Raw genomic sequence first — 140,785 nt, 5'->3', positions numbered from 1 at the left:
GTGTGTGTGTGTGTGTGTGTGTGTGTGTGTTTGAGGGGGGGAGGGTGGTTCCATTTTACGGGTGAGAAATTAGAGGTGCAGGGAGGGTAGGGACGGCAGGGACTTGCCCACAGTGAGACCATTTTGACTCTGGATTCCTGGATTCCAAGTTCTTGACCCGGCCCACTGAGCTCCCCCCTCGTGATGGCGGGGGACAGATCCGCCGGCACAGGCCAACGCCTCTAGGGAGATGGAACAGAGTGTCGCCCCCAGAAGAGGGTCTGTGGCTCCGTGCGCCCCTGATCTGAGGGGGTGGAGGGTCCCTTCCCCACGGAAGTGCAGTCCGCCCCGCATCCCCCATCCCCCCTCCGAGGTCCCCGCTCGGAAAGTCCCGCGAAGCCCCCGCCCCCGGCCCGCGGGCGGCGCGAACAAGCGGCCCTTTCTGCGCGCGGCGGCCCCCGGCAGCTGGCCCGTAGCCCGCGGGGGCGCGGACAATCCCGGGGCTTGTGGCCGGGGCGGGGCGGCCCGAGTTGCCAAGGTGACCCGGGCGCGGGGAAGGCGGACCCGGCGCGGCGCGGGCGGGCGGCGGAGGCACCATGAGCGGCCGGAAGCGCAGCTTCACCTTCGGGGCCTACGGAGGGTAGGTGCGCCTGGCGGGGGCGCCCGTGTGCGCGCGGTGGGAGCCCCCCCTCCCCCCCCCCCCCGCGCCCGGCCTGGGGGTCGGGTGGCTCCGCACTCGCGAGTTTGGGTTTGCGTGTGAGGGGCGCGCTTTGGCGGTGTGTGTGTGTGTGTGTGTGTGTGTTTGCCCGCGTGCCTGTGGGTTCCAGCTGGCAGCCCATGGGCACGCGTGGGCACGGTGGGCTGCTCAGTGCGTGACAGCGCTTACGCATATGACTAGTGTGCGGACCCGCCGGCCGGGCCTGTGTGTGTGCATTCCTAGGTCAGGGGGAGGCCCTGCAGGAACCCCCACTTGACGTCTGAAGTTGCTGGAAGGAGAGAACTTGGAAGCCATTCGCAGGCCCACGCCCACCCTAGGGCACCTGGGCTGCCCCTGTCTCGTGCCACCTGGCTCACAGGAACCTTCTCCTCCGGGGGGGTTCCTGTCCGTCGGGGCTTGGAGAGCTAAGGCTGGGGAGGCGGAGTGGTGGCCGGTCCATCTTGGGGGTCGCTGTCTCTCCTGACCCCAAGCGGCCACATCAGAGGAGTGTTGGGGGGATTGTTGCCTTAGGCAGGGATTTTGTAAATTGGAAGAAGGACTGGGCAGAGAGACTGGGGCTGGGGCCCCTTCCCTGTCCCGCCGAGTAGTTGCATAACCTCCCGCCAGGCCCTGCCTCCTTGTGGTCAGAGAAGCACACAGGACCCACCTTTGGGGTGCAGAGCAATTGGAGCTCACACCTATAACACCGCCAGTGCACAACAGGTGCTCCTTGGGCTGTAGGGGTTGTGTTCAAGGTGCCACCCCTTGCCGAGTGCCCAGCCTCCAAAGGGAACCTGGCAGCGAGGCTGGGTGGGGTGGGGGATGGGAGGGCTGCCCTCCTTCTCAGGGGCTCTGCTAGCCACTAAGCAAGGAGAGGAGCCTGGGCCAGCCTGAGAGTCCTGGTCAACTGACATGGAGGGGCACCCCGGTGTGTGGAGCTGGGTTCTGTCGTGGGAGCTTGGGCAAGGCCTGGCCTCTCTCGCCTCACTTTCCTTGTCTGCAGATCATGAGCTGATCCCTAAGGAGACCCCAGCCCTGCCTCCCCAGCTGGCAGAGTGCGGTTTGGGGCCCCTTCCCCATTCTCCTCTGGCCTCTAGGCAAGAGGCAAGAGTTGTTTGTTGTCCCAACAGCTGCCCAGCCCCTTGGCCCCCAGCTGGGCAGGAGGGTGGAGCTCTCTCCAGCCCTCCCCCGCCCCAAGGTGCCCTCAGAGGGCAATGTCCACACCTCTCTTTGAGGCTGGGCTTGGAGGGATTTGGGGGAAACAAAGCCTGAGCTCCCGGGGTTTAAGGTCTTCCTCTGGCTCTGCTTTGAGGGGCAGGGTGTGTGTGTGTGTGTGTGTGTGTGTGTGTGTGTTGGGGGTGGGGTGGGAGAGGAAGCTCCTCGTGAGCTCCTGCTCTCAGATCCCCAGGCGTTTGTCCCCTGGGTGAGTATGAGTGAGCTCCAGCTCCGGGATGGAGGCAGGCTGCCAGGAAAGGGGGGTGGTTTCTTCCTGCCCACCGTAAACCATAAACACCCGCACCCTTCAATCCTGTCTGGAAACACTCTAAGTTGGCCCGTGCTGCACCCCTACATCTCTGCTCTGACCCCAAATTGCTTTAGTCACTGTCTCACTCCACTTATTCCAAAACCTCCCACACTGACCCCCGCTTCTGCTGCTTCCCCACTCTCTGGTCCTGGGCCCCTGCTCCCCGGCCCCTGTGCCCCCAACCCTGCCTTTATTCCATACTCTCTCCCCACACCTTCCCATGTCCCTAATCTAACATTGGGGCCCCTGCAGCCTATGGGGGATGTTGATAGTGCATCAGGCACCCAAGAAGCAATATCTCCTCCAGGCCCTTCCGGGAGGGTGGGGGGTGAGTTGGGATTGGCTTGATGTGCTAGGCAAGGCTGAGTGGGAAGGGGCTGCCCCCTCACCTGCTGCCCCTCTTGCATGTATGTTTCAGGGTGGACAAGTCCTTCTCCCCTCGCCGGAGTGTGTGGTGAGTACTGGGGGCTCTCAGGAGGGGCTGGGCTGCTTGGCTGGGCCTTGGGAACATTCCCAAACCATTACCACCCCCTAGAATGACAGACCAGACCCCACCAACCCTTCAGCCACCCTCTCCAGGTGACGGCGTGGAAGGACCCCCTTACCTGTTCTTCCCCCACCGATCTTCTCCTACAATTCTTTCTAGAGCTCCAACTTGGAGTCAAGGCAAATCAGGTTAAATATCAGCTCTGCCCACTGTCCGGGTGACCTTAGTGATTCACTAACCTCTCTGAACCTCAGTGTTCTCATCTGTGAAATGGGGACTAAAATGCCTACTTAACAGAGTGTAAAATTGTAAATAAACAAACAAACAAACCTAAAAAAACAAAAAACAGGGCCTGGAGTACTGAAGCCCCTCACCAAAAGTGCTTCCTTCCTTCTCTATTCCTTCCCACCTCATGGCTCCTCGGGGGATGGGGGTGCGAGTGACCTTAGCCTTTTCGCTGAACCCCAAGTCACACTCCATACAAGCCTTCAGAACCCCCTCCTGCAGCCCATGACCTAAGTCGAAGGCTGTCCTCGCTTTGGAGGAAGAGGGGGAGCTGTGTCTGCAGCTTCCCCAACACTGAGAGCCGCGGGTGGAGGTGCAGCCTCACCTCGGGATTCACAGCACCCCCGATGCCCAGCAGGCGGGTGCCTCCCAGCTTCCTGGCACCAGCATCACATGGGCCCAGCTGGCTGCTCCTGCGGCAGCTTCAACTCCAGTGAGAAAGCTCGCATTTCCTGCCCCTGCTGGGGGCTTCCTGGGGTCCCTAGGCCTTGCAGTGCCTCCCAGGTACTAGGTGACTCCTCTCTGACACCACTGCCCCACCTGCTGCCAGAGCCCCCCTAGGAAGCCACGTCTGGGGTGGGAGGCACCCAGGTGCCCAGGCTGAGCTCCAGAGCTTGCCCTTTATTTTCCTTTGATGCTCTCTGTGCAACCTAGGTCCAGCTACTCCCCCTCTCTGGGCTTTATCTCCTGCTGCTGGACCCAGTTAATCCGAGCCTCTACGACTAGGGCAAGACCATATGCTAAGCCCAGAGCAGGGATAGGATGAGGGGAGATACAGATGAAGGTGAGGAAGATGCCATCCTTTTTTCAAGGGCTTCATTAATACTATCCTAGCAACTGGGGCACCTGCATGGCTTAGTCAGTTAAGTGTTTGACTCTTGATTTTGGCTCAGGTCATGATCTCACAGTTCATGTGTTGAAGCCCTGTGTTGGTCTCTGCACTGACAGCATGGAGCCTGCCTGGGATTCTCTCTCTCTCTCTCTCTCTCTCTCTCTCTCTCTCTCTCAAAATAAATAAATATTAAAAAAAAAAAAAACCCATCTTAGCAACTGCCACTTGTTAAGCACCTGCTGTGTACCAGGTACTGTTAGCTGCTTGCGCTGTATCATCTCACATAATTTTTACCACCTCCCTGAATTATGGACTATAACCTCTAATTACAGAGGAGAACAGTAATGCACAGAGGAGGGAAGTGACTTGCCCAAGGTCACACAGCTATTCGGGGCAGAGCTGGGATTTGAATCTTAACCTTCCAGAATGCAGAGCCCAGAGTCTCATGCACTCTGTCCCAGGACCTCCAGGCCACAGGGTGGGTCTGAGCACTTGAGGGAAGACTTGAAGATGGAAGGGTGACCCAGAAAGCCCTCTCTAGGGAACCCTGAAGGAAGTGTCAGAGATGAGGGCCCAGAACTGAGAGTAAGTAACCAGCTGTGTGACTTTTGGCAAATCCATTCCTCTCTCTGGGCCACAGTTGACACAACTCTAAAGTAAGATTTTGGAATCACCAGGATTTGCCCATTACCCACAATGCCTTGCCCCACACCTTCCTCGCTGGAGATGCTGTCCAAGGTGCTAACCCCTGAGGCCCTCTCTCCTAAACAACTGCTTAGCTCCCAGCCTGTGCCTGGCATATAGTTACTGCTCTGTAAATGGGGGTCATATTGATTATTAATTATGATTTCCTGGCCTGTGATTCAAAGCCTTTATCCACTTACCCTTTTCAGTCTGGAACTCACGTCCCTCGTGACCTACATTTCTTAAAAAATTTTTTTTTTATTGTTTACTCAATTTTGAGAGAGAGACAGAGAGACAGAGAGAGACAGTGTGAGCAGGGGAGGGACAGAGAGAGAGGGAGACACAGAATCCAAGGCAGGCATTAGACTCCGTGGTCAGCACAGAACGCGACGCGTGGCTCGAACTCACAAACCGCGAGATCATGACCTGAGCCCAAGTCAGACGCTTAACCAACTGAGCCACCCAAGGTGCCCCTTTTGTAACCTGCATTTCTGATCAATGGGAATATGGCCCCTGAGAATACCACCTCCATACCTTTGCTCACATTTTCCCATCCCCTTGGCATGTCCTACCCTCCCATTTCCACGAGCCCCCGCCACACCTCCGGCCTACCTTTATCACTGTCTGTTGAGGGTTTTCTTTCCTGATCCCCACTCCCCATCTTCCTATCCTTAAAATCCCTCCCTCTGCTCATTATGCCTCACATTAGTCTCATTTCTGGGACAGTGGAAAGAGCACGACCTTCAGAGCCTGACAGGTGTGGACTTGAATCGGCCTCTGCTGCACGTTAGTGGTGTTACTTTAGGCAGGTCACGTCCCCTCTGAGCCACTTGATGTGCAATGCATGTTGAATTGGATCTCTCAGTCCAGTTGAATGTGTCCACATAACGCCGTGGTACCAGGCAGGCTCCAAGATCCTCGAGAACAGGGGTTCCCTGGGTTACTTTTGACTTAGGCTCATTTTCTAGCATGAGTCACCAAAAAGTTGAGCTGTATTCTTCCCATCTCTCTGTCCTCCACACAGTCTTACACAGCTGCCTGAACCCAGCAAATGCTTAATCAATGTTGGTGGAATTGAGTTAAACGTGGCCAGAGAGTGGAACAGTTGAAACTTTGTCAAGTAGGCTGTGAGAGCTTCCTGGAGGAGATGTGGTTTCCTCTGCCCCTTGTTAAAAAAGGGTTAAGAGGGGTGTCTGGCTGGCTCAGTTGGTGGAGCTGGAACACGAGACTCTTGACCTTGGGATCGTGAGTTCGAGCCCCATGTTGGGTGTAAAGAATACAAAAAAGATTTTTTTTAATTTTTCAATGTTTAAAAAGGATTAAGAAGTTGGGGCTTAAATTGAGGAGCAGTCAGGCCTGGTAGAGGCCAGATGTGGCCAGATCATGGCTGGATTCCCCTACCCCCTGCCCCTCGTCAGCAGGTTACCTGTGGTGAAGAAGCTCAGAACAAGTGTGAAAAAAGAATGGGGCCCAGTGGGAGGATTAGGAGCCAGTGGGACAGTGGGTGACTCTGCTTCTGCAGACCTAATGGGTATTGGGCATTTAAGGTGGATTCAGATGGTGAGGGGAGGAAGGAGGTGGAGTGATGTCGGGGTGGGGGAATGGCCAGGTAGAGTTGTGCAGGGGAGGGGTTCTGGAAATGGCCTGAGAAGAGGACCTTAAAGCTGGGAGCCTGGGAGGAGGAGGCAGGACCCAGCAAGGATTAAGTGCCAGCGGGTGCTGAGCATTTTCCCCCTAGGCGTTTGTTTATGGTGGTCTCCGTTGTGATGACACTTTTTTCCAGGCATTTGTGTACGGTGGTCCATTGTGATGACACGCTTGCAGGTTGGCAAGAGCGCCCCCATTTTGGAGGCCAAAAGCAAGACTGAGAACTGGTGAGGGCTGGATTTGAATCCAGCCGTTTCTCCTGCCAAGGAAGGGACCTTGGCCAAACGAGGAAGCCACAGGAATGAGGGAAGCTCTGATTATGGGCTGAGCTGATCCTGAGCACCTCCAAAACAGAGGCCGCTGCCCAGCCCCATGTGTCCCACTGGGAGGGCCCATCTGGTCGCCCAGGTATCTCCAGGAAATGCTACCATATATGAAGCATCTCGTGGGTCTCAGGCCCTGGGCCGAGCCCTGCAAATGAATCACTTCATTCCATCCTTATACCAGCTTTACAGAGTGGAGACTGTTACCATCCATTCGCCATTTTACAGATGAGGAAACTGAGGCTCAGAGAGGAGACGTGGCTGGACCAGGGGCACACAGTGAGCGGTGAACCAAGACTGGTAGTGTGGTCAGCCTGAGCCCCTGAGCCCAGACCTTTAGCCCTCGCTTTCTCGGATGCTGTGTGTGCTGAGTGCGGGGCTGCGGTGGGTGGCCCCTGTCCTCAGGTGGCTCTCTGTAATCACTGAGCTGGAAGCCCTGGGGGCCCGTGTGCTGCTGCAGAAAGCATGAGGCTGGCCTCATTAGTGGCTCTGAAATGCCAGGCAGGCACAGCCCGCTGGGCCTCCTCATCTATTATGCATCTGGTGGGCAGGCCCCCGGCGGGCAGCTGGCAGAGCACAGGACGGGGGAGCCAGCAGCTGCTTCCTGAGTCCACACCTGCCACCACACCTCTGGGCAGGGTCTCCCCCAAGGCATGCCAAGGCAGCTCCTGCCTCATTCCCCCTGGCCCAGCTAGGGTGAGGGGGTCCCACTGCAGCCAGAGGCACGGATGCTGATCCCCAGCTCATTAGCCTGCCTGTCCCCGCAGCCACTCCTGAGAGAGGCTGGGACCTTGACTGAGCTGGGCTCACGTGGGGCTAGGGTGGGCAGAGGTAGGCTGAAACAGAATCTTAGGTGCACGGGCACCTGACTGCACAGATAAAGTGTGGTCACTTATTCATCATTCATTCATTGATTTATTCAGCCACAAGTAACTACTGAGCAACACTATGTGCCAGGTACATTCTAGGGACTGCAGTTCCAGCAGAAAATGAGACAGACCCAGTCCCGATCTTCAGAGAGCTTGGTGTGGCCAGTATTTCACCTCTTTGAGCCTCAATTTCCTCGTCCATAAAATGGGGAATAGAGGAGACAGTCTGTCAATAGATAAGGACAGAACCGCAGTGGTTGTGCTCAATTTTAAAGATTTTATTTATTTATTTTTTTCAAATGTATATTTTTAATGTTTATTTTTGAGAGACAGACAGAGACAGAATGCGAGTGGGTTGGGGCAGAGAGAGAGGGAGACACAGAATCTGAAGCAGGCTCCAGGCTCTAAGCCGTCAGCACAGAGCCCGATGCGGGGCTCGAGCTCACGAGCTGCGAGATCATGACCTGAGCCGAAGTTGGACGCTCAACCGACTGAGCCACCCAGGCACCCCTAAAGATTTTACTTTTAAGTAATCTCTACACCCAACATGGAGCTCGAACTCACAACCCCAGGATCAAGACTTGCATGCCCCACCAACTGAGCCAGCCAGGTGCCTCAGTTGTGCTGAGTTTTAAAGCAAGGATTCATGCCACCTAGATCTTACTGTGCGCAGGTCTGTGTTCCAAAAGCACTTTCCATATATTGATGGATATAATCCTCATAATCACCCCATGAGGCAGCTACTGTTACTACCCCCGGTTTAGGGCCGAGGAAACTGAGACATAGAGGGGTTACAGAGCCTGTAAGTTCTCTTGGCAAGACTGAGATTTGAACCTAAGTAGCCAGGCTCCAGTTTGCATATCACCCTGTGCTGTAAGGCTGGAGGATGATGGAGGGAGTCGTGCAAGGCCTTTCTGAGGTAGCGTCTGAACCAAAACCTGAACAATGAGAGGAGCTGGATGTGGGAAGAGATAGCAGGGGGAAGGAGGCATTCTTGTCTGCAGGAACAGCAGGTGCAAAGGCCCTGAGGCAGGAACAAGCTTAGTGTGTTTTGGGAACAGAGAGGAGGCCAGTATGGCTGGAGGGATGAGGGAAAATGAGATCCGGGCACGTGGGTAGCTCAGTTAAGCCTCCGACTCTTGATTTCAGCTCAGGTCATGATCTCACAGTTCATGAGTTCAAGCCCCATGTTGGGCTCTGCGCTGACAGTGCAGAGCCTGCTTGGGATTCTCTCTCTCTCTCTCTCTCTCTGCCCCTCCCCTGCTCATGGTCTCTCACTCTCTCTCAAAATAAAATTTTAAAACATCTAAAAAAATGAGATCAGGTGTGGGTTTGGAGAAAGAGGAAGAACTAGACTGAGCAGGGGCTTATAGTCAAGGTAGGAGTTTGGATATGTCAGTAACTGACATGCAGAACAACTGAGTCTCAGACTCCTGGCTTTGTAAAATCCTAGAATCAGAGAATTTGGGCCTCCTGGAATCTTGGGAGATGGAAGAGAACTTTGAGATGCCCTCCTATGACCTCCCACCTAGCAAGGAACCCCTTTTTTGGTTCATGACCGTTTTGAGTATTGGAATGAGGCTTTGGGAGGGGTCTCCTGTGAAAAATGGGCTTTTATTTTCAAGACCTCTCAAAGCCCACCATCCCTAGTTGAGACCATCTTGACCTCCGAGCAGCTCCTTGACTAGCCCTTCCTTGCTCACTCCTAGTGATAGGAGGTTTACTACCTCAAAGTAGCCCATTCCATTGCTGGATATCAAAAGTTCTTCCATATTTACAATCAGCTGCTTGAGCCTGGATGTAGCCTCTGGGGCCTCCCATTGCCCACAGTGGCCCTTTAACAAGATACGGGCAGTGATGTTGCCTCCCCAGGTCTGTTGTTTCTACACTCAACAGCTACTTGTCCCAGCCCTTTCTCATTTTCATCTTCTATTCAGCTCAGCTCTTGGACTCCCTTATCTTTCTATGGGCCCAAGAGATGCCCCCTTCTGAGAAAGGTCATTTCCTTGTGTGTTGGGGCAGGGATGGGGGTGGGAACCCCTGGGAGAGACCTCAGACCAGAGAGACGCCCCCCTTCTTCCGAGAAAGAGCCCCTCTAGCTTGGGAGACAAGAGAAGGTCCCCCTCCAGATGGTTTTGTTCCTGGGACTGCCACTGTTACTCTGTGTGATCTTGGGCAGTGAGTCTCCATCTCTGGCTAGTTTCCACATATGCCTACATTCGGCACAACGTGGCCCTGCTTGCTTCTCCGTCACAACGATGTCAGACTCAGGTCCCTTTGTAGGTGGTACAAAAGGGAAGATTTAGGCTCTGTTTTTAGGCAGACCTGAGTTAGAACCAACTTCGGGTTTTCTTACTTGCCGTGCGGCCTTGCAGAAGGCAGTTTGGCTCTCTGAGTCTCAGATGGTCCATAACAATGAGAACTGCATTGCTTACCCCATGGGAGTCTTAGAACGAAATAAGTCCAGTGTGTGTACTCGGTGGATGTTTTCCCTTTCGCAGAGCATTTGCATTTTGAGAGAAAAGACTCATTAAACCGAAGAGAGACTCATTAAGATTCTAGTACTAGAATTTTAGGTGCTGTTGAGGTGGTTTGGTTGAGAAGCAGTGGTTAAAAAGGGGACTTTGCTAATATTCCCAAATCTCCTAAAGACTTTCCTCGGGGCAGGGTCTTCCCCAAGACAGTCGTTCATTCATTCAGCGGATTAATTCAACAAATATTTAGTGTGGGGATGCCCTCTGAGGGCCAACCAGACAGTGGGGACAGGACACTGGAGATGACAGACAAGGCCACGCCCCTTGTGGAGTTCTCAGTCCAGAGCAGGAAATGAGGAAAGAGGTGGTTCTAATGGAGGTGATAAGCATCGGTTGGGAGGCTATGGGGAGTTCTGAGTAGGACTCCTCCTCCACACCTAGGAATCGGGGGAGGCTTCCTGGAGGAGGTGACCCAGCAGCAACGTGGAAGAGAAAGGCGTGTGATGGCACGTGCTGGACACAAGACAGAACTGGACCCGGCAGCTGAAGGTGGCAGGGGTAGCCGTCAGGTCACACCCTGAAAGCCCCACTGGAACTTCCTGCGGGTGCTCCAGAGGGTCTGAACCCCCAAATCACCACTGGGCAGAGGCCTCCCATGGCCCCATCACCCGCTCTCCTCCCCTCTCCTGGAACTTCTCTGCCCTGTGCTGTCAGTCTAGTGCTGTGTATAATGTAGGTTCACTTCTCTGGGTCTCGTTTTTTACACCTGTAAGTCAAAGAAAACAAAAGCACCTACTTCGAAGATTATTGTGGGGATCAAATGAGATCATGTGTTCCAAGGTGGAAAACCAGGCCTGGCCCAGAGCAATGCCGGCGATGGCGGTTAGTGCCTGTCGTCCTTATGTGCTGGGCCCTGCAGGAGGGGCAGCATTGTGCGGATTCTGTCCTCTGGAGGCTCACCAGCTGCCAGGAGGTGACTGCCTGCACATGAGCGTGTTCCCCAGCCGTGCACGCCAACTTTGACACTGTCCCTAAGAACGCTGGCTTATGCCAGCAGGACTGCACGGAGTCCTGGCTGGGTGACCTTGTGCAATGCCCCCCCCCTCCGGCTGATCTGTGGTTTCTTCCTTTGTCCGGTGGGGGTATTAGCAGTCCCCACCTCAGCGACAGTGAAAGGAATGACAAGGCACTTTGAAAGGGCTGGCCAGTGCACCAGCTTCGAGCCACATGCTGGAGGAGGGATGGAACCTTCTGGGTCCCTCCCAGGTGTCCTGGAGAAACATCACTCGCTCTCTGAGGCTCATTTTCCTACCTATACCATGGGAAGATTGGCTACAAAACACTTCAGTGTGCTGGGTTTCTAGCAGAGACAGATAGTCCCTAATCTTGGCCTGGTCTGACTGCTATGTGATCTTGGACTAGAGACTCCACCTCTCTGAGCCTCAGTTTCCTCACCTGTGAATAGGGACAGTCTTCACCTCACAGGATTCTTTCATGCTTTCCATTAGCCATTTGTCCGTTCAACAAACACTCATTGAGTGCCTACCGTGTGCCAGGCAGCGTCTAAGAATTGGGGATCCAGAGGCCAACCTGACGGACGTGGTATCTGGCCTCGTGCAGGTTACCCCACAGTCCAGGAGACTGATGCAAAATGAGCTTAACAGACAAATTAGGTAATTTCAGATGGATGGTGAGTAATGAGGGGTGGGGTGGGTGGGAAGGGGTCCCCCTTCTCTAAGGGTACAATGGAGGGCCTCTCAAGGCCTCAGTGGGAAGGAGCTGGTCGTGGTAGTTCAGATAGAGGGCAGAGTGAGTATAAAGGCTTTGAGGCAGGAACAAGATTCTTTGCCCCATCCCAAATCTGGAACATTCCAGATCACCTCCTGGCAGCAGCTGAAAGGCAGCTGAGCAGGCGGGGGGTTTGGAGGCCTACCTTCTCTCCGATCAGGAACTGCTGTTCACAAGGCAGGTCCAGGGGAGGGGGTGGGCATGTGGGCAGGCATGCAGGACCAGGCTTGGGCTGGGCCCCAAGTGAGCAGAAGGTCCTCTGAGCTGGCGCCCGCCTGGCTGCCCTCCTCCCCAAGAGTATTCTGGGGTCTGTCACAGAGACCCTGAGCCTGGCTATTTTAGGAGGGGCTTGGGGCAGGGAACTCATGCTTGCTTTCTCTCTCCCCCCAAGCCATCCTGGGTGTGGACACTGGCCACAGAGTGCCTTGGCCTTTCCCACATCTGGCCCATCCGCGGGGCCAGAGTTTCTTTGAGGTGACCCCCTCACACGCACATGCACGTGCACATAATTTCCATACTTATGCTCACGGACTTGACTCTCATCCAGACAGCTTTGTCATGAACACAGAGTTATTAACACACACAGTCCCTCCTGGAGCAGAGCATAATTGGACATCGACAGTGTGCCAGGCCCCCAAACAGACCCTGTCTTCACCCGAGGAAGCTCCATTTCTAGAAGGAGAGATGGATCGTGGTCTAGGTCACACCAGGACATGTGCCAACCAAACTGGTCAGTCTGCGATGGCCCAGGTCAGGCTTCTGGGGAGGCTGGTCAGGGTGGTGACAGCTTGCCCCAGTGTGAGGCTCCAGAAAGACTGGATAAGAGGGTAGTTTATGTGGTGTGACGGGGGAAGACGGGGAGAGTGTAACAGGTAGGGGGTGTGGGGCCTGCTGAGGCCTGGGGGTGGGACAGACACGCAGGGCCTCGTGGGCCACGTGCAGCCCGCATGCGGTGAGAAGCCACCAAGGGCTTTTAGGCAGGCGGGTGACGTGATAGACACAAACATGCTCATGTACAAACCCCCGCACGGCCCAGACACGAATGCTTTCTCTCCCACCCACATTTCACGTTCCTGCCAGGCCTCCATCTACAACCTCCCCCACAGAGACACTCACCCTTTCTCACCACCGGGCAGAGCTGCAGAAAACCCTGAGGGGGCTACTAGAGAAAGTGCCAGACATCTGCCCCGCCTGCTTGCTGACTGTGGGTGGCAGGGCCCTCTGGTCCAGCCAGGATCCTCTGTCCGCTCCACAGGCGCACGGATGCGCACATGTGCCTTGCACACACACGTGCAGGATCATAACCCTCCCCTGCACGTGGAAGGTGGCTTCTAGCTTAAGGAGTACGTTGATATGCATTATCTCATTGAATTCTCCCAGCAGCCCTGCAGGAAAGCGTTGTCCACACCATTTTACAGCTGAGGAAACAGGTTCCAGAGAGGTGAAGTGACTGGCCTCAGGCCACACAGCTAGAGCTTGACCCAGCCAGGATTGGAACTCAGGTCCGTCTAACTTCTAGATGTGTTCACTGGCCCTTCCAAACTCGGGCACAAGTGGACGTGCTTGTCACCTTTCCAGCCTGTCACTGGAAATGTGGCAGGCGACCTTCAATGACAAATTCTTCCAGAAACAGGCTGATCAACATGGAAAGTTATTTGGAGCCCCAGTGTATGCCCACCTGCCTAGTGACCCCACAGCCTCGGGGGGCGAAGTCAGTGGAGGGGCTGGGCACTTGCCAGCCTGCCAGCCTGGGGCAGCTCAGGGCATGGAGCTGAAGCCAGGAGCAGAGCCCGCATTTGCATTTGCAAATGAGGCAGACAGCCCTGTCCCCAGTGGGCTAACCCCAGCTGGCCTGGCTCCCAGGACATGACAGCTGAGGTCCCGGGGGGCACAGCCCTGTGCCCAGCTGCCTGGGCTGCTTTTCTCCTGTTTTCTCTCTTCCCTGACCCTCAGAAAAGGTTGCCTAATGCTTAATGTAGGGGAAAGAGCGTGGGCTTTAGAATTAGCCAGAACTGGGGATACAGCCCAGCTGTCACTCCTGGCCAGGGGACTTTGGCCATGGTATTTAACCTCTCTCCATATCAGTTTCTCCTTCTTGGACTAAGGAGTAAGGATCTCCTTAAGATGATTGAGAAAGGTAAGGGTCAGGTACTCAGCTGACTTATAGTAAATGCTCAGATTTCCTTAAAAACAAAATCTCCCCCCCCCCCTACAAAAATAATAAGTGCTCATTGAAAAACTCCAAACGGGACACCTTGGTGGCTCAGTTGGTTAAGCGTCTGACTTTGGCTCAGGTCATGATCTCATGGTTCTTGAGTTCAAGCCTCACATCAGGCTCTGTGTTGACAGCTCAGAGCCTGGAGTCTGCTTCAGATTCTGTGTCCCCCTCTCTCTCTGCTCCTCCCCCACTCACCCTCTCTCTCTTTCTCAAAAATGAATAAACATTCAAAAAATTAAAAAAAAGAAAGAAAAACTCCAAACAATGCAGAAAAATATATCCTATAGAAGGCAGGAGTTCCTGGTGGTCCCGCTTCCTAGAGACAAGCCATGTGAACTTTTGCATTTAATTTTTAATTTTCACAAGTGAGATTTTGGTTGTGCAACTTGCTTTTTTTTTTTACTTAACAGTATGCCTCAAACCCCTTTTTCCATCAGGACAGAGGCCCCCTTTGTGATCACTGCATGGTCCCCGACTGTTTGCATGTGCCTTAATGCATTTATCCAGCCTCCTTTTAATGGACCATTGAGGTGGCTTCCAGATGTTGGCTATTGCAAACACTGGTGCAGTGAATGTCATATGTTCATATGTTTTTGTGCATTTGTGTATAAAAGGAGTGGCTGGGCCAAAGAGTATTTACATTTTTTCCATGAAAGGAGTGGCCAAAACCTCTACAGAGAGGTGGTAGCCATCCATGTGCCCCAGCAGACAATCCATGTGCCCCAGTAGAAAAGTCTACTTCCTCAAAATAATGGGGATTTACCCACTGCCTCTGTCCCTGACCACAGAGATCCCAGAGCCATCAAGAGGCAGAGATTCCAAGTGGGGGAGGTGCCTGAGAGGTCATGCTGCCCTTACTGCTGTCCCCACACCTGTCTCCCCATTACATCCCTGGAGGCTCTGCCTGCCTTTGCTCAGTACCTTACACGCTCGTTCTGCTCTTGGGCAGCTCCAGTCTACTTTCTCACAACCTCCACCTAGGAGTCCTGCCTTAGTCCTCAGCAGCCCACAGAGGAAGCGAAGAAGGAAGAAAGGAGGAGAGAAGGGAAGGCCAGGAAATGCTCATGGTTAATGTTTACATACTTTGCATGTAATAACTTATTCAGTCCTCAGGACAACCCTTGAAGGCAGGCACTGTTGTTATCCCCATTGCACAGATAAGGGAATCGAGGCTCAGAGAGGTTAAGCAACTTGCCCAAGGTCACACAGCTGTTAAGTGGCAGAGCTAGGATACAAATTCAGGCAGTCTGGCTCCAGAACCCACACCTGTGATGTTACACTGCCTCTCCCAGCAGGGGCCAGTGATTTATTGAACACTTACTATATACTGACTAGCTCCAGGCTAGTCAGATTGTACGTATAACCTCTAATTTATTCTATACAACAACCCTGCAAAGTAGGTATTACTGTTTCATTTGGGAGATGAGGGAACTGAGGCTCAGAGAAGAGAAGGGGCTTAGAGGAGCTGAAGGGCCCCTCCACAGCCCCTGCCGGGCAGAGTAAGCCCTCCAGGGTTCTGGTTCACTCAGTCCTCAGCAGACCCAGCTCAGTGTAGTGTCTCATCTTCCTGTTCATCCTCCTGTAGGATGTCACCATCCAGTCTGAGTCCCAGTTCCCAGTGGAATCTGCTTGGAGAGGTCGTGGTGACTTAATTCTGCCCACATGGTGATTTAGAGACAGAGCTAAGGCTTCTCCTTGTCACCTTCTGTTAGGAGATGGTGACCTTGGCCCCCTCTGTCTTGGCCTGGCAGGGACTTCTGCTCACCAGCTTGGCCCGGGGCCCACAAAGTGGCAAGCCCACCAGCTGGGGAGGGAGAGGGATGGATTAAACAAGACCTCGGCACTGGAGGGTTCAGTGTCTGGGCCCAAGGAATGCGGAGAACAGCTGGAGAACAGCTAGAGAACAGTCGGGGGGGGTGTCACTGAGGCTTTGCTTTGAGATGGGGGAGGCCTGGCTCACCCCGCTCAGATGCCCATGCCCAGCAGCACGGTCAGGCCCAGAGCAGGCAGCAGGACGTGAATCCTGAATGAATAACTGAGTGTAGGAGTGAAGGGCAAGTGGGGGAGGGGGTAGATGACGGAGCTTGAGTGCGTGAGTGAAGGAATGCATGGAGCTCAGAAAAGGGACACCGACCCCCTGGGCTGCACAGGCAGGGAAGGACAATAAGGTTAACGAGGGAGGTGCGGCGTAGGTGGCATGGGCCCCAGCTCATGGGTGCCGGGAAGGGCCTTGCTCACGGCCTCTGGCTCACGCTCTCCCTGGGCGCTCAGGGTGGCAGCCTGTGGCAGGCCCATCAGTGGGAGCCGTCCTGCAGCCGTGGGCCAAGGAGTGGAGCAGTGGGTTCCAGCTTCAGGTGCGGCACGTTGGGAAAGTCACCACTGCCATCTTGGTTTCAGGTCTCTTCCGTGTGGAATGGAGATGACGTTACCGCCTTAGGTTCTTTGTGAGGCTGTTGAGGGGGCCTAGTGAAAGGACACTCTGTAAAGTACCAGGCGGGGTCAGCAGGTGTTATTACCCAAGCAGGAAGAGGCTGGGTGGCTGGGTCACCTCGGTATGGCTCCTCTCCCTGCCCCGTGTGCCGGGAGGAGTCAGGTGCCGGGAGGAGTCAGTCCCGGGGAGGCGGGGAGGGTCAGGCCCAGGCCACGGCCTGGCTCTGGCACCTGGGCAGGGGAGGCCCTGGCATTCAGCAGGTGGATGGGAGGCCCGGTCCTTAGGTGCTGCGCCCCCGGGAGGGGGCCGGTCCCATGACCTCCTCTCCGGGCTGCCAACCTGTTGTTTGCTCAGGAGGCCACTACCTGGCCCGGCTCCGGCATCCGGGTGTTTTGGCGCTCAGCCAGCATGGAGTGAGGGTGGGGACTCCACGTGCTACGTCCCTGCCCACCCCCTCTGTGCAGCGTGGGGACTGAGGCCTGCTCCCCACTCCCAGGGTGACTCTGCCAGCTCTACCATTTGGTGGTTGCGGGACCCCCTGGCCCATCTTGCAACCTTGAGGAGCCTCTGCTTCCTTGTTTCTGAAACCGCGATCTGGGTTGTGCCAATTACGGATTACGGGACATCACAGCGCCTGGCTCCCGCCCACCCCCACACTTCCTCTTGAATCCTGGTAGAGAGGTGGAAGGTGCCTGGGGAAAGGATAGTCAGGAGCAGCCATGCTTGTGTCCCTCCCCTCCCTGTAGGCCTTGGGTGGAGGGGGCTGGGCTCCCGGGGCCTAGCTTCAGAAACTTGCTCACCGGGCTGTCCCTGGCCACCTTCCGTGGCATCTTGGCAAGACAGAGGCAAGCGGGAGGGTGGGGGGAGGCAGTGCCGGATGTCTGAGCACTGGAGACAATGGGGCTCTGTGGCCCCCAGGGGAAGGGGCAACTCCAGTGCAGCCTCCGGTCTCTGGTTTCAGGAGATCAGAGTCCCCTCAGGCACGATACCACAGCTGGGAGACATAGGCAGCCCCCAAGCCCCATCCAGAGTGGCCTCTCTCAGGGGGGGTGAGGGCCCACAGGAGTAGCCCTCTGTACCTGCTTCTCGCCTTGAGGTCTGTACCCTCTGCCGTCCCCCACATGAGTCACCAGATTGGTAGAACCAGCTGGTTTCATGGAGACCATGGAGATTCAAGGGACCCTGTCCACTGGTGACCAGTGCTGGGCTCGTCTGGACCCCTCAGGACCCTATCCTGGGCTAGCCTCCCTCACAAGTCCTTCTTGGCCCTGTGTTCCTTGGCTAGCTGAGCACCTGCTCTGCCCCCCCCCCCCCCAACCACCCAAGTCTGGTTTCCCAACTTGTGTGTGTATTGTCCTGTACCTGTCTAGCTCCCCTGCTCCCCATCACAGGCTTCCTGCCTTGGTGGTCATGTGTTACCTGCTCTGGCCACCAGAGTTTCACCTGTTTAAAATGAACTTTAAAGCATGAATAGTTCACCAGGCAGCCAAGAAGGAAAAGGGAGCCCCCAGCCGAGGAAACAGCCTGTGCCAAGGCTCAGCAGTGTGAAACAGCGTGGCTTATTTGGAAAACTGCTTGCAGCCCAAACAGGCTAGGACAAGGTGCCTGGGGCAGGACAGGAAGGGGGTGTGCGTGGAGATGAGGCTAGGAGAGTCAGCAGGGGCCACACCCACCTGGGGACCTCCATCCAGGGCCACTATCTTTGGGTGGCCAAAGAACCAAGTCATACCCAAAGGACAGCCCAGCCACTGCTCTAATGCCCTGAAAGGGTGAGGTTCCCAGGAGAGTGGCTAATATTAATAATAATTAATCATAATAGCAAACACTTCTATAGTGCTTACTCTACTCTGTGTCTCACAGCAGCCTTATGAGGAGAAAGACAGGACCCTCCCATCAACTCTCCAGCTGGTTAACAGTGGGGAAACAACCCAGGAAGGCATCTGGCCAACTGTCCTCAGTCTTACCTATCTCCCCCCCACCATGCCTGTGGTTTGGCAGTGTGGGGAACCACCCGGAGATGCCCCCTACCCCAGTGTGGCATCTGGAGCCCTGGACTAATGGAAGGCCTGGGTTCTGGTCCCCAGTCTACTTCTGCCTTCCTGGGTGACCTCAAGGTGGTGGTTTAACCTCTCTGAGCCTCAGTTTATCCTTCCAGGAATTGGGGATCCTAGCGACTGCCTTATCTCCCACTCCAGTTCCGGTGAGACTCCCAGGAGTGAGCAGATAAACAGCACTTTTGCAAAATACAAAAAGCTGTACTCATGACAGTGTGATTATTATTGTTACCTCGATGTGGAGATAAGGGATGGGAGGAGGCGCAGTGACAGTTGCCAAGAAACCCAGGAGCTGTCAGCAGCAGCTTCCGGCCTGGCCCATCCCACTCGGGAGCTGGGCCACTGGGCCCCTCCCCCACCCCCTTGCTGCGCCCTTTCCCTGGGAGAGATGGGTGCGTTGAGAGGGTGGGGAGCTGGGGCCAGCTGGCCGGCAGCCACACACCTCCGGGGCCTGAAGGTGACCCTGGAATGTGCCTGGCCCGGATGCCAGGTTGGCTCAGGCTTTCTGTGTGACCTTGGGCAAGTTACCTCCTCTCTGGCTGCCACCTTTTTCTGTGTCCAGGTCTTCTGTACCTGTAGGCAAGTGTCCAGGCCAGACAGGAAAGGATTGGAGCTGGACCTGGAAGATGCTTGGCGGTAGCTGCAGGAGCTGGGGAGGGCTGCCATGGGGAGGCCACCGGGGGCCAAGGCTAGGTGACAGGGCTGAGGTCCTGGGTTGGGAGCAGCCGTGATGTATGTAGTAGAAGAACCTTGAGCTGGAGTTAAACCTCTGTTCTCCCCTTTCCCTGCTGTGACCGTGGACTTGTCACTTAACCTCTCTGAGCCTCAGTTTTCTTATCTGGAAAAAAGGTGGATAATAGCCAACCTCACAAAGCTGCTGCGGTGATCAGATGCATGGAGTGAGGGTGGGGAGAGTGAGGGGAGTCTAGCACACTAGACTGCAAGAGTGCTGTGCAGATATGACTTCGGTCATGGCAGGGGGAAAGGAAAAGGGGAGAGTTCCCTGAGTCCCAGCATGCTCCAGGCACCTTCCAGCTGCTGCATGCGCAGAGGGAATGCAAAGCATTTTTAAAATATATTTTTTTATTTTTAAGTAATCTCCACACCCAAAATGGGGCTTGAACTCACAACCTGGAGATCAAGACTCACATGCTCCACTGACTGAGCCAGCCGGGTGCCCCAGAATGCAAAGCATTTTAAGCTGAGCCAGGCCATTGGGTCTGGAAGGTTTTCAGAGAAGCAGAGAGGGCCAGACCCCACGTGAACAGAATAGTGGAGATTAGAAGGAAGGAGGTGAGGGTGGGATAGAGAGGGGAGGAGAGACAGAGAAGTTCAAGTTCATGAGAGGGAGGAAAATGGCCAAGTTGGGGGAGGTCCACAGAGGGCAGAGGCAGAAGGGGAATGGAGGATGGCTAGAAAGGTGGGGATGAGATGGGTGTGAGAAGAGGGAGGCCGACAGGGGGAGGGGAGGCATGGGGAGGTAGGGAGGGAGGTGGCAGGTTGAGTTTATTCATCCCTTCCAGGTTATTTATTGAGCAACTAGTATCTGCTCAGTCAGTATAGTATAGCATTAGGGCACAGTACCCAGACCTGGATGGTTGAGGGTTCAAATCCTCTGTCTTTCACTTACTGCCAGCATGACCTTGGACAAGTTGCTGAACCTCTCTGTGTCTTAGTGCCCTCCTTTGAAAGAAGGGTGTTCAGTGAGTGAATCCAAGCGAAGCAGTTAGAGCAGAGCCTGCCCAGGGTAGGTCGGGTAGCAGTGTTGGCTGTCCTTTGCTGTTGCTGTTTTCATTACCTCTCGAATGGGACTTGCTAGGTCTGCCCCTGCTATGAAGTTCAGATCTTGGGCTCTAGAGTGACAAACCTGGATTCCAATGTTTGCTCTGCCTCATTCACTGTGTGACCTTGGGCAAGTTAACGTACCTTTCTGAGCTTCAGTTTCCTTGTGTGTAAAGCAGGCAGTTTTTGAGCACCTGCCTCACTTGGGTTGCTGTGGTGATTAAGTGGAATCATACAAGGCACAGGTAGGCTGTGGCTTTTGTTATTACTGTCCTTCTGTTCCCTCGGGGCTGGGATGGATGGGGGCAGGCAGGGCCCAGAGCGTCCAATTCCTGCTCTGTCCCCATTGTGGAGCCTCTCCCTTCCCCTGCCCTTTAGGGCCTCAGCAATGACCTTGTAGGTGGAGGAGTTGCCTGGCAGGGGGTGGGGTGCTGGGTACTGCCTGTGAGGGGCCTGCTCTAGCCAGCCAAGAACTAGAGAGTTGAGGGCCTTACGGCAGGGTCCCCGATGGAAGCCAGACCGCCGTCCGCCTCCTTGTCTCGAGAGACTTCCCTAGTCCTGTGCCAGCATGAGCAGCCCCGTGCAAGACGGATAAATGGCCATGGGGAAGCTCAGACTGAGCGGGTTCTGGAAGGGGAGTGCGTCAGGGAGCTGTTGCCAGACTGACCTGCAGTGGCCACGGTCTGAGCCTGGGGGCCTGAGTGGGGCAGGCAGAAGAACAGGGCCCAAATAGCTCCATCATAGGCGACAACCTCCGCTGGGCAGCCAGGGCCACGCCAACACCACTGTCCCCGTGTCCCCACCACTAAGGGGATCCAGCTTCAGCTGGGCTGCAACCCCAGCACTTCCTGGTCCCTGGGCAGCCTCTGCTTTCCACCCCGCTGGCGCTGGCCTTACTCAGTCAAGGGCGTGGGCTTTCAGTTCTGGCTCTGTCACCCATTTGCTAGGGGAAGTGGCTTCACCTCTTTGAGCTTCAGTTTCTCCATCTATAAAATTGGGGATACATGATGCCAATCTCCCAGCACTGTAGTGAGGGTGTAAAATGCTTGATACAGTTCTAGGCACATGACCCAGGTCTTGACAAAGAGTCCCCAGGGTGACCTCAGTGGAATTTGCCTGGACCATTTCTGTGGGCCTCTCTCTACTCCCCCAGCTCCAGTCTCTCACATGACATGCCAGGTCAGCATACCTGGCAAACTACAGGGACCTAAGTACAGGCGGTTCCCTTGCTCACACACCTCCAGTGGCTCCCTACTGCCAGCCTTCATTCAGTCACTGATTCCTTCAATCATTTATCCATTCAACAAATAACTAAAGAGACCTAACTTGGGGAGCCAGAGTTTACCATGAATGAATGAATACCAAAGAACTTATTGAGTAAATACCTACTAGCTACCCAGGCTCTATGATGAAATTTTTTTGGAAGCAGAGGCTAGGAGGGGTGTGGCACTGACTCAAGGTCATACAACAGGTAAGTGTTCTTTTCACAGTGATGCCATGGCTTGAAATGCCATTGCCACCATATCTCTTTTTCTGGGTCAAGTGCACTGCTTAGTGCAGGCCCCGCTTTTAGATGCCAGCAGCCCCCGAGAGGTGGAGAGGCTTCTGGTGCCTGCAGCCGAGCTGTGGATGTGGACGGCTCCTCTCAGCTGTCTCTCCTAACCAGAGAGGCTGGGCTGAGGAGAGTGGGCAGGGGGGCTCCGAGGGTGCTCAGGGTCTCCTTCCTGGGCCAGGTTCCTGCAGCCCCTCCCCCTTTCAGGGAGGGGCAGTCCCAGACTGGCCTGACTCAAGCCCGCTGCTGTGGGCCATGGAAGATCTGGCAGCTGGAATGACTCACTCTCTCAGGACCAGCCTCCGTTGATGGGACCGGGGCGGGGTTGCAGACACGTCAGGGTGGCCCTGGGCAGCAGGAGGGAGCCCAGGGCCGGGTGAGCCAGCCTGGCTCGCCCGGCCCTGGGCTCCCTGGGTCCCAGGAGCCACTGGGCATTTCCTCTCCTTGACCCCAGAGGTGGCCTCCTCAGCAGGCTTTCTAGGGTGACAGGAGCTGACTTCGCCCTCATCAGACCTGCTTCCTTTCCTCAGGGAGGGGTGTGGGTGTGGGCAAAGAGGCTGAGCTTGGAGTCAGGCCTTACTCAGAGGCTGGCTCTGCCCCTGACCAGCTGTATGACCTCTGCATGCCTCTGGGTCCTCATCTGTTAAATGAGAATACCAGTGTGGTGAGGAGTCTGTGCCCTCAGGCCTGGAAAGAGGGGCTTGGCACAGGGCCTGGCACATAGTAGGCCCAGTGGCTGTCAGCTATTACTATTTCATTAGGAATAGCAGTTGCCAGGGGCGCTTGGGTGGCTCAGTCGGTTAAGCGTCCAACTTCGGCTCAGGCCACCATTTCGCGGTTCGTGGGTTCGAGCCCTGCATCGGGCTCTGTGCTGCCGGCTCAGAGCCTGGAGCCTGCTTCAGATTCTGTGTCTCCCTCTCTTTCTGCCCCTCCCCACTCATGCTTGTCTCTCTCTCAAAAAAAAAAAAAAAACAGCAGTCACCCAAGTGTCCTCTCAGCCCTAAGGCTGCGTTTCTCTGAAGGCTCAGGAAGGGGTCTATAGAGGTTGAGCTCCCTGCTTAGTACAGAGATCAGGACTCAGCCCTTTACAGCAACCTTCACTGCCCCCTGCCTCAGTTTACCCATCTTCAGAATGGGCTGTGGACGTTCTCTTGACAGGAATGTGTTGGGCAGGCCTAATGGAGAACTCGGGGAGAGACCCTGTCCACATCTCTGATCTCCGGGGAAGGAGAGCCTGTTTGGCAACCCTGCTCCAGAAGCCCCTCCTCTCCCTCCTCCTGGGGAACCCATGACCTCCCCTCCATGAAATCTGTCCTCCGACTCTGAGAGCGATTCTTCCTCCCAGAGTTCACAAACCTCCCAGCCTGGAGCCTTCCTTGACCATAAGACCCCTTCTTTCTTCCAGGAGGAGTGATGGGCAAAACCAGTGCTTTCCTCACGCCCTAGACCTGCCACGAGTGGACTTCGTTCCCTCCCACACTGCTTCACTCCACCCCAAGGTAAGTGCCCCCTCCCCATTGCCCCTGGTCTGGAGACCCTGGGGCTGACAGAGAATTAAGAATGACTAGCGGACAGCGGTCAAGTGTTCATGCAGATGCTGCTTGAGGCTTAGCTCCCCGAGGGGACACCACTCCTCACCCCTGAGTGCGCTGGGCCGGGGCCTATATCACTGTTGGGGAGGGGGCAGGACAGCTGGGAACAAACTGGCCAAACAGCTATTCTCCATCACCTTCCTTATCAACATCCCCATCAGCTTCCTTGTCTGTAAGCCTGGAATAATGATACTACCTGGCACGGAGCTATTGTGAGGATTTAATGAAAAAAGTGCCAATAAAACATTCCACCCATGATATCTGGCACAGGGTGAGAGCCCTGTGAATGAGATCACCAAAATCAAACGTGTTCGCCGAGCACTTGATTTGTATCAGACTTTGTGCTGGGCGCTGAGGGGCCAGAAATCAATTGGACACAGACCCTGTCCTCAAGGAGCCATAGTCCAGGTAAGAGATAAATAACTGAGCAACTTGTGCAGAATACCAGTAACAACCACGAGCATTTATTGAGAGTTATTATATGCCAGATGGGTACTTAATGGTTTATAGGCAGTATTTCATTTCATCCTCCAACGGGAAGTACTACATGATAGCTACTACTATTAGTCCCACTTTGTAGATGAAAAAAATCAAGGCTCAGAGAAGTTACTTGCTCAAAGACACACAAATAGGTTATGATGGGGCTGGGGTCAGAACTCAGGCTGTGTGACCAGAGTGCCTGGCCTTGTGGCCTCCTTGATGCAGAAGGAAATGAACCCTCTCTTTTGCAGTATATTTTGTGGTTTCTAAAGCATGTCCACAGACATCATCATGCCTCTTGGTCATTTCATCAAACCTTGGATGGCAGGCATTCTCCAGGTGAGGATTCAGATGCTCAGAGAGGTTTTCCTAAGGTCACACAGTCAGGAAATAGCAAGCCCAGGGCCTGCTAAGCTCTTCTCCCACACTCGGGCCTGGAAGAAGGGCCGTGTACCTCTCCTTGGCCAGGAAGGCAGATGGCCAGGGACTGGAATCCTTGTGGGATTCCACCACCTCCAAGGGGGCTCCTAGGGCAACATCAGGGGGCTCCTGAGACCATCTCCTGCTCCCTGTGCCTGGGCCAAAGCCCAAGATGGGGCCTGTGGATCCTGGGGCTTGGCAGGAAGGGAACGACTCAATGGCACCTGGGTTCATGACTGAGGCCCCCTAGTCCCTCTCCCCCTAAGCATACAGGAAGAGGCCTTGATTCTCACCACGGGCTGTGTGCCTTTAGACCATAGCTTCCCCTCCCTGGGCCTCCGTCTATCTATCAGGAAAATGAGGGTTGAAACAACCCCTCACCCTGAGTCCTGCCTGCTCAGACAGCCTGGGGCTGGCTTTCGTGGATTAGCTCTGAGCCGCCTCCCCTCAGGCTTCCTGGCCTCCACCCAGCTGGCCAAAAGCCTCCATTTGTGCCAACACAGCCCAGACAGCGGGCTTTATACCACTCCCATCCTGACAGCCCACCCCTACTCCAGAATCAAGACCCAGTCTGTGGGTCATCCTCCTTTGACGGGGGTAGGGGGAGGACAGGTGGAAAACAGGGTACAGAGAGATTGAGTGATCTCCCTGGATGTCCAGCAGAGCAGTGGTGGGGCTGAGGGGACTCAGGCCAATGACATTCTTCGTGCCCCTCCTCCAGCACCCCTAAGTCTGTGAACATTTATCATGTTGATGGAGCCAGTCTGAGGGGCAGGTGACCTCCCTGTGCCAAGGGTAAGTCCCTGCCCTTCTCTGAGGCTCAGATTCGTCATCTGTAAGACAGAGGGGCCAATTTCTTCTCTACTCACCTTGCTGGCTTGCAGCTGGGCGATGACCATGAAAGTAACTTTGGAAAGTGGAAATCAAGACGCCGAACTATATCAGCAATGCTACATTTCCAGGGCGGGACAGAACACCCAGAAGGGACATTCCCCTCTCATTGGAAGACCACATTTGTACAGACACTGAGCTATTTGGGGCCCTCCTACCTTGCCCCCCATAGGGGTTTCTCCACTTAGGAATTCAGAAATCTGCACACATGTACGTGCACAGTCTGCCCACACCCATGTCCATGGACAAATTCACATGTCTGCAAACATATTCAGAGACTTGCACCTGTACACATGCATGTGTATACAGATACACATGTACAAACACAAATACAGGTACCCATGATGTCCATGCACACACAGCCTCATCTGGTCTGAGAGTCACACACGCACACGCACACACACATACGCACAGCTGCATGCACATTCTCCATGGAGTGTGTACCTTCTCCACTCCACCTGTCACACAGACATCTCCAATGATGTGAGCAGGTCTCACCTCCTCCCAGTATGGGAATGGACATTTCTCTGGCTGCATTTCGATGGGTGCCCGGAAGCGCTCAGGCCTGGAAGTGCCTGTGTAAATCAATATTTGCTGCTGTTAATTATTAAAAACAAAGCTACACCGTGTCTGGAACACACATCTCCAGAGTTCCCGCCGGCTGCCGGGCTCCAGCCTGACCGAGGGCCAGGTCTGGAGGAAAGGAAGGTCCAGTGCCTTCCTTCCAGGAGCCCTTGCCTTGGCGATGGAGGGTGATGGGCAGCTACTGGCAGCTTCTCCAGGAAGCTGAAGAGAGATTGTGCACTGAGCTGGTGGGCAGGCCTGCCCCTGCAGGGTCCAAAGCAGCAGGTGTTGACTTGGCCACAGCTCAGGAAGCAATTGCCGCTTTCCCAGTATGTCTGGGGAAGGGGTGCTGAGGCTCGGGCCCCCCCGCTGCACAGTGGCGGCAGACACAATGCAGGGTCAGCCGGAAGGGTCTGCAGAGGTGGGAAGACCGGTGGCCTTCTATTTTACAGATGGGAAACTGAAGCCCACAGAGGTGACAGGGACTCACTCAAGTCCACTCAGCAAGTTGTGGCAAGGCCAGTGCTAGAACCCTCATGTCCCGGAGTGCACTCTGTACGGTGGAGTCTTGGCAGTCCCTGTTCCCTCCCTCCCCTAGGATCAGGGGCAGTTAGGGTCCGGTGTGGGCACGGGAACCGGGGAAGGAAGGAAACCCGCCAGCCACTGTCAGGCATTAGAGGGTGAGGGGAGATGAGGAGGGAGGGGAGAGCAGCTCCAGGCCTTTCCCTGGATTCCCAGTTCTGCCTCTTCCTAGCTGCGTGAACCTGGGCATGATCTTTCACCTTTTGGAATCAGTCTTCTATTCCGTAAAATGGGGATGATACTCGTACCTCCTGGATTGTGGGGAGAGGTCATCCTCGCCAAGAGTCCAACATTAAGTAGGTGCTCAAGGAAAGCTCTCTATGAAGTAACCCTCTCTCCTCTTCCTGCCTGGCTTCACAGCCTGTCCCAAGAACCCCGTCCTTGAGGCCCCGAGGCGGATCCCCAGGGTGTGGGAAGACAAAGAAGGCGGGATAGGGGCGCGCTGAGGTCTCCGCAGGGCCCCACTCGCCGAAAGCTTGCAGCGCGCCGGCGAGAGCGCGCAGGCGCAGTGTCCGGGAACCGCGAGCCGGGCCCGCACCGGGGGGGGGGGGGGGGAGGGGGGGGCGGGGGCTCCTCTGTCCCCGCCCCGGATCTCAGAAGCCCCGCCCCCGCGACGCCCGTACCTGGCGCCCCGCCCCCTCCGGGCCCGGCGGCCCGGCGAGCCCAGCTCAGGCAGCGCGCCGCCGGGATCCCGGAGCGGGGAGCGCGGAGCTCGGCGCTGCGGGGCCCGGGCAGGGGCGCGCGCGGGCGGGAGCCGGCCGGGCCAGCTGAAGCGCCGCCGGGGCGGGGGCCGGGCCGGGCCAGGCTCGGGATGGCGCAGCCGCGGCCCCTGGCGCCCCCCGGCCGTCCGCGGAGGGGCTCGCTGCCCGCTGGAGCCGGCTGGCAGGTGAGGACCAGAGAGAGGGCGGCCTGCCCGAGGGGGTCCGCGGAGCCGGCTCAGCCCGACTTTCCCGGAGCCGGGTAGGCTCTGCCCCAGCCAGGGCGGGTGTGCGAGGCTCCGTCATGGAGGGCGTGTTAGCTTCTGGGCTGACACCCGGCCACAGCGGCCACAGGGCGCAGCCCTGCCCTGGGGTCCCGGGCCTGGGGCTCTTTCTGCAGCTGTCCCCGGATCAGAGTCCCCGTGGTGGCACCGTGGCTCTGGGCTGAAGTGGTACTGTGCGTGCTTGAGTCCGTGTGCCTGTTAGCCTCAGGGACCACTCCACCGTCCCCTGCCCCCTTTAGGAGGGGTCTGGATGTCGCGGTGTAACTTTGAGTGGTGCTCTGGGCCACTTTGCTCACAGTCTTCCATGTGTCAGGGCGTCTGCTGCGCCTGTGAGGCTGTAACTGTGGGTGTCACTTGTTGCTGTGTGTGCTCTCTGGGTGACAGTACCATGTGTCAATGTTTATGTGGCTGTGACTCCCGGTGCACTGTTTCTGGTCGCCCTGAGTGGAGAGCTCTGGGGGACATTAATGCACCCACATCACTCTTGTGCCGGGACTGTGCTGAGCTGAGACTGTGTGACCCAGGCATAGATGCCGATGTTGCTGTTGTACAGGGTGCTAACAGGCAAATTTGTCTACCTGGACTGCAGGCGTCCATCAGTGGTTTCTGCTGTAGCTCCTATGGAATTGGCTCTTCCAAGCTCGGAGTGTTGCGTGTGGCCATAGGTGACCATAGGTCAGTGTCTCCTCTGGCCTCCCATAGTGCATTTTACAGTGTGGGTTTTGCCTCTGTGGCGGGCCTTCGAGTGTGCACCTGGGGTGTTTGTGTCTCAGGATCTTTAAGCTGTGTCTTTGTGATGGGTGGTGTGCACTCAGGTGGATGTGAGGGGGCGTGTGTGAGGACCAGACCTGTACCCCCATCCTTGCTGATTGACCACTTCCACGGTGGCTGTGTGCTTTTGTTTCTTCCTGCTTCTCAAAACTCATTTAACGTTGTGGGGTCAGGCCTGTCCTACCTGTTACCGGGCTGCGTGACCGATAGGGGAAGGTGAGCTTGTATGTGGCAGCGGGGCTCTGTGGCCAAGTTGCTGTGGACACAGCTGCCTGTGTCTGCGAGCGCCTGCGATCGTGTCTCTCGGCGCACAGGTGCGAGAGTGGTTTTGTGGTGTTTGTGTAGCTTTGTGTTCGATTACTGGTGTGCACATTTGCACAGGGGTGGGTTTGCATCTGTGTGTGTGGCTTTGTGGTACGTGGGTCTATGTGTGTGTGCTGTTGTGTAATTTCGGACGCTGCCGTGTGTATTTGTTAGCACACGGTTCTGCGGCTCAGGATTGGTGTGCACAGATCCCCTGGGTTTGGGGGCGGGCTGTTTATGTCTGTTTGGTTTCTTTGGTACAGTGAGAGTGTGTTTAAATATTGGTGTACAAGGCTGTGCGTTCAAGCGAGAGAGAGAGAGAGAGAGAGAGAGAGAGAGAGAGAGAGAATGTGTTTCCTGGTGCACAACCCCATAGCACATGTATGTGAGCTCAGGCAGTGCCCCCACTGGGCAGCAGGAGCCAAAAGAGTTGAGGCCTTGGAAGTGCTGGGGGAGGGGCACTGTCCTAGAGACCCTGGGGGCTTCCCAGGCCCAACCCCCAACCCCACCAGCAGGCAAGGATGCCGCCTTCCAGGAGGCTGAAGCTGCCAAGCACAGCTGGCAGATGCCCGGATTAACCCTGTGTGTGCCGTTGGCTGGCACTGGGAGAGGCTGGCTGGAGCAGGAGGGGGGAGGGGGTGCGTGTGGATTCACACAGCTGTTGGGCCAATGGGACATCCCAGCACTGTCTCTCCCAACGGCCAGTCCATACTGCTTACAGGGCCAGGGTGGTGGGGGAGCCCTGGGCTGACTTCACTGAGCAGTTGGTCAGGGCCTGCTGGTCAGCTGCATGGAGCTCCCTTCTGCAATGCCCTTTCCACTTCCTCTTGCTGCTCAGACAGGCCCACGTGGTTAGTCAGGGTTGGGGGAACCAGGAGGGCAGAGGTGGGTGGAGACTCCTCGGGGACTTAGCAGGGTCGGCTGGGCCACCTGAGGACTGACCTGCCCTCCCCCGTCTCTGTTGCAGAGCACAGATCTGTTTGACATGATTGAGAAGATGCAGGTGAGGTTGGCTCTGTCGCCCTTTTCGGGGAGCCAAGGAGAGGGGTGGGCTGGGGTGAGGGCCCTTGCTCTAGCTCCAGTCCTGCAGCCTCTCTGAGGATAGGCCGGGAGCCCCAGGCAGACTGTGCTGGCAGGAGACGGCGGCGGTAAGTTTCCTGAGCCCTCGGTCTGGGGGTCAGAGTAGAGGATGGGGACCGGCAGTGCTAACTCCCTGTCTGACCCAAGGCCCAGGCCCCACTTGTGTCTCCCCTTCTCCCGTTCCTGTGGAGGTCCCCAGCAGGGCTGGGCTCGGTGCCTCATCCCCCCACCCCCCCCCCACACATCCGCACACACATCTCCCGCACACACCCACACGCACACACACCCACACATCCACAGACACATTTCCCATCCCCCTGAGAGGCGTCACAGGCTCTACAGGACCCCCATGTAGAATGGGAGAAGGGACAGATACCAGGCACAGGGTGACCAGAAGCTGTGCCACAGGCAGGGGGAGGTGCCCCACACCCTCGGCCTGACCCCTGCCCACTTTCCATGCCCAGCCCTGGTCTTCCCAGGCCTCTTTCTGGTGCATGGGTACATGTTGGGAGGTGGGCGGGGGTGGGGGTGGGGCAACTTGAACAAACCTCAGGGGCTTCCCCCCCATGGCAGTTCACCATCCAAACCCTCTCTTCTGCCCCTTCCTGTTTCTCTGCCTCTTGTAGTTTTTTCTGTCTCCGCCTCTCACCTCCTCTGTCTCTCTCTCTCTCTGTCCTTTTCTCCTTCTCTCTCTTAAAAACACACATCTGGGGCGCCTGGGTGGCGCAGTCGGTTAAGCGTCCGACTTCAGCCAGGTCACGATCTCGCGGTCCGTGAGTTCGAGCCCCGCGTCGGGCTCTGGGCTGATGGCTCGGAGCCTGGAGCCTGTTTCCGATTCTGTGTCTCCCTCTCTCTCTGCCCCTCCCCCGTTCATGCTCTGTCTCTCTCTGTCCCCAAAATAAATAAACGTTGAAAAAAAAAAATTTATAAAAAAAACACACATCTGTGTAAGTAAATTTAAAAAACACACATCTGTGTAGATGCAATGGCCTCTGCCCCATACTCACACACTAGTGCGTGCCCCCAACCCTGTCACCACCCCTGCCCCCAGCCCCAGTGGCACACACTCCTGCACAGAGCCCCCAGCCCTCCCTGCAGAGGCCTGAGTAACAGAGCCGGCCGACACCCTGCCCTGGGAGTACCCCGCACAGCCCTGGCTTCCCCCTTCACAGGAAGAGGTATGAGCCTCCCATGGGAGCGCTGGCAACAGGCATGGGGGGGGGGTGTAACGGGACGTGTTACCTTCTCTTTGCAGGGAAGCAGGATGGATGAACAACGATGTTCCTTCCCACCACCCCTCAAAGTAGGTTGGAACCGTGGCCCCACCCTACCCTTCTGTGGCCGTCTGCCTGTGCTGCTTCCCGAACAGTCTCTCCAAAGGCCTTGGGACCTGGAGGGGTTGGGGAGACTCTCTCGCCAGTCGTGATCAGCAGTTACAGGAAGACTCAAACCCAGGACCCAGGAGGCTTCTGCCTGGGAAGGCAGATGGGGAGGGGAGGAGAGGAGGAGACGGGAGGAGTGGCCTGGTTGCCCCCCAGCCTGCTGCGAGGAGACTGAGAGGAGGCGGGGGATGGAAGGAGATGCAGGGAGGCTCTTGTTCAGACTCAGAATTTTCTTGGGGTGGGAGTTGCACATCCCCTCCAGATAGGCATGTGGTTCTATGCTGGATTTGGGACCTCAGCAATCCAAGAAGACTGGTGGCCGGCCTGGGAGGGAACAGGGGGACGCCCAGGGCTTCAAGGTGAGGGTTGAGGAGGGGGCTTGTGAGCATATGCCTGATTCGTTGTTCAGAGCAGGGTTCTCAAAGTGTGGTCCTTGAACCAGCAGCAACAGCATTACCTGGAAGCTTATTACAATGTAAATTCTTGGGCCCCACCTAGACCCTGGGAAACTGGGGATGGGGCACAGCAGTGCGTGTTTAAGGAGCCCTCAAGGGCCATTCTGATGCACTGAGAATCACTGGTCCCTGAGTTTCTTCTGGGGAGGCGGTGAGCCTCCTTTTCCCCAGGCAGAGAGACACCCAGGGGAGACTGCCAGCACTCAGTGAGCTAAGCTTGCTCAGCCCCTGCCTCATGGGGTCACCCCTGGGAAGCCCTGGGGAGATGACACAGCCCCATCCACACTCCCAGCCCAGGTGGCTGGCTGAGCAATGGAGCATTCTGGGGGAGACTGGAAGTAAGTAAAGGGTGAGGGTCCCACCCCAGCTGGGTCTCTGGCCTGCTTGTGTTTTGTAGACAGAGGAGGACTACATTCCCTATCCGAGCGTCCATGAGGTAACTGGCTGGACCCCCTGAGCCCGTCCTCACCCCGAGTCTGGACTCTCAGGTCCTCCTCCCTGCCAGGAGCCTGACCACAGACCTTGCCATGGGCTCTGGGGCCTCAGTTTACTGGCCCAAGTCTTTAGAGTCCATGTGAACCCTTAGGCCTTTAACCCCGACGTTTCAGCCTCTTGGCCAAGGTCATTCTCCCAGCTGTACCTTCCCGAACCAAGTCCCCAGTCTTGGAGACTGGAACAGGGGGTTCCATGTGGCCTGGGTCTGGCGGGGGGGGGTGGGGGGTGGATGCAAGCCCTGGGGTCCACGTGGGCTCTGGGTTGTTCCCTAGCTCTCCTAAGCCGTGGCAGAAGTGACCCTGGGTCTGAGTTGGGGGGTGTCCTGGGGCCCTGGTAGGGTGCAGTGTGGGTGGCTCTCAGCTGAGTCCTCCGTCAGGTCCTGGGGCGAGAAGGACCTTTCCCCCTCATCCTGCTGCCCCAGTTCGGGGGCTACTGGATTGAAGGCACCAACCACGAAATCACCAGCATCCCGGAGACAGAGCCGCTGCAGTCACCCACGACCAAGGTGAAGCTCGAGTGCAACCCCACAGCCCGCATCTACCGGAAGCACTTTCTTGGCAAGGTGGGTGGCCCGCTGGTGTTGGGGGCTGGGCCCGGGAGGGAGCCAAACCCAAGGGCTGGGGCTGGGTGGTAGTCCTGAGTCCCACGTCCCGGAACATTTGTGGTGGATTCACGCTTTCATTCAACAAAACATTATGGCATAGTGGTTAACATCAGAGACTACCGCGGCACGATCCTGGCTCTGTCACTTGCTACGTGGGACAATGGGCAAGTCACTTACCCTCCCCGTGCCTCCGTTTCCTCATCCATAAACACGGAGAGGGTGATGAAACCCACCTCAGGGGGATGCTGCACAGCTTTAATGAGAACGATGCTTGTAGGGTATTTAGAGTGAGTGCTCAGTCAAGGTTAGGAAATAATGAGCACCAGCTGTGTGCCAGCCGTGTTCTAGGCTCCAGGAGTGCAGCAGCAAACCAAACAGACCCGGGCCCTGCCCTCAGGTAGCGTGAGGTCAGGGCTGGGAGACTAGAGTAGTGTCACGGCCTGGCTTGGCACAAACCCCTGCCCCGTCTCCAGCCCCAGAGCAGGGATCCTGCCCAGTCACAACTGGTCAGAGTGTCCCCCGGCAGTGCTCCAGGCAGAAGTTACCGGGTGAGATTGTGGTAGCTGGAGGGGAGGTCCCATGCTGGGATCTAGTGCGTGCCAGGCCCCATGCCAGCTGCTGTACCTCTGTCCATCTCCAGCCCAGCTGGTGGAGCGGGGTGTGGGTTCTGGAGTCTCATGGCCTGCGTGTGTATCTTGGCTCTTCCATTTATTGATGGTGTGACCTTGGGCAAGTCGTCTGACCTTCCTGAGCCCATTTCCTCATCTGTAAAAATGAGGATAACAAAAGTACATGTGAAGTATAGAGAACCATGCCGGGCACATAGTAAGTACTTAACGTTAGCTATTACTACATTTTCATAGTTACTCTGTGAGATCAGGATTGCTCTCGTTTTTACAGAAGAGGAAACTGAGGCTCATAGAGGTGAAGTTCTTGGCCAAGGTCACACAATTACTGAGCCAGGAATTGGACCTACCTCCAGCTGACCTTCCATTAAGACATGCCGGGAGGGTTTATGCTCTTGGCTCAGAGGACTCGAGGACTTCAGCGCAGCCCTCTTTGCCAAGGACCTGCCACTCCCTCTCTGCAGATGGTGCCAAGCATTTGGGGGTTTCCGCCACTCTGTGCCCAGGCAGGGCTGAGGGGGACTCTTGGCTCCAGGCCCACTCAGACTGTCCCCGAGCTGTGGATTTGTGGGGCACATCCCCTGCCCCTGCCTCCTTCTCTTCCTGCCCTCCGAGCACAGGTGTTCACGTTTCAACAGAACTGACTTCCAGGATGACTCCTAGGGTGTGGCTGGGAGCCAGCCCCACTGCCAGGGCCAGGGCCAGCAGGGGGAGCCCAGGGCCGGGCTGAGGTGGAATATCTTGGCACTCCTGGCCTGCCCTTGATTTGAGGACTTCCCCCTCTGGAGGTGCCAGCCCCGGGCTCCTCTCTGGGGGTACCGTTCCTGCCACAGCTTCCCCTTGGGCCTTCTGCAAGATTTCTTCCCAACCCTGTAGCTTCTCCAGGTGAGGCAGGAGGGTGGGAACCTGTCCGGTGAGCCGCCCAGTGTGTTCATGAGATGTTTCACTTCCTGTTTCTCACGAGCCCTGGCTTCAGCGGCCAGAGAGCCACAAATTGAGCAATCAATCAGAGTATTTTTATTGAGCACCTACTGTGTGCCCAGCCCCGAGAAGGGCAGGAGCTGGGAGACAGAGAGGCAGGTACAAATGTGGTCCTGACTTTGATGAGGACCCCGACAGCCAAAGTAACTAACCTTCACTGAATGCCTACTCTATGCTAGACTGTTTATCTCTTTCAGCCCCTGCCACCATCCCACGAGGTAGTTGGCCTCCCGTTTTACAGAACGGGAAACTGAGGCACAGAGAGGTGAGGTGACCTTCTCAGGCTCCCCAGCTGGCAGGTGGCAGAGGTAGGATTTGAAGGCAGATCCGTCTGATGCAGAATCTGCCATTAGCCATGACACCAGCTGCTGGGTGAAAGCCCCCCATCTGGGAGCGAGCTGGCTCTCTGGCCTGGTTTCTGGAGGCCCCAAGCTCAGCTCTGCCCTCTGTCCGCCCCCCCTCCTCCCACCACAGGAGCATTTCAATTACTACTCACTGGACACTGCCCTGGGCCACCTTGTTTTCTCACTCAAGTACGAGGTCATCGGGGACCAGGAGCACCTGCGGTTGCTGCTCAGGTGAGGGTGGGGTGAGGGGCCCTGCGACAGCAGCAGGGGCTGAGGTCTTGTCATCTAAGAGCCCACTCTTCTAACCAAGGCCCAGGGAGGGCAGGGAATTGCCTGAGGCTGCTCAGCAAGTTAGCACCCCAACCAGGCCTGGCCCCATCGTCACCTCTGGTCCTCCCTGGGGTGTGTCCCCTCTGCCCCTATTGTGTGTGGAGGGCCTTCCATCTCTCCTTCCCACTGCCTCGCCCCTCAGCGCGGGCTTTCTCCTCCCAGGACCAAGTGCCGGACACACCATGATGTCATCCCCATCTCCTGCCTCACTGAGTTTCCCAATGTGGTCCAGATGGCAAAGGTGAGGCGTCTTTGGGCACCCTAGGTGGGCACACAGCTGGCACGCTGTCATCTGTAGCCCCACATCCCAGCCCTGTGTGCTGCAGCCCTGTCTCCAAGGTCCCACCTCTCACGTGTCCCATGACGTCGGCATGCTGCCATGTGTTCTGGGCTCCTGTCCCCTGCCCGGTGCTTTTGGGTCACTTTAGAGCACCTTCGGATACAGGAGACCCCATTCTGAGCGACAGCGAGCCCCTAGTCCTGCTGCAAACTCCCTTGTTCCCTCTCCTTTCTGCTGCTGTCCTCTCCAGCCCGCGCGGCCGGTGGCCAGGGAGGCCCTGAGGCCCCAGCCTCAGCTTCTCCCTTCTCTCTTCCTGCAGCTGGTGTGTGAAGATGTGAATGTGGATCGATTCTACCCTGTGCTCTACCCCAAGGTATGGCTGCATCTGGGCCCTGCTCACTGGGGTGGGTAGGGAACGAGGGAACTGGGCGTTTATTGGGCACCTGTTGTGTACCGGGTGTCTCCCGTAAGTCCTCTCAGTTAACCCTCACAACAATGCTGCAAAGTCACCAGTCTGCAGAAGAGGAAGCAGAGGCTCAGAACTGTTCTGTGTCTTATCTGGCGATGCACAGTGGATAAAGGAGGCCTGCCTTCAAACTTGGTATTGTCCGCCTTGGAGGCCGGCCTTACTCTCAATGCCATTTGGGGACCCTCCCAAGGCAGTCAGTGTTCCTGAGCCAGGGGACTCCACTGGCCTTGCCTTCTGACCCAAGGGGAAAAGGGGAGGGGGAATAATAACACAGGCACCTCTGTAAATGCTGCCCCGTAGACAGCAGCCACGCTCCCAGCTCTCGTGCTGGGTTTGAGGTGCTATGACCATGTGGGGAAGGGATGGTGGCTTGTCTTCAGTGAGTCAGGGGTGCTTCCCGGAAAAGGTGGCCCCGAAAGGCATGTAAGCCCTTGTGGCTCTGACTGAATTCTGGAGTGAGGAGAGGGGTGGTGGGGTCCAGGAGAGGTCCCCCAAAGGAAGGGGCCTCAGAAATCAGACGTTACCTCTGGGGTACAAAAGAGGAAACTGAGGCCCAAGGTGAGGGAAGGGGCTACTTCTCAAGGCTCCACTCAAGTTGGTGAGACTTGGCTCATTCTAGAATGACGCTGTGGGTTTACAGAGGAGCCAAGGAACAAGTTAGGTGTTACAGAGTGGATGGAATAGGGCAGGGGGCCTGTGGGCAACACTCAGGAGCAGTGAGCTTACGCTTTGGACATGAGTTCAAGTCCCAGCGCTGCCACTTGTCAGCAGTTGACCTTAGGCAAGTTACAAGTTACTTAAGCTCTCTGAACCTTGGTTTCTTCCTTTGGGAAATGGGGACAGCAGCATTGTCTCCCTCGTGGGCTTGTCCTAAAGACTGAATGAGATGACACAGGTAAACTTCGCGGCACAGTGCTTGGCACGAAGAGCAACAAATGGCAACTTAAAAAAGCGGCCTATTTCACCCATCACCCTCTCCCCCCAGGCTTCCCGCCTCATCGTCACCTTTGATGAGCATGTTATCAGCAATAACTTCAAGTTTGGAGTCATTTATCAGAAGCTGGGGCAGGTGCGCTCACCTTCTCCTCCCTGCCCTCCGACCCGCCTGGCTGTGAATCCGTTGCCACTGGGAGCACCTGCCCAGGGACTCCGTTTCCCAGGACCTGGGGGTGGGGTGCGAGAGGCTCCCAGCCTTCTCTGGGTGCAGGTGGGGGGAGGGACAGCAGCTGCTTAGCAGCGCTAGCTCGGTGACCTCAGTTCCCCATGTGTCCCCAGACCTCCGAGGAAGAGCTCTTCAGCACCAATGAGGAGAGCCCTGCCTTCGTGGAGTTTCTTGAATTTCTCGGCCAGAAGGTCAAACTGCAGGACTTTAAAGGGTGAGCATTAGGCGGGACAAGCATCGATTCATTGGACCCGTGCCCTCGGGCAGGGAGGGAGCCCCTGTCCTGGCCCCACAGAGGCCTGGCTGGGGCTGGAGACTGAGCCATGGCCTGGGGGGGGCCGGGGCAGGTTCCGAGGAGGCCTGGACGTGACCCACGGGCAGACGGGGACCGAGTCTGTGTACTGCAACTTCCGCAACAAGGAGATCATGTTTCACGTGTCCACCAAGCTGCCCTACACAGAAGGGGACGCCCAGCAGGTAGCCTGGGCACCCCCCCCAACCTGCTTCCCACCCGTCCTCCTGTCCCTCGCATCTACCTGTCTGTTCAGTGTTCACCACACCAGGTTCAGGGGGCCCTGGGATATAGAGATGGAAATGATCCATTCTCCCAACTCGTGGGCTCTAGCTGGGGCAGGGTGACAAGCTGCTACAGTGTTGGGAAAGCCTCAGTTTCCACATCCATGAAATGGGGATGATAATGGCACCTACCTCATAGGTGAGCATAAGACGGGATGCATCTAGAGTGGCTAGAACAGTCTGTGGTACATATCAAGAGCTCCATAAATGTGAATTAGTATTTTTACGGGGGGAAGGGGCATTGTGGGGTGACATGGGGGCACTTAAACGTGGCAGAGGTGGGAGTCAAGAAAAGCTTTCCAGATAAAGTGATTTTTAGCCTGCAAAGTTGCTGGGAGAAGGAGGGGGAATGTTCCAGGTGGAGAAAATGGCTCCACCTTCTTCAGAGGCCTGGAGGCAAGGAAGTGCGGGGCATATTCTGGGAGCTGAACTCCTGTCCTAGGCTGCCTGCAGGGCTGTCTACCTTCCTCCGTGCCCCCACCCCAGGGGGATAAAAGGGTAATGTGAGAAAAACGGAAATATTTGTTTTTAGTGTCTTTTGATTTTCTTCTAAGAAGATCCTCCGTTCATCTCAGCAACATGAGTGTATACCGAGCGGGAACCCGTTTGCTCATGAGAGGCCATGTGTGGGGCATTTAGGAGAAGGGCTGGGAGGTAGAGCCTGGGGACCAGGAGCCCTGAGTTTGTTCGAGTCCTCTGACTCACCGCAGGGCCTCGCAAGTCACTGCTCTCTTGGCCTCAGTTTCCTCATCTGTCTCGGGATTCCAAGCAAACTAAAATAATTTTGAAACAAGTTTTTCACGACCTTGTTTTGAGGGGAAGCAAATTCTTAGACGTGCCCTTCTGCCTACCCTAAGCCCTCCCAACTCCTGCGGGCACCCTCCCCCGTGCCCAGGGAGCCCCTCTCCGGCCGGGTTGTGAAGGCCTGTGGCCCTGTGCTCAGTTGCAGCGGAAGCGGCACATCGGGAACGACATTGTCGCTGTAGTCTTCCAGGATGAGAACACACCCTTTGTGCCTGACATGATCGCATCCAACTTCCTGCATGCCTATGTGGTGGTGCAGGCCGAGGGCGGGGGGCCCGATGGCCCGCTCTACAAGGTGGGTGATCGTGGAGCTTCCCAGGGCTCTCAGCCACAGCCCCTCCCTGAGTCACTCTGAGACCTCTCTGAGCCTCAGTCTTCCCACCTGTAAATAGGGGGACTGTCCAGAGGGCTCTGAGCAACCCCCTTGCTCTGTTGATGGGGGATTCCCATCCCACCCTCCCTGCTCCCCCAATTTTCCTGCCTCAAAGGAGCTGGTTGCCCTGCTCTACCCTTTAGCCTCCTAGGCCTTCCCTATCCTCTGTGACCTCTGAGAGCCTCCACCCTTTCTCACCATTCAAATTCAGGACCAAGGATGGAGGAGCTGAAATCCTGGGGTTCACTTACCCAGTCTGCAGTCACTGAACCTTCCCCAGCAGGGGGCAGGCCAGGGATGAATTAGGGGTGTCTGGCTGGGGTGGGGACTCCACAGAGACTGCTGCTCTCCCTTCCAGGTCTCTGTCACCGCTAGAGACGACGTGCCCTTCTTTGGGCCCCCCCTCCCGGACCCTGCTGTGTTCAGGAAGGTGAGGGGCAGCCCCCAGCCCCAGTCATGGACAGAGTAGGACAAAATGGGTGGGGGCCGAAGGAGGGGTGCACAGTCTGCTGTAAGAGGTCCTGAGGCCCCACTGTGTGCCAGGGCAGCTGGGCTCCCCTAACCCTGTCACCGGGGACTGGCTTCTCATTCACACGGATGGATACACACTGTGATCTTTATAAGGTCAGGGAACAATCTGCATCATTATTTTAGATTTCTCACAGAGGCTCTGTGGCCCTTCCTAACTTGTATTATCTTTTTGACAATTACAGCCTTCTTCCTTCTAAAATGTTTGGGAAGGGGGCAACACATTTCTCTCATCTCTCAGAAGCCACACCTCGAGCCTTGGCTTCAGGCCCCTCACTTCTCCCCCAGACTGAGGCAGTGGGAGACCCCAGCCAGCCCCTTGCATCTGTGAGGTCTGCTCTTCCAAGGGGTGGGCAACCATGAAGGGCCTAGGGGGCCCTCACAGGTACCTGGGCTGGGGGGCTGAGGCCAAGGAGGCCCCCTTCTGAGAGAGATGAGGATGGCCCCAGGGCCCCAGCAGGGTGCGGCTCAGGAGCTCCAGCCCCTTGTCTCTGTGTTCAACTGAGCCCTTTCTCTCCTCTCCACGCTCGGGGGCTCCCAGGGGCCTGAGTTCCAGGAGTTTTTGCTGACAAAGCTGATCAATGCTGAATATGCCTGCTACAAGGCAGAGAAGTTTGCCAAACTGGAGGTGAGGATGGGCTGTTGGGCTGAACCCCTGCCTGCAACCTGGCATTTCAGCCCTGCCCCTGGGGAGGGAAATGCCAGGTTCAGACTTTGGCCTCCGGGAGAGCTGTCTGGGGTGGGGTGGATTTAGGGGCAGCAGGGCTGTGGTCCAGGGAGAAGAATTAGGACATTTCTAGGGGTATGTGAGGAATGTCCCAGGAGGTGCTCGCAGGTGGGCAGGCTGGCACAGAGGACACCATGGGGGAAGGGGCAGACCGTGGGTTGGGACATGAGCAGCCTTGAGCGCTGCTGGAGCCGCGAGGTGGGGGTCCCAGGGAAGCCAGCATGGGCTCCTGGGGCCCTGACTCAGAGAAGGTGGCCAGGATTCGAATTGTAGAACCAAGGGCCAATCACTGGGGTCTCTCCTGATGGCCTCGACCTGGCCCACAGGAGCGGACACGGGCTGCCCTCCTGGAGACGCTCTATGAGGAACTGCACATCCACAGCCAGTCCATGATGGGCCTGGGCGGTGACGAGGACAAGATGGAGAATGGCGGCGGGGGCGGCGGATTCTTCGAGTCTTTTAAGGTGAAGGGCCAGGGTCTACCTGGGGCAGAGAAACTGGGACCTGGCTGGGGTGGAGTCGGGGGTGGGACTATGGACGAGGCTTGGAGGGGCGGCTAGAGGCGGCTCGCGTTGGGGGTGGAGTCCGGTGGGGGCGGAGCTCTGGGTGGAGTCTGGGGGTGGGGTTGTTAGACGTGAGAAGAGCTAGGAGCTAGGTGGCAAGTACCTGGGCGTGGAGTCTGGGTGACAGCGAGAGGCTAGGTGACGGCGAGCCTCAGGACGGACCTAGGCTTTAGGGTGGGGCTCTGACTTGGGAGGAGTTAATGGTTGGAGGCGGGGCCTAGGCTTGGGGGTGGAGTCTACCTGGGAGTTCCGCGAAGGTTCGAGCCCTCTGAGCGGCAACCAAGTGCCTCTGGTGCCTCTGGTGGTGGCTACCAGGTCAGCAGGCAGAGAAGGGAGGAGGAGGTCTCCGTCCTCACTGAGGGAGAGAAACAGAAGTCTAAGATGCCATTTGTGAACCGAGTGGCTATAGGAGAGGAACCTGGCCTGTATGACCTTAGGCCTGTGTGACCTACCATGGCTGTCTCTGCATTATCTTAGAGTTAAGAGTACAGACGCCCTGGGTTCACTTACCAGCTTGAGCATCCTCTGAGCCTCAGTTTCTTTCGTTTCTTTTTTTTCAAGTTGTATTTGTTTAAGTAGTCTCTGCACTCAACATGGGGCTCAAACCCACGGCCCTGAGATCGAGTCGCATGCTCTTCCAACTGAGCCAGCCAGGCACCCCTGAGCCTCAGTTTCTCTATCCACTGGGTAGAGCAATGGCCGTTTACTTCATACAACTGTCGAGAATCATTTGTAAAGCAGCTAGATTAGTGCAACGTAAGTTCAAAAGCCCACCTACCTCAGCAACTGCTGTCCAAAGTGAGAGAGGAGGAGGGAGTGTCTCTTTCCCCCGTAGGGCCTGGACGCCCCCAAGCTGCAGGTCCCCAGGCTGTGGCTCCTTTGCCACCTTCTCCACTCCCAGGAGGGGGGCTGCCCATCCTCTGGGTGCCCAGCCAGGCTGGTTGGGCCTCACCGTCACCCCAGGGCAGACAGCAAAGCTGCAGACGCGGGTTTGCATAAGGGGATTGGCCCAGCTGCCCGGGCCTGCCCTGGACTTAGGCGAACAGGCTTTCTTTAACAAAGGGGCCTGAGGAGAGCCCTGCCTGTGCCCACCAGAGACCGGGAATGGGTGGGGTGGACATGGGTCTGGGGGCTCTTGAGGGAGGGCTCCAGTGGTCTCAAATCTAGTAGGTGCCGGATTAGGTCAAAGAATTTCTTAGAGGCCGTAGAGCCCACAGTGAAGGGCATGTGATTTGGCATCTGGGTTCCAGGCTCATCTCATTTGTAAAATGGCCATGATAATAATGCCCACCTGGTAGGGTGCATTGAGTGAGAAAATGAGAATAAAGTACCTGGCCCCATAGGAAATGTTCAGTGTAGATTGGCTGAAAAAAGCAAGGAAGAAAAGGAGAGAAGGAGGAAAGAAAAGCGGGGAGAGGAAGCCCTAAAGGACCCTAAAAGCAAGAAGCTGAGGTTTCTGGAGGGCTCTCTGCGTGCTCTGGCTCATGCCCCAGCATCTTCTGCAGTCCTTACAGCAGCCACATGAGAGTCCCGGGAGGCTCAGAGACGTGAAGTGGCTTGCCCAACGGCCCCCAGCAGGCTGGTGGCAGAGCTGAGGCCCAAACTGCCCTTAGGCACCATGTGGACTCACCTCTCCTGGGGCCTCACAGGCAGGGACTTCCGGGGGTCCCCTGGAGTGGCATTGGTGGGGAGGGGCCAGACGCCCGGGCTCCTGGGTTTCTGTGCGGGGGTGGGACCTCATGAAGTCTGTGCCGCCTCCACTCCCACCCCACCTTCACAGCGGGTCATCCGGAGCCGCAGCCAGTCCATGGATGCCATGGGACTAAGCAACAAGAAACCCAACACCGTGTCCACCAGCCACAGCGGGAGCTTTGCCCCCAACAACCCCGACCTGGCCAAGGCAGCTGGAATAGTGAGTACCACCCCCAGTAGCCCTCCGCTCTCCCCGACCTCCGAGGCCCGGCCCCGCCTCCTCCCGTTGCCCTGGCATTTGAGTGCCCAGCCTGGGTTCTAGACTCAGTCTAGCCACTGCTCTCCATGGGGGTCCAATGTCCGGGCCATGACACTGAGGTGCACAGAGCCTGCAGCCCCCTTCCCTCCTCCTGGCCCCTTATTCAGGTGGCTTTCTGTGGGTCAGCTCTGGGGCTCTCTCTATCTGACACTCTTTATCGAGCACCTACTGTCTATCATGTGCTGGGAATCGGGCTGCTTTGTGGGCACCTAATGTCAAGCCTTGAGTTGCCGGGAGCATCTACTGTGTGTCAGGACCTGGATTTCTGTGTGAGCACCTGCTGTGTGCCTGGCTCTGAGATGCTGGTGGGTGCCTCCTGTGTGTTGGGACTTGGGCTGCTATGTGAGCACCTACTGTGTCAGGACCTGGGTTGCCATGTGGACGTGTACTGTGTGAGCATCTACTGTGGGCCTGCCCTGAATTTCCATGAGCACCTACTGTGTGTCAGGTCCCGGGCTGCTGTGTGGGCATCGACTCTGTAAGTATCTACTGTATGCCCAGCCCTGGGTTATTCTGAGAACCCAGCGTATGTCAGGAGATGAACTCCTGACTGAGCACACAATATGTGCCAAGCCCTGGATATCAGTGAATCTGCACTCTGTGCCAGGAAGTGAGCTGTGTGGTGTGAGCATTTATTCTGTGAGCATCTATTTCTGTGTCCCTGGCCCTAGACTGCTGTGTCAGCACCTACTGTGTGTCAGGGCCTCTGTGGTTGCGGCTCCCTATTGTGTGTCAGGAACTGGGCTTCTGTGTGAGCACCTGCTGTGTGATTACTTCCTGTCTGCCAGCCTCTGTGGGATTCTGCTGCTAACACTGAGCGGGGGGTGCTGGGCGCACGGGGTGGGTGAGGCCTTCGGCTGTGGGCTCATCGGCTTTCCGCCGCCTAGTGGCCACCCCTGGCATTGCACACGCAACTCTGCTCCTCCTTGTCCGCCCATCTTTCTTCCACTGATCTGTCCGTCCTTACTTCTGTCCTTTATCGCTGTATGCTGCATGCCAAGCCCTGTGCTCAGTGCTGTAAGGCCGTGTCACATGGCAGGAGATTCCCCACCCCCCAACCCCCCAGCCACCCCTGCCCCATGGTCTGGCCCGGCCCGGGGAACAAGGCGGGACCTCTGCCGTCCTGCAGTCACCAAGCCCACTGTCACTGGAGAAGCGGGCCCACCCCCTCCCTTCCCGCCGAGTGGCCTAGCCTCCTGTGGGTGCTGTAGAAGGGGCCCCGGGGCCGGGCCAGGCCAGCAGCACCCACCATGGCAGTAACCAGACCCATTTCTGTTTTTGTTTTTTGTACAACTCTCTTCTCTCCTGCTGTTTCCTTTTCCTTCTACTGTCTGCATTTTCCCTGGTTTCCCTTCTCTTTCTTTCCCTCCTGCTCCCCCCACTGACACCTTCGTCCTCCTCCTCTTCTTCCTCTTTCCCCACGCTTTTCTCTCCCTGCTTCCTCCTTTCTGCCTCCCCGTTCCTTCCATCTCTGTCTCTCTGTCTGTCTTTCACTCTGTGACCTCCGTGTGTTCCCCCTGTGTCTCTGTCTATTGGCCAATCTTTCCCCCGTCCGCTGTGCCGCCCCTTCCTGGCCGTGTCCCTCTCTGTCAACCCCATCTCAATCTCTCTCTGTCTTTCTCCATGTCTGTCTGTCTGTCTCTCTCTGCCCCCGCCCTCTGCTGCTTGCCAGTCATTGCTTATTCCCGGGAAAAGCGCGAGTAGATTCGGACGCCGGGGCAGTGCCATAGGCATAGGAACGGTGGAAGAGGTTGTCGTCCGCGGGGCCGCCGGCTCTGGAGGCTGCCTGCACGTGCTGTTCTCTGCTCGCTCTCAGGACGGAGGCCATATTGGGGACGTTGCCCCCCCCCTTCCCCCGGGCTGGGCCCGGGGGTGTGCAGGATGGGGTGCCGGCAGCTCTGATGGCACTCAGCACCTGCTTTGGGGCCTGGTACCTGTGTCAGAGCCAGCGCCCCCCACCAGGGGCTTCTGGCCCTGCCCTGGCCCTGGGGACCCTCACCCAGTCCCTGCCAGAATCTGGTGCCCAAAGACCCTATGCCCAGCCGCACGTCCCCCAATATCGCCAGTTCTGCATGGACCTCCATCCCTCTCCTCTGCCCTGGTTCCCCCTCCGCACCATGAACTGGCCTAGGGTTTCCTGCCCCTCCGTGCCTCCCTGGGGCCCGCCTTCCCGCCTCCCCGGAGAAGCTGGGGCATGCTTCTGGTGCCTGGGGCATCCCCCCCCCCCTCGTGTGGTTAGAAATCGGGGGAGGGAAGGTATCTTGCAACTGCTGGGCCCGAATCTCCCTCAGCCAGTTTGGAGATTCCGAGGTGGGGCAGGGGTTTATGTTGCTACATCCACTGTCTCCCCGCTGCCCTGAGGCTTCAGGTCCCATGATGCCCCTGAGGGGCCGAGAGCCGGTAGCCATTCTGAGGACTCGGCCTGGGATGCGGTTCCAGGCGCTGCCCTGCTATGTGATCTCGAGCGCCCTCGCCCTCCCCAGGCCCGCTTCCCTCTCTGTTAACTTGCGGGGCTGTCTCTGGAGATGGGCATTCCTCTCATTCTTTCTTGTTCACTGCCTCTGCTTCAGGGCCTGGGGCAGCAGGGCCCCAGGTGGTATGTGGGGGACAGTGGCTCTCCCAGGGCAGGTGGGCACTGAGTTGGGCCCTTTCCCTGCAGTCACTGATCGTCCCTGGGAAGAGCCCCACGAGGAAGAAGTCGGGCCCGTTTGGCTCTCGCCGCAGCAGCGCCATCGGGATCGAGAATATACAGGAAGTGCAGGAGAAAAGGTGGGTGGGATGGGTCCCCTGTCACCCCCAGCCCCTTCCCTGACCCCCGTGCTGTGGCAAAGGTACGCAGGCAGGAGGGAGTGCCCACTCTTCTGCTCCCTGTCCCTTTCTGGGGACAGTCCAGGTACCTGCTGTGTGTCGGGCCCCAGGGCCAGCTCGTCACCTAACGTGAGATGCCTTCATCGGTTCAGCGGTTCTGGTGGCTCCCCAGGGGGTCACACCTTGCATGTCAAGATGCTGTAGGGGAGAGGGCTCAGGAGTTGCCTGCCCAGGTCACGCAACCCGGGAGAGGCAGAGCCGGGATTTACGGCCTGGCCTGTGGGGGTCTGCGGATGCGTCTGTGCGGGCAGGGTGCAGGCAGCACGCCATACGAGCAGCGGAACAGCCCCTGGGAAGCGGAGGATAGCTCCTGAATGTGAGTCCTGTCTCTACCACACTGGGGCTGTGTGACCCTGGCAAAGTCACCGTACCTCTCTGAGCCCCACTGTCCCAATCTGGAAAATGAGGACAAGCACGTGAGCAACAACCCGGGGCTGCGGCAGAGGTATGGTGTAGAGCGCATGAAGCAGGGCAGGTGCGCTGAGCCCCCCAGAGCGGAGGTGGTGCCGTCCTCACGGCCACGAGAGCCCAGAATCCTGTGAACCCTGGATTTAAGCCTTGGCTTTGCCATGTCCTAGCTGTGCGTCTCTGGACGGATTCCTTCCCATCTCTGGACTCCAGTTTCCTTATCCGTACCAGGGATAAGGAGGGCGCTGTCGCACGTGGGCGCTCCGTCACTGCCTGTTCCTCTCGTCGGCCAGGCCAGCCAGGGAGCTGCAGGGCCTGCTCTGGGGTTGGCCCCTGAGGATCTAGGGTGCGGGGACGAGGCAGGAGGCGCCCGTGACCTTCTCTCACCACCTGGGCCTCGCTCTACCCTTGGTGCCAGGCCCGGTGCTGAATCCCCCCGCTGCCCCCGTGTGCCCCGCAGGGAGAGTCCCCCCGCCGGCCAGAAGACCCCAGACAGCGGGCACGTCTCACAAGAGCCCAAGTCGGAGAACTCATCCACTCAGAGCTCCCCAGAGATGCCCACGACCAAGAACAGGTTGGGGTTTGGGGCACGCCGAGCCAGGGGGCTCGGACTCACCCTTTCCAGTCCCTGCGTGGGCCTGGGGCTGCCTGGGAGCATTGGTGCTGCCACACCAGGGCGTCAGGGGCGCCTGGGTACTCTCGCAGGCCCTCCGTTGACACGTACCCATACCCACTGAGAGCTTCATTCGTGCCGGGCCCCATGCCAGGCTCCAGGTCCAGCAGCGAGCTGGGCACACACAACCCCTGCCTCGTGGAGCTGACAGTCCAGAGTAGCACGAGCTGATGAGCTATTTCTAGACGGTGCCACAAGAGAACAGCAAAGCTGGGGGTGCAGTGGGGAATGATCAGGTGGGCGGGGGGTAGGTGGTGCTCAGGGAAGACATCCAGATACGGGGGAGGCGTAAATTGAGAGCTCAGTGAAGAGCCAGCCCTGCTAGGACTGTCATGGCGGAAGGAAGAGGTGCACAGCACGCACAAAGGCCCTGAGGCCTGAAGGATCGAAAGCAGGGTGGTATGGTTGGAGCTGAGTGAGCGAGGAGCTGGGCCCCGGCGGGCATTGTGCTGGGTGATGTCGGGGATGAGGTCAGCAAGGTGGGCAGGGGCTAGATCCAGGCTTTGGAAGCCATATTGAGAACTTTGCCTCTTACTCTAAGTGGGGCCAGGAAAGAGCCTTTGGGATTTTAGTTAAGAGGAGTGAGACTTTCGAACCTGACTGTGGGTACGATGTGAAGAGGTGGGGCGGGGAAGAACGGACGCAGGAGGGGCCGCCCCTCCCTTCAACGCTGTGGCTCTAGAGGACTGTGCTCTGCTGAAGAGTCAGGCAGGTAAACAGAGAAGCAAGAATGGATGGCAGGGACAGGGAGAGACAGGGGCTCGCACACCCAGAGTGAGGAGGGCTATTCCCACCTCGAGAGGAGGAATCAGGGAGGAGACGCTTCAGAACCTTGGCTGAGTTTTGAAAGATGAATTTGCTTTTTGGGAATTGAGGGAAGGCGTGAGACTCCAGGCGGGAGACACAAAGTCCTGGGCCTGGAGCAAAACTGAGAGGGTTGAGAGTAGGGTGTGGGGTTGGAAGGCCTGGGTCCAAGCCGCTTTCTCCCACCTATGGCTGGGTGACCTTGGGCTGGGCACCCACCCTCTCTGAACGGCGTTTCCTCAGTGTTTCCTCATCTGCAGAGCGGGTCTAATAATGATAGCAATGAGACCACTCGGGCAGAGGCACTTGAAACAGTGCCTGGCCCAGTCAAGCATGCACTAGACCATAGTTTTATTGTTAATAGTTACTATTATTACTGAATACCAAGCCAGGGAAATTAGACTGTATCTGGGACAGCGGGGAGCCACGAGAGGGCTTTGTACAGGGGAGGGGCATGCTCAGATCCATGAATTAGGAAGGACAGTGGTGGTGGGGAGCCTCAGAGGCCTAGGCAGCCGTCATGGGGGGCACAGAGGTACTTGGCTGGCTGCAGGCTGGGCCTCCCGGGGCAGGGAACCGGGGTCTGGCTCAGGAGGAGCCCAGAGCAGACGTGGGCTCACGGGGTGCTGTCTGGCAGAGCGGAGACGGCAGCCCAGAGAGCCGAAGTGCTGAAGGACTTCTCCCGCTCCTCGTCCAGTGCCAGCAGCTTCGCCAGCGTGGTGGAGGAGACCGAGGGTGTGGACGCGGATGACACAGGCCTGGTGAGAGGCCCAGGGAACGTTGGCGCTCTGCAGTGGCCCGGAGGGGGGCTCTTTGGTCCCCGTAGATGCTGCAGGCAGAAACACGAGCTTGGGTGTGACTGAGATGAGATCAGGGGACCCAGTCCAAAGGAGCAATGCAGACTAACCCTCCCTTACTGTAAAGCCTTCCATGGCTCCCCAGTGTTGCCCACAGAGCACCCAATCTCTGAGACCGTTGAAGATCTGGTCCCTCCCTACCCCTGCATCTCTCACCACTTCGGCCAATCTGCGCTCCTTTGCAGTCCCTCCAACATACCAGGCTTGCCCCACCTCTGGGCCTTTGCACTTGCCATTTCCTCTGTCTGGAAGACTCTGCCTGCCTCCTCTTTCCCTCTCTGTCCGACTGACTCCTACTCATCCTGCTTGACTCAGCCTCACATCACCTCTGAAAGCCGCCTAGTCCTAGGGTAGGTTAGGAACCACCCCCCCTCCCCGCCCCCCCCTTTAATGTTCTCGCAGGCCCCCCTGGGGCTTTGCCCCTAGCACCCTTGTGTCATTCTTCATTCATCAAACCTTTAGCGGCCACGTGTTCCTTGCCAGGCCCTGTTCCAGGTGCTGCAGGTGCAGCAGGGAACAGGGCAGACCGCGGCCCTGCCCGATGGGGCTCAGACTCTAGGATTGTAATAGTTCTTCACAGTCTGTCTTGCCTCCTAGACCTCACTGTCTGAGGGCGGGAACCGGGCCTGATTTCTCTCAGTGGTTTGGCCCAGGAGAACATCAGTGAATGTTTGCTGAATGAACGCGTGGGGGTGTGTGGTGTAACGGCTGGGACTGTGCCTGTTCCTACTCTGTCCTCCGGGTCTCCCCGGGGCAGACGTTGCTGGGCCCCCATCCTCTTTGCAGGGGCACAAGGGTGAGGGTGTGTGGGTTGCAGCAGGCAGAGGACGCTGGGAGAGGGGAGGGAAGCAAAGCCAGTGCCACGGACGAGGGCTAACCTGCCTTTTCCTCCCATCCCCAGGAGAGCGTCTCGTCCTCAGGGACGCCCCACAAGCGGGACTCCTTCATCTATAGCACGTGGCTGGAGGATAGTGTCAGCACCACGAGTGGGGGCAGCTCCCCAGGTACCAGGCCGCAGACAGCTTCCCCTGCCAAGGCATTCTGGCAGGAGAGGGACAGAGATAGGCACAGAGGGTCGAGACGACTTCTCATGCCCCAGGTGGTGGGTGTGTGACGGGACTTCCCCTGACATAGGGGACAGTGGGTGGGTCATTATCTGGCCTAAGACGGTTGAGGGCTCATGGCTTCTGGAAGGGTCTCGGAGGATGACAGAGGGGTGGGTAAAGACGGGAGTTAAGGGTGGGGCAGGGTCGCGGAGCACCAGTGCCTACCGCCCATCCATGCGTCCATCTCCTTGGTGCCTCCCCGCGGCCAGTGAGGTGGCTCCCTCCTGCCCCCCTCCCCAGGACCCTCCCGGTCACCCCATCCCGACGCCAGCAAGTCGGGGGACCCTGCGTGTCCCGAGATCAAGATCCAGCTGGAGGCATCTGAGCAGCACACGCCCCAGCTGGTACGTGCAGCTGCCAGAGGGCTGGCCAGGGCGGATGTGACCAGCCTAGAGGCTGCCTTGTGGGGACACTCACCCAGGAGGGGGTTAGCTGTTGGGGGAAGGGGACAGGTGTCCCAGGGGACCAGGGGTGGGTGCTGGACCACGAGGTCCCCCTGAGGCCCGGAGGGGTTGGGCTCATCTGGCCTGGGCACAACCAGTGTCTTCTGCTTGCCTGTGTCTCCTGCCCCATGTCTTCACCTATCCTGTCGCCTGCCTCGCTGCCACTCTGTCTGTGCAGGGCTGTTAGCCAGGCTCCAGCTCTGAAGGTGAAACTGAGCAGGTCAGACCCAGTCCTCAGCTCTTGTTTGGGGGGAGAGGGTGGGAGTGGGTGGGAGTGGGGAGGAGGGGGGTGACTCCTCCTGTTCCTCTGTCACTTCCTTGGGCTGAGAGCTGTGTGCCTGGATTCGAATCCTCTGCTACTTAAATGCTGGGTGACTTGGGCAGGTCATCGGCCCCTCCCCGGAACTCCGTTTCCTTTTCTGTGCAGCCGGGCTAATAAATGCTGCCTCACCTGTGCCCACGAGTCAGCGGGAGGACTTGGTGGGAGCCTGCAAAGGACTCGGTGGTTGCCGGGAGGGAGGGGCCTGGAGGGTCCCCAGTGGGATGGAAAGACCCAGAGCCTGGATCTGGGGCAGGCCCTTCTCGCTCCCGTCTTCCCGCATCGTGGTGTGTTCCTCTCTCTTAACCCTGCAGGTGAGGCCGCAGAAGCACAAGGTGAAGACGCAGTGTCAACTCCAGGTGGATAGGACCTCTGCCCCCACGGCCAGCACCAGCCTGTGGGCTGTCCCCTGCCCCCGCCTTGGCCACCTGTCTGGACTGTCTCTGCGGGGCGGAGCCATCCGGACCCAGGAGGGGGAAGCTGCTGGCATCATCCCCACCCCCCAGGCTGGGACAGGCAGTGGTCAGTTGAAGCAGAACTCCAGGCCTGGCTTGCCCCCGCTCCGGGCCCTTTGTCACACCCGGGTGCATCTCCGGACCCCTGGGGAGCAGGACGGGAGGGCAGGATTGAGATATCTTGGTGTACACAGAGCCCGTTGCAGAGGCGGTGGGACGTGAAACGTGGTGGGATGGGCACTGGGCTGGGAGTCCTGAGTCCTGGCTTCCAGTATGGGTTCTGCTGTGTGACTTTGGGCAAGTCAGTCTCCCTCTCTGGGCGCCTCTGCTAGACGTGGACAAGATTATTTCAGAGGTCAGTGATGACTGTGATTCCATGCACCTGCCCCAGAATGGGGGATTGTCCTCCCAGGGGCCCCCATTGCCCTCCCTTGCTTCTTGGGCTCCCTGGGACCCCAGGTGGGCTGAGGGGCTGGGAGCTGGCTCTGCCTGTTGCCCCTCCTGGACCCTCAAGCTCTACCACAGATCTGCCGATGCCCTGGCCACTGCCTCCACGTGACAGACAAGTGACCCCCTTAGGGGGGAGGGAGACCTCCCTGGCTTCTCAGCCAGCACCCAGCTTAACCCCTGCCATCCCATGCTCTGGGCACTCCAGGTCGCGGGGTCTCACTGGCCTAGAGTTATGGGCCTCGCCTTTGTGACCCCTCCACCCGACTCCCACGGAGGGGCAGCCAGGCACAGCTGCTGTGAGTCCACATCCTTGTGTGTGTCTGTCCACACTTTTTAGGCACCACGCCAAAGGCCAGCCTTCCGGCCCCAACACCCATTTTGGAAGCCCCCGTGGCTGTGTGTATGTCGGTAACAGTTGTACAAAATAAATTCTATTTATCGCTATTGTACCCCGAGTTGGGCCTGGCTTTGTGTGAACCCTGCCCCGCCCTACTCCGGACAGATCTCAGTGGTGCCGAGGCACCAGCCTGCCCGTCCCCCGCACCCTACCCTTCAGAGCTGCTAAGCTCTGGGGGCACCTCCACGGTCAAACCACGGGTGCTGTGACCACCAGGCGTGCTTCCTTTCCACCGTGCTGCCCTCCCCTCCACCCTGTTCCCCTTCTCCAAGGCGGGGGAGGGAGGGGTGGAGAATACAGCTCTGAAGTCAGGCAGACCTAGGTTTGAGTCCCCGTACCATCTCTTACTAGCTGGGTGGCCTTGAGAAACTTGAGCCTCAGTTTCCACTTCTGTGAAATGGGAGCAGTAGTACCTCTCCCAAGGGTTTGTGATGAGGGTTCGCTGGGCCGGGGTATATCAAATACCTGGCACAGCGTCTGGTTCACAGTGGGTGTTCAGAGACCAGCTTCCCTCTCTCCTTTCTCTTGCTCAGTGAAGTCCAAGAATTTCCTCAATGTGGCCACCAGGGGGCGCCAAGGGATCGCTTACCAGGACTGATGGGGGCAGGGGTGGGGGCTCAGCCGCGCAGGGCAGTTACAATCAAAGGTACTGAGTGACACGGGGTTGGGGGGGTGGTGCGGGGCGGGGGGGGGGGGGGCATGTGCACAAGGCGGGGCCCAGGCTGGGTGAGGGAGACATGGAGAAGACTCCGCAGCAGTGGTGACCGAGCATCCTGGAAAGGCTTAGGAAAGTGTCCCTAGGGCAAGAGACTGCAGGTGCAGAGGTATGGAGGAGAGTGGAACTGGGAAGGTAGCAAACAGTTCTGAGTGATGGGAAGGTGACAGGGTAGAGATGAAGCCAGGGGCCACATGGCCTTGAATGCCAGGTCAAGGGGTCTGTGCTGAGGGCAGCGGGGAGCCATGGAGGATATGAAACTGGGAGGGATTGTCATAGCAGTTGGGAACTGCTGGTGTAGACCAGCTGGGCAGTGTCAGGCAGGGAGGGGAGGATCAAGGTGGCAGATGTTGGGGACAGAGGGCAGGAGGACAGTGGACAGGCCTGGAAGGACGGGGGTAGGGTGGGGTGTGAACATCTGGGTGAAGGACCTGATGGGATGTGGGGCTGAGTGGGGAGTCCAGCCTGGGTACTGGGTGAGGGGGGGGCCCCCTCTGAGGTTGGAGTGCAGGAGCAAGGGCAGCCTGGATGGCCACGTACCCTGGCCTCCCTGACAGTTTTGCAGCCCCCCACCCCCTGCCACCAGCCCCCACGCCCTCCCCAGGATGGCGGTAAGTGCACCCACTGCCACGCTCTTCCTGCCAGGGCCCTTCTGTGGCGCTAGGATGTCTGGGGCCACCCGGGGGCTGTGACTCACACCCGATGCCTAACCGCACCCACCTGGTTTGGCTCTAGGCTGCCCTGGGCTCTGTGGGTCCCCTACTAGCCCCAGCCCTTCCCTGCACAACCGCACCCCAGTGCTCCAGCCATCGCACCCCCTCCCATTCTCCATCTCTGGTCGGGTCTCCTCCCATCCCACCGCCGAAGGGCCGGCAGCCACAGTTCAGCACCAAGGTCAGGAGCTTGGCTCTGAGTTCCTTTATCTCCTCTCCGTGTGAGCTGGGGCACATGATTTTGGCTCTCTGGGCCTCAGTTTCCTCAACTGTACAGTGGGAACGCTAAACCCTGATGTGAAGATTCAAAAGTGCTGGGAACGCTAATAGTTCTGACTTTGGTGAAGATTCAAAAGTGCACCCTGGCGCGTGATAGGCTCTGAGAAATAGTGTGCGTGTTGGGAGTGGGAGCCGTGATTAGCCATGAATGGGAACCAGACCTACAGCCCACATCAGAGGATGTGGGGTCAGCTTTGTGTGGACGATGGAGTAATCGGTGTCGGGCCTGACACGGGCGTCCGGACACGAGGCTTTGGGAACATACGATTGCGGGTTGCTTCCTTGAGCCTCAGCTCCCCAGGCTTTACTGGGACTGACGATCCTTTTATAAAAGAGTCTGGGCACCCCTGCTCATGGCCCTTACTCCCTCGTGCAGCTCCGACCCACAGCAGGGCTAGAGCACTGGGGGCTGTCGTGGCAGAAGCAGACCTTGCCTTTGCCCCCCTGTCTGCCCCGTCTGTGCCGGCCCCCCATCTGTGGCAAGGGCAGGCCTCTGGGCTGGCTTTCAGGCTGGGCCCCAACCCACACCCACCTCTCCAGGCTCCAAGATGGGGCCAGGGGAGGCTGAGGAGGAATCTGGCCTCTGGGATCAAAGTGTCCAACGCTGTTTCTCTTGTGCCTGCGCCAGTTCCGTGCTCACTCTGGGCTCCGAGGTGGGGAGGGCGAGCCAGGACACTGACCCGAGGCTGGAATTAGGGCTTGGGTGGGGGGCACCGGGCTCCGGGAAGCACTGGACTCTACTTAGAAATAGCTCCGGTGGTGGAAATGGCAGCCAGAGGTTTCTCCAGACGCAGGAGGCAAGAGGCCTCCCGTGGAGGGACTTGGGCACCTGGCTGACTTACCGTCCCCGTCCCCCGTGCCTCAGAGCTGGTACCTGTCTCTCCAGACCTCAGGTTCGTTGCCTGTCAAAGGAGGACAAAGCCTTACCTATTGCTGTGAAAAGACTGTCATGGCTTCTAGGGTGCCTGGCCTAGTAGGAGGGGTCCTCCCCTGTCCCCTGGGGTGTCCCTGGACGTTCATGGTTAACCCTGAGGCGACTTTGCCAAGGAGACGGCCGCAGGCTCAGGCCCGCCCAGTGCCAGGGGACGGGGACCTGGATGTTCTCTACTGCTTAGGCCACAGGGGGTACTTAGCCAGGGACCCTGGAATGTAGAGGTCCCTCCCTCCCTGTACCCGCCCTGCCAAGGGGACAGCCAGGGACGGAGTCTCCTGAAATAACCAGATCTGGTTAGTGAGGCTAATTTTAAAAGCCACTCTGGCTGCCCCATAGGCCCTTCTGGGAAGCCATGAATATCCCTGTGTTGCCCCTGGGAAGCAGGGTGAGGGGAGAGTGGCAGGGGCTGGGGCTGGGGCTGGACTCCCACCCCTGACTGTTAGTGCGGGAGACCCCAAGCTGCCTCCCAGGGCCTGCCCATCCAGGACCCAGAGTCCCAGGCCCAATGTTGGGGCTCGGGGGCCCAGCCTCTGTCCCGATCCACTCAGGGAGAACTCCCGTGGGCTCTCAGGACCCTCCGGCACCTGCACTGGCCTCCCTGAAGCAGCACTGGATGGGGGGACTCAAGCTCTCTGGCTCTCTCCCACTGTCTCCATTGCTGACTATGTTCTTTTATCTCTGGACCTCTGCCTCTCCCTGTCTCTGACGCTCGAGGTCCCTCTTTGCAGCGGTGGCTCTGTCCCCCTCTCTCGGGGCCCATCGTGAAGGAGGTCAGACAGCATTCCTGACAGTCCGTAGGCTGGACTCTGTGTACCAGGTGGGAGTGGGTGTCCACCTGGGAGCTGAGGGCCCGGTGGGGGAGGACAGCAGTCCTGGGGGCGGACAGGAGCTATAACTGGGCAGGCAGGGGGCCATGTCCAGGCACGACATGGGCCATCTGGACAGGCCAGGTGCCAGCAGAAGGAATGAGCTCCAGGGGTAGGATTGCCAGATTTAGCAAGTAGAAACACGGAGCCCAGTTAAACTTGAATCTCAGATAAACAAGAAATAATTTTTAGTTTTAAGTACACCTCATGCAATATTTGGGACATACTTATACTAAAAAATCATTCCTTGTTTATTTGAAATTCAAGTTTAACTGGTCATCCTATATTTTGTCTGGCAACCCTATCCTGGGAGGCTCTTGGAGGGAGCGGAGAGGTTTCTTAGGAATGACAGGTTTTATACACAGACCGTGGGAGCCCCAGCCTGGTGGGGGTAGCACAGCCATACCCCAGTGTCACAGTGCGGGCACACCTCCTGCCCAGAGAGATTTCAGTTCTCTGGGGGTGGGGACAGTCCTTGGGAGGCCGTGACCCCGACATCAGTTACCTCCTCAGTGGAACCATGGACATCAGAAGGGAGGGTCTGCGTACGTTCTCTGCTGAGCCCAGTGCCTAACCCAGGGCCCGGCACATAGTAGGGGTTTCATAAATATTTGCTGAAAGAATCCTCCCAACCCACCCCCATGGGGATGGGGATGCTTGGCCAGCAGGGGGCTCCAGCAGCCTACCTCCCAAGCTCCTTGAGGCTAACTGGTGAGTGCAGTGCCCCCACCCTGGGGACTCCCAAAGTGCGCTGCAGGAAGAGAGTGAAGGGGCAGACGGAGAGAGGAGGCCAGTTTTTCCCTATCACACCCCTGCCCCAGACCCCAGTTGCAACTCGGAGTTCAGCCTGGGCAAGAGTGTGGAGGGGGGTGGGGATGAGGGCAGGGTGACTTTTGGCTTCTGGCCTTGGGGGGCTGCTTGGGACTAAGGTGGAGGGGCAGGCCGCAGGGGTGTTGGCAGGGCTCGTCTGCAGGGCACTGGGACAGCCAGGGGGATTCCTGGGACCCAGAGGGTTGTGAGTTCTTGTTTCTGGAGAGCTGAAATGGGCATTTTCCCGTGGACTATCAATCTCAGGGGTCTCCCTGGAGGGGATGACTATGCCCTCCCACACCTCCCCAGGAACAGAGTCCCTTAAGTAGCCTTTTCATTCACTCATTCATTCATTCATTCGCTGACTCACCCACTGTCACCATTTGCTGAGAGGAACTCACTTCGGGTCTGGCGCTAAAGGACCTTAGCAACTTGGCTGGGCTCGAACACCTGTTCCACTGCCTACACTTGCCACTGGCTCCTGGTGGATCCTGGGCAAGAGACTGAGGACCTTGGTTTTGCCCTCCCTGCGGTGGGGTCGACGCCAGCAGCTCCCTCCCGGGGTAACTAAAGACAGGAGTTGATGCCTGCCCACGGTAGGTGCCGCAGGAAGGGGGCCCTCATGATCACTGTAATTATCATCAGTATCATTTCGAGGTCCCTCTGGGCTGGGCAGGGAGCTGTCACCGGCCCCGAGGCCCTGGCTTCATGGCCAGTGTCACCCTGAGGCCCCACCTCCTCTCAGGGGTTTCCGCCACCTCAGCCCCCATCCCTCCTTTTCAAGAAATGTCATCTCTTCCAAGGTGTCTCTGGCTTCTAGATGCAGCAATGAATCCTTCAGAGAAAAGCAAAGAGATGGGGACAGAGCCTGGAGCGGCCTTCGGAAGGCAGGGCTTGGGCCTGGCCCCCTCTAACCTGCGTGTGAGCTGGAGCTTGTCCCTTCCTGCCCTGGGCCTCGGTTTCCCCAGTTGTACGGCGAGGGTGTGGGGCTGGACATCCTCCATGCCCGGGAAGGGACCTGTGTGGCATCCTGTTAGTAACGGTTTAGCTCCGAGCCTATAATCACATCTGCCCTGGGAAGAACTAACACAGCGTTTCTTTAAATTGGGCTCTAATTGCGGCTTTTAGTGGAGTCAGATGCTCCCCTCCCCCAGCTGCTCTGAATCAGGGAGGTTGTCCCAGCCTGCCCCGCCAGGCCCAGGAGTCCCCTGAGATTACTCTGGCTGTCACTGAGCCGGTGACGGGTCAGGGACTGATGTCTCGCGAGGACCTACTGTGTGTCATGCCCTGAGCCGGGCACTTTCCCTCCAGAGGACTCTGGGTCACCTCACTACAATTGTGGGCGGCAGGGGCCACTGAAACCACTTTTCAGAGAGGACATTGAGGCCCCGAGAAGTGTAGTCACTTACCCAAGGCTGCTCAGCTAGGATGTGGCAGAGTCCGGATTTGAACCCAGATCTGTTGGATTCCAGGGCTTTGTTCTCAGCCTGAAGCTGAGATGCGCCCTGCCCCGGCTCGGTCCAGCCTCCCTCGCGGGGGGCTCTGCAGGGGCAGCCAGCATGGCCAGAGCCCCGGTTGCAACCTTCTCCGTCCACAGGTGACCACAGCCGTTCTGCTTCTTCCCTACTGGCCATGACTGGAGAACAGGGTGTCGGTGGACGTGGCCAGAGGCAGCCCCCCTCTCCTCGGGTGGGGCAGGGGCCTGTGGTTTCCCTGTTTGTTCTGGAGATCCCAGCCGCTTCCCTGAGGAGACAGCTAGCGGTTCCCAGGCCACAGCCCCTCGGGTGGAGCCAGACCGCGGCTGGCCAACCTGGGAGCACTGCCCACCAGCCCCACTGGGGTCTGCCAGGCCCTGGCGCTGGGTGGTCTGGGCAGGGGCCAGGAGGGGCCTCGATCTGGGCTGCAGGACAGGAGCCAGGCTTGGAGTCAGGCTCAAGGCTGCCCTGCCAGGGACTCGGAGGGCTCCTGAAGGCTGGGGATGGCTGGACAAGGGGCAGAGGCAGGCATGGGGCAAACACTGCCTTGAGGGGAGCCCAGGAGGGAAGGCCCCAGGCCCCAGTTCCTTCTGAGGGCCCCAAGAGAAACATCCATCCCCTTCGGGATTGTCTCCTTTGGATGGCTTCCACTCAACCATTGAGCTGGTTCAGACAGGAGCCGACCTTAGAGGCTGGTGGAGGAGACAGGGTGGCAGGCAGAAGACCGAGATCCCAGCTCTGCCCGCCTCTGGGCCTCAGTTTCCCCATCTGTACAATGGGAAGGGGACAGGACTCCACGTTTGACAAGAGCTCCTCTGGCTGGGTAGGCGGGAGTTGGGGGGTGGGTAGCCCAGACTGGAAGGATCTCAGTTGTTCCTGGATTTCTTTTCAGAAGCTTCCGGCACCACCTCCCTTCCTCCCTCTCCCACCTTGGAGGAATCCCAGAAGTGAACACCTGCTGGAGTGAAAAGGGCTCCTGTGGGTTTTGGAGTCTGACAGACCCCGGTTCAAATCCTGGCCCCTGGCTGGCTGTGATCCTGGGCCCATCACGTCCTCTCTGTGCCCTGCAGCTTTAAATACCGTCACGACCCTCTTCCTTGTGTCTCTAGCTGAGCTCCTCCACTGAATCCAGACTCATCCTTCGCAACTACCCGCGGGCGTGTCCACCCCCGAGCCCAATGGGTATCTCTAAGCCAACGTGACCCAAACCACTTCTCTATTTTCCCTCCAAATCTCTTCCCCCATGTCCATAAATGCACTCCTCCCAGGTGCCCAGGCCAAAAGCTCAGGGGGCATCCCCGGTTCCTCTACTTCCTCTGCTCCCCACATTCAGTCCCTCAGCAAGCCCTGCTGGCTTTAACTCCCAAACTTGTCTGGGCTCCAGCTGCTTCCCGCCACCGCCACACTTAGCTGGCCCAAGCCAGCTCCACCCCCAGCGACAGCAAGGCCTCCAGACTGCCTCCAGCGTCTACTCCTGGTGTTCCTGGTCCTTCCTCTGCTCGGTGGCCAGAATGATCTTTCCAAAGCACAATCTGGACCACGTCACCTTCTGTGTCTAAGCCATTTTAGTGTGTGACTTCAAGTTGGTGTCTGACCCTTTCTGGGCTGCCTTCCTCCCTGGCCTCCAGCCCTGAGCGTGGTCTGGGGGACTGTGGAGAGAGGCCTGCGCCCCAGGAGATCCCTCAGGAGCGAAGGCAGACAAAGGGCACACGAAGCACCAAAACTTGCCATGAGGGAGGATGCCAGGATGGCATCCGCTCATGCCCGGGGAGCGGGCAGCAGCCCCTCAGGCCTCGGCCGCGGGGGCTGTGGGAGGGAGCGGGGTGAATGGTCACATCTCACGCTCCTCCAGATCCTGCCTCAGGACCCTCCTGCACTCTGCCCCGGCCAACGGTCCTCAGGGCTCAGCCTCTCAGCTGCCATCCTTTCCCAACCAGGTGGGCTGAGTGAGCAGGAGCCTAATCACAGGGCCCTCAGCCAGGGTGTGCAAGCCCAGGCTGCCCTCTGACGCCCTGGAGCCAGCCACCCTGGCGGGGGCAGGTGGGGACAGAGGCTCTGCTGGCAGCCCACGGGCATTCCCCACCAGGACAAGGGCCCAGGATCTCCGCCCGTGATGTCCCGCCCCTGCCGCCTTTGCAGTGACACTCCCGACCTCTCCTGGGTGCTCACCATGCCCAGAGGAGGTCTGGGCATGATTGAATCCCGCGCTCGGGCTCCACGGCGCTCAGCTTCCCGTCCGTCATCCCTTGGTAGCGTGTGACTTTGCATAAAGTGACCAGTTTCTCTCTGCTTCCGTTTCTTCCTCTGTAAAATGGAGACAGAAACAGTCCTGCCCTCTCTGAGAGAGGTGGGGAGGCTAAATAGGCTAAGTGCCCTGTGGGGCACCAGGATCAGTGCCTGGCACTCTGGGGACACCATAGAAATGTTCGCCCGCGTGCCTTGGCTTGGGTTCCCGCTACCTCAACGATCGTAGGCCTCTGTTCCCGCGGGTAGGAGGGACACGTGGCCCTGGCTGGTGGCAGACCCCAACCCGCCTGCCCCCCCCGCTTGGCTGGTGGGGCACGTGTGTCCTCCCCATCCTGAGGCCGGCGCAGATGGCTGAGGAGCAGGACTCCGTGGCCTGGAGTCATGATCACGGCGGCAGCACAAGGAGGCCCCAGGGAGCCACCCAGAAACTCGGGAGCCCAAATCCTCTTCTAAGAACTTAATCTCCCCAGCCCACCCTCCCCACCCCCCGATCGGCTGGTGCTAGATCTTGGTGGGAGGTCTTGGGTTAGCCACCAAGGCTAATTATAAACTCTGCTGGCCTGGGGCTCTTACTCCCCCATCGAAGGGCTTCTGCGGCTGATGGGGCCTGGCTTGTTTTCCTTGAAGGGATTAGCACCCAGAGGCCAGGGAGGGGACACGGGCTGGGAGTCAGGCACACGTAGGTGCAACTTGCAGCTGTCACTTACAAGCCATGGGCCCTGAGCAGGTCACTGTGTTCTGCCACGCCTCACCCTTCTCATCTGCGAAATGGGGATGATGTTGCCCACCTCACAGGATGGTGCGGGGCGTGTACGTGACACATGTGCCCGCAAGGTGTCAACCTCACTGCAGTTGATGTGCTGCTCCCTCCGCCCCTCAATATCAGCACAGTCAGTTTGCTGACGAACTATTCACTCACCAGCTGCTCCAGCCGCCTTCTGGACAGGTAGGAGCTGGGACTTTCAGGCACATATTTGGGGTTTGTTCCCCCTTCCCATCTCCATGGGCCCAGCTTCTGCCTGGTCCACCGTCACAGTTTCTTTGGGCAGCCATGATGATCTTTCAAAAATGAGGCTCACTGCCAGGCTCCAGAACCCTCCGTGGCTCCCCAGGGTCTTCGTTCACCTCCAGCTTCTTGGAATGGCATTCGAGACCTTCCTGCCCATCTGTCCCCACAAGGTCTCCTCTGGAATCCTCTCTGTACCCCCACGTTCTGCCTCAGTGCTCCTTGGCCCGTCAGGCCCCAGCCTGCTTGCTGTCCTCTCTGCCTCAGTGCCCGCCCCACCGTGCCCCCCGCTGGTTAGCTGCCCCCACAGCTCCTTGCTTCGCCTGTGCACTGGGATTGCTTCTGGCCATCTTGTCGTGAGATGTGAGCTTTCCAAGGACAGAACCACGGCCCGTTCACAGGCATGGGTCCCGAGCTCTGTCTCCGCCCGGACCGGAGGGGTAACGTCTGCCGAAAGGGGCTTAGTGTGAGTTCCTTGAGTGCTGGGGACGGTGGCAAACAGGAGAGCCACACGCTGGATGGGCCGCCATCTCTCGGCTCAGATCAGCCACTGCCCTGCAGAAACGTGCAGCCGTGCCAGCCAGACCTTCCAATTTTTCGAAAAAGCCAGAAGTCCAAATATCACGTGACGTGAAATCTCCCAATGTTTTCAAACACCCTGAGGATGTAGTGATGTCTGGGGAGCGAGTGAGCATAAGCTCCGAGAAGTCAATAATGCTGAGGTTGGAAACCTGCTCCAAAGCTGAAGATGTCACTACTCAGCCCTTTTTGCATCTGGGTGGTCATGTGACCACTTCTTACCAATGGGTCATGAGTGGAGGTGATGTGTGGCACTTCCAGGAAGAAGTGGCTAGAAAGAGGGTCCCCCCCATCGATGTGCTGCTCACGCAGAACCTCGGTAGTCCCAGTGACATGGTGCATCCCGGACTCGGAGGAGGCAGAGCTACGAGGTGGAAAGAGCCTGGGTCCCAGGCGCCCGACCAGAGGCACCGGATGTGTAAGATAGAAATAAACTCTTCCTGTGTTAAGTTCCGGATTTATCTTTCACAGAAGGCAGGGTTATCTGGATGAATACATGTGGATTTGCCATCCTTTCTTTGTTCTGGAAACCCTTGTGCTGTGGGTACTGACTGCCATTCCAGTTCAGGAGTGGAACAGCAGCAAAGTGAAAGAACTTGCCCCCGTTCATAGAAACGACAGTGCAACGGAGCAGAGGCAGGCACCCCCGTCTCTCTGACCCACAGTCCGTGCTTTTTAGCCTCCTCCGCGTATCGCAAAGTTACACAGATGCTATTGGTGCCCTGTTTGTGTCCTCTGAGCATTTAACGTCCCAGCACGTGCCCGGGGGCTTTCTCTCAGCCCTTCAAGGGCAGGTTGGAAGTGCCGAGCTGTCCTCTTTCCGGGGGCAGCCCTTGGCCAATGAAGGATGAGAGTTGGCGAGTAAACGCCACAGGCTCCCTCACCTGCCGGCAGGAGGACGGATGGAGGGGCGTCTTCTGCTGGGCCTCCTGGTGGCCCCGGGGCGGGGGGCCGGGGCGGGGGTTGAGCCCTGGTTGCCCCTGATGGCGAGCTGCTACATAACTTACCTTTTGTCAGCTTCCCTCCTTCTGTCCCACTTCCCCACTCTCCGCCTGGTGCCTTCTGGGTTCCCTTTACAAACCACAGGTGCACAAATCCTTTTCTCAGGGTCTGCCTTTGGAAAGCCCAACCCAAGACATAAAGTATGGCTTGCGCATCCTGGAGACACGTAAGCTGACTTCAGGTGGTACTGGGGAACGTTCAAAGCTCAACAGCTCCCGTGTGGATTTAAACAACTGTTTAGGACATAATAGTGGAGATAACATATAAATTGTGAAGGTGGTAGGAGTTGTCTTTTTGCCCTGGCAAGAATGTACGCATGTAGTTTTAATTTTTTTTTTAATGTGTATGTATTTATTTTGAGAGAGGGAGGGAGAGAGAGAGAGAGAGAGAGAGAGAAAGGGAAGGGAAAGGGCAGAGAGAGAGGGAGACAGAGAATCCCAAGCAGGCTCCACACTCTGCACAGAGCCCGACATGGGGCTTGAACCCACGAACTGAGAGATCATGACCTGAGCTGAAATCAAGAATAGATGCTTAACTGACTGAGCCACCCAAGTGCCCCATAGTTTTTTTTTTTTTTTTAAGTTTATTTATTTTGAGAGAGAGAGAGTGCAAGCGGAGTAGGGACAAAGAGAGAGGAGAGAGAATCTGAAACAGGCTCCACATTGTCAGTGCAGAGCCTGATGTGGGGCTTGAACCCACAAACTGTGAGTTCATGACCTCAGCTGAAATCAAGAGTCTGATGCTTAACCGACTGAGCTGCCCAGGGGCCCCCAAGCACCCCTTAGTTTTAATTTTTCTCTCCCAGCATCGGCGTGGCTGGACTCCCCCCCTTTCTGCCAGGACTGCCAGAAAGTTCAGAGAGAAATCAGCTTGATTGCATTTTCTCCCCTGAAGAAGGGCACACTTCTGACGTGGCTTCTCATCTTTCTGAGTTCACATTTGACTAGTGTGTGTTGAGTCACTAGTATTGGCTGCGTTCGAATGTTGTCAGGAAGTCGGAAACGTATTATAAACAAAGGATGTCATTAAGTATAGGGGTTTTGGAATCGGATGTACGTGGATTCAGATCCCAGCCCCACAACCTGGGGACCTTGAGCAATCACACCACGCCTCGCACCCTCGGCTTCCTTAATCTATAAATGTGGATGACAGGGGCCTACTTCCTAGTGAGGATCAAATGAACTGAATCCATATAGATCACCAAGCAGAGCTTGTCAGCTGGTAAGTGTTCAATGTTAACGATTATGATTATTACCTTTATAGGGACTATCATTCCAATGAGGCAAGGAGCAGACTTGGAGAACCCTGTATACCCAATATCAGGTGCAATCCTGAGCCCAGTTCTCAGGCCAGATAATCAGGAATGGAAAGATCACCATCGCCAAGCTAGGCTGAAGCTCTGTGAAGGCAAGGAGCATGTCTGTGTTGTTTGCCACAAAATTCCTAAGACCTGGTGTGGTGCCTGGCACCTACTCAACACAATTAACCCTTGAACATGAGCGTTAGAGGCACCAACCCCCTGCGCAGTAAAACAACCGTGTATAATTTGTGACCCCCTCCCCAAAATTAGCAAATAGCCTCCTAAAGACTGGAAGCCTTACTGATAACATAAAACGGTCAATTAACTGTTAACATATTTATGTTGTATTATGTTAAAATAAATGTTAACAATTGACATATTTGATATTATATGCACCGTATACTATATTCTTACAATAAAGTAAGCTAGAAAAAAAGAACTGTTATTTAAATAAAAAAAAAACATAAGGAGGGGCACCTGGGTGGTTCAATCGGTCGAGCATCCCACTCTTAATTTCGGCTCAGGTCATGATCTCACAGTTCGTGAGATCGAGTCCTACATCAGGCTCTGCACTGACAGCCTGGAGCCTATTTGGGATTCTCTGTCTCCCTCTCTCTCTGCCCCTTCCTCTCTCTCTCTCTCTCTCAAAATAAATACATAAAAAAAAGTATCATCTTTAAAAAAAAGAAAATAAAATCTTAAGGAAAATACATTTCCTGTCTTTATCCCCAAAAAATCTGCATGTAAGTGGACCCATGCAATTTAAACCTGTCTTGTTCAAGGATGAATTACTGGATGAATGAATGAATGAACGAACGAACGAACAGCTCCACTGGACCAGGACACGGAGCTCTGTCTGTCGGAGCTGTGTGGCAAGAGTGTCACAGGGCCGTTGAAGGCCTTCTTGCTGTGAGTTTCAGGGCCCAGAGGCATACTTTTCTCTCATAGCAACCCAGACTGGACTGCGTCCCATTCTATAGCTAAGAAGACAGAGACACAGAGATACAAAGCAGTTTGTCCAAAGTCACGCAGGTAACGAGTGAAGAAGCCCCCGGGTCAGCAGGACGCCCCTTCCTCCCCGCCGGACTCCATCTGCCCTCCTGGGCCCGGAGTCCAATTCTTCCCAGAGAAACAAGCTTGTTTCATTCTCTTCCTCACTGACCACAAAGACTCGGTTCTGTCCTCAGAAATGTTTGGAAAGTTTTATTTAAATGTCTTGTGTTCCCTTTTAACCAACACCAAAAAGAGAAAAAAAAAAATTTTTGCCGTTCCAAACAGGGGTGTCGCTTCAGAGAGGAGTGGGCGTGCGTGTTAAGAGCTGGGAAGTGTCCGGCCACCCTGGGGTTGGATGGCCAGTCCCAGTTTACTTCCTGGGAGCCCCTGGCGGCCTCGGAATGAGTGAGCAAACCCCCATCCTGCAGGGAAGGACTCGGTCTCCCCTGCGGGTAGGGACATGAGCATGATGGGGCCTGGTAGTTCCAAGAGGGGAGGGGAGTGGGAAGGTCAGATCCGGAATGTTCCATGGAAGCTTCGGGGCCTCCAGGCCTGGAGAAATATGTTTGCTAGAAAAATAAGATGCTTTGCGAATTTCGGCAGTCTGTGTTCTCTGCCTGCCCAAGAGAAACCTACTCTGTTGGCCAAAGGGGCAGCAGGGAGGGAACAGAGGCCGGAGGCCAGGAATGGGTCTGGTGCCAGTGGAGGATTCCAGAGGGGAGCGAGGCGGGCAGCAGACTTTGGTTTCCTGGGTCCTCTTTCTGGCAGCTGTTGAGGCTGTGAAGGCCCCCGCCTCCCCAGCCCTTGAGGTGTGGGCTCCCAGGTGGTGGGCAGTGCTGAGAGAGGGAGGCTGGCCATCTGTCATAGGCTAGTGGGTGCCTGGGCCGCGGGCCCTCAGAATAGGATGCCCAAGGAGGGCAGGGCCAGCAGGAGGAACAGGGGACCTGGTGAAGGGCCACCTGCCGAGCTGGCCGAGGCACAGTGGTCAAGGTTGGCACCGATGCAGGCCGCGTAAGCCATCACGTGGGGAATGTAGTTCTGCTCGTGGACGCCATGTAGCAGGTGCGCCATGGGACCCTTGGCGAAGACCGCCACGTCCTCCCCACCGTGGGTCTCATGGCGCAGGGGCACAGCAGACTGCGCCTGGTAGTTGTTGTGAGCTGTGGGCCAGAAGAAACACTTGCTGAGAGCCTGCCAGGGGACTGGCAGTCTGCAGCCACGTCCCCCCCGCTCTTTCAGGCTGGTTCACATGCCCTCGTTTCATAGAGGAGGAAACCGAGGCTCAGTGCCGGGAAGTCATTTTGTGTAAGGCCACGGGATTTGGGCCTGAGTCCGTTCCGATACAGAAGCCTGTACCCTCAACCCCCCAGAAGAGAAAAATCAACCTCAGCTGGGCTGTTTCAATTAGAAGGGAACAGTCAACCCGGGAGAGCCTCCTACCATTGGCTGCACAGTTAGACCCCCATGGGCTACTGGGGCCATCATGAGCAAATGAATATTCAACAGGAAGGAACCAGATGAATACACTGAGAAGGCTCAGATTTTGGAATAGCCCATAAAGATGGCAGTGTAACACAGCAGGCACCTGCATGTGCCGGGCACTACACGAAGCTCCTCAGACCCAGTTAGTCCTTCAGACAACCTTGGGAGCTAGAATTCTTTTAAGGAGGAAAGGGAAGCCGGGGAAGACCACGTTGCATGCCCAAGGTCACAGAGCTGCTCAATCGTACAAGGGGGGTTGGACTGGGATTGCTCTGACTCAAGTCCTGGCTCTTAGGAGACCCCTGACCTTGGGGTCTCCTACAGGGAGCCTGCAGGGTTCCCAAGCCCATCCCCAAGGAGCACCGTGTCCCCTCCCAGCTCTGGACTTTGACAATCTCACCGTAGTCCACCATGGAGACGTTCTCTCGCTCACCACCTACTACCTTGTAGCCAGGCCCATTGCCATACAGGATGGAGGTGAAGGGCTTCTTATCTGTGTCACTCACCATGGGGGCCAGACCTGCACAGAAAGGCATTGGCCCCGGAGTCATGTTGGAGTCCCCAAGCCTCAGCCTGGCAACCCTCAAGTCCCCTTTGAACTACTCCATGAAGCCACCTTCTAAACCTGGCTTACTTCCAACTAACCACCCCTCAGTTTTCACTGTGCCCACATCCCCCTCATCTGGTATTCCACCTGTCCGTCTGTCCATCCACCCAGCCCTCACCAGTCCATCCATCCATCCTCTCTCTCATTCTTCTATCCACCCATCACACAGGTAGCCACCCATCCACCCATGCATGCGCTTGACCCTACACCCCCCACCCATCCGTGACTTCTCTGTCCTACCCAATTCTCATGGATCCCACACGGGCCAGGCCCCGAGCTTCTGGCTCTCCCACCCTGCGCCTGCTCCCGGACGGGCAGCCCTGGGAGTGCCCCGTGTCCACCCCAACAGCGGCCCACCTACCAAAGATAGAGTTGCCACGGGGGGTATACCCGCCGAAAGTGAAGACATGGGAGTGGTCTGCAGTGACGATGGTCAGTGTGTCTTCCACGGACGTCATGGCGCCTGCCCGTCCAATCGCCTGGTCCATTTCTACTGCCTCATGCAGCGCCTGCTTGGCCTTGCCTTCATGATGCCCGTGGTCAATCCTGCCTCCTTGAGACACCGAGGCGGAGGGCTCGGGTGAAGGGGACGGAAGATCGGTGCCCCCAGGCCCCACCACACTACTGCTGGGTTAACCTTTCTTTGATGGGCCCCGTGTACCACGCCAGGCACTTTATGCGGCGTTCAACCTTTACGGCGGCTCAGAGAAGGTAGGCTGTAGACCAAGGGCTCATGCACAGAGAGAGCAAAGCCAGATCCACCTGACTGAAAACTTTGTGCTCTGTCTGTGACCCCATGGGGCTCTCAGTGCAGCATCTTCAGCTGCTTGAAGGAGTCTGAGACCTCAGACAGACAGAGAAGGGAACCAGCAAGCCTGAGGTCCTACTGAGTGCCAGGCACAACAAGCCGGTGTCTTATTTCCCCGTAACAACAATCCTGGGCAGAAATGGGCACCATCGGCCCCATTTACAGATGGAGCAAATGAGGCCTGGGGGCAGAAGTGATGCGACCAAGGTGGGAGTAGCGGGATTTGAATTCAGGCATGACTCTCATTCTCAGTGCCCGTGGCAAGCCTTCATAAAGGCCTCTGAAGCCTGGATCCTGTGCCGCCTCTCCTATATGAGCGCAAGATGCTTGGCTTTGAGCCTGGCTTTAAAGGTCATGGCTCAGGGCTACATGACCTGAGGGGACCCCTCCTTGTCTCTAACAGGAGAAGGATGCCTGAGTGGACACTCCCAACTCTGAGGGTCCTGAGCCGGGGCGGCCTGGCCGCCCTCCCTTCCCACTGGCCTGAGCCTCACCACTCTGGCCTGGCAGGCTGGCAGGGTGGGTCCTCCCTTTGTTGTGGCTCTGGGAGCAGTCACAAAGAGAAATGCTCCCAGGGGAGCCTGTGCTCACCACCACTGGTTCCTGGCTGGGTCCTTGGCGTCAGAGGCCTGTTCAGGCCAGGCTGAGACCTGCCATGCTTAAGTGGGAACCCTGGGGTTTGGCGAGAAAGCGGCCAAGCCGGCTTGGCTGCCACTGGCCTCTGGAAGGCAGAGGGGCCTGAGTGTGTGTATATGTGTGGTGAGAGTATATGTGCAAGTGTGTGTGTGTGTGTGTGTGTGTGTGTACCTCTAGAGTTCAGTGAGGCAACATCAGGAACCACAGAAGACAATGGCTATTAGAACCTTGGAAGATTCCGGAAACTTTATCACTTCCTCACACTTCCTATTGTTATTGACTTAGCTATTGTGTAATCATAATAATGGTAATAATAGAAACACGGAAGATTTATTCTCTGCCGGGCCCCGTTCCAAGTACTTTATGTCTCTGAACGCAACGGATGCTAATAACCTTCGAAGACTATTTTTGGCCTCATTTTACAGAAATGTACAGGTAGAGGCCACAGCAGCAACGAACACAAGCCCGACTCCAGTGCTTCCCATCGGCGCTGGGAAACCCTGTGAACGTTGGCACGCAGCACTGCCAATCCCCAAAGTTCTGGCTGTCCCAATCTGGGGGACCCGGGACATCCCAGGGCCTGCCCTGGGTCTCCTTTCAGGCACAGGACTCACGAATCTGACGCTGGCCCCACACGTGCCTAGGAACGGCAGATATGCACCATCCAGCTGAGGGCTCCCGCAGACTGATGGGCGTGTGTGGACGAGGACCCCGGGCCTGTTCCTTGAGCCCAGCCAGACAGCCGCTCAGATGCAGAGGGGTCCATCAGGGCCTACTAATTTGTCTTTTGGAAGGAGTGAAGCTCAGGGGCCTCGGGGGAAGGCTCCTGGGAAGTCTTCTTGGACTAGTCAGCCTGACGGGCCATCCTCAGGCCCAAAGGAGAACGGCTTGCTGGGCTGGGGGCTTCAACACCCTGAGTACCCCATCTTCCCCAAAAGGAATCTCCTTCTCCCCAAAAGTAGACAGCTGTCTTCCCCATCCCCCGACCCCAGGAAGCTCCCCGGGAAGTGGCCCTGAGGCCAAGCCTGGGGCCCTACCTTCCACCAGCAAGAAGAAGCCTTTGGGGTTCTTGCTCAGGATCTTGATGGCAATCTCCACCATCTCGGAGAGTGACGGGTCAGTCGTGCTGTTCCTATTCAGCTCGTACTGCATGTCCCCCGGCTCAAAGAGACCTGAGGGCACAGGACGATATGGATGGTGAGTTCTCATGACTCTGCAAGGAGGGCCCCGAAGGAGCCCGGGCTATCTCAGGGAACACAGGTTGGGCGCGTACAGCTTGGGGTGAGAGCAAGCAGGGGGGCAGGGAGAAGCTCCTGTGGGCCCAAATGTGCCCAGTGCTTTGAGAACACGCCTCCTTTTACCTTTGCAGCCACACTATGGGGAAGGGCTCACCGAAGTCCATTTTACAGAGAAGGAGACTGAGGCACCAGTGCTCAGTAGCTTGGTATCTTCGGCTGCTAAGTGGGAGATCTGGGACTTAAGCCCATCAGCCCAGCCCCAAGCCTGAAGGCCTCCAGGCATGGCACCACAGCCCCCAGGCTGAGGGCACGGATTCAATGGGGGCAGACTGCGTGTGCACCTACGCGTCATTTACAGGTCAGGTGTGAAGGGTATAGTGTCCTGTGTGGTAAAATGGTAGAAGGTTTGGCTCACGTCTGGGTTTCCTCACTTGTGAAGTAAGACTGATCCATTCTTTGACCATGTCACAAGATTCCACATGTACCGGGGTGGTATTTCTAGTCCTGGATGTTCTTTTAGAACACCTTACCCCTTCTGTGAGTGGGGGCACAGTCAAGCAAGAGCTCTAACGGACAGAATGCTCACCGTGTGCCACAGGCCGTCCTAAGTGCTTGGGAAGCACATAGGTGCCAGCCTCCAAGATGGCACCCAATAGTCCCCATCTTCTGGAATTCACGCCCTTGTGTGTCCCCTCCCACACCAAGACTATCCTGTGTGTCCAACAGAATACTGCAGACATGATGGTATATGACTTCCAGGCCAGGGCATAAAATATTACAGCCTTAGCCGTGCATACTCTTCTGAGGGAGGCCAGCTGCCATGTTATAAGGACACTTCAGCAACTCTATGGAGAGCTCCATGTGGCGAGGAACTGAAGCTTCCTGACAACAGCCTGCGCCAACTTGCGAACCTTAGGAGTGAGCCATTACGGAAGCCCCAGCCCCAGTCAAGCCTTCGGATGACTGCAACCTCATGGGAGACCCAGTGGAGCTGCTCCCAAATTCCCGACCCCAAGAAACTGTGTGAAGTAATAATGTTAACTCGTATTTTAAACTGTTAAGCTTGGAGATCGTTTGCTACACGGTAACAAGTAATTTATTTATTTATTTTTTAAATGTTTATTTGTGAGAGAGACAGACAGACAGACAGAGCATGAGTGGAGGAGGGGCAGAGAGAGAGGGAGACACAGAATCCAAAACAGGCTCCAGGCTCTGAGCTGTCAGCACGGAGCCCGAGGCGGGGCTCGAACTCCAGAATGGCGAGATCGTGATCTGAGCCAAAGTCGGTCGGTCGCTCAACCAACCGAGCCACCCAGTCGCCCCAACAAGTAATTTACACAGTGCATTGGCTCACGTGTGCTCATGGCAGCCCTGAGGTAGGCCCCATCATTAGCCTCATTTTACATTATTCCTACTCTACAGAAGAGAAAACTGAGGCTTTGAAAGGAGAAACCACCCGCTCCAGGTTGCAGAGCTCATATGTGGTAGAGTGGGATTTGAACCCAGCGCTCTGGCTCTAAGATCCATGAGTGGGCCTGTTGTGCTGCATGGGAACATGTATAACTCTACACACCTGTGTGTGCTATAGGGTGTGTGCTGTGTGACCCAGGCAAGCAGAGGGCTGTGTGTGTGCGTGGTCTGTCTAGGGGATCCTCCCAGGTGCCCAGCTTTGAGCCCATAACCTCCAATGATACACCCAGGACCTAGAGGTGTGCTCTTTGGAAAAGGTTTGTAGGAAATTTTGCCACCACTCGCTGGGCACAGCAGCCAGGTGGGAAAGGGGACCCAGGTGTCGGCGTGGTGGTGCTCAGGGCCTCATTCCACCTCACCAGGGCCCTGGCTCCCCACTCCCTGGGGGACATCCCCCAATCAAGACCAGCAGAGACAACCCGGCTGGCTTCTGCCCTGGCCACACAGCAGGGCTGGCTCCAGGCCTCCTGCCCCAGCCGGGGTTTGGATTTACCTGGGCCCTGATGTTAATGAGCTGAGTGGGATGCCACAGGTCCCTTCCCCAACCTGAACGTTACTTTCCCTTTGTGCTCAACGGAACCGTTCACTTTGCACAGCCAGCAGATTTCAGGCCCAGTTCTATGAACCAGACCCCCTTCCTCACCTCTCCCCGGTCCTCGACCTGAGAGCAAAGGTCCCTAAGTAGAGGGAGGGCTGGGACCTTGGCCCCTCAGGTGCTGGACTCACAGCCCCAGCCCCAGGGCACCCAGCTGGGTGTCCCCTACTCCACACCCTCCACTTACCCAAGAGGTAGTCCACGCCGTACGGGTCAAGGGTCAGGAGTTCGGTGCGGTTCCAGACATAGTGGGAGTGCTAGGAGGAAAGGCCAGTGTCAGCCACGTGGGAGCTGGGGGGTTGGGAGGACAGAGCCCAGTGGGTCTCAGGGACCGGGGCACGTATTTGTTTCCTTCAGTCATTTACTAACCCCTCCCTGAGGACCTCCCATCTCTGCCTTCAAGAAATGACATATAGGCAATTCTAATGCAAGAGAAGAGAATTCCGAGAGACCAGGGGGCACTGTGGGCCCAGAGGCAGGATCAGGGAGGGCCTCCTGGTGCAGGTGATATCCTAATGGGGCCCTGGAGGACAAGAAGCCATCGATCAGCCTGGGGTCAGGGAGGAGAGTTTCAAATAGCAGGGAGGGATCATGGAGCCAAGAAGAGGAAGGTGCAGGTCACCAGGGGCCTTGAGCACCCACTTGAGGGGTGTGGGCTGTGTGTGTTCTAGAAGCTGTGGAGAGCTAAGGAGGAAGTAAAACCCTAGGTCTCCCCCAGCAACCTCATCTAAGAGGCTGATAAAGGAAGTGCTGCTTCCCCAGGACAGAGGCCGCAGGAAGAGGCTGGCTGACTTAACTGGAGATGTCACCACTCAGCACCAGAGCCAGGGGCTACAGTACCGCCAGGACTCAGCTGTGCATCCTCAGGACAGCCCCTTGCCTTCTCTGGGCAATGGCATTGGGATCTGTGGTTTTGGAGCCTCAGTGACTGTTAGGGAAGGAGGGCGGGAAGGCTGAGGAAGTGGGGTTCCCCACCCCCGCTTTGCTGAGCTGGTTCTCCTGTGTTACCTCATTCAGGTCTCACGTCAGCCCTACAAGGGAGATACTGTTATTCGCATTTTGCAGACAAGGATACTGAGTCACAGATGACAGAGCCACTGGGAGTCTGACTTCAGCATCCACTGTTCAGGCATGATTTTCGAGGTATGTATGGCCTACCTGGGAACCCACAGGGACACCCTGTCCGTTGACTGGTGTGGGTCCTGTCTCTCCCTCTTGGAGTCTAGCCAGGGTTAAGCACCTGCCCAGGCCAGAAGGACTAAATCCTAGCCCCATGTCCCGCACAAAGAAACTGAGGCTGGGAGGGGCAGTGTCTCTCTGGCTTGGGCCAGGAAGGGGCTCGGCCCGGCCAGAGCTGACTCAGAGGAACAGAAAAGGTTCAAAGCGGCTCAGTCCCACCCTCATCTACCCTGTGGGGGCCACCCCCAGGCCCCTGCCTCCACCTCACTCTTGGCCCAGCCCCATCCCACAAGGCCTCCTTGGGGGCCAGTCCTGGAACCCTCAGAAACCCAACCCCAGAGTGACATCAAAGTGGCTCCCAGGCTGCTCCCCACTGTCTTCAGCCCTGACCACAGTCATTTCCAGACCCCAGCTGCCCCAGGCCCAGCGGCTGCCAGAACCACTCCAGGGAGCCAGCGCTCAGGTCCTTCCAACGCTCCAGCCTCCCGTCCCCAGCACGTGCCCTCACCAGGGCCAAAGCCAACTCAAGATGGACGGCTTCCACCTCCCACCGGCTTCCACCTCCCACCGTGGCTCGCACCCTCCCCTTCCTGCCACCTCCTCCTCTACTCCTCCTCCTCCTCAAGGCTTCTCAGCCCCTCCCTGTGGTCTGTCCCCTCTGGGTTCCCGTAGGTCCTGGGCTTCCAGCCATCCAAGCACACAGAGATCCACATTCCTTTGACCATCTGATTCATCCCTTGGAATTCATGCCCGGCGAGGGGTCCCACACACAGTAGGGGCTCAAGTGGCCTCAATGTCCGTGCAGGTGACTCTCTGGCCCCCTCTCTTCACTGCCTAGTTCTCCTGGGTGCCTTCCTCTGAAGGGAGGGATTAATTGAGCATGTATTATGTGCCATTCATCTATCTGTTAGATCATTGGAGCCCCTCAAGGTAAGAATTATGACCCCCCACTTACAGAGGAAGAAACAAACTGAGATTCAGAGAGAGGTTCCCCAGAGCCCCATTCCTGCAGCCACCTGGCCCCTCCATGGGTTACCTTGTGTCTCGGTTTGAAGCTTTTCCAGATGTCAACGAGGTTCAGGCCGTCCAGCCTCGTGCCCCTGGCCTTCTCGTCCATCTCATACTCCACATCGGTTCTATTCTTGGGGAACATGTACTTCCGGCCACCCCCCATGATCACCTAAAGGGGACAGGAAACATCAGTACCCCAGGGTTCCAAGCCTCAAGAGCTGGGCTCCTAAAGGCACCTGGAATAGTGTGAATGCTTCTCCAGCTTAGAGAGTCTTTTTTTATTTTTTTATTTTTTATTTTTTTACATTTATTTATTTTTGATACAGACAGAGCACAAGTGGGGGAGGGGCAGAGAGAAAAAGGAGGCACAGAATCCGAAGCAGGCTCCGGGCTCCAAGCCGTCAGCACAGAGCCCGATGCGGGGCTCGAACCCACGAACCGTGAGATCATGACCCGAGCCGAAGTCGGATGCTTAACCGACGGAGTCACCCAGGTGCCCCTCCAGCTTGGAGAGTCTTGCTTCCAGTCCACACTGCCTGCCCTGAGCCTCTGCTTTTCCAAACGGGGAGATGAAATCATGAGTCTATTGAGACCATGGTTTGGGGCTTCTGGGTGAAATACTAGAGGTACTGGTAACTTCTCCTACTTGGTTTTCCAGAAGCCTGACTCAGCTCCCACTTGCATAAGATAACACGTCTACAGAGGACTAACTGCATGTCAGGTACTAAACACTCCAGGTACATTTTTTTTTTTAACTTTTTAAAATGTTTATTTTTGAGAGAGAGAGAGACACAGAGCGAGCGGGGGAGGGGCAGAGAAAGAGGGAGACACAGAATCGGAAGCAAGGCTCCAGGTTCCGAGCTGTCAGCACAGAGCCCGACGCGGGCTCAAACCCATGAACCGCGAGATCATGACCCGAGCCGAAGTCGGACGCTTAACCAACTGAGCCACTCAGGTGCCCCTTCAGATACATTATCTTAATCCACTTCATACCAAGGCTGCAGGGGAACCTGTGTCCCCATCTTCCAACTAAAGAAAGGGGAACAGAAATGTGATCTTTCTCCCCTAAGGCCACACAGTAAGGGACACGGCCAGGATTTGATCGTGAGGCTTCCATGACCCCAGCACTGGGACCCTGGTGCATCTGCAGGGCCGAGGACAGGGCCTCCAAGAGCCTCCTCTCCCCTGTGGGAGACAGAATGGCACAGGCGAGAGGCCTCTGCCAGGGAGGTCTCGGGACAGCCCAGCTGGAAGCCTGGGCAAACAGTGGCCAGTGCTCACGTCTGTGTAGTCCCCGCCAGGCTAATTTTACTCACCACGGCTGGCGTGCGCGGGCGGACGGACGCGGGACTGTTTGTTTTCCTTGGGAGTCCATGTTTGAAGTCCTGACTATTTTTAAAACGGGGCCAAGAACACAACAGCCGCCGCCTGCGGTGACCGCCACACCGGTGTCCTCCTGTCACCGCGGGCGCCAGGCCAGGCCGCCGCCCCTCGACACCTTGGGAGAGCAGAACCCGGCCATGGCTGGCCTCAGCTCCACTGTCCCCAGGCCTGGCATTTCCTAGTACTGTTCTCGCCCTTCCGCTTCATTCCCTCCTCAGAACCCAGGGGTCCGGGCCGACGGTGGAGGTGGGGATGGCACCCGCGGCCACCCTGGGTCACGGGGAGCTGGAAAGGGCGCGGGCTTGGAAGTCCAGCTTGGGTTTGACTCTGACTCTATTGCTTACTGACCGAGGGCCGGTCACTTCACCTCCCTGAGCCTCGGTTTCCTTATCTGTAAAATGGAAGTAACAAATGCAGTGATGGCGATATAGTCCCAGCACCCGGGTGCAGCCCCAGTGGGCAGTGTTCTCGCTAGCAGAAGTAGTGGGATATCAGAGTATTTCCAGAGAGGCGAGTTCCTCACTGCCAGCCCCAGCCAGGAGCTCTGGGGGCAGGGCAGGCTGCGAGGGGAAGGAGAGGGGACCCCGGGTCACCGGCCCCGGCTCCCCACCCCTGTTCCCACAGAACCTGACCCCTTGGCATTTTCAGAGTGGAAAATGAAGCCCCCAATCTTCTTGCCTGGAGCCTCATCATTTCCAGCCCCAGCAGGGACTTCACACGCTCATTAAACTCCCAAATAACAGACTTGCTGTTTGGCTTTGGGGTTTGGGTTTGTGTCTTTCTTTCTTTCTTTCCTTTTTTTTTTTTAGCAAAAGATATTTATTTTCAGGGCGGACACCAGGAGTTGTGTTTCATGTGCAGCCGGGGGGCTGGGGGGCTTTGGGAAGGTCGAGATGCAGGAGCAGACGGGAGGGAAAAGGGCGAGAGGAGAGAGGATGGAGGGCAGTCTTCACCCTGGCCCACCTCTTCACTCATGCCCCAGCTGACGCCCCGGCGGCCTGAGGACCCCCGTCCACCCTCACCCCACGGAGAACTCTTCCCTAAGCTCCTGTCCCCCTCTCCGGCTGTTCCTGGCACATCTCCCCAAGGAGCAGCCCCGTAATTACACCCTGCACTTGTACAACAAATGTTCTCACATCCATGACCTCATCTCGGCCTCCAGCGGCCCCGGGAGGGGGCAGGTGGGGCTCTCTATTCCTGTTGCACAGGTGGGGAAACTGAGGCTCAGGAAGGAGAAGCAGCTTGCCCCAGGATGCGCGTCAGGTGGAGGCGACACCAGGACAGAGGCTCAGATACAGATACGGGCTCACGAGGAGGGATCAACGGGACTGTTGGTCCTGAAATGGGGTGCTCAACCCACCGCCTGGGAAAAGGAAGTCATGGGTGGGTAGAAGGGCCCTGGAGGCTGGGGGGAAGCATTGCATGGGGGACAGAGGCAGGTCTGGGAGCCAGTGCAAACTGGCTGGTGTCTGGTGGTGGTGGAAGCAGGTGAGGGGTAGGTGGGACCCGGGGGCCGAAACCCCATTTTAGGTTCAGGGAGCTAAAGTCCCCTCGCCCCCTCACCAGACCCCAGCAGTGGGTAACAAGAGCCTAAGAAAAGAACAGCTGGACGTTCTCATGTAAGAACAGAGTAGGGACCCCTCTGAGCACCACGTGGACAGTATCTGGGCTGTAGGTGTGCACCTGCACGCCTAAGCCTGCTCAGTCTGCCGAAGCTATGCGGCAGGGCAGGGGTATGCAGCTCGTGCATAAGGCTAGCACTTTCTGAGCCCTCACTAGGTGTCAGGACTTACTCGACTCTGAGGGATTATTTTATTTGGATCTCTCAATGGGCTTACAAGTTAGGTACGTTTTACAAACGGGCTATAAAAGGAATGGGTATAGAGGTTAAGTAACTGACCCAGGGTCACACAGCTAGCAAGGATTTGAAGCCAGGGAGTTTAAAAACGAGAGCTTGTGCTAACCACGGCCCATACCACCCTTCCTCTGGGTTCGCTAGTTGAGTGCGTGGGACACGTGCCTGTCAGTGCACGTGTGAGTGTGCAGGGCAGGTACTCCCCTCAGATGGCCACTGTGTCACCCCTACTTCCCCGTGTGGGGGTGGGGGGCTGGTGGTGCAGCGCCAGATTCCAATTTACAGAATAATCCCTGGGCGCCTGATTCTTGGGGTGTGGTGGTATAGCCACATCAGGGTTTATCCCTCGGCCCCACCGCGGAGACAGCTTCCAGCGCTTCCCTGCCCCAACCGCAAATCCCCTAATGGGCTGGGAGCCTCCCAGGTGTGTGGGGAGCCAGGCCGAGCTGCTTTTCCTGAGCCAGCAGAGGCCTGAGGCCCAAGGCCCGAGGCCCACCGGAGGCCCGGCCTCACAAGCCCGCCCGTGCCCGATTGAGCTGCACCCCCACACTCGCCTCGATGTCCCTGACGTTGTGCATGAGCTGGTAGGCGATGTCCTTGCAGCCCTGACTCAGGGCCTCCGGGGGCATCTCGTTGTCTGAGTACCAGTCGCGGTCAGCAGAGTGGGCGTAGGCGGCACTGGGGGTGGCGTGGTTCACTCTCGTGGTGGTCACAATGCCCACAGATTTGCCTGGGGTGTGGGAGAGGACAGTTGGCTTTGTCTGGGAATGGGGATGTCCCAGCTGCCTTCTCCCTCCCTCTCCTGACTAAAGACTGGCTTCCCGTCAGTTCAACAGACTGCCTGGGCCTCAGTCTCCCCACCAGTACTGAAGGAAGGGGTTGGTAGGGGGAGTGGTGGCTTCTGACTATCTGGGCAGCACAGCTCAGACACTCTGCCTCTGTGGCCCTCCCCTTCTTGAGAGCCCTCAAGCTGTGAGCACCTGGGCCAGAATCCTCCCCTCCATCACACACCCCATGGACCCTGCCTGGGTCCCCTGCAAGAACACGGGGGCTCTCCTAGGGGCCCTCAGGTGGTGTGGCTCTGTCACTTTCCCAGCCAGACTCATACTCTGACCCCAGAGGTCCTGGGACACGGGCCAGGGCCCCCCCCTGCTTCCAGGGAGAAGAAGGGAGAAGTAGACACTGAACTCCCACCGGGCTATGTCCCTTACCTTTTCCTCACACCAGATGTATGAGGGGGCAAGGTTTTCATGCTCGTTTTATAGTCAAATAAATAGACTCAGGGAAATGAGCCGGGACCAGAACCACAGCTGAGTAACCCCCTAAGCCACTAGCCCACCCTGTCATGGAAGGGGTCCCATGAATATCTCACAGATGCCCAGACATCAAAGCTGGAAGATCCCTGGAGAGCATCTTTCTCTGCCCTCTCCCCATTATACAGTGGGGCAGACTGAGGCCCAAATACAGCTGGGCCCCATTTCCTGCCACTACCCCCACTCACCAGAGTCCTTGGCCCAGCGCAGGATGGAGGTGACTTCGTTCCCCTGAGTTGTGTTGCACTGGGTTCGCTGGGTGGCTGCGCTCACCCCCACGGTGCCCTCATTGGCCTTGACCCCACATAAGTAGGCGGTGGCGGTGCCTGCACTGTCCGGGACCTGAGCGTTGGTGTTGTATGTCTGCAGGTGGGAAAGGAGGGGCAGGAGTTGGCCGGGCCTTGCTGGTGGCCTTCACATCACCCCCACTCACACCGTGGGGGCTGGGGCATGATGGAGACAGAGGCCTCCTATGGCCTTGGCTGAGCCCTGCTACCTGCAGAGGTCCCCCCAGAGCCACAGCATCACCTGGCTGCCAGCTTCCTGCCCCCACTCCCTGTGCCCTGGCAGCCAGGGCAGCAGGAAGGGGTGAATACAACCCTCCAACATGCAGAGGAGTGGGGGCTGGTCACTCAGGCCTCCCTCAGGGTCTGGGGCTATGGGAACCAGCAACGGGGAGGGGGAAGCAAGTAAGTCCCGGAGCGGCAGGGAGGGGGGTGAGGAGGGGGCGACAGGGCTGCTGAGTTCTTGAAAAAGCGAGGTGAGGGAGGCTGGGGAAAAGGAAGGAAAAGGGAAGAGAAGCAAGATCTAGAACGGAGGAAATGGGGAAGAGCCCCCCCCCCCCCCATTCAGACTTCTAGCTGAGACCCTGAAACTATTTGCCGGTCTTCCTTCCCACCAGCCTGAGAGCCACGGAGAACATTCCAGGCCCTGCCATTCCCCCAGCAGTGAGCCCTGGGCCTGACCCAGAGGGTCCAGAGGATCAGTATCACAGAGCACCACCAGCACCAGCCCCTACGACCCCAGCAGCAAGAGCCGTAGGGAGAAATCCAATTCACTTCCGGAGGCGCCTGGGGAGAGAACGAACACAAGGGATCCGGCGCGGAAGCGTATAAACTGCGCGATTCCGTCGACAGCAAGGACAAAGGCAGGGCAGCTCATCTGCGGTGTCGGAAGCCAGTGGGCGTCGGGTGGGGGGTGGAACGAGGGACTGGAGGAGAGCTGGGGGACTCTCGGCGGCTGTCACGTTCAGTGTCGCAGCCTGGACGCTGGTCATACGGACACGTGCGGTTTATACGCTGGCGCACGCACGCTCTCCTCTGTGCGCTTCATACTTCAATTGATTTTTAAATCAATGACTGAAACCCTCAAAATAAAGTCTCGGGAAGCAGCTGCTGCCATGTCCATTTCACAGGGCCCCCCCCCCCCCCCCCCCCCCGCGGAGACCCCAGGAGGGCTGACCGCCTAGCCCGCAGGCTGGATTCCCCTGCCCTTCCTCGGTGCTGCGGGCTTGGGGCCGGAGCTCACCTTGGAGAGGGCCACATAAGGGAACTTGTCCATCTCCAGCCTGGTCTCCTCCCCGGGATTGTGGTGGAGCTGACCCTTGAGGATGCGGGCGGCCGTCACCGTGGAAACACCCATCCCTGCGGCAGGGGAAGGGGGCGCCTCAGTCTCTCAGGCTCCCCGCCTCTCCATCTCGGGCACCTATAGAATTCTAGTTTTGCCCGGCCCGGCTGGGCAGTGGGCACTGGAGCACGGCTCTGTAAATGTGACCAGGAGGCCCCTTTCTCCCTTCCCTCCTCAGACCCTCAGGGACCGCCTGGCAGAGCAGGCCTCTTGGGTCCACAGCCTGGACCCCCATCCCCTTTAAACATGCCTCCCAGGGCCCCAGCCTCTTCAACACAGCCTGGCTCCCCAGGCCCTTCCCTAGGTGCCCCCACCCAGCCCTCTCCTTCGGGCCCCCAGGCCTCACCATCTCCCAGGAACATGATGACATTCTTAGCCACGTTGGTGTTGAGCTTCTGAAGCCTTAGGGCATTTTTCAGGGTCTGTTGAGCTTGGTCCCTCCAGTACTTGGGGTCTTTCTCTTTCTCTATATAGACAGAGAGGCAGAGTTATCCGGCAGGGATGGGGGGCAGCTTCCCATCCCCAGACATTACAGACCCCCAACTTCTCATGCCTGAGGGCAGGACTGCCTGGACTTGGGGGAGGAAGCAGCAGCCGTCAGTCTCAGATGGCTACCAGGTGGCTCGTCGACAGTTGCCAGGCTAACCCTCCAAACAAGCCTGTGGACGCTGGGCCTTCTCCCCATGTCTCAGACTGAAGAAACCGAGGCCCAGAGATGCCAGCCAACTTGCCCAAGGCCACACAGCTCTGGCTCCACCCTCCAAAACCCATGCTGTTTCCTTCCACCCAGTAGAGACATTCTGCTAAGGCAGCAAATGAATTAACTGTGCAAGCACAACTGGGAGGGTAATGTTTAATCTGTCCGAGAGAACTACTTTCACCTGAAGGAGTCCCCAGATGTATCCGGCCATCAATGATCAACGCTGCTTGGCTTAATCATTAAAGTCAGCAGAAACCTGAGTTACCAACAGCATCGATGGCAGTACTGGAAAGCAGGACTTACCTTTTGTTTAATGAATCAAATTTAAAGTAGCCACGCACAATCTTATTCCTGTTAGGATAAATTAGCAAAGAGGCTGTTCTGTGTCCCTAACCTTGAGAAACACTGGGAACCAGGAATGCTCTTCTCCCCGCCCCCGTCCCCGCCCCCCATGTGTCCAGTAGTCCAGAAAGAATGCAACTGTAGTGCCCGACAGACTTCAGTGGAAACCACAACTACGCCAAGTACCCCGTGTGGCCAGGTCACCTCCCTGAGTCTCCGTTTCCTTCCCTGTCAGATGTGGTTCTTTGTCTATTCCTCCCAGGGTCACGAGGAGGGCTGGATTCAAGAAATTGACTTCCTGACCCACAGGAGATCAACATTCCCCGCCCCCACCCCCAGTAATTCCAGGCCAGAACTAGAATCCCCCCACCCTTTATTTTTCTTTTTAGGTTTATTTTTGTTTATTTTGAGAGAGAGGTAGAGAGCAAGCAGAAGGAGGGGCAGAAAGAGAGGGAGGCAGAATCCCAAGTAGGCTCCGTGCTGTCAGCGCAGAGCCCGACGTAGGGCTCAGTCTCAGGAACCATGTGATCGTGACCTGAGCCAAAGCCAAGAGTCTGAGGCTTAACTGACTGAGCCACCCAGGTGCCCCCTGGAATCTGTTTCTCTTGCAAGCAGAGGCCCAGGAGCCAAGCCCACCTCCTCACCATGGCAGCCTCCAATGCTGCCACTCTTCCGAAGGTATCTGCTGAGCTCACCAATTTCAGACCCCACAGGCGGAGTCCCTAGCTGGAGTCTGGAGAGCCTCGGCCCTTCTATCTAGCTGTATACCTTTAGGCAAGTTCTCTCCATTTGAGTTTCTGCCCCCCAGGAAAACGGGAATGCATAGACAGTTTTAGGACTGAGATGACGTCTCAACAAATGCCTGAGCCAGTGGTTTTGATCAGGGATCCCACTGGCTCAGCGCTGGTTCCCATCTCCTTCCTGCCTCCCTCCACGCATACCACAGTGGCAAGGCTTTGGTCAAGGAGCTTCTTCGGCCATTTGGGTGCCATCTGGGTGGTGATGAACTTCTTGCCGTCTCGATTTTCCTATAACCAGGCGCTCCCTCCCCTTTCCCCAACAGCTTGGCAGACCCCCAGGGGCTGGACTGGCATCAGCCTCCCTGCACTTATTCCTTCGTCTTGACTCAAGCTCTGATCCCAGTTTGCCAGTTTTCCCACTGTGGTTGGTCCCAGGGGACTGAGAGACTGTTCAGTCTTTTTCACCAGAGCCACCCTAGGGCCTGAACCTGAGAAGGGTTTAGTGGATGTCAAACCAACTTCATTGTCAGGGGACTGACTTAAGCAATCATGGCTTTGGACAACCAAGTATCAAAAGGCCATTGTTTTTGGAGAACATTAAATGACATGCACAAGTGCTCAGAATATAATGCCACATGAAAAGTACTTGTCAATGTGTACTGTATAATTCCATTCACATGAAGTTTAAAACAGGCAGAACTCATCTATGGTGGCAGGAGTGAGCCTGTGTCATTTTGGCTTGGGGGTAGGGTTGCTTGGGGAGCACACAGGAAGGCCCTTAAGTGTCCCAAGACTGGAAATGTTCTGTCTTAATCTGGGTGGTGGTTACAAGGACATACAATACGTAAAAACTCATCAAGCTATGTGTTTTAAATTGGTGCACTTTACTTTAAGCTATACTTAACTTAAAAAAGAGCGAGAGGACAAGCTAATGCCATCTCACACCTAATGGAATGTCTAAAAAGGAACAAATACAAAAGATTGAATTGCTGAATATTTGAAGAGTTTTCATTTCGTTGCTTTTTCATCTTTTCACTTTTCATCCATCTGTTTCATGCACCTTTCACCCAGGTGGGCTATGAGTGCTGAGAAAGCAGGGACTTGGTCCTAGAGCCACCGCTGGTCCCCAAGGATACACACCGAAAAGCATCATGGGACCACAGAGGGGGTGATGGCCTGGGGATCCAGCAGCTCAGGTTCAATCCCTAGCCCTGACTCTCTCCCCGAGGAAGGCCAGTCCCTTCCCTGAACCCTAATTTCCTCATCTGTTGAAAATATTTTTGGGGTGCCTGGGTGGCTCAGTTGGTTAAGCGTCCAACTTTGGCTCAGGTCATGATCTCATGGTTCGTGAGTTTGAGCCCCACGTCGGGCTCTGTGCTGACAGCTCAGAGCCTGGAGCCTGCTTTGGATTCGGTGTCTCCCTCTCTCTCTCTGCCCCTCCCCCGCTCCCTCCCTCTCTCTCTCTCTCTCTCAAAAATAAACATTTAAAAAAAAGAAGAAAATATTCTTCCTAAGAGAACCCACTCCCTGCCTGACACTGACTATACTGGGTGATTCTTTTTTCTTTTATTTATTTATTTATTTTTTATTATTTTTGAGAGATAGAGACAGAATTCGAGTGGGTTGGGGCAGAGAGAGAGAGAGGCACAGAATCCGAAGCAGGCTCCAGGCTCTGAGCTGTCAGCACAGAGCCTGATGTGGGGCCCAAACTCACGAGCTGTGAGATCACGACCTGAGCTGAAGTCGGCCACTCAACCGACTGAGCCACCCAGATGCCCCAATACCGGGTGATTCTTATAACAGATGTAAGGAGGAGGAATTACTGTCTCCACCCGGCAGATGGAGAAACTAAGATTCTGGGAGGACAACCAAGGACTTCTACCCACATAGTGGACTGAGCCAAGATGGGCTCCCTTCTTCCACTTGGGGCTGCTGCTGAGTGGCCCTGGGGTGTCCGACCAGATGCAGGTCTAGGTTGGTAACGTGCATATGATACCTTGGAGCTACGGAAGGGATGGGGAAAGAAAGCCAGTCTTGAGAAATGTGGATAACACTCCAGATCTGAGCCCGGTCTAAGTGGGGGTCCAAATTTATAGTGTAAGAACTCAAAACTGAGGAATTAACTTGTCTAGAAAAAACTTGTCCAGAATCAGTTGAAGAATCACACACAACACTGCACCATAGAAACACTTCTAGGTTAGTCTCCAGTAACTAACAAAAAAAGAAATTATCAAATTCACCAGCAAAAATTACCAACCACAAGGAAACGTATCACCATGAGGGAGAGTTAAATAGACAAAACCAACAGGAGACTTAGCCTCCCAAGACTTGGAATAGTTTATGCCCCAATTAAGGAAGAGAAGGATAATATAAAGAGAAAAAGAGTGGCCCGTCCAACATTAGGACGCGCAGTAGCAGAGCTGGGGGCTCCTGCTCTGTGAACATTTGTCTGCAGCTGTTAACTTGGACAGTTCTGTGACCTTCAACATAAACACTGCCCTCATCCTATCCCACCTGCACCAGGTTCCCCCACCCTTCCGCCTGGGTCCTCCATCATACCTGGCACTAAGGAGTTGGTAAGGCAGGTGCCAATGGCCAGCACCAAGAATGGAGAAATCATGGTGCACTCCAAGACCTGCTTTCTCTCTCGGGCCCAGAGGTATGACCAACGTGGGTGGGAGGGGATGGGCTGGCAGGGGTCAGATGCTAACCGATGTTCCGATCCTAGAAATTAAAGGGGGAAAAAAAAAGACATGTGGGCCACAGCTCCAGAATTCATTTGTCCATCCACTCATACTTTCGCTCATTCATTCATTATATGTTGAGCACTTATCACCAATCAGGCACAGGGCTAGGCACTAGGATGTAAACCCCAGTGGTCCCTCCCTCAGGAAGCTTAATCACATACAGTTGTGGCAGTATAATACACGCGTTCCATGAAGCAAAATGGTTCTTTCCCCATTTTCCAAGTGAACTCCCACTCTCAGTCCGTCTGGAGCCTGGAACCCACCAGAATTCAGTCTTTCTGTATAATGCTTCCCAAAATGCAGCATGCATTTTGGGCTCTTAGAGGGTTTGTTAAAATAGACCCAGTATCCACCTGCCATCGCCCAGAATCGAGTGCGGTTCCAACAAGCTCCCAGGTAAGGATGCTCCTGCTCCTGATTCTGAACCGGTCTTTAGCCTTTGAATTACCTTTCCCAAGCACACTGGAGACACAACAGAGTCCACCCTTTGTTAGAAACAACCACACTTGCCACATTCTCTTCTAGAGTTTGTCATTTATGGTGAGAGATATAAAAGGAATAGAACTGATACACAGGAAGATTGGCTACTGAAGGTGCCCATTTCTGGGTGGTGACATTTCAGATGGCTCGGTTGCTTTTTCATTGTCTTTTCTGCGTTTCCCAAATAAAGATGTTACCTTTATAATTTTAAAAAAACTGTTACACACACACACACACACACACACACACACACTCTAGAAGGAAATACATCAAAACATTAACTGTGGTTTTTTCTGGGCAGGAAGACTATGAATGATTATTTACTCTTCTCTTTATTATTATTTTTTTGAATTTTCCAAATTGCCTAAAATAAGCATGTATGAAATGGCATAAGAAAGTTTTTAAACTGTGGTCATGCTGTCAGGATCACAAAGGATAACCCCAACTGCAGCTGAGAAATGTACTAACCCTGTTGTGCATAAATATTGCTGGAAGATGAGGAATTTTAAATGGCAAGAGTTTCACAGGAAAATAGTACTGCCACCAAAACCCAGATAAAAATGATCATTTCATTTGTCGTGGGAAACGGCAACAATGCTCAACATTGTACAGTTGAGTGTCACGTTAGGTAAGAAACCACTCTGCCCCTAGAAAAGGGGATCTTGATTCAATCTTTAAAACGTGCGCCCTGCATTTCAGTGCCCAGAGGTGAGGGCTCACCGGTATCGCACCCACAAAACACCCAGCAGTCACCAAATGTGCCATTCATTTGCACCCCTGTGCTTTTTACCACCCCTCTTCCACATCCATCTGGCTCCCTTAAAAACCCAGCTTGATGGGGCAGGAGGGAATTGAAAGGAAATACTCTACATCTGGCATCTACCAGCACTTAACTCTGAGGTGGAATTTCAGACGATTTCAGATTTCTCTTTTTATTTTTATTTTTATTTTTTATGTTTTATTTTTGAAAGACAGAGCGTGAGCAGGGGAGGAGCAGAGAGAGAGGGAGACATAGAATCTGAAGCAGGCTCCAGGCTCTGAGCTGTCAGCACAGAGCCAGATACAGGGCTTGAACTCACTAACTGTGAGATCATGACCTGAGCCAAAGTCAGATGCTTAAGCGACCGAGCCACCCAGGGGCCCCCTGATTTCTTTTTACTCTACTTTTGTTTTCAAGTGTTTCTAGAGTAAACCCTAACATCCGAAAAGAATGTTAGTAAATTGATATACAATATCGGGGCACCTGGGTGGCCCAGTCGGTTAAGTGTCCGACTCTTTATTTCACCTCAGGTCATGATCTCACGGTTTGTGAAATAGAGCTGTGAGTTGGGATTTTCTCCTTCTCTCTCTCTCTCTCTCTCTGCCCCTCCCCCACTCACGTGTGCTCACTTGCTCTCTTAAAATAAACTTAAAAAAATTATTACACAATATCAATACATTATAATATTATTCCAAATGGCTTAAAAACCCAAGTCGCCTTCTTCCAGGAAGGCTTCAGGATGGCCACTCGTTCCCTCGTTCAATCATTGTTCGTAGGTACCTGTTTTGAAAGTAACTCTTTTCTGGTCCATCTCCGCCGCCACACTGGGAGTCTCTAAAGGCAGGGACTTTGCCTTGTTTGTTCATACTCCAGTGCTTGACACAGTAAATACTGACACCAGTTGAAAGCTAATGCTCTGAAGAGGGAGGCAGGGGGAAGGGAAGAATCAACCCCAAATCCTTCCTTTGTGTGTGCAGAAAATGTAAGTGTTGGCAAGGAGATAGTGTTCCTAGAGCAGCCATTCACTGCTGGAGGAGGGTAGACGGGTACAGCCACTTTGGAAAAGCAGCATCAGGGCTTCCGGGTGGCTCAGGCAGTTAAGCGTCTGACTTCAGCCTAGGTCACAGTCCTGCCATTCTGGAGTATGAGCCCCGTGTGGGGCTCTCCCTGTTTCAGATTCTGTGTCTCCCTCTCTCTCTCTCTCCTCTGCCCCCCCCCCCCGTACTTCTGTCTCTCTCCCTCAAAAAAAATAAGCATTAAAAAAAAGAAAACTGGCAGCATTTACCAAGGCTGACACTGTACCTATGCCCTCTAACCCATTTATCTCCAAGAGATACACACACACACACACACGCACATGCACACGCACACGCATGTGTTCACCAAAAGACATCTATGGGAACAGTCATATCAGCCCTGCTTGTAACGGCCTCAGAACAGTTCCATCTTCAGCAGGATGGATAAATATGTTGTGTGGGTTCACAGGCTGGAAAACTACACAACAGTGAGTATGGACAAATCCATACAACAACATCTTGCAAAGGGAAGGTTGAATGAAGGAAGCCAATCTGAGAGTACAGAAGTCACGATAAAGTATAAAGACAAAGCTAGGTGTTAGAAGACAAGATAAAGGTTACACTTGGGGTTGTGGAGACCGAAGGGGGCACAGAGGACTTGCGATTGATCTGAGAGCTAGTTACATGGGTGCATTCTGTCTGAAAACCCAATAAGCTGTCAATGTATTGATAAGGACACTTTTTCTTTTTTTTTTTTTTACATTTATTTATTATTGAGAGACAGAGCATGAGCAGGGGAGGGGCAGAGAGAGAGGGAGAGACAGAATCTGAAACAGGCTCCAGGCTCTGAGCTGTCAGCACAGAGCCCGACGCGGGGCTCAAACCCACAGACCGCGAGATCATGACCTGAGCGGAAGTCGGACGCTTAACCGACTGAGCCACCCAGGCGCCCCGATGAGGACACTTTCCTGTATGAATGTATATTATACTTCAATAAAATAAGAGCGCTACTCTCTGAGAGCGTACATAAACGATCTATAAATAATCTATAAACACAGACAACATGAAAATGACCTGTGTCCTGCACTTCTGTTTATAATGACTTTCACCATGATTTCTCACTAATAACCTATGTAGTGGACAGAGGGGGTCTATGATCTCCTTTATTATTACTATTATTATTATTATTATTATTATTATTATTTGCCATGATCTCCTTTGTGAAAAAAATCAAGGCTCATGACAGTGCACCATGCACTGAGAAATAGGACTTAATTCTCTCTCCATCCAATACAAACAAGAAAATAAGGAAAAACAAAAGTGAAGTGTGGCTCCAGGAGATCTATGGGGCTCATCCAGCCTGCATGATTATTCTTATTTCTCTTCCCTGCTAGCCTGATGCTCTGTGAGAGTAAACACCACTCCACATCTTTGAATCCCCAACCCTACGCACACAGAAGCAGCTCTGTAAATGCTAACTTAATGAAAAGCCTCAGGATTCAGGCTGGAATGCTCTGGAATTTTGACCCCAGGGATGTGGTCTTTAGACCCCTGTCCTAGAGACAGGTGCCTTCTCCCACTGCCTCTGCCCGAAAAGGAGAGGGGGTTGGAATCTAAAGCCTTCAGAAGCCAGAATCTGCTCTGCTGGCTCCCGCTCTTGCCCCCACCCTGAGTCTCCAAGTCTGCTCTCTCGCAGCCCTGGTGATGGACTCCGTGGGGCCCAGTCTGGGGCCGCAGAGGCCCCTGCTGCCCACCACCCTCTGTCAATGCTCTACGAGCTCAGAATGGAGCCTCCGAGGGTGAGCCAGCCCCACTGCCCCCCACCTCCCAGCTGGACTGTCTCTGCCAGGCTCCCAGCTACATGCCCTGATTATTCATGACAATTATGCAGAAGTCCTGACTGGGCTCTGGGCCCCGGAGAAGGAGCAACTACTTGGCAGGTCAGGAGAAAGAGCAGAGGGGTGGGGCCTGGGCCCTAAGGACTGAGCTGGGGCAGAGGACATGGGAGCCCCTAGGAGTCAGGAAAAAGCCAGTCCTGGGCGTCTAGGTCTCAAAAGGTCCAGGACAATTGCCAGATAAAAATCACGACCATTCCTTGGGCACACACGTTGTGCTGAACACTGTGCTAACTGTTGACATCTGTGTTTTTACCTACTCCTCACAGCAAGTGTGGTTAGCCCGCTTGACAGTTTAGGAAACTGAGCAAAGGATCTCAGCTATCCGTGGCCAAGTGCAATTCAAGCCCAGGCTGACTCAGCCTTTCTGGGCCTCAGTTTCCCCACCACGGAGAAGGAGAGAGACCAGCGCCCGCCCGCCCTTTATTCCACAAGAGCAAATAGTAGACAAATGAGTTTAGGGCAGGAGATCTGGAGGCAGGGAAGTTGGGCCCTGATGAGTTCTCCTACCTGAGGGGCCTGGCCAGGCGGCAGGTGAAAAAAAAGAGCAGGCTTAATGTCAGTATCAGGAGGAGGAGGCTGAGGACCGCCGTGAGGACCATGTCCAGGGTGGGGGACAGAAGGCTCATCTTGAGGCACAGAGGGCCCCACAGGGCAGCCTCAGTACCCTGCAAACACCCGGTCACCCTAGCCTTGGATGCTCGCTCCAAAGCCCTGGGTCAGTGGCTATGACCTGGCTTTGTTCCCTGGGGTTAATCTTTGGGGATTAGCCCAGGGGGGATGAAGCAGGAAGGGGGGCACAGCCCGTGAGGCTCCCCTCCCCCAAGCCAGGCCTTCCCCACATGATGCCTGTTCAACTTTGTTCATTCATTCTTCATTCCCAAACATTTAGTGAGCACCTGCTGTGTACCTGGCTCTGTTCTAAGTACCAAGGACTCATTGGGGGAACAGGATAGATATGGTCTCTGTCATCTTGGAGATTCCTGACGGGTCAGGGTAGAAAAAGCACTTACTACGACGCACCAGCCATTGTGCCGGTCACCCTGTGGGATAAAAGCACAGAAGGAAGGGATGCCTGGCCGGCCCAGGTCATGGCTGGCTATTCCTCTGAAGCAGCAACAGTGGCTGTTCCACCCCCGTTTACAAGCCCAGGAATGAGACTGCACCGAATCAGCCAGAGGGGTGAACTTATGTCCAGATTAAGAGGAACTATTCTTATTGGGGGCCAACTGTGTGCCTCACCCCATAAGAGAGGCTCTAGCAACGCTGCTTGCAAATGAAGGCAACAGAGGCTCAGAGGCGTGACGTCAGAGTTGGGATTTGAACCCAGGTCTGCCAACCTCCATGGCCCGTAACCCCAAGCCCTGCACTGCCTCAGAACTGGGACAGCAGCAGCCCCGCAGGACAGCAGGGAGGCTCCAGTGAATCACTGCCAGGGGCTGGCTCAAAGCCACCTGTCACACACACGGGCTGGAGGTAGCTGAGATGCTGCCTGCCCGGAGGGTCCCTTTCTGCTTCCAAAGTCCCCCCTTTCCGTATTCATCGCCCTTTCTCCTGTGTCCCAACATCTCATCAAGTGAGGACGGTAGTGAAAGTTCCCATCTTACAGATTCAGAAACTGAGGCTCAGGAGTGCCTGTGTGTCCCAGTCAGTTGAGCATCCACTCTTGCTATCGGCTCAGGCCATGATCTCACAGCTAGTGAAGAACCTGCTTGAGATTCTCTCTCCCTCAAAAATAAACATTAAAAAAAAGAAGAAGAAGAAAGAAACTGAGGCTTAGAGAAGGGAAGCCATGAGACACGTCCAGAGCCCAGATGAACACCAGCCTGTGTGCCTGTGAGACCAGGCCTTTTCTGATTACACTTCCTGCCATCTGGGACACCTCAGACCCCATGGTACAAAGCACTCACGGTCATGGCACAGAGCACTCAAGGTCAGCACTCATGCCAAGAGAGGGCCCCTCTTTCTGGTCCCAGAAAGGCCACTAAGCTCACCACAAACACAGGATATCCAGTGGTACCACTCCATGAAAGCCTTGTCTTTCTCAATAGGCCCTTACCTCAAATCGTGTCAGACCCTCACAACACCCCAGTGATACAAGCAGGGTTGGCTCGTTGGCCCTGTTGACAGGGAAACTAAGACTCATCAGTGCAGTCACTTGGTCAGCTGTCATATGGCCAGCACGTTTGGGCCCGGCCCCACCTCCCCCCGCCGCGTGATGTTGGGTCAGTCCCTGCACCTTTGACCCTGACACCCATTGCCCTTTTAGGAGAGCACCTGTAGCGTACCAGACACTGTGTGACATACGGGGCCTCAGTTTAGTCCTCATTAACAACCCTGAGCTGGATAATTTGTCCCCCTCCCCAATGAGGGAAGAGCAGCCTGGGCAGTGTTGGGATGTGGGAGGGGGGCAGACAGTGGTGATGATCCAGGCTCACACAGATGAAAGGTGCTAAGCCACGCCCTGCATGGGACTCCTCACAGGACCTACCCGGAGGTCACCCCTGCTGCGGGGTCTCTCCACCACAGCTCACCCAGAGACCCTCCGGGCCCACCCACCTCCCAGGGCTGGGACAGCTCTAAGGCTCCCCCACCCACCAGCCTCACAAGTCAATACAAGTCTCAAGGAGGATCACCATGTGCTCCCTAGCCTTACTCTGCTGGGCCAGAAGGCAGTTATCTGTCGTTAGGGAGCCTCCAGACTAGAAGTCGCTGACCTGGAAAGTCTGGGCTGTGGTGGGTCCTTTGAGCACATTTCCCCAAACCTACCAGGCCACAGGAATCACCTGGGGGCAAATTGGAAAAAGCCCTATTCCCAAGTGGTTTGGGGGGGTGGTGGGGAGAGACAGACTGGGAAGAATGAGTGATGGGGTGTTTTACAATGATTGGGAGGCAGTTAAAAGTGCAGGTTCCCATATATGCAAAACTCCACCCAGGAGCCAGGAGCCCCCACCCTGCCTGGATTGCTAGGTACTGAGGACCTGGTGAGGTTTGAGCAAAGGGAGTGTACAGAAAGAAAAGGGTGTGACTTACTCAAATTTTAAGAAGGAGATTAAAGATACATACCAACCCCCAAATTCCCATTCCCCTGCCCCCCCCCCCCACCAGACCTACTCAGTCAGAATCTCCTAGGGCAAGACGTGCTGAGTCATTCTGTGAGCAGATTAGTTTGGGAAATACACCTTTACACAGTGTCCCATTGCCCAGATGGGAAGACTGAGGCCTAAAGAGAAAAGACTTACCCTGGTTGCCCAGCTCCTACTCCCCCCACACAGGGAACAATCAGAACAGGCCAGAGCCAGCGCCCTCTGGGCTGTCAGCTGGGCCCTCCTGGCTCTGTGAGGGAGCTGTGGCTGCAGGAAGTGTTGAGGGCTCCCTGAGCTCCCAGCAGGCTGGGGATTGGGATGGGGGTTGGGGGCCGCCTACAATTCCAAACTGGGCTGAGGCAGCTGCCCAGGGAGGAACCTTTCAGCTGCAGGGTCAGAGAGAGGGGACACAGAATCCCTCTCTCAGCCAAGTCTGGCGTTTCTGGCAAGCCTTGCTGGCCAGGACTTTATTCATTCACTGACGTAAGTTATTTATGGCCGCCATGAAGCGGCCTCTGGGTATAGGGCTCAGGAAGGAATGCGTGGTGGTCAGAGTGGGCTGCAGGTCAGACCCAAGGAGGGGCTTCCCCAGAAGGAGGAGGGCCAGATGCCAGGGACAGGGCAAGGCTCAGACCTCAGCTGCTGACAGCACTCTCTCCCGGCAAAAAGCAGATGTGGGAGTGCCCAGGGAGGCACGGTGTCAACCCTGCTCACTGCCAAGCCATTGCTGTCTTTAGGGCTCAGCTGAGACACCAGCTGTCCCCTGAGCACTTCCAGCCTCAGCAGCTCTGTACACAGCGTTCTCTGGTCTAGAATGTTCCCTGCTGTCCACTCCACGCATCCCTCCCATCATCCTTCCACCTTCCACAGAGCTGCCTTGCACCCCCATCTCAGCCCATGTGGTAGTTCTGACTCTTCCTGAAGCTTCTGGAACCTGGGGCGCTCAAGACCTTGGTCACCTCTATCAGAGCCTTAGAGAGCCATCAGTTGTCACTTCTTCCTGCAGCGTGAGCTCTGCTGATGGTGGCCGCCCCGTGGCCAGCAGAGTCTGGCACCCAGCTGTGTGGCCAGGGAATGTCGGTAGGTGGGTTTGAAGGGTGGTGGGGTCAAGGCGTGAGCAGCTGAAGACAGCTCAGCCGCAGAAAGAGCGAGCTGTGCAGCCAGGCCACAGGGTTCAGATCCTGCCTCTGCCCCTCTTGAGCCAGGGAGAGTAGCTAAGGGCCACGGGCCCCCGGCCTGTGTCTGCAAAGTGGGAGGCTAACAGAAACCACAGGGTTGCTGTCAGGATTGTGTGAGTTAATAGATGGACAGGATTCAAACAGACCCCAGGGCATGGTAAGTGTTCAGTGAATATCAGCCTGCAGCTAGGATGGGGGAAGGGGGGGCGGGATGGTGGGTAAGAGGAGCCCGTGAACGCCTGGAGCAGAAAATGGACAGACCCTTCTCTGCTGGCTCAGCTTGGCCAGGCAGGCATTAGCCCCCAGGGCTTTCCCACAGACCTGCTTGCCTGGAAGGCCCCACAGGACCTCCACTTGGCAGGAGGTGGGTATTTAACTAAAGGCAAGGGGTAGAGGTTCCAGTTCTCATGGTCAAGGGGCTCCATGTTTCCACATGGGAAGAGACAACCCACCAGAAGCAGTGCAACGTGTTCTTTTCCTCTTGAAGGGGAGAAAGAGAGAACCCCCAGGATCAGCCAGGAGGGTTCCACGGACAGAGTGGGAGGAAAGCCAGGCCGGAAGGACGGTGGGGGTTGAGGTGAACAGAGACAGAGGGTGCCCCTGACAGGAGGGCGGAGGGGCAGCCCAGACCAGCCACAACGGGCTCTGCCTGCTGAGCTCACGGGGTCAAGAGCACACCCTGCATGTCCCCTGCCCCCTTACATGCCAGCCCATCGTACAGGTTAAGTAAGACACTGAAGCTCAGACGGTCTGCTGCTTGCCCAAGACCACACAGCAGAGCCAGAATCAGAAGCCCCAAAGGCCTGGGTTCTGCAGCCAAAGCTTTTCGGGGGCTCCCTGGGCATCTGGATGGTCTTCATGCCACAAACTGGCTCTGTGGGCAGAAGACTAGAGCCAGTCAAGGTTCAGCTGGTAGGAGAGCTGGCAGGGTGGGGAGTGGGGGGCGGGGCCCAGAAACCCATTCCTGGGAACTCAGACGGCTGGGGCGCCTGGGCACAGGAGGGCCAGGGATGGCTCCTCTATGGGCACACGGGCTTCTACCATCCCACGGAGAAGTTACGTTCTGTCCCAGACCACCTTGTTCTGGGCCGAGCCTGGAAGCTGAGGGGGGTGGGGGGAGGGGAGCATGTGCTGTGTGTTTCTAAGGTGTTTGCCACCCCCTGCACTTGGGTGTTTCACTCAGCACTCCTGCAGCAGAAGCCCCTCTGCTACCAGGAGACAGACAGACAGGACTGTCCATCCTTGCTCTCATCATCGACAACACGAAAAGGCAGACACAGAGAGGGTACACGAGCTCCCCAGGGTCACACAGCACACCTACGGCAGGCACAAGTCTCCACAGTAACCAGCTACAATCTGGGGGCTATTACTGGAAGCACAAAGCAGTCTGGGAGGCCTCGCGTGGGTGCCAATGTCTTGGAATTCCAGACATGAATGATTTGTGTCAATTGAAAAGAACAATTCAAACTGAGACTATTCTAAAAAAGGCCTTGTTTCGCACTTTGTCATTGTACCCTTAAATAATAGCAAACCTTTTCATAGCCCTTACTATGTGCCAACCATTGTTCTAAACATTTTACCTCTATTGCCTCATTTAATCCCTAAAACAACCTACCCCATAGGTGCTATTATTACCATTTTACAGGTGACAGAACAGAAACACAGAGAGGTTAAGTCCTTTGCCCGAGGTCACACCACCAGTATTCAACGCTCCCTGTGGATGTTTCTGTCTTCCAGGGCCAAGTGTAAAAACTCTCAAGCAGCAGGCGAGCCTGGAAATGAACCACATTTGTTCTGGCTACGGCATGGACATGGTGCGTCTGTGGACGAATGGACCGCATGCAGCTGCTATTGGAAACGCTCACTACATCCCATGTCACCCAGCCCCTGGAGGAGGGTTCCTCAGCGCCACTTACAGAAGAGGGGTCAGGTGAGGGGATCTACCCGGGGTCATACATGGTGACACCCTAGACGCACGCCTCCTCCCCCCGGAAGCCTATTCCAGCTGGTCCTCAGGCAGGTCACTGGACCACCATGGCTCTCTCTGCTCCCCGCCCCTCGAGGCCCACGCACCTTGGCAGCCTTCCCCTAGGAGAGGAAGCGGCCATTCCACAGGCCCCACGTGCGCCCTGAGAGAGGCCGTGACAACTCCGGATTGGGGAGATAGGCGGGGAACTTGTAGCCTGCTGGGTGCCAGCCAACACAAGCAGCATCCCTGGGTGGCATGTGCAGGGGGGGGGGGGTGCGATCACCCTGCTCGCGTCAGAGCAGGGAGGACACGAATGTTCCCAGAGATAGCACTCTGCAGCTGGCGCTGGATAACAGCGTTCCTTACATTCCCAGAGAACCTTCCAGCAGCAGGAGGCGGCGGCTCCTGCTGCTATTGCATTTGCTGGTGACCCCAGGAGGTATCAGGGCAGGGATACCGCCCCCCCCACCCCAACAGGAAACCTGGGCTGGCGGAAGCGAGGGTCCCACCCAAGGGTGCACAGCTCGGCAGAGTCCCCACTGCTTACTGGTTTCACGACCTTGGGCACGTCACTTCACCTTTCTGGGCCTCAGTTTCCTCACTCGTGCAAGGGAGGTCATCGCAGTGAGTGCCGATGTCACTGTGCGATCGTAAGCATGAGAACACGACCAAAAAACCGGAAGATAAATACCGAGGGCTCGGCCCATGAAACACACAATAAACGTTAGCTGGTAGTAATAGGTACAGTGAGCGTGTCAGGCCCGGTTCTAAGCGCTTCGCATGCACCGACTCGCCTAATCCTCACAGCGGCACTCTCGCGTGTGCGATCGTTGCTCCCACTGTACAGAGAAGTTCAGGTGCCTGGCCGAGGTCACACAGCTATTAACAGGACGCTACGGAGACGGAAAGGGAAGGACTCTTAATGGAGCACCTACTATGTGCCGGAGCTTTGGGTTCCGCCTTCCAAGGATCCTGGGAGGTGGGAATTATCAGCCCTGGGTCAGAAGACAAAACGGAGACTCAGGAAATGGGCGGGAGGAGCAGGGTCACACAGCAACCGCGTGGGAGAGCTGGGATCCGGGCCAGGCCTGGCTGGCTCCACATCCAGCTTGCTACCGCCATCCGGGTCATCTGCCAGGGCAGCTTCCATCACCGATGGCACAGCGGAGGCCTCAGCCACCGCTAGGTACGGGGAGCCCCGCACCAGTGTGCTGCGTGATCTCATTCTGCCCGTGTCTGTGTGTGCACTGGAGTGTTGCCTGTGAGTGCTGTCGAATACCCACAGTGTATGTGCCCGGCCACTGCCTCACCACCCCACCACAGGTCCTGAAGTCAGGCCTCCGCCCCTGGCCCACGCCCCCTGGGCCCCCTCCCTCCCAGGTCAGCCTTTCTGGGTTTATAACTCCTCAGAGGGGCTGAGACGGGCAGGGGCAGGCCAGGGGGGTACAAGTCAGTGTCCTGGCCAAATACTCAAGAGCTGTTTCCTCATTTGTGAAGTAGAGATAATAAATGCCATTCTGCCTCCAATATCAGCTTCTTGGAAGGGAGGAACTTTGCAAACTGTAAAGTGCTCTGCAGATGTTCCTCTGGCTTTTCACATTCCTTCTGATGACGATCGTGGATATTTGCTGTAATCTTTGGCCACCCAGAATCCACTTCCCCTTCCTGACAATGCCCCAGTTTCCTTGGACGGCAACCCTCCCCCTTTTGGCCAGGTGGTTTGGATGGGATTGATCTCACCCCCAGCAGCTGCAGGTGGGTCCTGACTGGCTTAAAGTGGAAGACTCTCTCCACCTGGATGGTGTGTTGTAAGGGTGAGGCAGTGGGGAGGAGGGCTGTGTGGAGCCTGAAGATGAAGCAACTCCTTAGAAGGTGAACTAGACGCAGAGAATTTGGAGTCTTGGGTAACATTGCTTGAGTCCCTGGATGCAGCCATGCCTGAAGCTCGCTTCTGAACATCCAGGTTCCATGAGCCAATTAATACCCCTTATTGTTTGCCTTGGATTTACTGTTACTTGGAACACAGTCTGACCTTAGAACTCCAGTTCAGTCGGTTTCTCTGAGCCCCTTATAATGTAAGCAACCGCATCGTGTCATACTCAGCCAGCTGTTCCCACCAAAGGAAAAATCTTGCAAACAAGTTAAAGATGGGTCAGTAAAGTTCAAATGCATGGCTAAATAAAAATCCAACTGAACACAAGGTAGGTTTTCTTTTTGGAATCTATAAACCCTCGGAACCGTGGGAGATCCTTGAACAGGACGTAACAACCCTACTACAGGCAGGACTGAGACCCTCCCCTTCCCAAAGTTGTTGTCAGTGGACTTTAGCTCTTGGATCACCACGTTCCAAGTGCCCCTGTGTCAGGGGCTGCAGGTGCAAGATCTTCCTTGTGGGACCTTCGGTCTAGTGACGATTGGTCATAATACACATTTTTACTGGGTTTTACACAAAAGCCCTAGGAGGTCAGAGTACAGGGGGATCCTGCTACACCCATTTCACAGAGGAAGCACAGAGAGGTGAAGTGACCTGCCCGAGATCCTTCTGCTAAAGAGGGGCAAGGCCAGGCCATGCTGTGGGATCTGCCTGGCTCCAAGCCCAGTGGTTTTTCTCCTAGGCCCTTCGGTGCAGGGTTGGCATTGGGGGCTGTCATTTCTTTGAGGTAGTCTGTTCTGCTTAGGGGAAGTCAGAGTGGTTTAAAAAGTTAAAGAAGTGGGGCACCTGGCTGGCTCAGTTGGTAGAACATGCAACTCTCTTTTATTTTTATTTTTTTAATGTTCATTTATTTTTGAGACAGAGAGAGAGAGAGAGTATGAGCAAGGGAGGGGCAGAGAGAGAGGGAGACACAGAATCCAAAGCAGGGTTCAGGCTCCGAGCTGCCAGCACAAAGCCCGATGAGGGGCTCAAACTCACGAACCTCGAGACCACGACCTGAACATAAGTTGGATGCTCAACCAACTGAGCAACCCAGGCACCCCAGCAACTCTTGATCTCAGGGTTGTGAGTTCAAGCCCCACGTTGGGTATAGAGATTACTTTAAACAAAACAAAACAAAAAAAATCACATACAAAAATTTAAAAATTCAATAAAAAAAAAAAAGGCTAAAGAGAAAGCCAAGTATCATGGCTTCCCTGTTTGCCTGAGGCTCTTGGCTCCTCAAGAAGCCCCAGTACTCAGGCCCAACACCTTTACTATCCTACGGGACTCACCTCCCACCGGCTGTGGCCAGAGAGGGACCAGGAACCACCCTGAAATCTAGGCCCCGAAGCCCCAAATGCTTTCCCAGGCAGCCCTGGACACCTCAAGCAAGCTGTCCCAACCTCTACTCTACATTTCCAAGATCCAACTGATACTGACTCATCCCTATACACGAGAGCCCTTCCCTACTTGTTATCGAACCAACAATCAATCAGTTGACCGCTATTTACTGAGCACCTGCTATAGCTGGGGGCTGTTCTACATGCAGAACCAAACAACCCAAATCCTGGCTGGGCTGCCGGCTTGAGCAGACAACAAAGAAGAAATAAAGTCAATAGGATACCATGTGGTGGAGGAAAAGGAGGGGGGTGGGGAGGAGGACATGGTGTTTGCAGTTTGCAGTTTTAAATAGGACAGAGAAAGGCTCACGCAGAACTCCTCACCCCTCACCCCGTGGCTTTGCAATAATCCCACACAGCTGAGCAGGAGACTCCCAAACTGTGGTTAAGGAAACTTCGGGAAGCTTCAGGATTAAATCTCAGGTCCACCTGCATATGCTGATCTAACCAGGGGTTACTGGGCTCCCCTATGCCCTCTCCCCTAACTCTACCAAATGGCACTAGCAGCCCTCTTGCAGATGACGCAACTGGGGCTCTCAGAGGTGAAGCCACATGCCCAGACCCGCAGGAGCACAAAGAGGTCAGGGTTCAACCCCAGTGCCACCCTCTGGAGCTGCGTCTTGGCAAGGCCCACATCTGTCTCCATCTTCAGCTCTGGGCTTGTCGAAACTCAGACCGCCTCTTTGCTGATTTCCTGTCCTCCAAGAGTCCCCCTCCCTTTCCCAGAGACCCTCTGGCTCTCTATCCCAGGTCATAGGAGCCCCTAATTGTCCAACCCACCCTTGTTCTGCCTCCTCAATTAACTTCTGGCCCATCACTAAACCCACATTTGCGTGAAATCTATAAAAGACAGCTTGTGAATGGCCAAGGGCAGGCAGACAGCTGGAATACATGTGTAGGGGGGTGGGGGAGCTTCTCACTGAGCTTTCCCATCTGGGTTTATCCGGTAATCCCCAAAACCCCCAACTAATCTTTCTGAACATGGAGCATAGTGGAAAGATCTTGGCCATGGAGAAGGTAGACAAGGGTTAAGTCCTGTCGGTGCAGCTTTGAAAGTGACTTTGCCTCTGGGGCTGCAGGTTCCTTATCTGTCAAACAAGGTTAGTCATCCCCATCTTGCAAGGTTGTTGTAAAGATAAGATACAATGGAGAGTATCTGTTAAGAGATAAAATCCAATAGAAAGCGTATTTAGAAAACATTTAGCAGGGCACAAACAAAGAATTTGTTGAACTGAATAGAGATTTGCATAATGGTGAACCACCACCAACAGCATAACATTGGCTGCATTCATTGTGCTCTCACACTTTGAGGTAGGCACCCTTAGTATCAACCCCATTTTACAGAAGAGAAAAAAAAGCACAGAGAGGTTAAGTCACTTGCCAATGATCACACAGCAAGCAGTGGTAGGGCTGGGACTAGGAACCCAAACTGTCCAACTCTGAAGTAGAAACTTTTAACCATGATGCTAGGTTAGCAAAGGAGGCATTGAAGGACAGTCATTAAGCGCTAACCCCGGAAGGGATCATAGGCAGCCCCACTCCAGGACCTTCGCTTGTCAGAGCTGAAAGAGAGTCTAGGAATGATCTACCCTAGGGGCTCCTGGGTGGCTCAGTCAGTTAAGCGGCAGACTTCGTTCAGCTCAGGTCATGATCTCACAGTTCATGAGTTCGAGCCCCACATCTGAATCTGCTTCAGATTCCGTGTCTTCCTCTCTTTCTGCCCCTTCCCTGCTCATGATCTGCCTCTCCCTGTCTCAAAAAGAATTAAAAATAATAAAAAAAAAAGGAATGATCTACCCTGACACTCATTTTTTTTTTCCCAAGCAGGAACCTAAAGAGGTAGTGTGACCTTCCCCAAAACTGACAGCCAGGGAATTGAAGAATCAGGACAAGCAGCCAGGTTTCCTAACTCCAGACTCCCATGCCATCACTGAGTATCACAGTGACCATAAGGGACCATCAGGGAAGGAGTCTCAAGTATGCACCGGAATTTTTCCAGAAGTGGAGGGAAGACAGTCAAAGCAGAGGAAATAGCCCATGCAAAGTTCTGGGGGCCATGAATGTCTTTTTTTTTTTTTTTGAGACTAGTGAGCTGTGAGGTGCATGCAAAGGGGCAAGGGCAGATGATTAGGCCAGTTTTTCATATTAAATATTGCCACTTTGGGGGCACTTGGGTGGCTCAGTCGGTTAAGCATCCGACTTCAGCTCAGACCATGATCTCACAGATCATGAGTTCAAACCCTGCATTGGGCTCTGTTTAAATTGGTGTATGTAGGTAGGGGCTTGGTGCTACAGCCAGAAGGAGCGGGGCCTAGTCTTTAGGGTGGTAGAAAATACTAGAATAGAAAACAAAATCGGATTTGAGTTCTGCTCTTGGCTCTTTGCATCAAGCCTTACCCAGCATACACTCCCGTCCCCAACAAGCCCAGTGCCCCAGAACAACCGAAGCCAGCGCTCTCACGTGGACGTCGGCAGCCCAGGCAGGTGGCATGAGTGTCTTCTGGAGTAAAGTCACAGCGGTACAGCGGGCAAAATGGGATTGCAGGAATCAAGAGGGAACTGACAGGCCTCCAGTCCCTCTACCACCCCTTCCCCTCCTCATGGCTGGTGGGTACTGACCCAACCAGACAGCCCCCTCCCCTGGCGGCTTCTTTCTGGAGTGCTGGAAGTGAAGCCCAGTCCTGTGGAGTTGGTTACCTGGGAGAGAGGAGTGGCTCTGCCAGACTGAGGGTTTCCACTCCAGGACTGTCATCTCCTTGGGTTCACTGGTGCTGACAGAGACTAGGGTCAGGCTTAGATTTTTAGCCCAGTGCACGGCACCAGACAGAATAACTGAGCCCCCCTCCCCTGCCCCCCGAGAAATGAGCTCACAGGTTAAAGAACAGGGAATCCAAGGAACACAATGGCTTCAAAACAAACTGATTAAAGATACCACTGGAATCAGCTGTATTCAACAGATGGACTGAGAATTTTAAATAAGAATTGGAGGGGTGCCTGGGTGGCTCAGTCGGTTAAGTGTCCGGCTTCAGCTCAGGTCATGATCTCACAGTTTGTGAGTTCGAGCCCCGCATAGGGCTGTGTGCTGACAGCTCAGAGCCTGGAGCCTGCTTCGGATTCTGTGTCTCCCTCTCTCTCTTCCCCAACCCCACTCACTCTCTGTCTCTCTCTCGAAAATAAACATTTTAAAAATTAAATAAGCCTTAGAAGCACAGAAAAGAAGGGAGATATTCGCAATATAAAAAAACAGTAAAGTATTAGAGGACCCAAGTAAAAATATTCTGCATGAAAAGCCTGTCAAAATAACAAACGTAATAGGTAGAGTAGAAATAGGGAACTGGGATACCAGATAGAGGAACACTTCCAAGAAGAGGCCAGGAAACTTTAGGAAACAGAAAATATGAAAAAGATGGTAAAACTTTAGTTAAAAAGTTAAACATCAGGGCACCTGAGTGGCTTGGTCGGTTAAGTGTTGGACTTCAGCTCGGGTCATGATCTCCCAGTTCATGAGTTTGAGTCCCTCATCAGGCTCCTTGCTTTTCTTTCTTTCTTTCTTTCTTTCTTTCTTTCTTTCTTTCTTTCTTTCTTTCTCTCCCCCCCCCGCGACTTGCACTATAAATAAATAAATAAATAAATAAATAAATAAATAAATAAGTTAGAACACCACCCCCAACCTTACTCCATTAATTTGAAATGGATCATAAACCTAATTATAAAAGCCAGAACCACAAAGCTTCTAGAAGCAAACATAAGAGGCTATCTTTGTGACTTTGGGGAAGGTGAAACCTCAAAAAGAAAAAAACTGATAAACAGGACTTCATCAATAGTTAAAATTTCTGCCCATCAAAAGATACTATTAAGGGGACACCTGGGTGGCTCAGTCGGTTAAGTGTCCAAGTCTTGACTTGATCAGGTCATGAACTCACGATTTGTGGGTTCCAGTTGGGCAGGCTTGCTGCTTTCAGCGTGGAGCCTGCTTCAGATCCTCTGTCCCTGTCTCTCTCAGCCCCTCCCCCTCTCACAGGCACATGCATGAGCGCTCCCTCCCTCCCTCTCCCTCTCTCTCAAAAATAAATAAGCATTAAAAAAAAAAAAAAAAAAAAAAAAAGGAGGGAGCGTGGGTGGCTCAGTCAGTTAAGCGTCCGACATCAGCTCAGCTCAGATCATGATCTCACGGTCCGTGAGTTCAAGCCCTGCATCAGGCTCTGTGCTGACAGCTCGGAGCCTGGAGCCTGCTTCAGATTCTGTCTCCCTCCCTCTCTGACCCTCCCCCACTCACACTCTGTCTTTTGCTATCAAAAAAAAAAAATGAATAAACGTTAAGAAAATTAAAAAAGCAAAAGAAGTAAAAAAAAAATGATAGCATTAAAAAAGTGAATAGGGGCGCCTGGGTGGCTCAGTCAGTTAAGCATCCAAGTCTTGACTTTGGCTCAGGTCATGATCTCACAGTTTGTGAGACTGAGCCCTGTGTGGGGTTCTACACTATGACATCACAGCACAGGAAGGAGCCAGATTGGGATTCTCTCTCTCTCTCTCTCTCTCTCTCTCTCTCTCTCAAAATAAATAAATAAACTTAAAAAAAAAAGTGAATACACGAGACACATAATGGAAAAGAACATGCATAGTACACATGACTGCAAGACTGTATCCAGTAAATTTAAAAATACTAAAGTTGAGAATAAAATGATTAGCAGCCCCTCCCCTCCCACACACAATGGGCAAAAGACTTAGCCACTTCAAAACGAAAACGTAACAAATAACCAATAGTTCATGGAAAGGTGTTCCACATCATTGCTATCAATGAAAATTAAACCCATTTCACACCCACCAGAACAACGGAAACCAAATGAAAGTATGCCTTGTAAAATTAAACACTGTCAAGAATGTAGAAAAATCCGGAAGTCTCACATATTGTTCATGAGAATATAGTATAGTACAGTGAAGTTGGAAAAGAGTTTGGCAGTTCCATATAAAGGTAGACATACATTTACCACATGATCCAGCAATTCTACCCCAAAGAATTGAAATTCTACCTCAAAAGAAATGAAAATATGCCTACATGAAGATTTATACATAAGTGTTCATAGCTTTATTTATAATAACCTCAAACTGGAAACAGTTTACATGTTCATTAACAAATGAATAAACAATGGTGGTATAGTGATAAAACAGAAAACTGCTCAGCCAAGAAGAGTGAACAAAGGATACAACAAACATAGATGCATCTCAGAAACACTATGCCAAGTGAAAGAAGCAGAACATAAAAGGGTACCTGCTGCATAATCCATCTATATGAAACTCCGGAAAAGACCAATCTAATCTATGGTGAAAGAAACCAGAACAATGATTGCATTTTGGAGGCAAAATGGACTGGAAAGGGGCATGAAGGAACTTGCTGGAGAGATGGAAATGTTGCTCTTTTTAAATCTTGGTTTGAGATCATGGTTACAAGGTAATGTATGTTTGTTAAAACACACTGAATTGTGCACTTAACATCTATGCATTTTATTGTATGAAATTATGCATCAACAAAAAGAGAGATGGACGTCTAAGTGCCAACATCTAGATAACAGGAGTCCCAGGAAAGGAAAATAAGTCAAGGGAGGAGATATTTCAAGAAATAATGAAGATAACCTTGGAACTAAAGAAAGATGAAAGATCTCCCTTTGAAAGGGCCTCAAATATACCAAACAGGACAGAGAAGGAAAAATGAACTCTTAGAAATATTATAGTGAAGGGGTACCTGGGTGTCTCAGTCAGGTAAGCGTCTGACTTCAGCTCAGGTTATGATCTCATGGTTTGGGTTTGAGTCCTGTGTTGGGCTCCACACTGACAGTATGGAGTCTGCTTGGGATTCTCTCTCTCTCTCTCTCTCTCTCTCTCTCTCTCTCTGCTCCTCCCCTGTTTGCTCTCTCTCTCTCTCAAAATACATAAATAAACTTAAAAAAAAAAGAAATATTGTAGTGAATATCAAGACAACAAAATCATTCTAAAGTCTAGAGAAAAACAGATTACTTACAAAGGAATAATCAAATTAAATTGACTAAAGTACCAAAGGAAAAGAATTTGAATCAAGAATTTCATATCCAGCTAAACTGTCATTCAAATACTAAAGGCTAATGAAAACCACACTACATGGCTCAGGTTTGTCCAAAAAGACACCCCACCCCCCAATTTTTTTGGAAGTAACCACTTAATAGAAACAAAGTGAACAGATAAAACTAAAGATATCTGAAGGCTGAGCAAATAACAAATAAAGTTTATTTTTTAAAAACAATTTTAATGTGATGTCACAGGGGCTGAAGGACAAGTCAGTGAAGAATATGAGGGCTTAAGAGGGAGATGGAGAGAGATGAGAAAATGTTAATCTGGTCTTTGTAGGGAAAAACTACAGCTGACAATTTTTTTAAAGTAATAAAACATTAAAAAAGAAAAGGCAAGATAAATTGAAATAAAAATGCAGGCAGGCAGAAATAAAAGTACATAAACAGATTCTTTTCAGAAACACTCAAACATTTTAAAAATTGATCACATACCAGGCCATAAAGCAAGCCTCTCATTTTAAATGACAGGTTTTTACATAGCCCACATTCTCTGACAATGGTACAATTTAGAAGTCATGTTTTTTGTTTTTTAGAAGTCATATTTTTAAAAGGACAAACAGTTCCCCATACACTCAGATTAAAAACATCTCTAAATAAACTGGATCAAAGAAAAGTCATGGTAGAAATTTAAAATTACTTAGAATTGAATGATCACAGAAACATTTACACACCAAAAATTATAGAATGCAGCAAAGAAAGGGTAAAAATTAACGAGTTAAGTGTCCAACTTAGGAAGTTAGAAAACACAGCAACCCAAAGAAAATAAAAGGAGATTATAAAGAACAGAAATCAACAAAACAAAAAACAAAGATTCAATTGAAAAGATCAAAGCCACAAGTATGTCCTTTAAAAAGTCCATAAACTTGAGGCAAGATTAATTTTAAAAATACAATAAAAGAGGGGCACCTGGGTGGCTCAGTCGGTTAAGTGTCTGACTTCGGCTCAGGTCATGATCTCGCAATTTGTGAGTTCCAGCCCCGCGTCGGGCTCTGTGCTGACAGCTCAGAGCCTGGAGCCTGTTTCGGATTCTGTGTCTCCCTCTCTCTCTGCCCCTCCCCCACTCATGCTCTGTCTCTCTCTCTCTCCCTCTCAAAAATAAAAATTAAGAAAAAAAATTTTTTTTAATACAATAAAAGAGATAAGACAATTATTATAGAAAAGGGGATACGATTTTTTAAAATGCTATAAGCAACCTGATGCCAGTAAATTTGAAAATGTAGATTAAATACATATATTCCTAAAGATATAACTTACCAAAACTGACTCAAGAAGAAATAAAAAACCTAAATTTAAAAACTGAAACAGGGGCACCCGGGTGGCTCAGTCAGTTGAGTGTCCAACTTTGGCTCAGGTCATGATCTTACGGTTTGTGGGTTTGAGCCCCACATCGGGCTCTGTGCTGACAGCACGGAGCCTGGAGCCTGCTTCAGATTCTGTGTCTCCCTCTCTCTCTGCTCCTTCCCTGCTCACACTCTGTCTCTCTCTCAAAAGTAAACATTAAAATTTTTTTTAAATAAATAAATAAATAAAAACTGAAGTAGGAAAGTAAAAATCTTTCCACAAAGAGAACAGGCCAAGGTGATTTTACAGATCAGTTCTATCAGACTTAAGGAAACAAATCATCTCAAATTTACCCAAACTTTTTCCAGAAGAAAGCAAAAGAGAAAACATTACTATCTACTTCTATGAGGACATTATAATTGCAATACCAAAGCCAAAAAAGTACAATATAAAAATGAAAATTAGAGGTCTATTTATAATTCCAAGCAAGAGATTATCAGACCATAACCAATATATACATAATGAATGTTATGTTTCTCCTAGGATGCAAGAATAGTTTATTAGAAAATCTATACATGTAATTAAATTCATTAACAGATTACAGGAGAAAACCATCTAATCATCTCAAGATACTTTTTGAACGCATTTAATACCATTCAACACTAATTATTATTTTCATAAAGCTCTCAGTAAGTTGTGAATAGAAGAGAGCTTCCTTAACCTGAAAAAAATAAGTTTACAAAAAATCTACAAGGGGCTCCTTGTAGGTGGCTCAATCAGTTGAGCATCAGACTCTTGATTTCAGCTCAGGTCATAATCTCACGGTTTGTGAATTCGAGCCCCACATCGGGCTCTGTGCTGACAGTGCGGAGCCTGCTTGGGATTCTCTGTCTCCCTCTCTCTACCCCTCCCCTGCTCACTTTCTATCTGTCTCTCTCTCTTAAAATAAATAAACATTTTTTTAAAATCTACAAGACATATATATTAAAAGGGGAATATTAGAACATTCTTTCTAAAATAAAAAAACAAGGCAAAGATACCTAGTATCACCATTTTTATTTAAGATTGTACTGGCAGTGTAATAAGGTTGTCTGAACTTTTTAAGAAAAAAGTTCAAAAGCACGAAGGTCTAAAAATACAAAAGAAAATTATCATCGGGGCTCCTGGATGGCTCAGATAAGCGTCCGACTCTTAATCTCAGCTCAGCTCAGGTCTTGATCTCACGGTTGTGAGTTCAAGCCCTGCATTGGGCTCCATGCTAGTCATGGAGGCTACTTAAAAAAAAAAAATCATACTTTGTACCTTAAAAATAAATAAAATAAAATTGTCTGTTAAAAAAAAAAGGAGGGGCACCTGGGTGGCTCAGTGCTTAGGCATCTGATTTCAGCTCAGGTCATGATCTCAGGGTTCATGAATTCAAGCCCCACATTGGGCTCTGTACTGACAGCTCAGAGCCTGGAGCCTGCTTCAGATTCTGTGTCTCCCTCTCTCTTCGCCTTTACTGCTCACACTCTGTCTCTTTCTCTCTCCAAAATAAATAAACACTAAAAGAAAGAAAGAAAGAAAGAAAGAAAGAAAGAAAGAAAGAAAGAAAGAAAGATTGATAAATTGACCTTTGTTAAATTTTAGAATTTCTGTTTCCAAAATATGACTAGACTCAGGAATACGAAGAACTATGACAAATCAGTAAGAAAAGGACCAAAAAAGGACAAGAAAGAAAAATGGGCAAAAGACGTCACCAGAAGAGGACTCATACATACTCTACAACACTCAACTTTGCTGGTAATCAGGGAATTGCAAATCAAGTCTACAAAGAGAAATTGTTATTCTTATTGGGTCGGAAAAAACTGTAAGTCGGACAACACCATGTGTTACAGAGACACAGAACAGTTCTTATATGTTACTGGAAGGGGTACAAACAGACCCAACCCATTTTGTTCTTGTCTTGTAATGCTGAACAAATTTTCACATACCCTATGACCCAACAATCCATGGCTAGGTATATATCAAGAGAAAATTCCTATATGCATGCATTGTAAAATGTGTATGTGAATATTCATAGGTACTTTTTCCACACTAGAAAAACACCTGAAAGTAACCCAATGCCACCAACAAGAAATCAAATAAATAAATGTTGTGAAATAGTTATCTGGTATATATCATATATACAAAAGTAAAAAATATATATATAACTACATGCAACAATTGAATCAATTTCAGCTATAGGATTCAGTGAGAAAACAAGTCTAAGGAGATTACATAAAGTATGATACTTTTATGAAGTTAAATATATATATTTATGTATGACTCATGTGTATGAAGCACACATATGTGATCTTAAATAACAATCAAAAAAGTCAAAGTTTGGGGCATCTGGCTGGCTCTGTCAGTACAGCATGTGACTCTTGATCTCAGGGTGGTGAGTTCAATCCCAAATTGGGCATAGAGATTACTTTAAAAAAAAAAGAGGAGGGGGAATGAGAAACCCTAGATTCAGGAGAGTGGTGACCCCACATGAAGACAAATGATGGCAGAGAGCTGGAGGAGCCTGGAGGAAGATGTAAATTACTGTCAATATCCTAGTCCTGGTAGTGTGGATGACAGTTCATAGGAGTTTTTAATTTATTTTTAGTAATAAAATAGACAAAGAGCCATTGTGGACCAGTGATGAGGATCATGATTAATCCATTGAAAAAGACCTCAGGGTCCATACAATAACTTAAAATGGAAACAAAAGTGCTCCCCATATTTGCATTGTGCCGAACACCATAGAAAGTGCTCGACACCTATTCTCTCACTGTGTCCTCAGCAGTCTATGAGCTAGAAACCATTACTGTCCCCATTTTATGAGTAAACTGAGGTTTAGTCACTTGGTCATGGCCAGTTATATGGAACCGAGGTCTGAATGACTCTTAACCAGGTCCCTGTTCCTCTTGGAGCCTCGCCTTTCTGTCAGACTAGGCAATGTATGGAACTTTCTTGGCAAAATTAATGTCCACCTGAATGCAGAGGGGCCGTGTGGGCACGTTGGAGAAAAACTGGTTAATGACTATGGGACCTAGATCTAGTCCCACCACCTCCCTTTGTGACCTCAGGAGGGTCACTTTCCCTCTCTGGGCCTCAACTGCCCCACACCATGTGTACTTAGAGAGGGATAGAATGTCAAGTCCCAAAGGCTATTCCTACTCACATTTCTCAAGGGGCCATCCAGCAAACAGGAGGCCACCCAACCCCTTATTTCTCCTGGCAGGCCCCGCTTATTCTTCCACAGCTGGTCAGATGTCTGCCGTCTCTGGGTCCTGCCCGCCTCTCTGACAGCACCTCCTGGCCCCCACCCTGCACCACTCACAACTTCTCTGCCCTGCTTTCTCCCCTCAGAGCTTTTACCCTGGCCAATCATCAGCCTGGAACACTCTTCCCCCAGGAAGATGTTTGGCTCATTCCTCCTTCTTCAGGTCAAAGACCACCTCTGGTGTCCTTTCCTTCCCTGCCCACGTGGGGTGAAGAGGCCTCCGCTCCTCTCCAGTTCCTCACTATTTCACAACCCTGTTCATACCCTTCACAGTGCTCACCACTGTCTGAAATTAACATAAATACTTCATCGTCTGTCTCTTCCAGTACAATGGAGCTCCAGCTGGACTTTGGTGGCGTTCACTGCTGTATCCCAGCACCTAGAACCACACCTGCCTATAGATGATGCTCAGTAAATATTTGTTGGAGGGGGAAAAAAAAATCTAATACCACCTGCACCTCGCCCAGAAATCCCTTGTGGTCATTCTGCCCAAGGCTTGGTTAGGTGGCCTCCTCCAGTTCCATGGCTCCTACGCTTTCTTTCATGGGTCTCTGTAGGGACTCCTTACATGACTATCTCCTCACACACTGGATGCTTCCCGAAGGCAAAAACTAGACCAGATTCATCCATGAATTCTAGCACCCAGCCCTGGGCCTAGCAGGCAGTTGGGCTAAGGAAATATTTGTCGAATGAGTGAGCAAATGAATGAATATTGTCCTCTGCGTTTATCTTTCCCCCTTCCTGACTCTGCTTCCTCCTTTCTCCACCCAGACACGTGCCAAGAAGTTGACACCCAGGTGAGCTGATGAGAAAGGCCACTGAAGCAGGGGCAGCCCCTTTCTTCCCCCACCAGGAGCCACTTCAGAAAATGAGGAGACACAGCCAGATGCCGGCACTGCCTCTCCCAGGAATCATCTGGGGCCTGGCCTGGCCAAACCAACAAGACAGGCACTCTCCCTATATTCTGCCCACCATGATTGGATGAGGAAGTTGGCAGGCCTGCCTCAGAGCCCCAGCTAGAGGCCTTGCAGAGCTGAGCCCTCCACGGCCAGGTGCCAGCTGGGAAACACTCAATTATTCAAATCACACAGCTACCCAAAAGAAGAAAGGATCCACTTCCTGTGAAAGGGGGAAGTGGGACAGGCAGGCCAGCCCAGGGATTTGGTGTTGAAGGAGGAAATTTCAGAGCAAAGTCCTCACATAAGCCAGCGCTCTGAGATTCCCCACCCCAGGAAGACATTGGAAGGCTGGGATAGAAACCCAGGAGAGTCAGGCCTGAGGCCAGAGCCCTGGACTGAGGCTGGGGCCAATATCCCACTGAGGTCTCTGAGTTAACAGTGGCTTCAGCCACTCTGGTTGCCCTGGCCTCCCCCTGACCCTGGTCCTGGAGACACAAGGACTGCCCTACTGCGCCCACCCCCCACCCCAGCCCCCATTTCTCCCTTCCCCCAGGAATCACGCAAGGGACAGATAAACTCTGCACTCCTCAGCTCAGGGGGCCAGGAAGTGTCCTGTAGTCTGTGCCTGCCTTCCACCTCCTCCCCGAGTCTGGCTCCGGAAGAACCATGAGGTTCAAGAGGAGTTTACACATCTGGCCTACATAGATTTATCTAGTATTAAATGATCACGGACTGATACTCTGGAGCCAGGCTGCCCAGGTTCAAATTCTGGCTTAACCACTGATGAGCTAGCTACATGACCTTCAGTCCTCTTTTGTGCTTCTATTCTCCACCTTTAAAAACAGGGATTCCAGCAGCTACTCTGTGGGGAGGCTAAGAGGACCCGATGAAAAAGGGCATACCACACGTAGGGATTCAGTGAACAATGGTGCTTATTATTATTCAATAAATTAAGGTTGTTTGGAGCCAGGTCTGGAACTCTGGACCAGACATCCCCAGACAGACATTATCTCCCTCACCGGAGCCAAAACCAACCTGCTCAGCAGACTGAGAGGCAAAGGGGAAAGACTCTCGGCTCTGGGTCCAAATCCCAGCTCCCCCACCTACTAGCTCTGCGACCCTGGGCAAGCTATTTAACCACACCGAGCCTCATTTTTATCTCTGTGCACTATAGACCACAGCAATACCTCCTTCAGGGCAGTCACGTCCTTCTTCACCTGGAGAGGTGCTAGTCTCTGTTGCTGTTGACCATGGGCAGTTCCAGGCAACCAGGGTGCTGACACATGCCAGGACTATCCCAGGCAGGGGTGAGGTGACAGCTTGGTTTCCCTTCCTGGAAACCTCTGTTTAGGCCCAGCCCTAGTGTATGATGTGCAAATACTCATTCATTCACCAAATATATATTAAGTGTCTACTATGCACCAAGAAGCATGGTTCATATAGATGCAGCACATGATGGCCATTACTATTATCAGGAAAGAAATTAAGGTTGTTTGGCACCGAGGGTGCATCTGTGAACAAAATGTACAAAAAGGTGGGGCAGTGGTAATCGTTGGGGGCACCCATTCCCGACCAAGGGCCACCAACAGGGAAACTGGCTTGTCCTGCTGCCAATCGTTAACAAACGATTTATGAGCTGGTGTCACCGGTGGAGATGTGAGGACACCAATGGAGATGTAGGAAGGGCAGCCGAGCTTGTCCTGGGGTGGCTCTGGTGTTCAAACCCAGTGGGACAGCCTCCCCAGGTTTCCCCACGGTGAACCGAGTGCAGCTGAGCTGGGGAAAACCCTGCCGGGTGTAGCAGCCTTTCATTAACCCAAGGACATCAAGCATTTGCTACAGACAGCTGGATTGATAGACACTGGATTTCACAAAGGATTCAGATGAGGTTCTTACCCTCTAGGAACTCATACTCAGAGGCAGACACTACGCAGATGACCGGATTACAAAGAGCTCAAGATTTCTGAGCCAGATCTAGAAAAAAAAACCATGCTACCAACAGACAACACAGGCAAAGAGGGCGCTGCAAAGAAGAGGACAGCAGGTGCAAAGGCCAAGAGAAGAGAGGCTGGGGAGCACATGTGGGGAAAGCCCATTAGCCTGGGATCCTAATCGGAGTTTGAGGGCTGATGTTGCCATTGGTTGGACCTGAGCCTCAGCTTCCCCTTTTGGGAAGATAATATTTTTTTTCAGGCTGTTTTAAGGATTCAATGAGTTCATGAATAAGAAAGGGCTTTAAGGGGGCGTCTGGCTGGCTCAGTAGGTGGAGCATGTGACTTGTTTGTGATCTCGAGGTTGTGGGTTCAAGCCCCAATGTTGGGTGTAGAGCTTACTTAAGCATAAAGAATGGGCTTTCAAAATGGAAAAGTATGATAGGAGCCTACAAACTGAGGTTGGGAGTATCAAAGTGACTTATCCAGGGTCGTGTGGCTGATTAAAACAGGAGCTAAGGGGGCACCTGGCTGGCTCAGTTGGTAGAGAACTTTTGATATTGGGGTTGTGAGTTCAATCGAGCCCCACGTTGTTGAGTGTAGACATTACTTAAAAAATAAAATCTTAAGGGGCACCTTGGTGGCTCAGTCGGCTAAGGTTCCCGACTCTTGTCTTTGGCTCAGGTTATGTTCTCACAGTTCGTGGGTTCAAGCTCAGCATTGCTAGCGGGATCCTCTCTGTCTGCCTCTCCCTGACTCCTGCTCGTGCTCTCTCAAAATAAATAAACTTCAGGGGCGCCTGGGTGGCGCAGTCGGTTAAGCGTCCGACTTCAGCCAGGTCACGATCTCGCGGTCCAGGAGTTCAAGCCCCGCGTCAGGCTCTGGGCTGATGGCTCAGAGCCTGGAGCCTGTTTCCGATTCTGTGTCTCCCTCTCTCTCTGCCCCTCCCCCCGTTCATGCTCTGTCTCTGTCCCAAAAATAAATAAACGTTGAAAAAAAAAATAAATAAACTTCAAAATAAATAAAATCTTTTAAAAAAAACTTAAAGAAAAAAAAGAACAGGAGCTAGGACTGGTACATCCAGGATGGGGGATCAAACCCCACCCCACCTCAGCTGTACCACTCCTGAGTTCCCACCTCCTGCCCAGTCATCAGTTCAGAAAGTCCCAAGGAACAGGTAGAACATTGAATCCGGGTCACCTGGGTGGCTCAGTCATTTAAGCTTGATTTCTGCTCAGGTCATGATCTCACAGTTCAGTTTGTGAGGTCAAGCCCCGTGTCAGACTTGTGCTGATGGTGTGGAGGCTGCTTGGGATTTGGATTCTCTCTCTCTGCCCCTCCCCTGCTCATGCTCTCGCGCTCTCTCTCTCTCTCTCTCTCTCGCTCTCTCTCTCAAAAATAAACAAACAAAGGAATGAATGAACAAGCAGAAAGAACATGGAATCCCCTGGCGCAGGGATTACCATTTCCTCCCTTTGGACCCCAGACGCAATTTTCTAACCTGTCAAAGCAGAGATGCCATTTGCTGTGCTGCCCCCAGGAGTATGTGGAACAGAGGTGTTGCATGAGGAAGAGCACTCTGCACAGGTAAAGGAGGGTCACAGTCACAGACAAGAAATGAGGATGGTGAGCTGGGGAAGAGCAAGTGTGGAGTCTGGAAGTCCCCACGCGGAGCCGGCGAGGGAGCCAGCTGCAGACTTGCACAGCTGTGACTTAAAATCTCAGCGGCCCCACCAGTTCACCAAGCCTCCGCTGGGTCACCAGCCAGGGCAACTCAGGCAAATTGCTTCACCTCTGAGTCATTTCCTTCACTTGAGAAATGGGATTAAAAGTGTGAATAGATATAAAGCAGTTAGCAGCATGGCTTGGTGCATAATAAATATTCCTAAAATGTTAACAACTCTTATTATGACCATTATTACCTACTACTGATACTAGTACATAGGGTGGGGGAGGAGTGAGCCTAACTCTCTAGGACAATCTGCAACCAGCCTCTGTCTTTCCACTCTTACTTTTAAAGCTTGGGCTGTGACCAGCTCTAGAAGCCAGCACCGCCCCCTTGAGGACTAAACAGGGGCACAACTGTATGGCCCTGGAAAGGTCCTCACCCTGCACCAGAGGTGAGTTCTGGCCCAATCTAGCTGAGTTCCTCCTGCTTTCCCATACAAAGGAGGAGCAGGGTGACAGTGATCTGGAGGCCACCCTGGGCCTGTCCCTTCCCCACCTTCCACCCAATAACTAAATCTAATTTGGTTCTGTGACATCCTTCAGTCTTATTTGCCAACTCAAATTAGTTGATAATGGCTGCCTGGAGCGCTGCGTTTAGAAGGTACTTGAGGTTGGAAGGAAACAGAGCAGTGGTTGATTAGTGATGTCTGACATGGGCGTAAAGTAAGCAAGTAGCAGCATGAAAGCCAACTGCTTGCCACACATGAACTAGAAAAGTCCTAAGGCGGTAGGCTGAAGAACACAACAAGCGGAACTGGTGTCTTTTGCAAGATTGAAATCATGGCAGGTCCTTGATACCCAATTCCAACTCACTGGTATCAGAAAATATTTCAACTCTTACACTCTCACAGGTAGAATGAATTGTGTACTGGCCACATATGGAAGCATCGCTTTGATGGTCTCATACTTCAAGTCAAGGTCTAAAAAAACACCAGCTGTGAAAGCAACATAAACAGATTGTGAAGCGTACTTCATCTGCTAAGTTCCTATGCCTGGAGAAGCTAGTGTTCAGGTGGGGTAACTGAAAGCCAAGAGGGAAAGGGTCTTGCCTAAGGTCACACAGCCTGAATGGCAGGGCTGGGATCCACACCCAGGGTCCTCTGGCTTTCTGAGGATGCTTCCTGCCAGGACTGTCATTTCCTTCCTCTTGGCTAGAAGAGGGGGTGTCCAGGCCCCAAGACCCATTGTCTGAGAGAATAAAAGCCCAAACAGGGCCACCTAAGCTTGGTTCCACTCAGCACCATCACCTCCTTCTCATCCACCCTCCCCCCAACCCCCAGCCTTCAACCCCACCTCCAGCAAATCCCAGAGGCAGATGGTTCCAGTGCAAACAAATGTAGATACCAAGGTCCCCCAAGGGCTTGGATCCCACCACAAAGATTTGAATTCAGATGGTTATCTGATTAGGCAGGACAGCCTGAGACCCGGATTTGGTGATTCCGCCTTCCAGCTGTGTGTCCTTGAAAAAGTTAGTTAGCTTCTCTGAGCTTCCGTTTCCTCCTCTGTAAAATGGAGGAGGACAAAAATACAATAATATCATTCAAAGTGATTAGCTCCAGTCCTGACACAGAGTAAACCCTTAAATGTTAATTGTAAGGATTAGGTCAAAGGGGGGGAAAAAAAAAACCAGCATTTTCACACCAAAAATATTCAGGTGATTCAGGCAAGGGTTTGGAGAGCAAGCCTGTTCATCTTTGATATCTGCCTAACTGAACTGAACTATGAATTACTGTTTGGTGATTTCAAAATAAATAAGGAACCAGATCCTTCTAGGAAAATGGATTTTGTCATCTGTGTCACAGAGGAGGAAGCAGGCTCGAGTGGCGGATTCGCAACAGGAGGGGACAAATGGGTGTGCTTCCCACTTTCCAGCTGCTTGACTTCATGCCTCAGTTTCCTCGTTTGTAATGTAGCATTGGCCATACAGGGCTGTTGCCACACCAAATGAGCAGTTCCAGGTGCGGCCACTGGGCCACCTCTGACCTGGCAATGTTAGCAAGTAAGTGGGGACCTCACTTAAGGAGGCAGAGAAAAGAGAGCAGTTACTGCACTGCTAAATAGGAATGGGCGAGAAGAGGGAGACTCAATCCACTGAGGCACTTTCTGCCCAGGAGGGTGGCAGATGGGTAAGTTATTAACTCCTGTATGTTAAGAGACCATTAAGTCAATGTGGGGACAGGTGGAGGGAGAAATTAACAAATGAAACTCAGAAAGGCCAAGCCTGACACAGTTTGGTGACAGCCAACAAGAGGCCTGGGGGATTACAGGACAGAAATCCCGGGAAACTTGGCCTGGGATCTGAAAGGGTACCCACCCTGCTGTTTCAGAGACAAAGTGAAAAGGTGGACCAAAGAAGGCAAGAGGCTGCCTTAACAAAAAGTCACATGGTAGATCCTTTTAAAGACTGGATTTATGGGGGCGCCTGGGTGGCTCAGTTGGTTGGGTGTCTTGACTTCGACTCAGGTCATCATCTCATGGCTCGTGAGTTCGAGCCCTGAGTCGGGTTCTGTGTTGACAGCTTGGAGCCTGCAGCCTGCTTCAGATTCTGTGTCTCTCCTTCTCTCTCTCTGCCCTTCCTCCACTAGCGCTCTGTCTCTCAAAAATAAATAAACTTTAGGGGTGCCTGGGTGGCTCGGTCGGTTGAGCATCTGACTTCGGCTCAGGTCATGATCTCGCAGTCTGTGAGTTCGAGCCCCGCGTCGGGCTCTGTGCTGACGGCTCAGAGCCTGGAGCCTGCTTCCGATTCTGTGTCTCCCTCTCTCTCTGCCCCTCCCCCGCTCATGCTCTCTCTGTCAAAAATAAATAAACATTAAAAAAAATTTTTTTTAATTAACTTTAAAAATAAAAATAAAAAATAAAGATTAGATTCATGGTTTTTCAAATAAAAGCCACCTAAACACTTTTTTAAAGAACATTAAATGTTTGCTGATCTTTGCCCAGAGGCTTGCGCACCTGACCTGGTGAAGTTCATCCCCCTGAGTCAAAATGAGGTCTGGGAGGATGAAGATACTTCTATGAAACATGCCTGGGGGCAGGGCCTCACTACAGGATGGGTGGAGGTCTTACTCCCAGAAATAGCTTCCCAGCCCCCCTCCTCTTCTCCCTTCCCTGGGTCAGAGGTATTGGGGAAAAGGGTTTGACTCCCACATATCTACCCTCTGAGCCTCAGTCTTTACAGCAAAGCAGCAGGAGGTGGGGAGGTGAGGATCAGAGATAATGTTGAAGGTACAGGCACCCAGCAGTCACTCACAAAATGCAAACCCACACAGGGCACATTTCTGAGCTCCTCCAAAAGGGCAAGGACCAGGGGGCCCGTGGTTACTCCCAGGAACGAGGGCTCCCGCTTGTTCGTCTTGTATCCCCAGAGCACTTGTGGACACCTAGAATCTCACGTCTAGGCAGCTGCCTCCAGAGCCCCTGTATTTAACCACGAGGCTTCTCGGCCTCCCACACTGCCCTCCAGCTCAGTCACGTGGACTTGGAGATCTGTGCTGCCACCATGGTGCCTGCCCGTCATGGCCGGGTCTTGGCACCGAGGAAAGGGGGACACAACAGAGTCATGGGTTCAGAGCGCAAGATGGCGTTTCTTGTCTGTGGAGTGACACCAGAGCACAGGGCTGTTGGGAGCATTAGGTGAGCTGGTACTTGTCCAGGGAGTCCCTTCCTGAGGGAGCTGCATTAATCTGTACCCTGGAGCACCCAGGGCTGCCTGTCCCCAAGGAGATAGGCCCCAGGCCCAGCTATCTGCGTCCTGACAGGCTGCTGGTGGCACCCCTGGAACCTCTAGAGCCCTTAGATTCTCCCCGGGGACCACTAGAGCTGGAAGAAAACCCCTACGTGTAGCCACAGAAGGATGTCCACGTGTCCCACGTTCCTACTGCCAGCCTCCTGAGGGCTGGCCCAAGCCTCATGCAGTCATTCAGATGAGATCTGAGCCCTCCTTCCAAGGCCGCACAGCACCTTGCTCAGAAACTGCAAACTCACGAGGCAGGCAGGTCATGTCAGTGAGGCAGGTGGGTGTGAGGGAGAAGGCAGTCGTGAGGACTGTGGTAACATGGACAGAGCAGCGGCTAATCCACTCCAGCCACAGTGGCCAGGCAGGAATGTGGGCCCGTGTGGCCACATCTGATCTCTCAAGAGAAGTAAAATGAAATCACTTGGCTGAACAACAACAACAACTACTCAATCAATGTTTTTAAATCACCGTAGGAGTCACTAAGCTGCCACAGCTGTCCCCTGCCACCTTTGGAGGGCAGCCTGTGCCAGACCTGCCATTACCTGGGCCATAAATATTTGAAGGCCAATTGATTGAATTAGACCCATTCCAAGTCTTGGAGAAGTCAGGCGTCTTGGCTTACAGATAAGGAAACTGAGGCTCAGAGAGGGGAAGTGAGTTGCCCAAGGTCACACTGGTAGGTAGCATATCAACTCTGCTCTCCTGAGTTGAGGATCTTTTTCTACTAATCCACACCCCCTGCATCCTCCTTCAACAATTCTTTTCAAAAAATAGATACACTACAGATGCACTCCCTTCTCTGGGCCTCAGTCTCTCTGGTCTGCAAAGCAGCCAGCTGACTGCGTCAGCTTCTAAACACCTTCCAGCTCTGAAATCCCAGGCATCTATGAGGTATCCTCACTGGTCAGTACTTTGTGGCCTCAGATGAATATAAAATAATAATAATAATGGGGAAGACAAGTCCACATTAGCTGGGAAGGAACACTACAATTTTTAGTGAAACCTAACTCCTGGTTACTGGAATTCAGAAAGAACAAGGGTAATACTCAGGCAGTTTAACCACCATCCGACAGTTAAACAAAAACACATCTGGTTTAACTTCATGTTCCTCTCTCCTCCCCCAACCCCCTACCCTCATCTCAAATTTTACCCCTTAATTTGAGAAGTCAAATTAAATGCAAACAATTGATTTCATGCCACAGTGAGGTTGAGAATTTCAGCATGGAAAACTTTAAGCAGGAACTTTTTCTGGGAGCAATTATGAAATGTTGGGGGGTGGGATGGGGAGGTGGAAAACGTAGAGACTACTCTGAAATGTTCTTTGGACAGTGAACATTCTATAAAAGTTGTTGAGGGCCGACTGTGAACCCAACACTCAGAGAGGCCAAGTGACTTGCCTCAGGTCACACAGCTAGGACTGGAAGCCAAAATGCCAACCCCAAAGCCAGTATTTTCCCTGCTCTCTAGGCATCTTAACCTAAACAGGGCCTTCCCTCTGGCCCTTATGGACCATCTGCTAGTGATGAAGGAAAATGCCCTGGGAATAGAACTCCTAAGCCACCAACACTTAGCCCAGTGTTGGAAAACCATTTATGATCTTGCTGGCCCCTCATAGCAGCTGCAAAGTACATATTACTAACCCACATTGCCGATGATTTCTTCATCTGAGATTCAGAGAGGGAAAGTGATTCGTTCAGGGTCACAAAGAACTGCTGGGAATGAACCTCTCATCTACTGCCCCCAACTGCCCTCTAAATGCCAGGATACCTCTAGAAGGAAAAAAAAAAAAAAAAAAAAAAGGAAGCCATGCTTCTTAGCCTAGCTCCAGCCTGCCTGTGACTACGTTGCCCTGGGAAGCTTAGTCAGCATTCCTGTGGCCACGCAGGAAGATTTCTGAGCACTGGTCCTCAGCCCAGCTTGCTCACTCTCTCCGCAAAGCTCTCTCGGAGCTCTGGGATTTGTATTAATAACTTCAGTCGGACCTATTTCAAGGTGAGAACTCTGAGCTGTGCTGCTGGATCCTACTCCTGGATTAGGAAGGCCCCATCCCCAGAGATGGGTACGACACGGAGATCACCAGGCTTGGAATTTTAGCCACCTGGGCCCTCACCCCCACTTCCCAGGTAACATCTGTGTGTCCTTGGACAAGTCCCTCCCTCTCTCTAAGACCAGTGTCTTCATATGTAAATCGAGGACAGCATCTAGCTTGCAGGGAATGTCAGATAAGTAAGCCAAGGGACAGGCAGGACTTGAGCTTGGTTTCACCCCAGTTCCAAGCTGGGACACAGCGAGGCACAAGAACAGGCAGAGGGCGGGGCGCAATGCATGATGACAGCTCCAAACCTGTGCCCGGCACAAAGCTCCAGGCTGCTGAGCAAGGCTGTATCTCAGATGGTAGTGAGGGCATCATGCCATCCTATAGGGCAGCCAATCAGAGAATGGGTTGAGCCGAGGCGAAGGTGGGTGGCCAGGGTTCAGGGGTAGTGACATAACCTCACACCCAGGGTCAGAGTTGCATTTTTTGCTGAGATTAGAGCTGATCATAGTCAATATTTTCTTTAAGTACAGGCACTAGCTAAACACCTTGCATGCATTAATCATGTATAGACCTCACCATCAGTAGGTACTGGTTTGTTGCTTTTTAATATTTTTGAGAGAGAAAGAGAGAGCTCACACGCCCGAGCAGGGTAGGTAGGAGCAGAGAGTGGGGAGCAGACAGGACCCAAGTGGGACCCTTAACTGACTGAGCCACTCAGATGCCTCAAATTACAGTAGGTACTGTTTATTGATGTCCTCAGCTTCAAGGAGGACACTGAAGCACAGCAGGGGACAGAACCTGTTTCAGGTCACACAGCTAGGTTGCTTTTTCTGTTAGAATAAAATGTTGGCCAATCAATTTTTTAAAATTTGTTTAACATTTATTCATTTTTGAGACAGAGACAGAGTGTGGGTGGGGGAGGGGCAGAGAGAGACAGAGACACAGAATCTGAAGCAGGCTCCGGGCTCTGAGCTGTCAGCACAGAGCCCGACAGGGCTCGAACTCACAGACCACAAGATTGGGACCTGAGCTGAAGTCAGACGCTTAACCAACTGACCCATCCAGGAGCCCCCAATTAAAAAAAAAATTAAGTTTGGGGCACGTGGGGGGCTCAGTTGGTTGGGCATCCAACTTCGGCTCAGGTCATTATCTCACGGCTCTTGGGTGGAGCCCCACACCGGACCCTGTGCTGACAGCTCAGAGCCTGGAGCCTACTTAAGATCCTGTGTCTCCCTCTCTGACCCTCCTCTGCTCGCACTGCCTCTCTCAAAAAAAAAAAAAACTTTAAAAAAAAATTTTTAACGTTTTTTAAAGTTTATTTTATTTATTTTGAGAGAGAAAGAGCACACGGGAGGAGCAAAGGGAGAAAGAGAGAATCCCAAGCAGGTTCTGAACTGTCAGTACAGAAGCCAATATGGGGCTCAAACTCACGAACCGTGAGATCATGATCTGAGCCAAAGAATTAGGCCCTGAACCGACTGAGGCACCCAGGAGCTCCTTGGCCAATCAACTTTCTACATGTTATTGCATTTTAATTTTTATTTTTATTTGAGAGAAAGAGACAGAGAGAGAAAGTGGGGGAGAGGGCCAGAGGGACGGGGAGGGGGAGGGGAGGGGGAGAGGGAGGGAGAGAGGGAGAGAGACAGGGAGGGAGAGAGAGAGAGAGAGAGAGAGAGAGAGACACAGAGAGACACAGAGAGAGAGACAGAGAGAGAGAGAATCCCAAGAAGACTATACACTCAGCACAGAACCTGAGGCAGGGCTCAAACCCACAACCCTGGGATTATAACCTAAGCCGAAATCCAGTCAGATGCTCAACCAACTGAGTCACCCAGGAGCCCCTGTATTACTGCATTTTCATCTTCTCTCTTGTGAATTACTTGATTGCGATTCTATGGGAATGTCGGAATATCAGCTCCACGAAGAGGGCTTTTGTCTGTTCTCTCCTGCTCCATTGCCAGCACCTAGAACAGGGCTTGGCACAAAGCTTAATAAGTATTTGTTGAATAAAGATAGCATTGTTTTCTGGCCTCAGTTCAGTTTTATTCCTCACAAGAGTCTTAGGAGAGAGACATACTCCCATTTTACAGGGGGTGACACGGACACAGAGCCTGTCTCACTCCAGGGGCTGGGAAGTTGGGAAGCTGTGTCCAGGGACCTCTTCTGCTTAGGGACTTCAGAGGCACGAAGTTCAGGAAGAAAAAAAGAGACAGAGGGACAAGATGGGCAGGGGCAGGGAGCAGTAGAGTGGGTGGAGAGAGGACAACACAGGTGGGAGGGCTGGACATTTGGAGAAGGCAGGTCTGGAGGGTGGGAAGGGATGGAGCCTTGGAACTCTGAGTTCAAATCCTGGTGTCCTCACTTGCTTAGTTTCTGTAAGCCTCAGTCTCCCCATGTGTAAACCAAATGGTGCACGTGAAGGGCTGGGGCAGGCCTGGCACACATCAGGCCCTCAATGCAGTCTCTGGCATCTTCACTAAGTCAAGGAGCCAACCCTTGCCTCCTTGGGAAACCTGCCCACCTGTACAAGTTTTCCCCAGGGCTCAAAAGCCCTTTCTGGCCTCAGAATCCGAAGCTGCTTTTGATCTCCAGCGTTTTCCTCCCTCCACCCAGAGGTCTTTGTAAAGGCCCCCCTCCCCCAACCCCATTATGTGTCAGAAAAGGGTCAGAAGGGACAATGATGGGGCTTTTCTCAGCTCCCTCCCCCACCATTGTGACCATGCATTTAACCTAAACTGGGCATGGGAATCAGCCTTGGGCAACCCACTTACCTGCGGGCAGCCAGAGGTGAGGGGTAGGCTCCCTCTGCTTCCAGGGGTCCAGGGCTTTGCCCCCCGCCCCCCCCCCCCCCCCCCCGCTCCTGTGGCCACCCCAACTCCCAGCAAACACTCACACACCAGTTGTCCCCTCTCCCCTCCCCCGCCACCACGCGGCTCTGGGAGCCCAGAGCCTCCCTCCCTCTGCTCATTCCAGCTTTGCCCCAAACTACTTTGGACCCCACGTGGACACGCCAGCCTCCTCCCCAAGCGTCTGAGCGTGATCTAGAGGTTCCTAGGTGGGAGGCATGGAAAGACACCAAGCAGGGTGCTGGGGTTGGCAGCCTGAGTCTCTGGATCTCCCACCAGGTGGGTATCGTCAGGGCAGCTCGGTCACGGGACACCGGGGAGAGGCGCGAAGACAGGTGGAGGTCCCAGGCAGAGACCTAGGAGGCAGGAGACCCTAGGACTGCAGCGGCGGTCCCGAGCGCGGTCCCCTTAGCTCGCGGTCCCCGTGGGCGCCACGTCCAACCTCCAGCCTGGCCCAGCGCGCTGCCGAGAGCCTCGGATGTGCACGAGTTCGGGAGCGGGACAGGTGGCTGAGGGTCGCGAACGGGCCGCCCTGGGTGGTGTGCAGGCGCGGAGGTCCGCGCTCTGACATTTCTATCCCTTCTCGCCGCCGGTCCCGGACGAAGGGAGGATGTGGGAGGGGCCCGTGTCGACCACGTCCCCAGGGATCCCGGAGAGCCGGGGGATGGCATCGGGTCCTTACCTGAGCACAGTTCGTGGGCGAAGGTCTGTCCTGGCACAAGTGACGTGGGGCCGGTGCGCTGGGACCGAGGGCCCGGAGTGGCGGGAGCGCAACGCTGCCGGGGCCACCTCCCCCGCGGGCTTATAAAGGCGGCCGCGGGGCCGGGAGGGAGGCCAGGGCAACCCTCCCCCGCCCCCGCGCCCGCGCCCGCCCCCGCCCCCTCCCCCGGCCCGGGCCGGGTCCTCCCCGCCCCGCCCCCCGCCGGAGTTGTGTTGGCTGACCTGGCAGCGCGGCCAGGGCGCCCCCTGCCGGGAGACGGGGCGCCCCAGCTCCGTCGGGCTCCTCGGCCCGTGGGGGAGGGACGGCGGGGGGGCCCCAGCTGCCGGCTTGTTCCACCGCCCCCTCCCCTCCCCGCTCTCTCGGTCCCTGTCCTCCTCCCGCCGGGGCCTTCTCTGCCTCCCTCTCTGCCAGGTCTGGCGGATTCAGGTCTCTGCGCGCGCGTAGCCCAGTTGTCTTTATCTTTGGTTCTAACTTCGTTCTGTGTCTCTTGTGGGTCTTTCTCCTGCCCTCTGTCTTTCTGCCCTTCTCTGTGTGTCTGTCCGTGTCTGTCTACCTTTCTTCGGGTCTCTCCATATCTCTATTCGTCTTTATGCACGTGTCCTCTGTCTCTGTCCACCTGTCTGTCCGACTCTCCCTGCCGCCCTCTCTCCTTTCCAATTCAGACCAGACGGCTAACACTCTTCCCGGCTAGCTCTCTTCCCTGCCCTTGGGTTCTCTCCTCGGCTGGGGCCACAGGAAGCAGAGGGTGACCTAGGAGGGGTGGCTTCCAGAAGGGAGCCTCCACTAAACAGGGGCTGTTACCTCTTTTCTCCTGAGAGGGAAAGGGCCAGCCAGGGTCCATGCTGACTTGTCCCAGACAGATTCCCAGCCAGTAGCCTCCTGGGTGACAGAGGAGTGAACCACACTTCCCAAGAAAAGGAGTCAGACATCCCGGGTTCAAGACTCCACCCTGGTGACCTTGGACAAGTCACTTGGCCCCTGTGGATCCCCCTGTTCCATAGCCACTGTATTCCCTGGCTTCCCTCACCACTTGCTGGGAGAGTCATATGAGAGAATAGTTGAAAAGTGCACAGGAAACTCTAAAATTCTAGATGAGTGTGAGGGGGTGGACAGGAGTAGATCCCAGCACTATAGGCCTCATCCCTATTCCCCAGTGACCAGCCCCATGAGCAGGGGGGATCTGCCTCCTTTCCCTGAGAACCAGACCGAGTTTGAATTCTCCTGACAATGTTCTGCCAAGTCTCCCAGCAATGTCTGAATGTGTTCAGTGACAAAGACCTGACTGCCTCCCAAGAAAAGGTTATTTTCGGTGGCCTTTAGGGCTGCCTGGAGCAATCTGTGCCTCTAACCCACAAAAGCCAGTCGGAGATTTGAAGGCACGGACGTTGGGTCCCCCAGATCTCTGCCATCCTCAATATCTAAGCCCCAATCTTCCTGCAGCCACCTTGTCCTAAAGGTGAGAAGGGGGTCAAGTCTAGAGCAGAGGGGAGATGGTGTCAGCACCAGCAGAACCCAATACCAGCCCAGAACTCTCTGACCTGCTCCATGGCAGCTCAGGGCCAGGCATCTTGCATATATTATTTCCCAACAATCCCATTTTACAGAAGAGAAAACAGAGTCCCAGAAAGAGTACATGACTTGCCAGTAAGACTGGAGCCAGAAGTGGGACCTGGCACCAGAAACCAAGAATGTCTTTGCATTTGTTTTTGCTTTCTGTATTTTTAGCAATTGATATTGTTTCTTCATTTACAGGAGTAATACAAGGTATCTTTAGCAGAGGAGAGGGGTGGCGAGAGAGAGAGAGAGAGAGAGAGAGAGAGAGAGAGAGAGAGAATGAATCCCAAGCAGGCTCCATGCTCAGCTCAGAGCCTGATGCAGGGCTCAATCCCACAACCCTGGGATCATGACTTGAGCCAAAATCAAGAGCCGGACTCTCAACTGACTGAGCCACCCAGGTGCCATGCACACCCTTTTTCTTTTTCAAGAGCGTTATTTATATATTTAATGGCTTAGGTTATTACAGCAAAAATCATGGATGTGGTACATGAGTGAAGTTTAGGAAATACACGTTTGTATAAGACATCGTGGGTGAAAACATCCAGAACTGACCAGAAGCTAAGAAGGCCTCTGTCATTGCTTATAAACTCCAAGCAAGGGTTTAGGGATAGGAGGAAGCTTGAGATGGTGTCATCATCAGTGAGCCAGGGGAAAATCCCCAGGCATGGTAAGTCTGCCTGTCACAGCGTAGACAGATGCTGGGAGGCTGAGCCAGCAGGAAGTTGGGGGAACTCTATTCCACCTGTCATGGGTCCCCAGCACCAACCCCTGACTTCTGATCTCCCCAAAGCTATGAGGGATAGGATCTTCTGGGTGCACCACATGGCCAGCTTGGGGCCCCTGTGTCTGGGTGATTTTCCCCAAGGTACTATCCCACCTTGGGAGTCCACCGAGAGGAACCACTGCCTGGGCAACCCCACCTCCTTCCTGCCTTACCTCTCCTAGCCTGCTCCTGGGCTCTGTCCCACAAGGAAAATTCAACTGAAGTAGGGGCAGGGGGCACCCAGCAGCCACTGCTGCCCATGCTCCCTGGGTACCTCCCTTCCCGGTGCTGTCAGTGAAGCAGGAAGGAGGCCTGGATGGGAAACCAGGATCCCCACCTTCCAGCTCTGCCCTAGCTTTCTGGGGGAGCTGAGAAAGTCACTTTCCCTGCCTAGGCTCAGATGCCCTCTGCCTGGATGGACTGACAATATCTAAATCCAGATGAGAGTCCGGGATTCTGGGACCACTTGGCTGGTAGAAAGCAATTCATTATATTGGGTTTCTCTACGTCTACACATCCCCTGTCTCTGGAGCTCTGTTTCCTTATTGGAAAAGTAAGCAACTTGGACTGCCTGACCTCCAAGTTCCCTTTGCCCAAAGAACTAATGATTTAATGAGTCTCACAACACTTTTATATGGTGGACAGGGCAGGCATTTATAGTCCCCACAAGAGATGAGGAAACTGGAGTCCAAAGATGTTATTTACTTAAAGGTCAGGGTCGAGGTACCTGGGTGGCTCAGTCGGTTAAAGTGTCCAACTTCGGCTTAGGTCATGACCTCAAGGTTCGTGAGTTCGAACCCTACATCGGGCTGTCTGCTGTCAGCACAGAGACCACTTCAGATCCTCTATCCTCCTCTCTCTCTCTGCCCCTCTCGAAAATAAATAAACATTAAAAAAAATTTTTTTAATTAAAAAATAAAGGTCAGGGTCAAAGCTGGGGCTTCTTCTACTTTTTTCTACTCATCTGTTTACTCCATATTTATTAAGAGCATGTGATGAGCCCCCTGCTTTTAACGAGGCCTGAAGTTTACCAGGCCTTAGAAGCCAGGTTTGAGATGAGAAGGCCAGGAGGTCCAGAGTTCTAATTCTGACTTCCACTGCCCCTTGGGGAGGCTCCTTCACTGGGAAATGCTGAGATGGAGAGCACTGGTGGCTCAGGCCCTAGATGGAGAGAGAGGAAGGAGAAGGGACAGAGAGAAAAGAGACAAAACTCTGAGGTCTGTTTCCAGGGGTTGGTGGGGGGAGGGGGGCAGTGAGGAGTGGGCTCTGACCTGGGGCTGGGGAAAGACCGCCTGAAATCTAGGTGGATATTTTTTTTAACTTTTTTTTTAAAGTTTGTTTGTTTGTTTGTTTAGAGAGCACATGAGCAGGGAAGGGGCAGAGAGAGGGGGAGAAAGAGAACCCGAAGCAGGCTCCGTACCACCGGTGCAGACCCCGTCTCAGGGCTAGATCTCACGAACCACCAGATCACGACCTGAGCCAAAACCAAGAGTCCAGCGCTTAACGGACTGAGCCATCCCGAAGCCCCTCTAGGTTGACATTTAAGGGCGCTGGGCTCTGGAAACGCTTTGTCTATTCTGACCCCTGTATTCAAAGGGTCATTCCATCTGAAGCCCAGACATAACCAAAGTTTCAGCCACTTGTGTCCCGGTACCACTTTCAGCCCCACCTTCAGCTCCATAGAACAATGAACTGAAAGACTCTGGAAGACTAAGGAGAAGACGGTTTCGTTCGACCAACATGACACCCAACATTACTGAACACTGACTTCATCACAGGCCCTGGTCTACGTGCTTTGCACCTGTTAACCTATCCGATCCTCACAACAACCCTACAGAGTAGGACTTTTATTCCCACTTGACAGGTGAGGAAGCTCAGGCATACACAGGCTGTCATTTGCGCAAGTGCCTGCCGGGCGGGTGTAAAACGCTATGTCCACTAAATCCGCAACGCTGAGGCTGCGTCATGAATGTCCTCCTCGCTTTTCAAAGGGGGAAGCTCTCAGCTCAGAGAAGCTTAACAATTTTATTCGTCCAACGGATGGATGACTGCTCCGTGCCAGGCACTCTTCTAGGGACTGGGGACACAAGTGAATAAAACAAAGATCTCTGTCCTTATGGAGTTGACATTCTGGTTAGGGAAGACAGATAATAAACATTATAAATATCTAAGTTATATGGTACATTAGACGATGTTAAGTGGTGGGGGGGGGGGGGGTGCCCGGGTAGCTCAGTTGGTTAAGTGACCGACTCTTCACCTTGGCTCAGGTCATGATCTCATGTTTGTGAGTTCAACCTCTGCGTTGGGCTCCAAGCTGGCAGTGCAGAGCCTACTTGGGAGTCTCCCTCTCCTCTCTCTCTCTGCCCCTCCCCCTCCCTCAAAATAAATAAACGTTTTTAAAAAAGAAATGTTAAGGATGTGGATAAAGAGCTATAAGGAAGAACAAGAGTGCCTCCCGGGGGGCAGATTGTGGCATTAAATAGGGTGTTGAAGGCCAAGAAGATAACACTGGAACAAAGATGAAAGGCAAGAGAGAGCCTGTCTGAGGACAACCAGTCAACGGAGAACCTGAGTTGCCTATGTCTCATGCCTGGGCTTTTGCGCTGTGTATGACATGCCCTCCCAGACCAGTTCTACCCTCCAAGCCTCACACCAGCCTTGGCTTTGGCCCCAGGCCTAGGTTTACTCCCTAATCCTGCCCCAGCCCCTGTCTGAATCCCATCTGAAGCCTAGCGCTTGCTCCCGTCCCCATCTTCTCTTAGTCCAATCTTTCAGGCAGTACTACCCCAAGGCGTCCCTTCACACGGACAACTCCATCCCCAGTCCGGGTCCCTCCCATCAGTCAGCTTTGCAGCTGGCGCTCAGTACCCTAAGAACTGGCCAGTCCCAGCTGCTCTTAAAGGGAGCCCTCCTCACAAAAGGGGAAGCCCACTTGTGAGAAACCCCATTGTCCAGGGAACAATGTCCCCATTTTGTCCTTTATTTCTAAAAGGGCTTGCGAGCAGGCTCTGAGCTCTGAGCTCCCAGCTCTGAAAGGGAGCATGTTGCTTCCTATTCTCAGCCTTAGAGAAGCCCGTAGGCCAAAAGGAAGGACTAAGGCCATCTACTGGGGGCTGGATTCCAGAGGCCAGAGCAGATTCAGGCAGGCCTGGCTTTAGCAGTCCCGTGGCATTTCCAGAATGGAGGCAGGAGACAAGCCATCCCTAATAAGTAGAAGAAAAGCTGGCTGTACCCAGGATGGCAGGGGAGAGAACTTTTCCACTCTCCATCCTGCCCTAACACACCAGGTTTTCATCATCTCTGATAAAATCTTCCTTGAAGATTTGTCCATCCTCCTGCCTGTGCCTCAGCCTATCTATCACCTCCCTGTCTTCCAACGGACACATCTGAGATGGTTCTCGGACATGTTCTCACTGGAGGTTGCACCACTTTGGCCCCTCACTTCCTGTTAGACACAGTCAGGGACCCGAGCATGCTTTAGGGTGTGGACAATGGCAGGCCGATATTGGTAGGTTGAGGTTTACTTTAGTGATATTCATAAAGGCTTAGTAGGTGTCTAATCTATTTGCTTCTAATCAAATACATATAGTAGTAACCCAAGCCAGATGTGACTGCCACATCTTTGTTTCCAGAACATGGGCTGAGGATATCTACCTCCCGACGACTGGCCTTGGGTTCAGTGCATCCCCCTGCCCTTGCTTTCACCGAAGACCTCTACCTTGACATGTCAAAGCCGTGGCAGGGGTGGAGACGTACCACTAACTGGCCTCTTGACTCCCAGCAAAAGCAAAAGAGTAGGAGTTGGGCATCTTTGTCAGACAAAGAATGCCTAACAGGATATGCTTGTGAGGGACCTGAGGGGTGTTCAGTTTTATCTCCTGCCAAGGCTTTTACTTCCTGGCTCTGCTTACACCAAATACAGCTTGACGTAGAACATTCTGCTTTTCAACAGGAATCCTGAACTCACCGTCAACTTGGATTGCAGACCATGGGTATAAAGGGCTTCTCTTAGCAAAGCCCTCCTACTTCCTTCCCTCCTTTTAAACAGGCCTCTGTCCACGGAGTCCTGTCTCTCGCAGAAATTAACCAATGACGACAAAAAATGAACACCTCTTCCAAAATCCTGAGATTTTCCCACAAGTCTCCTTAAAGAGCAGCCTTATAGGCACTGGTTTGAATTCCAAGATTCAACAGACTACAGCACAACCAACTCCTTCACCTTCTATTTTAGAATTGCCAACATCTCAGCCAGGAGCCTGGGGTCCACCTGTGCCCCTCCTATCTCCTGAGCCCCACACGCTCTGGGTCTATTACTCACAACATCCCACTTCTGGTTCCCAGTTTCTCTATCAGCTAGGAAGTTGTAACTCATAGAAAATCCAACTTCTCAGACTGGTTTTGAAAATAAAGGGAATTCTCTGGCAAACAAAAACAAAAAGTCTACGTTCAGAGAGGCTTTTCGCAGTGGCGCAGTGATGTAATCAGGGCTTGGTTTTGCCCTGTTTTTCCATGTCTCGGCTCCTCTTCCTCCTTCTTGGCCCCACTCTCACTCAGGCCAATGTCAGCAAGGTACAGAAGTCTCCTTTAAGATATTTTTAAAAAGTAGAAATCTATTTCCTCACCCAAACAAACACAAAGCTTAGGATTGACCCAGTGTCCATCATGGACTCCCTAACAAAGTCACCACGATGATTGATTCCAGCCAATCCAGGCCCGCTGGTGGAGATGGAATGGGACTCAGCTCACCCAGTCTGCTCTGAAGGAAGACGGGGGTGAGTGTTGGGGAGGCAGCTCACAAGCACCCCCACACACAGTGGCCTTAGGACTCAGGCAAGTACTCACATTCTTGCATTTATGGATGACTTTGTACTTGCCAAAGCACTTAGAAGTAAATAACAATAAAAATATTTGATATGTGTAAAGTGTGATAGGTTTTAAAATATATGCTCATTCTGTTTCCGATTCTGTGTCTCCCTCTCTCTCTGCCCCTCCCCCGTTCATGCTCTGTCTCTCTCTGTCCCAAAAATAAAAATAAAAAAAATTAAAAAAAAATTAAAAAAAAAATATATATATGCTCATTTATGCTCATGCTAGAAAGTTTAAAGTTTAAATGCAAAAAGGAAAAATAAGTGAAAATGCCCTGTAATCTTATCACACAGAAATATCCCATTTAACACCTCGGTATTTATCTTTCCAGATTTAAAAACAGAAGAGAACAAAACAAAAACTCTAAAAGCATGAGATCATAGGAGACAGACTGCAGGTCCCTGCTTTTCTCATGTACCTTGTACGCGTGTTCCCAATCCCTCCCAGGTTTTTAAGTCCTCTGGATGCCATTATTTCACTTTCTCCTCTGGATGGGGGTTATTATGATCCCCTTCCACAGACAATGAAACAGAGGCTCGCAGAACGAGTCAAGAGCAGGCAGCTGGCACACAATTCCTAGCCCCTAACCATGGTGCTTCACAGTCTCTGAGTGGGGGAGGAAGGGTGCGCTGCCGCTCTTTTACAAAGTGCCAGCAAGTGTTTCTGGAAGGTAAGACTGACCACATGCCATACCTCCGGGACAGTTTGGTCTCCTTTCCAGCCTCCTCGTTGGTGGTTCCAGAGGGCTCTGGGCATTCGGAGGAACGCCCGTGGTTTAATCTTTACCACCCCAAAGTGCAGTGTCATGGAAACCCAGGGACTCCAGACTCTTCCTCTACCTCTAAGGGTGGGGGTGGTGTTGTGGGTAGGGCAGAGGGCAAACACTTCACTTCAGCTGCCAACTCCCCCTGCTTGAGTTATGGGTGCAGGACTGGAGTAAAAGCATGTGATACATGGCCTCAGAAGGCCTGAGTCCCTACCTCCTAACAGCTTCTAGTTAAAAGGCTGTAGTGATGATCAGCCCACTCTGAATCGGACTACCTGGATTCAGACAGACCTGGCTTCACTGGCTATGTGACCCTGAGCAAGTGAGCTGTGTGACCTGAATTTCGTCTGCTGTGAAATGGGCATATTAATACACACCACATGGCATTGTTGAGAAGTTGCAGACAAACTATATAAACACCTGGGAAGAGTGTATGACACCTAATAAGCGTTTAATAAATATGAGCTATTACTGATTATTACTATTATTTGATCAGATATCTGTAATGAGGAGTCTAGTTGCAGGTAATAGAAAACCACTGCTGCAAGGAGGAATTTATTAAAAGGAAGTTTGTGCAAAGGAGCCAAAGGCAGGGAGGCTGCCAGGCCTCCAGAAGAAATTAGAAGCAGGGATTTGATCAACCACCAACCAGACCACTTCCTGTCTCTGAGTTTCTTTGCACCTGCTTCATTTCTCTCCCTGCAGACCCCCTGACCCCCTCTTCCCAGTCTTTGCCTCGGGACCTGGCCTCCCCAGGGCTGCCTGCCAAAGTGCACATGGTATAGCAGTTTTGGGGTGGCCAGAGGAGAGAATCGGATTGGCCCAGTTGGGTCACATGTCCACTCCTGGGCCAATCAACTCTGGGCGGGGGTGGAGTCACACAGTGCCAAGATGGCAGCTCCCGAGGAAGTGGTGGGCTTAGCGCTGGGACCGGACACCCGGATGATGAGTTCCCTCCTCGTGGAAGCCACTGTTGCTGCTGCTCGGTTCTCGCAGTGAGAGGCCGAGCTCTCATCCCGACTTACGTAATGGGCCTGCTTGCAGTTTGCCTCCTCCTGGGGGAGGCCCGACCGCCCTACCCATTGCTCTTAGTAGCCACCACAGGACACCCCTGCACACGCACACAGGCGCGCACACACACCTGGACACGCTGCAGGTTCAGCCCAAACCTAGACTGGTGTGCTGACCCCCTGGCCATGTGAACTAAGAAACTGAGGGGAGGGCAGTTGTCGATCAAGAGAGAGGCAACATCAGATTCTCCTGGGGCGGGGCGCCTTGTGGAACCGAGTGGAAACAGGACGTGGAGCAGGCCAGCGGAGGGAGGAGGAGAGCACAGTCACTCAGGGAGAAACTGAGGTAAGAGCGACCTACTGCCCAAGGCCCTGAGCGAGTCCCCCAGGCTCCCATTCTCCAGTCCCCACCTCCAGCGCAGGAGGCCTGGCAGAGTTTACTCTCCCGGGCTCGTGGAGATCCCTGGAATTTCCAGTTCCAGCCTCACAATTCCCTCTCACCCCGATTTTTGTTTTGTGTTACCAAAAATGCCCTACCCAGGAAAATTCACTTCCCCATTTCTCCTTAAAATGAGCCACAAATCATCCAACTTCCGCGTTTCTTCAGGGAGAGAAGGCACAACCAACCCACCCCCTTATTTCTCCTGGGCAAAGCCGGTGGGGGATGTGCAGGCATGTGCCCATGTGTGTGCCTAGAGCGTGCACCAGAACCACAGCCATTTAAGGATACTTCAATGCCGGTTCGCACCACAATACTCTTCTTGTCCCAGTATCACCTGATCTTCCCAGGGAGGAGGGGACAGAAAGCAACTTGCCCAAAATGGCCTGTAGAAATGAACAGTATGGCTTCCCACCCCAGAGCGGGGGCACTGCATTCCTGAGGGCAGCAGGGGAGGGTCCATGGGGTGGGGGGACCTTCTCCCGGCCTCAGAGTTGGGCCGGCCATGACACGTCAAAGCAGGACTGGAGTAAGGACTTTCAGGAAACTATTTCCACCACTATCGGTGCTTCCGCATGTATATGCATGCAGAAGCTGATACCGAAGCCACTGCCCGCCAGACAACCATTCACAGGGAGGGAGGGGGGTCACAATGCCTGCGAGTGGCTCTACCTAGCTCCTCACCATGCCTAAGAAGCTCAACCTAGACCCCCGTCCACCCTCTTCTTTCCTCCAGCAGATCTTCGATGAAGATTTATTCAGATTCAGTGAAGGTTTTTTTTGTTTGGTTGGTTGGTTTTTGTTTGTTTTTCTAGCACCTACTGTGTGCTAGGACCTGTCCATAATTAAATTATACATGTACTTACTTAGTCCCTCTTTTTTTTTTTTTTTCTTTAAGTAGGCTCCAGGAGCAACACAGGGCTTGAAACTCATGACCCCAAGATCAAGACTTGAGTTGTGGGGTGCCTGGGTGGCTCGGTTGGGCATCCGACTTCGGCTCAGGTCATGATCTCACAGTTCATGGGTTCTAGCCCCAGGTCGGGCTCTGTGCTGACAGCTCAGAGCCTTGGAGCCTGCTTCGGATTCTGTGTCTCCCTCTCTCTCTGCCCCTCCGCTGCTTGTGCTCTGTCTCTGTCTCTTAAAAATCAATAAACATTAAAAAAAAAAAAAGTTGCATGCTATGCTGGCCGAACCAGCCAGATGCCCCAAGTCCCTCCTTTTCAGGAGCCACCAGTAACTCTGAAATCTTAACTCCTGTATTTGTGAAATGACAAGGTTGAACAAGGCATGATCTTGGGCCCTGTCCTGCTCTGATAGACTAGGAATGAAGTATCTCATCAGTCGTGAGATCTGCATTATGGTAATGAATGGTAGGCTGTTTTTTTTTTTTTTTTTTTTAAGATTTAAAAATTTTAAGTAATCCCTACACCAACATGCGGCTCAAACTCACAGCCCTGAGATCCAGAGTTACATGCTGTATTGACTGAGCCAGCCAGGTGCCCCTAAGACTATTTTATTTCTTAATCTTGACCTTTCTCTACACCTGTGGTTCCTGATCTCTCCAGGTCCCCAACACAGAGGGTGTGTATGGAGGAAACTCTGATTGCTTGCTGAGAATCCAGCTAATCCCAAATTCCTGACTGGCTGGCTACAAGACTGAGGTCAGACTGACAGCAGTGACCCTGACAGGTGACATACCAACATTCTAATCCTGGGTGCAGCAGCAGTCCCTGGGTGGGGCTGTGTCATACTCCCATCCCAGCCCACCCTCCCTTAGCAAGCAGTGGTTAGGCCCAGGACACCAGGAAAATAAAGGTATCTCCCCAAATCCAAACAAAAACCAAGAACAGAAGTTCATTTTGACAATCTTATTCAGAACTTTGCAATCAGTAAACTTAAAATACAGAGGTATAAACTAGTTTTAATTTTGGCATACCTGTTAGGTATATATTTGTGGTTTAATGTTATTTATACTTCTAACCTCACAAGAAGAGTTTGGTAAGGGACACTACAGCGCTTAGGCATCTAAAGGTCTAAAGTGGGGTCCTGGTGCTGAGAGTCAGGTCCCCAGCCTTGGGAGTGGTGGCCCCAAGCCATCACCTTTCTGTCTCTGATTGGAAGGACTTGTCTGTTTTCTTATCACTGTCTCTTAAAATATCTTAAGACCATAGTTGCAAAACAAGGCAGTTTTGTTTATATTATTTTTTTCCCAGGGGGAGGGGTGGGGGGGAGGAAAACAGTCCCTAAAGAAAACAATAACAACGTTTCAATTATTTTTTTTTTATCCCAAGCTGGTCCTTTGCCAGTTGATCCTAGACCAAAAGAAAAATCCTTTAATGTGGGGAAATAGGTTCTACTTACATAAATGGGTTAGTAAAAAGCTTAGGGCAGAAAGCCACCACCACGGGGTGGGGGTGAAAGCACCCGAGCTTAGCTAGCGAGGTATTATAATGGGACCACGGGTAACTTGTTATATCACATGCAGGAAATTACTTTCCATCTGGCACCAATGTACCTTGATCACAAACACCACTTAGCCCCTAGACCCTTTGCTTCTTACACAGTTAATGATTACCGTCTGATTGTTTTCTCCATGCTCACGTGTGTAAGATCTTGTTTTCTTCACGTTCACCACGTGGGTAATATCTTGTGAGCTCAAAAATACAGAGACAAAACCCCTACAAAACCCTTGTTTGGGGCTCTCATCGCCTCCCGGACATTAGCCTCTCTCGTATTCAATTCTGTGTCCACTCTCTTGCTGGACAAGAGAGAACTCCAGACACTTTAATCTCTAGGGTATTTTGGAACTAGGTGGGACAGGGATCCCGTAGGACAGTTTTGAGACTGTGGCACTGGCTAGAAACAGTGTTTTCTTCTGCTTCCCTCTAGATGACGACATGCCGTGTCAGCACCTGGCATACTTCTTCAGCAGATGCGTTTTCCCTTGCTTTAAATGCAGCTGATTTATTTTAGAATTAAAATCTCTGTTGTAAATGGAAAACCGATCTCATTTTCCCTAAATAGAAGGCAGCCATGACCATGGATTCAGTGAGTTCTAGCTTGAGTCTGTTGCCTTTGAGCACCTGTTAGGGAGGTGTGGCAGGGATCTTGATAGATGACAGATTGAAGTAAAACTGGAAAAGGAAAGCTTTCTCAATATGTGATTTGAGGTTACTTAAGACCACATCTTGGTATCACCCCAAATACTTTCCTACCCTAGGTTCTATGAGACTGTGAGTTCCCTGAGGGAGAGCAATGAACGGATGTCCTTTATGACCACAGCAGCCCCCAGGGCCAGCTCTTCCCTTGGAAGTCTAGTTAGGTGAGGGGTGGAGGAGCCTATGCAGAAGAATGGAGCAGAGTTTCATTGTCTTGAACTGCTGCTGGGTCCTGGGGGTCTTACGAGCAGGGTGGGACTAGGGATTTGAGTCAGGCTAGTCTGACTGGAGGGCAGGGTGAGGTGGATCTCTTATGTGGGAGCCCAAGGCCCCAACACAATCCCTGAATTGGCCAGTTGATATTTGTAATTCTAAAGGAACAATAATTTTTTGCTTCTCCCCACGCCCCTGGCCAGTGTGTGCTTTCTCCCTATTTCCAGCATTCAGTGCTAATTACCTTTGGGGGCAAATTGCCAAGGGTTTGAGTGGGATATAATTATTTTCCCAGTTCTGGAATTTTATCCCCTCCCCATCCTTGGGTGGAGGGGTGCTTTGACATCCAGCTTTGACAATTATGGCAGCATCAGTTTCACTTTTTCAAATCCCTGAAGCCTGAGGGGTCTGAGAACCAACCTTGATCTCTGTGTCTGATACATAGTTTCCGTCTTGCCTGAGGGGTTGGACCGCCAAGTTGGAACCTCACCTTGGCCACTTGCAGTCTGTGTGTCCTTGAGCAAAAGTACTGCTCTGTCTGAACTTCAAATGGGAATTCATTTACTCTTTAGGTCAATCTAGTTATCAAATCCTCACAATAGCTGTAAAAGCCTAACACATCCCTGGCACATAGCAGGTATTCAAAAAAGTTGGCTTTCCCTTTCCTTTTTGTCCTGGCACATAGGTTTTCCCAGTGGAGGAAGGGACCACTATTCCCAATATCCCTGAATCTGAGGTAGATGAGAGTGAGCGGGTAAAGCATCACTTCCACGGCCCCAGCCTTCAGGTGCCAGGCCGGCCTCAGTAGAGAGTCACTGGTTACTGAGCACTTACTGTATTCCAGGCACTGCACACTGTCAGCAGGGTGACTGCTGCCCAGAATATTTTTGTGCTCTCGGACAACCATTTCTTGGCATCATTCTTGCTGGCTCTGTCTTTCATATGAGGTTTGAAATCCTTTCCAGAATGCCCAGACAGGGATGTTTCCAGATCTTAAGCAATAGAGTATTTCTAACACCCACCCCCACTCCCTGTCATAAACACACCAGCTGGAAGTTTCCTCAGTAGCAGCAGGTTCTCAGAACTGCGTCACTACCTCCCTCCCACCCCCCGCCCACCTCATCCAGCTGCCTGGCCATAACCAGTCTCTCTGCCTTCTAGAACCTCAGTTTCTTCAACTCAGTGGAGATGACAGTACCCAGCTTCTCCCCAACACCTCATCCTGGTCCCCTTTGGGAGTTCCTATCTCACTGGAATTGCCTTTCATCCGCGGTCACACCAGAAACTTGAATGTCCTCCTTGTCCCTCCCTCCCTGTGTCCAGACCATCTCCGGTTCCTGTTTGATTTACACAATAAATGCCTCAATAGTTCTAAATTCTGACCACTCCCCTCCATCACCCCACCCACCATCCTACTCAGGGCAACCAGTTCCTCCTCAGGATGACTGCAAGGCCTCCCGGTGGTCTCAGGATATAACCCTGCTTTCTTATTCTAAGGGCAAAGCTGATCACATTATGCTCCTATCTCCATCCCTGCTGAAAAGCCATCCATAGCTCCTCCTTGCTCTCGTGCTAATGACCTGATTTCTTCCTTTGGCCGATTGGGCCTTGCAAAGTCTCACTCTCACCACCTTAGCTACACTTAGCTCCTTGCTGCTGTAGCTATCTGAGCCTTCCTTTGGTTCCTGGAATGCACCATGCTTTCGCCTGCCACTGGGCATTTGCACATCCTGTGTTTTCTGCCTGGATAGCCCTCTTTACTCCCCAAAAGCCTTGCCTTATTCTCTCCTATTTATTCAGTTTCCAGCTAAAGAGTCACTTCCTTCCAAATGTCCTCCCTGATTAGCAGTCCTGAGAGAGTTCAGGTTCCCATTATACCCTTTTAGAGAACTGGGCTCATATTCCTAATTTCAGCATGGTTATTCAGTTAACACTCCTCTTCCATCTTTCCCTCTTGACTGGAACCTTCAGGCAGGCAGGGATGGTGGCTGTTTTAATTCACATTGTTCCTCAGAGCTTAGCACCTAACACCCAGTAGATAACTGATTGAATGAAGGTTGTTTTGAGAATTAAATAAGGAAAAAGAAGGTGAAATGGAGAGTGAATTAATGTTTGGTAGGTGGCCACATGGTGCCAGGTGCTTTAGATACGTTGTTCTAACTAGTTTTCACTAATGGTATATTTTATATTTGAGAAAACAAATTCAGAGATTTTAGGTAACCAACCCATAGTACGCAGCTAATAAATGGTAGACTTAGGATGAGAGCAGGGTCTTTTTAGCATCAATGTTCATGGTCTCACCCTTCCCACAGTCTGCCTCCAAGTTAAAAAGTGAAGGGAGGGGAGGGGTGCCTGGGTGGCTCAGTCAGTTAAGCGTCCAACTCTTGGTTTCTGTTCAGGTCATGATCTCATGGTTTTGTGAGTTCAAGCCCCGCATCAAGTTCTGCGGAGTCTACTTGGGATTCTCTTCTCTCCCTCTTTCTCTGCCCCTCCCCCACTTATGCTGTTTCTGTCTCTCTCAAAATAAATAAATAAAAACTTAAAAAGAAAAAGTGAAGAGAGGGGCACCTGACTGGCTTAATGGGTTGAGCATGTGATCAATCTCAGGGTTGCAAGTTCAAGCCCCATGCTGGGTGTAGAGATTACTTTAAAATAACAATCTTTAGGGGCACTTGGGTGGCTCAGTCAGTTGAGCGTTTAGCTCTTGATTTCGACTCAGGTCATGATCCCAGGGTCTTGGGATCGAGCCCTGCATTGTTCAGTGTGGAGCCTACTTGAGATTCTCTTTCCTTCTGCCCCTCTACCCTTCTTCCCTGCTCCTGCACATGCTTTCTCTTTCTCTAGTATAATAAGTAAGTAAGTAAGTAAGTAAGTAAATAAATAAATAAATAAATAACAAAAAGAAAGTGAAGGGAGTGTGTTTTGCAGATTCTGAAGTTGAAATAAATATTAGCCCTTTATGACCATCTCCAGAACTGCCATCACCATAATAACAATAGAAATGGAGGGAGGTGGGGAAGTAGCTGGAAAAAGAAATTTTCAGGGGCAATAGATATGTTCTGTATCTTTGCTTATATTTGGGGTGGTGGTAGCACAGGTGTATACATTTATTGCAGTTCATTGAAATGTACACCTAAGATGTACGAATTCCACCATATGTAACTTTACCTGCATTTCAAAAACAGCTATAAAAGGCATTCTTGGTACAACTAGGGAAATTTGAATATGTAAATGATATTGTATCAAAGTTAAATTCTTGAGTGTCAAAGAACTGTAGAGTTACCGTACGACCTAGCAATTCACCCCTAGCTATACACCCAAAGGAATTGAAAACATATCTACACAAATACTTGTACATAAATGTTCATAGGGGCATATTCAGAATAGCTAAAAAGTGGAAACAACACAAATGTTCCTCAACTGATGAAGGAATGAATAAAATGTGGTTAAACGTTTTCTTGAAAGAGTATGAACAAATAATTTTCAAAGACAGATTCTCAGTCTGAAAAAAATAAAATGTGGCATATCCACTCGGTAGAATGTTATTTGGCAATAAAAATGTAGCAAAAGAGTGCTCAGAGGGAAGTATATAGCTGTAAATCCCTACACTAAAAAAGAAGAAGAAAAAAGAAGATCTCAAATCAATAACCTAATATTCCACCTTAAAGAACTAGAAAAAAGGAACAAACTAACTCCAAAGCAAGTATAAAGAAGGAAATAATTAGAGTGGAGATTAAAAAAGAAAGAAAAAAGAGGATGAGAAAAAAACAATAGAAAGAATCAATGAAACCAAAATTTGGTTCTTTGAGACCAACATGTTTTTACAATTTTTTTTTAATTTCAATTAAAAAAATTTTTTTACTTAAAAAATTACCTCCTTCCTTTCTTTCTTTTTCTTTCTTTCTTTCTTTCTTTCTTTCTTTCTTTCTTTCTTTCTTTCTTTCTTATTGATAGAGAGTGAGGGAGAAAGAGAGAAAGAGGGATAGGATCTGAAGCAGGTTCTGCACTGACAGGGCTCTCTGCTGTCCACATCCAGCTGGAACTCACGAACCTTGCAAACATCATGAACCATGAGATCATGACCTGAGCTGAAGTCAGATGCTTAACTAACTGAGCCACCCAGGCGCCCCAAGAAGATCCGTTTTGTGAAAAGGTTGACAAACCGTTAGCTAAACGGACCAAGAAAAAAAAAAAGACTCAAATTATTAAAATCAGAAATTAACGTGGGGAGTATTTTACAAAGATAAAAAGGATTGGGGCATCTGGGTGACTGCGCTGACAGCTCTGAGCTCAGAACCTGGAGCCTGCTTTGGATTCTTTGTCTCCTCCTCTCTCTGCCCCTCCCCCACTCACACTTTTTCTCTCTCTCTCTCTCTCTCTCAAAAATAAACATTAAATTTAAAAAAAAAACAAAAACAAAAAGACTCAAACTACCAAAACTGAATTAAAAAAAATTTCTTTTTAATGTTTTATTTATTTTTGAGACAGAGACAGAGCAAGAGCAGGGGAGGGGCAGAGAGAGAGGGAAACACAGATTCCGAAGCAGGCTCCAGGCTCCAAGCTGTCAGCACAGAGCCCAACGCAGGGCTCTAACTCACAAACTGCGAGATCATGACCTGAGCCGAAGTTGGTCACCCAACCAACTGAGCCACCCAGGCGCCCCCAAAACTGAAGTTAAAAGAAAAAAAAGAAAAGAGAAGAAAAAGAAAATCTGAATAGACATATAACAAGAGAATAAACCAGTAGTCAAAAAATTGCCAACATAGAAAAGCCCAGGACTAGATGGTTTACTGGTGAATTATATCAGCTGGTTAAGGAAGAATTAACAGCAGTCTTTTTAAATTTTTTTTTCAACATTTATTTATTTTTGGGACAGAGAGAGACAGAGCATGAACGGGGGAGGGGCAGAGAGAGAGGGAGACACAGAATCGGAAGCAGGCTCCAGGCTCCGAGCCATCAGCCCAGAGCCTGACGCGGGGCTCGAACTCACGGACCGCGAGATCGTGACCTGGCTGAAGTCAGACGCTTAACCGACTGCACCACCCAGGCGCCCCAACAGCAGTCTTTTTAAAACACTTCCAAAAAGTAGAGGAGGGAACTCTTCTCAGTTCATTCTTTGAGACTAGTATAATCCTGATACCAAAGCCAGATGAAGACATTAGAAAACCACAAAGCCAATATCCCTTGTGAATGTAAATGCAAAAATCCTCAAGGAAACAGCAAACCAAATACAAACCGAATATGTTATAACCAAGTGGGACTTATCCCAGGAATTCAAGATTGGTTTAACATACAAAAACCAATCAATGGAATTTACCATATCAATACAATAAAGGAAGAAAACTACAGGATCATCTCAATGGATGCAAAAAAGAAAAAGCAGTCCAAAAGATCTAACATCCTTTCATGAGAAACACAGTCAACAAACTAATGAGAAGAGAACTTTCCTCAGTCTGACAAAGGGCATCTCTGAAAAACTCCCAGCTGGTATATTGGTGATGCTTTCCTTCCTAAGATCAGGAAAAGACAAGGATGTCTGCTCTCACCACTTCTATTCAACATTGTTCTGGGGGTTCTGGGTAGAGCAGTTAGGCAAGAAAAAGAAATAAAAGGCATCCAGATTGGAAAGGAAGAAATAAAACTATCTCTATTCTCAAATGTCATGATCTTGTATATAGAAAATCTTAAGGAATCCACTAAAAAACTATTAGAACTAATAAACAAGTTTAGCAGGATACAGTTTTGTAGGATAAAAACAAAACAATATAAAATACTACTATACAAACATAAATAGTATTTATATGCACTAAGCAATAAATAATCCAAAAGTGAAGTTAATTAAATAATCCCATTTACATTATCATCAAAAAGAATAAAATACTTAGGGATAAATTTAACCAAGGGAGTGCAAGACTTACACACTAAAAACTACAAAACAGGGGCACCTGGTTGGCTCAGTGGGCAGAACATGTGACTCTTGATCTCAGGGTCATGGGATTGAGTCCCATGTTGGGCACAGAACTTAAGAAAGAAAATAATGGGATGCCTGGGTGGCTCAGTCGGTTTAGTGTCCAGCTCTCAATTTCAGCTCAGGTCATGACCCCAGGGTCATGGGATTGAGCCCCATGTTGGGCTCCATGCTAAATGTGGAGCCTGCTTGGGATTCTCTCTCTCTCTCTCTCTCTCTCTCTCTCTCTCTCTCTCTCACTCTCCTTTTGCCCCTCTCCCCAGTTCATTCTCTCTCTCTCTCTCAAATAAAAAATTTAAAAGAAAGAAAGAAAAATGGCATACATACATAAATACTA

At 53.4% G+C, this 140,785-nt stretch overlaps 2 protein-coding genes across 4 annotated transcripts; one reads left to right on the top strand and one right to left on the bottom strand.

Moving 5' to 3' along the window:
* Positions 1-553: 553 nt before the first annotated feature.
* Positions 554-50,837, top strand: LOC122480056 (RAP1 GTPase activating protein). Its single transcript, XM_043574018.1, is given in 26 exon segments — positions 554-619; positions 2,620-2,655; positions 23,033-23,126; positions 29,180-29,215; positions 30,548-30,595; positions 31,527-31,565; positions 32,001-32,186; positions 34,310-34,413; positions 34,675-34,753; positions 35,112-35,165; positions 36,247-36,330; positions 36,537-36,637; positions 36,771-36,900; positions 37,943-38,098; positions 38,535-38,606; positions 39,246-39,332; positions 39,758-39,895; positions 41,775-41,906; positions 43,678-43,755; positions 44,665-44,774; positions 45,742-45,855; positions 47,396-47,519; positions 48,517-48,619; positions 48,962-49,065; positions 49,798-49,954; positions 49,957-50,837. Coding segments are annotated over 26 exon segments (2,724 nt in total). The 5' UTR covers positions 554-575; the 3' UTR covers positions 50,271-50,837.
* A 13,062-nt stretch (positions 50,838-63,899) lies between these two features.
* ALPL (alkaline phosphatase, biomineralization associated) lies at positions 63,900-121,802 on the bottom strand. Of its 3 annotated transcripts, none has more exons than XM_043574015.1 (12): positions 121,670-121,802; positions 83,249-83,413; positions 79,254-79,373; positions 78,809-78,924; positions 77,470-77,644; positions 76,523-76,698; positions 72,756-72,899; positions 70,728-70,797; positions 68,275-68,409; positions 66,155-66,346; positions 65,587-65,706; positions 63,900-64,864 (listed from the first exon to the last, which is right to left on the bottom strand). In XM_043574015.1, the coding sequence occupies exons 2-12, from the start codon at positions 83,307-83,309 to the stop codon at positions 64,599-64,601; spliced, it is 1,575 nt and encodes a 524-aa protein (XP_043429950.1). In that variant the 5' UTR covers positions 83,310-83,413; positions 121,670-121,802; the 3' UTR covers positions 63,900-64,598. The 3 variants fall into 3 exon arrangements, with proteins under 3 accessions (XP_043429950.1, XP_043429952.1, XP_043429951.1); XM_043574017.1 differs by lacking the exon at positions 121,670-121,802 and adding an exon at positions 94,756-94,865; XM_043574016.1 differs by lacking the exon at positions 121,670-121,802 and adding an exon at positions 88,098-88,298.
* Between the last annotated feature and the right edge of the window lie 18,983 nt (positions 121,803-140,785).

Source organism: Prionailurus bengalensis, chromosome C1, assembly GCF_016509475.1.
Source record: "Prionailurus bengalensis isolate Pbe53 chromosome C1, Fcat_Pben_1.1_paternal_pri, whole genome shotgun sequence".
Classification (NCBI taxonomy): domain Eukaryota; kingdom Metazoa; phylum Chordata; class Mammalia; order Carnivora; family Felidae; genus Prionailurus; species Prionailurus bengalensis.
This window is presented reverse-complemented; position numbering and strand designations above follow the sequence as displayed.

Coding starts and splice junctions, on each gene's coding strand:
- ALPL (XM_043574015.1), bottom strand. CDS start 83,309: ATGATTTCTCCATTCTTGGTGCTGGCCATTGGCACCTGCCTTACCAAC. Junction 76,699..77,469: donor GCGCTGGGCCAAGGACTCTG/GTGAGTGGGGGT, acceptor CCCACACCCCAG/GCAAATCTGTGGGCATTGTG. Junction 68,410..70,727: donor CGGCGTGGACTACCTCTTGG/GTAAGTGGAGGG, acceptor CTGTGCCCTCAG/GTCTCTTTGAGCCGGGGGAC.